Source organism: Rousettus aegyptiacus, unplaced genomic scaffold (genome assembly GCF_014176215.1).
Source record: "Rousettus aegyptiacus isolate mRouAeg1 unplaced genomic scaffold, mRouAeg1.p scaffold_m13_p_5, whole genome shotgun sequence".
Lineage (NCBI taxonomy): Eukaryota > Metazoa > Chordata > Mammalia > Chiroptera > Pteropodidae > Rousettus > Rousettus aegyptiacus.
The window spans coordinates 72,484,002-72,605,897 of record NW_023416308.1 but is presented as its reverse complement, the minus strand read 5'-3'; the positions used below and the strand labels follow the sequence as shown (position 1 = coordinate 72,605,897).

The 121,896-nt window shown below is 35.3% G+C and overlaps 1 protein-coding gene and 1 pseudogene across 2 annotated transcripts; one reads left to right on the top strand and one right to left on the bottom strand.

Annotated features, from left to right (window-relative positions):
- Nucleotides 1-1,632: 1,632 nt before the first annotated feature.
- Nucleotides 1,633-100,345, bottom strand: NARS2 (asparaginyl-tRNA synthetase 2, mitochondrial). Of its 2 annotated transcripts, XM_016161566.2 has the most exons (14): nucleotides 99,857-100,345; nucleotides 96,945-97,054; nucleotides 96,452-96,572; nucleotides 94,250-94,390; nucleotides 88,905-88,985; nucleotides 54,196-54,290; nucleotides 29,242-29,374; nucleotides 25,716-25,814; nucleotides 25,565-25,602; nucleotides 19,416-19,482; nucleotides 17,801-17,938; nucleotides 7,091-7,188; nucleotides 5,151-5,177; nucleotides 1,633-2,263 (listed from the first exon to the last, which is right to left on the bottom strand). In XM_016161566.2, exons 1-14 carry the CDS (start codon nucleotides 99,995-99,997, stop codon nucleotides 2,119-2,121), a joined length of 1,434 nt encoding a protein of 477 aa, XP_016017052.2. In that variant the 5' UTR covers nucleotides 99,998-100,345; the 3' UTR covers nucleotides 1,633-2,118. The 2 variants fall into 2 exon arrangements, with proteins under 2 accessions (XP_016017052.2, XP_016017053.2); XM_016161567.2 differs by lacking the exons at nucleotides 1,633-2,263; nucleotides 5,151-5,177 and having other exon boundaries at nucleotides 17,774-17,938.
- LOC118603156 lies at nucleotides 37,240-37,355 on the top strand (annotated as a pseudogene).
- Nucleotides 100,346-121,896: the final 21,551 nt, after the last annotated feature.

The window sequence follows — 121,896 nt, the reverse complement described above, 5'->3', positions numbered from 1 at the left end:
GTTCCCTTTTTCTCTACATCCTCTCCCACATTTGTTATTTCTTGTCTAATTGATAATAGCCATTCTAACGGTCATGAGGTGGTATCTCATTGTGGTTTTGATTTGCACTTCCCTTATAGCTACTGAAAGTTGAGCATCTTTTCATGTATTTGTTGGCCACCTGTATGTCTTCTTAGAAAAAGTGTCTGCTCAGGTCCTTTGCCCATTTTTTAATTGGATTTTTTTAAAATGAGTTCTTTATATATTTTGTGTATCAGCCCCTTATCAGAGATATCACTTGCAAATATCTTCTCGTTCGGTTGGTTGACTTTTAGTTTTGTTGATTTTTTTTGTTGTGTAGAAGCATTTTGATACAGTCCCATTTATTTATTTTTGCTTTTACTTCCCTTGCCTTTGGGGTCAAGTTCACGAAAATCCCTCTGAGACTGAGGTCCTTAAGATTAGTACTTATGTTTTCTTCTATGGATTTATTATTTCGGGTCTTATATTCAAGCCTAGTTAATTTTTGCGTATGGTGTGAGATAGCAGTCTAGTTTCATTCTTTTGCATGTGGCTTTCCAATTTTCCCAACATCATTTATTGAAGAGGCTCTTTTTTACTCCATTGTATGTTTCAGCTCCTTTGTTGAAAATATTTGCCCATATATATGTGTCTTTATTTCTGGGCTCTCAATTCTGTTCCACTGATCTCTGTATCTGTTTTTCTGCTAACACCATATTGTTTTGATTATTATAACTTTGTAGTATAATTTGAAATCAGGGAATATACCTCTGGCTTTGTTCTTTTATCTCAGGATTGCTTTGGCTGCTTGCGGTATTCTGTGGTTCCATAAAATTTGAGAATTTTTTGTCTTATTTCTTTGAAAAATGCCTTTAGGATTTTGATGGAGATTGCATCAAATCTGTATATTGCTTTAGGTGATATGGTTATTTTATCTGTTAATTCTTCCAGTCCATGAACATCAAATGGAAACATTTCCATTTCTTTGAATCTTCTTCAATTTCTTTTAACCATGTCTTGTAGTTTTCAGTGTATAGGTACTTCACTTACTTTGTTAAGTTTATTCCTAGGTATTTTATCCTTTTTGTTGCAATTGTAAACAGGATTAATTAATTTCTTCTTCTGATACTTCATTGTCCATATATAGGAACACAATGGATTTTTGCACATTGATTTTGTATCCTGCAACTTCACTGTATTTGTTTATTGTTTCTAATAGTCTCTTGGTGGAGTCTTAGGGTTTTCTAAATATACAATCATGTCATCTGCAAATAGTGACAGTTTTACTTTTTTATTCCCAGTTTGGATGCCTTTTATTTCCTTCTCTCGCCTGACTGCTCTAGGTATGATTTCCAGTATTATGTTGAATAACAGTGGTGAGAGCAGGCATCCTTGTCTTGTTCATGATCCTAGAGGAAAGGCTTTCAGTTTTTCATCATTGAGTATGATATTAGCTGAGGATTTGTCATATACAGCCTTTTTTATGTTGAAGTACTTTCATTCTATACCCATTTTATTGAGAGTTAATAGTTATTAAATGTGATTTTTTTTTTACCCAGTCTGATGAAAAAAGATTTCAATTCAGAATAGCAATTTTATTCACTCAAGACCCAAAAAAGGAATATTTTCTTATGTAAAGTTTAGTAAAGCACCAAGAATAAGCTGGGCATTTATCACAGGTTCAATGGCAAGGGAGAAAAGATCCAACATTTTATTTTTAGTTACTAGTTGTTTCTCAGAGGTAACACAATGTAGTGATATAATCATTTGTCTTTGAACTAAAGATAAAGTAAAACATATATCTCATTCTGTTTTAGAGTTTTACAAGACCTTTGAGACCATATAGTTAAATTTCTTTATTTCTTCGTAATTAATACAATGGATTTGAGATTCTATCTGCTATAAGTACCTCTTCTTGAGAGAGTTCATCTTTCCATGAAATGCCCTCAACTGTCTAAGAAAATCATGGTCATTTCTATTTTTCATACATTATATGTTATGGCATGATAATTACATTTTAAAAACTGCATTTCTAAAATTCAAACATATATTCTCCTGTATGCACATTCATATGCAGTATCTCTGTCTCAGGGTGATTCTCCTTAATCAGTCTTCAAGCTATAAAAGACAGGAATGAGTAAATCTTGGAAAAGGGATAACATCTTTGATATTGTCAATTCCCAAGATGCACTGCAGATAGCGTTCAAATCCCATCCCAAAACCTCCATGTGGCACAGATCCAAATTGACGAAGGTCCAGATACCTGATTTTAAAAAACAGAATCATCACCTATAAATGCTGTATGTGATCAGACATTATAAAATAATTTTGTTTCAAAGTATTCTGTAATCATTTGTTATCATTCACATCATTGTGGCAGATCAGTCTTTTGCCTCCACAGACAGACAGATGAAGGACACAGAGAGGTTAAAGTAATCTGCCCAAGGCTACCCAGACCAACAGCAGCACACCCTTTCATTCATTCATGAACTTTGGTTACTTGATCCTTTCTAAATTATATATACATTTATATGCAGAAAACTTGTTTCATGAGCCCACAGAAAATTTTCTAATACCTTTACTAATTTTCTTCAAAATATGTTACTTTTCTATTTTTTAGTATGCTAATGATAATGATCTTTTTTTACAACCAAAATCATATTGTTCAACACACAGAAGAGAGTGCAGGGTTTTGCCTGATATATTGTAAAAAGATATGCTGTAATAGATTGGACCGTAAACTAAGCAATCAAGGGCGGGAACTGAGTTTTATTCAGCCTTTTATATCCAGTGTCTGATTTGGAGTAGATGCTTACTATATGAAAATTAATTTATTTGAAGGCACAAAAATATACTCTTGGGCACTGGAGTGAGGAGAAACTTCTAGTTCTCTGCTTTAAGCCTAGTGGAAGATGTCCAGAGTCATTTTTCTAGAATGTTAGCCTCTGAAGCTCATTCATACACATTTTATTCCAACTTAAGATGGCTAGAAATGGCTAGAAAATCGAACAGCCATGATTCAAACTCAGATTCCAATACATCAGCCTGAGAGACAGTTATTTTAGGAAAGGAAGAGGAACAGGAAGATTCTGTAAATACTTTAATGTCATTTGGTGGGAGAATTCTTGAGTTACATAATATAAAATAAGTTTATAGCTTCTTGAATGATTTGTGAAATCATTCCAGAATAAAACTTAAGTGCAATAGTTGGTAGTCATTTGGCTCCTCAAGGATAAAGACGATGACTAATCTCCCCACTGTTAATAATAATGGCTCCATGTATTGGTATTTTAGGCAGTTAAGATTAAGTACTTATCTTTTTAAAATAAAAGATTAATTGCAATTAGGTGAGTTAGAACCAAGTGAAGAGTATCTAGTATAAAACTTCAGATTAGTAAAAACCGCTAAGAATAATGGATGAAACACATTCTTAAATAATTGAAATGTTTGATAGCTGAATTAACTTCAAGTTTTACAAGGGAGGGGGGAAGGATATACTTTGATTTAATGAGAAAATAAGATAAAAGGCATATCAAACCACCTGCCACAAACACCTGCAGGATCTGAGCTTGCTGCTCTTAAAAGTCTAGCAATAGTTTGTAAGTGGTTCTAAATTTCTCATACATCGATATCAAAACACTGGCATAACGTCTGGAAACTGAATTCAGCAGAGAGATTTGGTCTGTAGAATTTTTCTTGTCTATTCTTTGATAAATGGAAAAATCCACTTCTAAGAAGCAAGTTTTCAAATGAATATGTATTTGACGGGTTGTTGTTAAATTGATTCTAGGGTAGCCGATTATAGAAGAGAGGGTACAAAATTTGTGGAACTAGCTACAGGTTTTATTTACATATGGCATGTAGAAATAGGAAGTGAGTACATTCTTTGACACCTGGGGTGGCCCCTCACAATGTGGTGGAACTAGCAGAAATCACAGCCTTAAGACTTTTAAAATTCTTTCTATCTTTAAAATATTTTGATAGCCACTTACAAAAAAATATTCAGATAATAAACATTTATATTTGGAGATCCTAACAGTTTGAAAACTTTAACTGGGAAAAGAGTAGTACTGAAATGATTAATAAAGACCAGAAAAAGCCTAAACTTATTTAACCAATAATTAAAATTTGAATATTATCTGAATATTATCTTGTAGACAGAAACTGAGGTAAAATGTATAAGTTTGCTCCATCAAGTTCATCTACCTAATAGCAAGACTCAGAACAGAAGGAAAGGAGAGAAGAAACCAGCATTTACTGAGCTCCTTCCTACTTTAGGTAGATTCTTAATCTATATTATTTCACTTCATTCTCACGATAATCCTGTGAGATAGATATTATTATTCCATTTTATAGCCAAGAAAACCAAGACTCAGAGAGATTAACTATGCCTAATGTCATTACTGGTAAGTAACAAGAGCATTCAAGGGCCATTACCTGAACCAAATTTTAAGCTTTCTGTATTTCTGAAATCTAACTCCTTCAACATCAAAAAGTGAGTGTGTAATTTGACCCTTCTTTCTTCTGAGGACAGGGAAAGAATAATATTGTTGATGTTATTATACCAAGATCCTGAAGGAGTGCTATTATAAAAACAAATAAAAAATTTGTGGATGCTGAAAAAGTACTCAAAGAAAGGGTCTGCAGAAAGAAAACCAGAACAGCGTAGGAGAAGTAAATGTACAAATGCAGGTAGGTGATCTCCTAAGTAGCTTCAGTTTCTACAGTGGGTGAGATTACTTAAGGATCACTTAGTTCAAGCCCCTGATTTCACACATAGAGAAACTGAAGCATAACAGGAACAAAATCCCAGCTCTATGTTTCTAACTGTGTTAGTCAACATCTCTAGGACTCAGGTCTGGAGTAGAAGTGAAAAGAAGATAAGAATAGTACCTAACTCACATGGTGTTATTGCGATTAAATGAGATAATATACATCAAAATTTTAACACAGTTATCTGGCACATAATAAATAATAAATACATGGCAGCTATTATTACTAGTTTTCAAGGACTCAAAGGGAGTAAGTAATCTTCTGAGAACCTGTTCATCGTTCTTAGCACTCTTCCAGAGTGCCTTGGGAATATAAGTAAAAACTGTAATGCTCAGAACAATGGCTAGAATAAGAATCATTACGGGTCCCATTCTTACCATTGGTAGGCTTCTATTAGTCCTAATCTGTAAAAGGAAAATAACAAAATTATTTCAGAGAATGACAATTAGATGAATATACTAACTACCAAACATTTGTTATGGGTCATATACTCTTTACAAAGAAGTACACACCAAAACTTGTGTTCTCAAATAACATACAATATAATTGAGTAGTTAGAACTTTGTTACATGGTAAGAAAGGTAGGTTAAATAATAGTTCCAGGTATTATCAAATAAGTGGTACAGACAATCAATACTATAGAAAGAAAGCATGATTTAGAGCTCAAAAGAGGGGGTTCATTTGAAATAAGCTAATTGTCCTATGACATAAGAAAAGCACTATTACTACTACTTAAAGTTGTTGAAAGGCACATATAAACAAGGGACACACAAACACACCTTTCATTCTATAACATTAAAACAGTGCAGATTCTCAGGCTGCCTTCAAAATATGGTTGCTAATTGGTTTTTGCCAATTCGAGAAATGTTAATAAAGTTTCAAACTTTTTGTACTCATTGACATTAATTTTAGCCTTTAAAAAAAAAGTGTTTGGCACCACAGTGTATCTGAAGTGATCAGGAGAATGAAAAATTCAAATATACAAAAATACTGAACACATAATCAGAAGTCACAGATACCTAAAAGAAGGAAACACATATATGTGTTTCATTAGGAAAGATAAATAGATATTATCAGATATTAGGTAAACATTTACTGTTATGAGGAAAGGTTTCCTGAAGGAAGGAAGCAGTAGAGAAAACAGACCAATTAATCTTTCAACAGATGAGGTTTCTTGCCATGTGCGATTTTTATGGTGCTTAAAAAAAATAACAAAAAAAAAAACAAAACAGAGAATCTTTAAATTCTTTCCATCTAAGGAGTTTGACCTTAACTTCAAATTCATGATTTTCTCAGGAGTTAGTACTCCAACTGATAAAAAAGTTCTCCCAGAACACAGTCGTCTCTTTTCTTCTGGACCCGAACCAAATAGAACAGTTCAAATAATTAGGATTACAAAACCAAGTTACCCAACAGATTTATAGATGGGGACCTTGGAAAAGACTCAACTTTTAAAGCATTTTTCCATTAGGGAAAGAAGTCCTTACAAATGGCTAATAGGATATTTTCAAACAATCATGGCTTTTCCAGGTTACTATGAAACCCAGTATTATCTGGAGAGAGGGATTATGTCTCCAACATGGGAAAGACTTTTTTTCTCTGAAGTTTGAAGTCTGGCACAGCAAAAGTGGAAACCATGGAAAATAGAGATTTATAATCTTGGTTAGTTTAGAAAGTCATTGTGGTTTGTTGGCAGACCATGAATATATATGAGTGGTACTTCAATTAGAAACACGATTCCCTACTTTTTTTCTCCAAAATATTTTCTGTGTGTTTACAGATTCATTTCCCAGGTCTCAAACAGCAAGTTAAAATAAGTTATCCAAATAGCTAAATCAAGACCCTTACACAATAGAAAACCTGAGAAAGGGAAAACTGCTTATTCTGAATGCTAGCTTAGCAGACATTTTTAGTATCTTTATTTCTCTCTGGTTCAGAGTCTGTCTCTCTTTACGTCACTATAGGAGTCTGCCAATCATAATTTAGAGTAAATAAAAAAGAACACAGAGAAGAGAAAAATCAAAATGAAGGACAAGCTTTAAGGGGGAAATCTTCCTCCCTCTCTATTATTAACTTTTTAAAAAGCCATTTCCATAGGAAGAGATACACACACAGAGTGGGCAAATTTTATTGTGGCCTTGTTTCACTTAACAGTTCCAGTCTTTAAGAAAGGAGAGCTCAGATAGGTCAAGTAACAACTTGCTCAAGGTCACTTAGAATCTGAGGTTCAGGGCTGTCAGGTGCTGAGGCCCATGACTGCCTCTGAGTGTCTCATTCCCACTTTCTGAACGTTGTTTCTTTTAGGTCTGACCAATACCTGGCCAGTCGCTGCTCTAAGAAATGGTATCGTTCCTCCCTGAGGCTTCCTCCAAAGAGCTCTCCAACTCCAGGAACCAGAAGATCAACAGCAGCAACCTAAAAAAGGGAGAAAAAGACCCCACATAAACATTATATTTTCAGGAGACTCCAACAATTGTCAACTTCTCAAGCAAGTGAACTTTTAACATTTTCACAACTAGCTGATTAACTGCTTATCAAAATCTTATTTGTTATCTGTTCATGTTCCCTGTTTCAACAACAAATGGTTAAGATTTCCGTTAGAATACATGCTACACAAATTGCAGGTGGACGGTTTCATCTTCCATCTTGCACCATTTATGCAGTGTACTTAATAAATAAAAATGTATTTTCACAAATGCAATATAAATGTGGAAAACATTAAAAATTATAAAATATTAAAAATCACCTATCACCATGCAGTAGCAATTACATTTTGGCATATTTTCTTTCAGTTTTTTTCTTATACATTTAAAGAGTAGAGGTCAAATTACATATAAAAACTTACCATTCTAATGTCTTACTAATATTATACAATAAATATTTTTCCAATGTCAGTTAAAGTACTTTGCATACTTAATGTTTTAAGAGCCATACAGCTTATCGTTTAAGAGTATCATAGTTTTTACTTAATTGCTTTTCATTTGTTGAAAATTTAGGGGTATATCTGTGTTTGTTTTCTCTTACAAATGGTGTGGTAATAGAGATTTTTCTTTAATTTGTAGTATTTTGTTAAGACATGTAAAATATGTACTGATTATTAATCAAAGAAGTATAAATTAAAACAATGAGATATCATTATGGAGTTATCAAAATGGTGAAGGTAAGAAAGCAACATCAACAAATGGATCAGAGAATGCATAAACCAACACTCTTATAGATCTGATATAACATTTCTGGTCAGCAATTTGGCAAAAGATAATTAAAAGCCTTAAAAATGCAACATGGTTTGATTCAGCAATAGCAGTTCTAGGAACTAGTCCTAACAAAACAATCAGAGATGCAAAAATAAGAGTAATGTACAGGGTGTTTATTGTAGTATTACTTAAAATGACAAGAAATTCAAGTGTCCATCTACAGATTATTAAATTTTAGACATGAATAGAAAAAACACTGACATCTATATAATGAGACATAAACTGTGTTGCCACTGTGACTTCTCTTATTTTTATTTTTGTATTTTCTATAATAATGATGTTACACTTTTGTAGTAAGAAAACAACAAAAAACTTCTAATAGGGAAAATGGTAGCTTGATATTCTAATTTGTATTTCTTCAATTACAAACAATATTTCACTTTTGAGAATGTTTATTTGCTATCTGCATTATCTTGTGAATTGACTAGTTTTTTGTGTGTGGGGGGGTGGAAGGTAGTTATTTTTAAGACCGAGAATATAAAGGCATAAAGTTAAGAAAGATTTAATGCAACATATCAAAAATTATGAATCTATAAAACATTTTAATTTTTAAATGTCACATTACATTATAAGCCCTTTTCTTAAACTTTGCCTTACTTTACTATTAAGCCATCCCCTTGTTTTAATTTCGGAACTTTTGATTGAGGTATACTTTATAAATAATTGAGATTAGTAAAGAATATAATTCAAGAATATGTCCCAAATGCTGTATACCTTATATTCATTACTATTATTACAAGAGAAAAAGTTAGGCATGATTTTCATCATTCAGCTGAATTAGAGTGAGAAAGAACAGAAATTCACTAGTAGTTTCTACTTTTACTCCACCTCCTACCACTCAATAAGCTGGTGAAGAGTGAGTGTACAAACAGGTCTTTGAAATGTGCTTGTTGACCACATCTTAGTAATTCTTCTATGAACTTGGGGGATGAACAGGCAATTATTTTAGAATGTGAATTTGATGATTCAGACATGATAGTAGGTAATGAGGTAATGAAAAAAACAGCTTTGGATAGGTGAACAAGAGAGGTTTACTAATGTGATGAAATTCTCATGGGCTATACGGTTAATAGAGTTGGACTCCAATCAGTAACCTTCAGTTACCTTTTCTATTTTCAGAGAAAGGAGAAGAGGATTCAAGGAGGTTTTTATGGCTATGAAGGGCTGGCTTCTTCATTTCCTAGTATCTTGCTTCTAGACACGGCTAAAATAAGCTAGGAGTTTAAACACATGACGAAAAATATGTTCTTAATTTCAAGCCACAATTTTTAGTTTAGAGTTAGGGTTGGAATAGAATAGACAAATAAGTGGCCCTCTGGCCTTCACTTGAAAATATGTAAAGACTGGGAACCACTACCCCCAAAATACAGTATTCCATCCTTATGTGCTCTATTAAAATGGGATAGGTATATCTAAAATCTATCATTTATTTCTAAGGTTTTGAAGTTGGGGCAATTCCAAGCCAAAAAGGAGGGCAGTAATTGCTTCTGCACATGCAAAGCTTTAAAAGGCAGAGCTAAAAAGGTCCACTGCCTCAGAAAACGATGGTGGAGAATCAGCTACCATGGAAGAACAGGAAGTAGGTAGTCCAACTGAGGCTGGTAGCCAGTGATGAAGGAATGAAGTAACCCTTGATGAGTTGTTCTGCTTTTTCTATTAGTCCACAAGCATCAAACAAGAGATCCATTTCTTGCTTGATCTTGCTGCTAATACAACTAAAAGAAGCAAAATAAACAAAAAACAAAATAAAAAAATGCTTTGGGGGAATCTTAGCACTTTTTGCAGATCTAAATCATGCCAGTTTTGAACCTTAGTTTTTTTAATGCTATTTTTTAGAGTGTAAAAGGCTCATATTTATCTTTGATTACAAACCTCCTTTAACATTTTGAGTTCACTGGAAAATTCAATATGCAACCATATTGGTTTTATACTTTTCTGTCCGGTTTTTATCTGGAATATTTGCAACTCACAGTAATAGTTGTGGAACTGGAAGCTTCTGAACTTTTTGAGTCACCTTCAAAATCTTATGTCATAGTATGATACCTACATTTTTTTTCTGAATTTCTTTCTAATCTGTCTTCCTAATAAACCAACATTCCAGAACTGGTTAAGTCCAACCACTGGATGAGGTATACAGTATACTAGCTCACATTGGCTATTATGAAATTAGTGTGATAGTTGCTATATTAGTCAGGATAGTTTATTCTGTATTAATAAACAACCCTAGAAGTTTACAACAGGGTCCCTCAATCTTAGCATTAGTGCTATTCTTTTTTTTCTTTTTGCCAGATAATTCTTTGTTGTGAGAGCCTATCCTGTGCATTGTGGAATATGTAGCGGCATACCTGGCCTTTCCTACAGATGCCAGTTGTACTCCCCTAGCTGTGACAACCAAAACTGTCTCCTGGGTTGGGAAAGAGGGAAAAATAACTCCTGAATGAGAAACACTGTTTTATATCAATGAATTGGCTTTTAAAAATTTATGCTACGTGTCCACCCTGGCTTGAAGTTCATAAAAAAACCTCTTTCTGAGGTACTGCTGACCTGTGGCAGATGGGAAAAAAAGAGCATGGATGACTATGTACTAAAAGCATTTGTCCAAAAGTAAGATATGTAGGTCACATTTGCTCACAATTCTTTGGGCAATGTAAGTCACATCCAAGTTGCTAAGCTCTTGCCAATAGGGCAGGACAGTCTAAGTTCCTCCCACCTCCGAGGGAGGAGCTGCAACTATTTATGTGTCATTAAACAGTTTACTATGTTACTTCCCCCCACCTACCTGGCCTCTTCTACTTCTACTCTCCCATCAATTCCTCATTATTAACTAGAATTAAGGTTAGAAAAGAAGTCCCCCTATTTTCTTCCTCTGTACTTTGGGAACTTTAAAAGTTTAGAAGACATCCGGGTAAATCCCATATCAGACCAAATAGTCTGAAAACTCACACTCTCAGGTGGGTGAATTTCCTGCACGTTTTCTTGACGTACAGAGTAAATCAAGGTGCATCTCCTCTTAAGAGATCTGTTTCTTTTGAATAAGGTATTCCTTTACAATGCCTCATAAATGTTCCATGACCAAAGAGTGCTATTTCTTTTTGATCAAGGATAGACTTATCTCTTTGTGAAGAAAGGTCCACCAAGCCTCATTTCTGTTCTCTTCCTCTACATAATCTCATTTACTTTAGGTTTAGTTTCCCTTCAACCATGTCAGATTCTTATACTTCCTGCTTTTCTTTTATAATGATATCCTCCAATCTACCTAGAGATTCTATATACTTTCTGAGAAGCTATAATAAAGTAAACCTCAAATATAAATAAAGACATTTATATTTGGTATACACAGAGCTTTACTTTCTTCTAATATGACTTTAAAAGTACTGAATTCCCTAACAATGACTAGAACAATCCCCTCAATTTCCATCCTTTTTGGTTGAAGTAGAGATTCTAGGTAGGATTCACCTCTCTTCTTGTGTTTCTCCCTGGTAGTTATTGGACTAATTACTAGAGAAACTATCTGATTCTCCAGGGCTCTAGTGGAGGTAAAATGCACATCCAGATAATATAAACTATGACATAAGGGTACACAAACTGCGAAAGTGGAGGGAATCACACAACTTAATCTTAAGTAATGAGAAAAACTTGGTTGGGTGTTTGCCAAGCGATAGATGGTGAGGGGATTCGAGTGCAACAGGTTGGAAACAAGCAAGTTGCCTGGAACATTAGTTGGTGATTATAATTTACTTTTAGGTGCTAGAAAGTCTGTGGTCTTTGGGCATCTGAGGCTGGCTTAAAGAGCCAGGGGTTGAGCAATCCTGTCCTTGCTTAGGGAAAGTGAGAATTCACTGGTTGTACAGTGAAATGTCCTCTTAAAATTGACTCATTTTGAGTACTTCTGTAGCTAAAATCACCATTGTGTCCCTATGAAGCTTTGGGAGGCTTGAAATAAGAGGAAGGATTTTAGTTCTGCTATTTGTTCACTCCCACACAGATAACAATGAAGACTAAAAATCATTTTACTATACTTTTTACTAACTTCTCTACTCTTAAACAAAACTTACTCCATTTTGGGCACATCTTCTAGGCCAGAATGCTGCCTGCCATACCTTCCTCCACTATGTATGAGTTTTGACTTTGCTTGAGTCACACAGCTGCATTTGCACACTGTCTAGAAATAGTTTGTATTGGTATTCAAGCTGAACAAGCTCTGGTCTCTATTTATGACACTCCATTTTAACTCTTACTCTTTTGATTCCAATCAATGTACTGAAAATAAAACTCAGACCTTGAATTAAAAAACAGACCTTGAATTAAAAAACAAATGGGCTAGATAGGAACAAGGCCTTTAATACATTACCTTTTCCATGCCAAGTTCAAAGAGAAGGGGAAAAAAAGTTGAATGTCCCTTCGTCTGCTACCCCTCTTCCTACTTATCTCAGTATTTTTAAATATTGACTAAAAACACAAATTGAACACCTCCCTATTCTCATAAGCTTCTAACAGGCTGCCACCAACAATGGAGCAACATTACATACTATTATCAAAAGCAGAAGAATGTTCCATAAACCATAGAAACATGTTTGTGGTTTCAGTCTCTGTAAGCTTTTGCTCTAACTGCTGACACAGTTTTGTGCCCCTAAAAACAATGTGGCATAGCTAAGAAACAGAGCCATCCAGATGTGATAGCATAAAGATTCAGATGGGCTGCAGGTAGCAATGACCGAAAATGGAATTTGTCTAGTAAAATGGCTAGCCTGAAACATTCTAGATGGACTGAAATGCATACTTTCAACTTTGACATAAATATTCCAGGATAGTCATTAGTCCTAGATATGGGGAAAATTGGCAATTCTTTTAATCACTATTACTGTTGGTTTGAAGTTCAAGCTTTTTTGATGCAGGTCAGTTAATTAGCCACAGCCCAAGGGATATCCCTTGGTTGAGTATTCTTCCTTCCAAGTTGACTTCACATTATGTATTTTATTGAATGCCCAATAAATGCTTAATTTTTATGATTTGCTAAGTAATACTGATACAATTTTTAAAATGAGAACATTATCTGGGGATCTTGGTATCTCATCAAAAACTGCTGAGCAGTCACTTTTTCCTAATCACACATGGTTGGAATGAATGGATAGTCTTCTCTGTAAAGCCATTTCCCTTGCTAAATATTTGCTTTTGGGGAAATTACTCAGGGATCCAGACACAGGGGCATATGGCATTTTGCATTTTTGCTTGGATTCATTTTATTTAGGTCCATGATCTGTTCCCTTCAAATTATCAAATATGTTTGGTAATTTACAAATTTTTCTTATATATTCAAATGAGGAAAAACTTAGGCTACCTGAATTCAAAGAAACTTAGAGTTGGTTAGTAGGAGGTTACTTAATCTAATTCCCTGATGTTATGGAGGGAAAGATTGAGGCTCACAGATTGGAATAACCTGCCTTACATCATATAGCTAATTAGTAAGAAAGCCGAATTTCAAACCCAGCACTACTAACTTCTTATTTTTATAGATAGTGTAGTTTTCATTATAACAAAGTGCAGACTTTCTTTTTCTTTTTCTTTTTGGTGTGTATGTGTGTGTTTTGAAGTGAGGAGGAGGAAAAAGAAAGAAAAAGAAACTATAATTGTAAAAAGATATCATTTTACTATTATTACCTCTGGCCAAACATTTATAGATTGCATCATGTCCACTGTAAAAAATCTTGCAACCCTACCCACAACCTGTTATTACTAAAAGAAACAGAATTTAGTTATCTGGCCAAAAGTCTGTTTGTTTACCACTAAAAAAAATAAAGTAGAGGTGGAAGCAGGCACTTTAAACAAATGGGTTGAAAAGAAATCTAGGTTGCAAATGAATCAATGTTATAATCCATGTATAATATATATAGTTTAGATTACATTTTAATAATTTAGCTCTGAGAAACTATATGCTATAGTACTGCATACATTACAGAAGTACACTAAAGTCTCATTATAATGCCTTCAGGTTTCAACCTGTGAGACATCACTAGAGACTTGTCATAATGAAGGCCTCCTGATCTTTTTAAAAGTAAGGAATGTTTGTGACTGTGGTCTATGAGAGAAATACCTTTTAAGGAACCCTATATAATACCCTGTTATGATGTGGCAACACACATACACACAAATATTTTAACATTATTGTGTTTTATCACAGTAAAAATTTTATCAAAATTTAAAATGAAAGAGAGCTTCACATTATTGACTACCTACTATCCCAAACACTGTGCTAAGTATTTTTAATGTATTATCTAATATAATCCTCATAACTCTGGAAAATATTATTATCTTATTTTTATAGATTGGGAAACAACAACTCAAAGAAATTAGATGCTTTGTCTAAGATCACATAGTTCATAACACAGAAACCTGGGAATTGAACCCAAGGGTGTTTGATTCTAAAGCCACTGGACTATTCTTAATGCCCTGTTGCTATTACTCAAATTTAGAGTAAAAGCTGAAATTTTCAGAAATTTCCTTAGCAAATCAAGTCACTTACTCACTCCTTGTCCTACTATTAAGTGTCTAAAAGTATGTTGGGCTCAAGTCACTCATCCATCTAATCACTTATCCATCACCAAATATATATAAAGTGCCTGCTATGTCCCGTGCATTATACTAGGCATTGATGAGTGAAAAAGAGGTCCTCAAGTCCTTTGGCATAGAGGAAAGAGTCATTAATTAAATAGTCATACAAATAAATGTAAAATTACAACTGTGTTAAGTATTATGATAACTTAAGAGTTAGTAGCTCTGGATCAGAAATTTAATATGATACCACTGTAGCGTCTAACAAGGTCTGATTCAGTCTGGAGGATCAAGGAAGGTTTCTCTGGGGAAATGATGACTGAGTAGAGATCTGGAGAATAATTAAAATTACTTAAGTGAAGAACATTATTCTAGATTGAGGGAACAATATGTGCAAAGATCCTGTGGTGAGAGAAGGCAATGTATTTCTGAAGACATGGAAGAAGGGCGGTGTGGATGTAGCCGAGAGAGCAAAGAGAAGTACCACAGTATATCAGGCAAGGGACAGGAGCAGCTAGGTTGCACTAGGGCTTGTAGACCATGTAAAGGATCTTAACTTTTATCCTAAAAGCAGTGGGAGGCCACTGAATGGTCTTAAGATGGGAGATAACATGAACAGATTTACATTTTCTAAAAGCTCATGCTAAAATGGGACAACTCACCCAGAAGAAGAAAGAGTGGATACAGGAAGACAGTTCTGAGGCTACAGAATTAGTCTTGGCAAGAGATGATGGTATCTTAATCTAAAAAGGTAAAAGTAGAAATCAAGAGAAGTGAGTGGATGTGAGATAATTTTAGGGGTATAAAAATGACAGAACTCAGTAATAACTTGAATGTGGGAAGTGAGAGAGACAGAGATTTCAAAAATGACTCAGTTACTTGGTTTGTGTGATTAGATGAACAGAGAATATTTAAAGAAGATCGAATTTGGTGGGAGGAGGAAAGAAGAGGAGAAATCCTGGGGTCAGTTTGGCTATATTAAGTTTGAGATGCCTTTGAAATATGTAAATGACATAAGATGAATCCAGAGCTCAAGGTAGAAGTATGGATTAGAGATATAAATTTCTGAGTTGTCTGAAAGAAAATAGTGAACTGCAGGTACAGATGGAGTCGCCCAGGAAAAGAAAAGAAAACCCAGAATGGAGCCTTGAGAAATTCCAACATCTTATGGATTAGTAGAAGAGGAAGAACCTGTATAGGAGATTGAGAAAGAATAACTCACTGAGTAAGGAGGAAAACTGGGAGATGTCACAGAAGCCAAGCGAGAAGAAAATTTTAAAGATAAAAGTCATTAATAGTGCTGACTAATGCTGAGAGGTAAAGTAAAATGAAGACGTAAAAGTTTTTCAGATTCAATAATATGACAATTATAAGTGATCCTAGAGAGAGCTACTTCAGTGGTAAAATAGGGGCGGAAGTTGTATTAGAGGGAATGAGAAATGAGTGGTAGATGTCACTGTAGTTATGAAAAACTCATGTGCTACCCTGAAGAAGAGTTTTGTTTCAGAAAGCAAAACTTATACAGAGACTACAAAAAAACAGACATAATGCTACCAGTCTTACTCATTCTTTAAACACTGGAGAAATCCAGGAAAGGAAGGCTCAAGGTGACTGAGTAACTCAGGAAATTCTTTACAGAAAAGGCAAGCCTTTAGCAGAGTATTTAAGAAGTGCAAAACTGGATGAATGAAAAGTGCTCCATCTGGGGAAATTACATGAAAAGAATATGGTCTGTTGGGGTGGGAGGAGATAGAAGTGAAATGGGGTAGAGTGATAAAAAAAAAAAAAAGGAGACAGAGATAGACATAGTACTATGTTTGGTGATGTAGGCCAAATACTGAACTATTTAGGATTGAATAATGTATGCCCTAGTCTCTTATATTTTTTGCTGCCAATTCATTTCTCAAAATCAATTATACCGAAGGATCGGTAGGGAAAAGAAAAATAAGAATCAAAGATCAATTGTGTTGCTCATTAGATGTGAAAGGTGGGGACGAGTAAAATTGATGGCTAAAATGTAACTTAATATTTGTGATTCTGAGGCAGTGGGATAGAGTGGAAAAGAACACAGACCTCAGCGCCAGATACAATCAGGTTTGAATACTCGGTCACTTACTACCTATGTAGCTTTGGGAAATGCAATTTCTCTCTTTGCACCTCAGTTTTTCATCTGTAAAATGGGAGAAGCAATCAGTTTCTTGGCAAGGTTGTGTCAGGATTTAAGAGATGAGATGGTAATGCTTGCCTCATTGGAATCTACTAATTGGTGGCTACTATCGTTTCAGTAATACTATAAGAGAAAACAGGAAATAAACTCAAAGAGATAACCTTGTATATCTAAGACGGGGAAATTATATTTACTGGAGAGCCTTGATCTACGTTTTTCTACTAGTATTTATCTAAAGACAGGTGAAAAGAACCAAATAGCAAAGTTTAGTTTTTGGACCTTTTTTGAGATAAACATGTTTGTATCACAGACTTTTGTAATTAATGATATTAAGTATGTAACTATTCAATAGTTAAACATATTCTTTTTTCATACAACTGATAATTTTATACGATAGAAGAGACAAAAAATAAATAAATAAAAAGAAGGAAAAAGTGAACCAAAGAATAAAAAAGCAACTAAAGTTAAAGGTGATAAAAGAATAGAGGATAAGAAAGGCTAAAGAGAGCAGAGAGACAGAGACAAGAGACAGACAGAACAGAATGACAGAAGCCGCCCAAACCTCTATGATCCCTCCAGAGCCCTTCCTTCACTATTTCTATTTGAGAGTCAAACCATGTATTCTAAGCCAGCTCTGCCAAGCTCGTTCTTCCTTTGCCTGATCATGCCACTGCTATCATCTCTTGTCCAGCATTCTCCCCAACTTCTGTTGTTTCCTAACCAGTATTCAACTTGAGGGAAGACCTGGCACTGCCATACAGTGCTCTTGGCTACTTTCTCTAGGTTATTTAAAAAATAAAACTAAACATACTTACAGTTGCATCTGCTAAACTAAGAAGGACATCTTTGCCATAGATATGAGGGAATATGTTTATAGAACATTGGGGTCCTCTTTGAGAACACTTTTTTAGAGGTGCCTTTGATAAACTTTATCATTTTAAGAGATATAGAGTGATCGATTTAAGAAAATACGCCAAAGGATAAATGAAATTAAAACAAGGAAAAAAAGCCAGACTCTGAGATGACTAACCCCAATTTATTTAGTGTCTTTTCTTACTGTGTGTTGAGGGCCATCTTCATTATCCCTCATGTAGAAAGGCTTGAGTGCTAATGGATAATTAATGACAAAGACTGGGATGTTGCCACAGTGCTTCACCAGGTACTTCTCATGTTCAGTATGTAGATCAATACCCCACTGTAACAAGAAAAAAAAAAAATTACCAAAGGAGAAGACAGAGTTGAAATAAACAATGCAGGACCTGAAAATAACCTGTATCATTTCCAAGCGCTTCCTCTCCCTAAGGATCAGTAATGTGTGGAGCTGTCTGCTGAGGTTACACAGATAATTAGAGAGAGGCATGTGTTAACAAGAACATCCAAAGGCCTGGAAAGATGAAGCTGAAACTAGCAGATAAATACTATGCTTTCTGTCCCCCATTTCAGGGAGCAGCGTTTAGCAGATGAATAGCATCTGCAGGAAAACAAAGTGCACTTTCCATAGTGTATAAAAACTGACTTCAGAATCATTGTTTTTATTAATATTGCCTAGAGCTTCTTCTACAGTTACCGCTCCTAAGTCTCAGGAAATTAAATGATGAAAGATAATATTTCTAATATTGAGTCTGGCTAGATAGCTTCTCTCTGTGAATGTTTTTTTAATAAAAGAATCAACTGATATATCAGATGCTCTTTGATGAATATTTAATAACATAGTTCATCTATTTATTCAGCAAATACTAATGTGCCTATTAAATCTCAGGTACCATGATAGGTATTGGATATAGTGGTAAGAAAACCAGAATCCATAACTTCATTAAGTTTCCAGAGTAGGAGACAAACATTAAATACAAAATTATACAAAGAACTTAATTGATTATAAATATAACAAGCACAGGGAACTATTATAACCTATATGAGGATCTGACTAAACTTAGGATGGGACTTGTATAAGGAACAGTTTGAGAATAAAGGTGTTACATTCTTAACATTATCTTATTACTCCTACTTGTATGGCAATATCTTAATTAGAGGGGAAAAAAAGCACTGGCGTAGGAATTAGGAGACTTGCCTCTAATATTATGCGCATGTCCCTGAATTATGTGGCCTCTCAGGACCTAAATCCTTGCCAATAAAATAAAGAAGTTCTTAAAAACAAAACAAAAACAAAATAACTGTGTTTTTCAATGTGTATCACAAATCAGAAGGCTCTATAATGTTCAACAGAAAAAGAAACCTGTTTAATGTGTTGTCTAAACTTGACCACATAACTTCTTTTGTCTGCCATCTGTTAACATCATTCAAAATATACTTTGGGAAACACTGAACTAGTTGATTTCTACACTAATAGTCTATGATTGTCATTCTTTTTAAGAATTTTCATCTTCCTAAACTTGGGAAACTTCTTTATAATCCTTTAGTCACTGCTATTCCAAATAATATGATTCTACTTAAAAATTATTTTTCATTCTAAATATTTCAGCAAAGTTGAACAAACATCAAAAAAAGCCAATGTATAGATAAGCAAATCTTGTACACTGCTAATAAGAGAAATAAGATAATTTTAAATAATAAGATAAAAACAAGAGGGAAACATTTTTATTCTCTCTCTCTCCCTCACTTCCTCCCCCCCTCCTATTCTTCCCCTCCCTCCCTCCCTCTCTCTCTTTCTCTACCTCTGGGGTGAAGGTGAAGTTCTGGGATGCTTGCTTTAAAATCTCCACTGCTTCAGTGTAAGAAATGCTGGAAAGAAACAGAGTAAAAGCAGAGAAAGGTCAATACAATGGGCTGTTGTTAACGAGTCCACTGAAAACTAGAAAACGCCTATTCACATATAGTTTTTGAGATCACAAATGAGTATTAAATGATTATTGAGAAATCAGGAATTAAGGTTGATGTAGCTCTATGAGAGTCCTACCAACATGAAGATAAGTGGTCATTCAATAACCCCACTCCTGATCTACTTGCAATATACACAGAAGAGCTAGTCACTTAAGCAAGTGAAGATTTTCTGAGTTTATGCTATGCCAATTCCATAAGTATGAAATACTGAGGCTGGAAGAGCAAAGTCTTTCTTTAAGTCATCATTCATTCATTCAGAAACATATATCGAGCACCTTTGTGCTAAGCATTACTCAAAGAACTAGAGATACAGTAAATAAAAACAAAGGCCCTGTTTTTATGGAGTCAATATCCATGTGTGTGCGTGTGTAGGGGGGAGGCAGTTAGTTGGGGGAGAAAGATAAACAAATAAACATAAATAATATAATGCCAAAGAGCTAATGGTGCTGTAAAGAAAAATAAAACAAGGTAAGAAAACAGAGAGTGTTTGAAGGTGCCTCCCTGAGTTGGTGACATATGAACAGAAATCTGCATGAAGTAAGGAAATGAGCCATATAAATATCTGGGAGGAAGTATTCCAGGCAAAAGGAACAGCGAGTACGAAGGCCTAAAGTGAGGCCTGAGCTTGGCTCATTCAGGGAACTAAAATTTCAATGTGCCCATAGTATACTGAATAAGGGGAAGAATGTCAGGAAATTAGATAGGAAAGGTAGTTACAGGACAGAGCCTATAAACTCTTTCAGGGCACAGTAAGGGCTTTTTAATACATTCTAAGCATTGCTTAAGACTGTTTAGGAAAAAAATCATTGGTTACCACAGTAAAAACCCTCATGCCTAAATCAAGCCAATCCAAGGATTTACTTTAACTGTTTGAGTAGGTAATATATGCACATAGTTTTGAAAAAACAAGATGTGTAAAAGAGTATAGATCTCCCTTTCCTCCCTGTCCTATAGCTACCTAGTAGTTGCTCTCTTCACATACAATCACTGTTCGTGGTTTCTGTATATCCTGCCAGGGGGTTTGATACAACCATAAGCAAATATTAATATACAATCTCCCCCTTTTTATGGATGGCAGCCATAACACATACCATCAACACTCTTTTACATAATTGCTTATTCAATAATATACCTTGTAGATCTTTCCTTATCAGTATATGAAAAGCTTCATTTTTGAATTATTATTACATAATATCCCTTTTTTTAGATGTATCCTAATTAGTTTACCCAGTCATCTATTGATGAATAGACATTTTAGCTGTTTCCGATCTTTTGCTATTATATATCATGACTACATAAACCTATTTTATGCTATCATAAATTATCCTTATATACTAATTTTGCACATGAAAAAATGGAATTGTTAGATGAAGGGTATTGCTTTGCAGTTTTTATATACTTTGAAAGACATTGCCAGATACTGCTCCCCTTTTACAGGGTTATACTATGTCCACCGATATTATATGAAAATGTCAATTTCACTAGGTCTTCTGCAACAGTATTTTGGATGATTAAAAACAAAAATCTACAAGCTTACTGAAGGACTGTGAGCTCAAAAAATAATTTATCCAACACAAACTTATTCTCTGAAGCAAAAATGAAGTTTATACCTGTAATAACTAACTAGAAGGAGTTGTGTCTTATAGTACACTATATCACTCAAAGCTATGTTTTGAGTGATAAGTTTTTTCTAAGATGAAAAATTATATTCAAATTAAAATGTAGTATTAAATAACAGGTAACTTCTAAGGTAAGAATGGTGGTAGTGTTGACAGTAGTAATAATTTTTAAACGAGCATCTTACAGAAGGGAAACTGAAATTTAAAGAGGACCAGTAACTTGGCAAAATCATTCATGTAAGTAGTAAACCTGATGTGCCAATTTCAGAGTCCAAGCTTTTAACTGCTAAGATAATGCCTAAACCACTTGTAGTTTCATGTGTTCAATTCAAACAAAAGATAACGGGCTCCGGGTTCTCCCTCTGATTCTATTACCACCACTAGCTATGTAGATGATCACTTCACCTTAACAGAAGCATTTTACGAATTTTGTAATGTGCTATACAAACATTAAAAAATTAAGTGTTTGCATTTGTAAAATAAGGAGATTGGACTACATTATTTAAAGTTCTTATCTGCTTAGACATTGTATTGTTCTAGTCCACCACTAGTTGATATGATCTCATTATACTGAAAAATATAAAAGCAGTCAAAATGAAAAGCATGAGGATTTTGTGCCATTGATATGTTACTGTTACATTAAGAAAAAATGACTCTCATGTCTAAATATCTCTTGTAATTCTCGATCTTCTTCCCTACTCCCCCCCTACACCTTAAGTTGAGGCACAGCTTTCAAGTTCAAATTACAGTTCTGATACTGGATATCCTTAATGGCCTTCAACTTTCTCCACTAATTTTTCTTGATATGTATACAGAATACTTCTTCTCCTTCCCAGAAACTATTTCCAAAATGCTTTGAGGAAAGGAGAAGACACAGACATCATAAAATTGCATGAAACAGTATCAAATTACCTTCATATTTCAAATTTTTTATTGTTGAATGAAGAAAATTATCCTGAAGCTGTTAGAGTAAAACTGCTTTGTTAAAGAGATCATTATTAGCATTCTTGGCCTCAAATTCACACAGATAAATGAAAATAAAAAAGTAAATACTCTACAGATTAAAAACCTTAATACTATAAAGGAAATATAAAATAATTAAATTCCATTTCTGCTTGATAAAGGCTAAATTCAATTACTACACAGATTCTTTAAATATTATTACATAAGACAGTCATAACAAGTAGTCAAGTGTACTATTTATTTGTAATAGTACAAGTCATATGGTATCATGTGTGTGTGTATTTTGGAGAGTATCTCAATTCTAATTTATCATGCTCAGGTCTTCTCTCATATCTTCTCATAGCTGTTAAACATCTCTGGTTTCAAAGACTGGCAACCACCCTGCCCCCCCCATGTCATTTATGTATACGTATACCCCTCTGGTGTTCAGTTCTCTTTTCATTTCTAGCCCCTGGAACTCCTACTTTCTAATGAACTCAACAATGCATTTAAAAAGATTTTATAATATTTTAACAAATATTTTTATATCTTTAGTAGCAGGAGTGTTTCCGAGTTTCTAGTCTGACATATTGCTTAAACAGTATGGTCATTTAATACTTTCAACAAGACAGCCAAATTATCACTTTAGGGATGAGAAAACAAGTTCAGGAAGGTTAAAGATTTACTGTTAATCAGTTTCATAGTTGTAATGAAATATTCATGTAAATATTGAACTATTCATCTTTTTCTCTAGATTTTAAATTGCATAATAGGAGCAATTCATGTCTATTTTCACTACTGAATCCTCAATGACTGGCACAGTGCCTAACTCATAGCAGTCCATAAGTATATGTTGAAAAATATTAATTTATTCATTAATAGCTAGTTAAGTGGCAGAGCCAAGATAAGAATCCAGGTCCTCTGAATCACAGTTGACTACACCAACTGTCTAAAGTAAAAAGAGATATGAGTTAATAGGAAACTTCAGGGGGAGGACTTAGTCTAAGGAAGACCCTCACTCCCATGGTTACTCAAATGTCATTTATTCATTCACTTAGTTATTCAGTAAATATTTACTGAGTTCCTGTTAGAGGCACTATGCTAGGCAATGAGAGTAGAATAGTTAGCAAAATAAACAAATCATTGACCACGCAGAGGTGACATACACTGAACAAATAATAATCACACATATAAAAACCTCAACCATGATGTATGCTGTGCGGCATGGGTGAGGGTGATAGCAATGACTGATATGGCACACCTCCTGAAGCCATTTCCCAGCCTTAGAATTTTACAGACATGGACTTCAAAGCACAACAGTTTAGTGATATACAAAGGTCTTAAGGACAGTGGGGGAGCCACAACTACTCTAGCGTTAATTCCAGTGCCCTTTTCAAATACATAAAGGATAGTGGCTAAATGCATGAGGTTTGAAATCAGATAAATAAGAGTTTGACTCCCCATTTTATCTTTCATCACTTAATCTCTTTGAGTCGATTCTTCATCTATAAGATGGCAATAATAACTACTGATAGAGTTGTTGTGAAGATAAATGAACCACTAATGTATGTAAAATTTATCACTGTCTGGTACACAGTCAATATTCAATAAGTGGTGGATATATTTTCCCCCCTCTAAGATCTAATTCATTAGATGGAAGCTACATAACTTCTCTTAAGATCTCCCTGGTTTTGTCACGAGCACAGATTCTTTGGGATGCCCAAATTACTTCTTTCCTTATCTACTTAATTGCTTTTATCAATGTACTTATGCTCAGAACTCTCCTGTGAACTTCAGATCTGTCCACTCAAATTGCCTACCCAATATCTAAAACTGGATGTCTAAATGCTTCTTGATCTTAACCTGATGATGATGATCCCGATACCATGCCCTCTCTTCCCCCAAACTCCCAGCTACTCTATGGCTTTCCCAATCTCGGTTAATGGCAACTCCATTTTTACAACCATGTAAAGCAAAAGCACTGAAGTCACCTTTGACTTTTCTCTCAAATCCTGTTTGCTCTATCTTTAAAATATATCCAGAATAGAACAACTTCTTTCTACCTCCATTGTCACTACTCTAGTCTGTAATGGTTAATTTTATGTGTTAACTTGGCTTGGCTAGGGTAACCAGGTATTTAATAAAACATTGTTCGGGATGTCCCTGTAAAGATTTTTTTTTAACTTTTTTTGGATGAGTTTAACATTTAAATCAGTGGACTCTGAGTAAAGCAGATTACCCTCCATAATGCAGGTGGGCCTCATCTAATTAGCTGGAGACCTTAACAGAACAAATACTGGCCTCTCCCAAGAGGGAATTCTGCTTCTAGACTTGAACTCTTCCCTGCGGGACTACTCCATTAGATTTAGAACTCGCCGAGCCTCCACAACTGGGTGAGCTAATTCTTCAAAATAAATCTTCTTCTCTACATATACACCATGTTGGTCTTGTTTTTCTGGAGAACCCTGATTAATACATGGTCCAAACCATCATTTCCTCTCACTTAGATGGCTGTAATAATCTCCTAGTGGGTTTTCTGCTCTCACTCTTTTCCTGCTACAGCTTTTTCTTAATAAGAGGCAAGAGTGATCCTATTCCTCCACCTCTGCTGCCTTGTTATTCATTCAGGTTCAATGATACATTACTTTTAATTTGTAGCCTGAGGTCTGGGATGACACCCAAAATTCCCAGCTCAATCAATCTACCAAGTTTTTCTTATTCCCCTCCTCAAGGATAGGTTAGATTTTTTATTAGAACAAAACCTTCCTAAAATTTAAAGATTGTGAGTGAAGAATGATATCAACTTATTTTCAAAAACAATTTTCTACTCATCTGAGTATCAAACTTACTTCCTAAACACACTGTAAATACACTGAATACTAAGTCTTATATGTCTATTTGGTTAATATGGTTGGTGGACTAACAACTAGTCCAATATCAAGTACTATAACAGAATTATAGTGGAAATGAAGCAATAATATCTGTGTTACCTTAAAACACAGATCTTTAGGTTTAAAAAAAGCATAAAAAAAGCCAGTTTAGAATGTACTATCAGAATTTTAGTAAGTGAAGGTAAAGAAGAAATAGGAGACTGAAACAGAAAAACTGAGAGGCAGACATTATATGTATCAATTTTAAGTATTTTTTTTAATTAAGCTAAATTTTGATTACTAATGTCAGTATTAGTTTGAATTGCATTAATAGTTAACGATTACCATGTTCATTTATCTTGCTATAATTTATTCATGAAACATCATCAACCATGAATCAGATACAACAGTTATGAAAATAATTAAAACATGGGTCTTCCTTGGGTCTAGGGAGTGTGATAGCAGATATATAAACAAAAAAATTTAATACAGTGTGATAAATATGATGATAAAGTATGAATAAAGTTCAGAGAAAGTATAATATCTACTTACATGAAAAAATTGTTTTTTAGCATATGTTCTAATCTGTCCTTGGTAAGAAAAGAGAAAAAAGAAAATTTATTATTAAATGTAATTATTTCAATATATGTAATTAACATATTTAAAGAGTAGATGTACTAGGCTTTATCCACAAACTAATTACCTTTAGGCCAGGAGCTATGAATTTATGACAGAGTTCAACATCTTCAGGACAATTTGAGAGAACTGTCAATGTTGCGGACTTGAAGAGCCCCTCCATAACCTATGAAAAACAACACAGAATTGCTTGACAAGTTAGCTATTTTATATGAAAAATTTGTTTAGGGTCTTATAAGAACTGCTCTCCAGGTTTTAGCAACCATAAATCCATTAGGCCTCTTATTCCCTGAATTTGCTATTGTAAGTTAGTTCAGTTTTCCAGACTGATCAGAGGAGGCATCCCAACGTCTCATAAGGGGTAAAAAGAGAAAGAAAAATGTTTGAATCTTTTGTTAACAGTTTAATACTGGTATTGAAGTGAGATGTCAAATAAATATGATAGATGCCTCTTTAAATTTCAATATACTCACTTACATCAATAACAGTACCTAGGATTGTTATGAGAATTGAGGTAATCCATGTAAAAGATTTAGCTTAGCATTCGGCTCACAGAAGCACACAACAAATATTAATCGTGAAGAGTGAGTAAATGAAAGTAAACTTTAAAATTTGAGAAGCAGTGAGATATATTTACATCTAAATACATACATTTTTGCTTTGCTAAAGCGTAAGGTAAAAATAACACAAATTATACCACACAAATCAGTATAGGAAAATTCATTCTACCAGGAGTGTCCATAGAAGTCTCATGGGAAAAAATAATTTGTAGAAGAAAAAAGTGATTAGAACAGAAAATGTTTCCTCAAATATTTTTAATCAAAATTAAAATTTTTGGTTTGAAGTCAATGGACCATATTAGGCCATCAAAATGTACTTATAAAGATACATACACTTATTAAGTATGGACTGCCTCAGAGGCAGGCATCTTCCTTTCTTGTCTTGCATTACTGTTGTACCTATCAAGGCTACAAACGCGGTAGGGGCATAAGCATCTCCTGAAGTAATTTAATGTGACTGGATATAAGAAAGTAATTAATTACCAAGTGAGAACCAGATATATTTATATATATTATATATAGTATAGGAATGAGAAATAACTTGATGAAAGAAGAGCAAAAGGAGGCTAAAGATCTTTTACCTTGAGGCTATGTCACCTTCCATCTAGTAGTGTGATAAGGAAATCACTAAGTAACTGAATGATTTATGAAGGGTCATATCCTCAATACTAAAAAAAGCCAGTGCATACTGGGAGGAAAAAAGAACGTGTAGATTGGATGGTATGCCTACACTGCTGAGAAACACAATATACTTATGTGTAAGAGGAAGACTTTGACCACTGTAACTGTTAATTCGGTGTCTTTCATGAGCAGTAAATTTCCATTTGAAGAAGTAAATCATTGGCTTCTCTAACCTTGACTTTCAGACTATGTTCTATAAATCTATTTAATGAAAAAAGAAACTTAACTAAAGAGTTACCATAACCCTCAGATGTTTAAAAAATACATTAGTCAATTGTAATATTTAATTACTATACCTCATGAGGGAAAAAAAAAAAACCCTTTGTTATAATATTCTGATTAAATATTTAAGAGACCATGCTTCATCAAGATAAAAATTTCCACAGAATGTAATTTATCAAAGGGAGAAAACTTAAGCAGGAGATTACTTTTTGAGGAGCATACTTTTTTCTTCTATCTTTAGGAAAAAAGTTTATATGTCAATTAATAAAATCATTCAACAGTGTATGCCCTGGCTACCACTCAGTATAGTACCAACTACGTAAGAATTATTTAATTATAGAACATAATTATAGAGCAAAGATTATAATTTTAATAAATTCTAACATAATTTTATGTATGCTTCATAACCTTTCCCTCTGGTATCGATGTTGGGTCAATGGAGGTCAAAGCAGAAATAGGGAGATAAAAAGTGCAGTTCTCTCTTAACAATACTCTCATTGCCCGAGTGAATGAATAATACAGAACTGGGTGGTAGACTCAAAGTAAAATCTGCTTAAGGAATTTTACTGACTCCTTGTGAGGCTCAGATTCTGAATCCCTACATTCTACAAAAAGGTTACTCAATAGTGTTACTACTGACATTTTTGGCCAGATAATTCTTTGTTGGGTGGGGGTGGGAAGAGTGGGCTGTGCATTATACGATGATGAAAAGCATCCCTAGCCTTTATCCACTAGATGACATTAGCAACCACTCTCCCTTACTTCTCTGTTCACCCCCTATTAAGGACAACTAAAAAATGGCCCCTGAGGGACACTGATCTAGAACAATCAGTGGGAGATGTTAAAGAGTTATGGAAGTGAATACTGTGGTGTGTGGCCAGAACACCGCTTTGAGACCAGAGTTTTATCCACTGGGAATAGTAACTGCTGATGATTCATGGTTGAATCCCTCTCCAGGAACTGTCCAGGTCAAGAGTGCTGCCTTACCCAAGGTTATACCTCTTCCTAAGGCTAGCCCATGTCCAATGACTGGTTGATGGGCAGAGGCACAAAGGTCCACTTCCTTGTCTTCAAGTGAAGCAACCATAAAGGATCATCTAATTCTAAAGTTTCTCAGAGCATTGCCTAAGGCCTCTGTTTGTAAATGCATCACAGCTGACTTTTCCCTCTGCTCAGTGCTGTTTGCTTTCTTTCCTTACATGTGTTGTTCTCCAATCATCCCCTGCACATAGATCTCTGCTTTAGAGTTTCCTAGGAAATCCAACCTAAGACAGGATAATAAAATAGTGAGCCCATTTTATTAGGTGGTATATGTGGTTATCTATGTTTTAAGTAGAATTGGATCATTTGCTGGGTAAATAAGATTAGAAAGATATATAAATGAATAGAAGTGAGAATTGATGAAAATTGCCTCCAAAAGGGTTCCTACCCCTATTTGTATCTCCCTCTAAATCATTCTTCATATTGCTGCAAGAGAGATTTTTCTAAATATAAATCTGACCATACCCTTTTCCCATTGAAAATTCTTTCTTCTTTACCTTTTGAATGAAATTCAAGTTCCTTAGTATGGCATTTAAACACAAAGTCTTTCTTTCATGATATGACTCTTGACTGCCTCTCCAGCCTTATCCCTTGCCCCCCAAAACAGAGTTCTGACAGTTCCTGTGGATAGTTTATAATATAGCTATTTAGATGTTTCTCTAACCATAGAGATATTTTATTGATTTGCCTAGCAAATACCAAGAGCTACTATTTACAGAGCCTGCTATGTATAGACCCATGCTAGGTGCTTTACATCATATACATTATTTCATTTACTCCTCACAACAACCTATGAAACAGGTACTATTACTCCCATTTTACAATTGAAGCTAAAGATCACTGATGTTCGGTAACATCATAACAAAGTTAATGGCAGACCTGGAATATGAATTTAAATCTGTCTTACTCTCAGTAAACTATGATACTAAAAGCATTCAGCAGATGTTTATTAAATTAAGTAGTTCTCCATCTTCTTCATTCTATGAATGCTTGTAATGCACAGATGTTTGAAGTAAAAATGTATACAGAAGCATTTTTATGTCACAGATGCCTGACATTTAGAGACTATTTTAAAACTTGAGTACCTACCTTCATGAGATCTTGAAGGCTCTCAATGAAAGAAATCTCTGCTTCTACCATATAAAACTCTGCCAGGTGTCTCCGGCTCTGAGAATTCTCTGCTCGAAATGTTGGACCAAAGGTAAACACTTGAGTAAATGCTCTGCAATTCAAGATTAAGAATATAAAAATAGGATTCGTATGATTATTTATAAGTATTTAAATACTCAGTGAGCTCTTAAGGAAAAAAGTTTTATGTGTCTGTCTTGTCTACAAATCCACACATGTTAGCTGCTATATTTCTCTAATGGGTAATAATAATAGTTTCATTAAAAATGTTACATTTATAGAAACTATTTTATCCTGAAGGAATTTGCAAATGTTTTACAAACCCTATGGCTTACTAAATATAAAATTATAACCACTTCTGGGTGCACTCTACTGCAGCTGCTTACTTAAACAGCAGGCAACTACATTTCATAGCAATCAAGAACAAAGTAAAGGAAAAATACCACAGCCCAAAAAGCCACATAGAGAATCTAGATAGTAACTGTTAAAACTAGAATTTCAAGTGGATAAGGTGTGCTAATTATATTTTAAATATGTGAAAAAATAATATTAGATATGTATGGTGATTTGCCTTGTTTAAAGCCCACTCAAGTCCTTTACAACCACCCATGTTTCAATTAATGCTGAATGACCCCTGAAATTTTGGGGTGAGGGCAGATTTTGAAGAACTGTCTACTTTAGTCTCTGTGTTTCAGAAAGGACAATAGCTCAACAATCTGAAAGAGAAAAGAATTTATTTTTAAATTCCTGCAGATGTGGACACTACATCTTTATTTTTACAGTCCTCTCATATAGAAAAATGGCAAGAACTGAGATTAGATCAAAGATATTTCTTAAGGACTATCTAATCTTTGAATTTTAATGTTTTACTAGAACAACAGAAAAGGTTTGGAGTTCCTTAGCTATTATCATTAGTACTCTTCATTTGTCATCAATCAAATAACATGAACATCAGAAAACATAGTGCAGAAAATAAGATTGTTTATATACATATCAGTCTTTTTTTTTTTTAAGATATTCTAGTAAATGAAATAGTAAAATAATTATAATGAGAATCAAAGATTTATTTTTTTCTTTCAAAAGGCCGGTTCAATTAAGGCCTAGTTGGTAAGAAGCTTAGGAATTTACATTTCGGTTCTAAAGCCACCTTCCTGAGAACATGAACACTTAACCTCTGAGAACCTTAGTTTCTAATGGAAAAATAAACAGTTAAGAACTCAAACTATTACTATGGTAACCTCTCTCCCAAGGTTCAGATATGCAGACTTGCTTACTAGACTGTTCTGAAAACACTGACTACCTTGTACAAAATGAAAAATTTTGCCCTACTCCCCCAAACAAACAAAAAGAATGAACAATCCTGCTTTTCTTTCTACATTTATCCCAGCTGTTAATCTTGGTTAATCAACCCAGTCACCCAAAACAGATTCCTCCACCCCATTTCCTGTATCATATTAAGAACAAAATTATATTGTTTATACCTAGGAAATCTCTCTAAAATCTAGATACTTTATTTCCAAAGGCCTGTCTTAGTACAAACTCTTGTGTCTTGCTTGAAAAACTACAACAGCTTTTTAAAAAAATTAATATTTTTATTAAACTACAACTAACATACAATATTGTGTTAGTTTCAAGTGTACAACATATTAGTTAACACTTATATACCTAAAGAAGTGACCACCACGTAAAAGTCCAGCAACTACCTGACACCATACAACACTATTACAATATTACTGACTACATTCCCTATGTTGTACACCTCATCCCCCTAACTTACTTGCTTTATATCAGGAAACTTGAACCTTTTATTCCCTTCCACCCCTTCCCCACTCCCCGTTTTTTTATTTTTCAATTACAGCTGACATTCAATATTATTTTATATTAGTTTCAGGTGTACAATATAGTGGTTAGACATTTATATAATTTACAAAGTGATCCCCCTAACTAATCTAGTACCCACCTGGCACCACACATACTTACTACCATATTACTGACTATATTCTCTATGGTATATTTTACATCCCTATGACTATTTTATAACTACCAATTTGTACTTCTTAATCCCTTCACATATTTCAGCCAGTTCCCCAACCCCCTCCCACCTGGCAACCATCAGCTTGTTTCCTGCATCTATGAATCTGTTTTCTGTTTTGTTTATTTTGTTCTTTAGATTCCACTTATAAGTAATATCATATGGTATTTGTCTTTGTCTGACTTATTTCACTTAACATAATACCTTCCAGGTCCATCCATGGTGCACTACAACAGATTTTTAATTGATGTCTGCCACCTGTCTTTCTTCCTCCAGCCCTAAACTACTACACATTTTCCAACTTAAATTTGATATCAGCCCTAATTTAAAGATCTATGATGATTCCCCACTGCTCCGTGGATAAAATTAAAACTCCTAACTTTGACTTGACTTTCCTTTACAAAGCCTTTTCTCCAGCTGCACTGAAGACATTTTCCTTACACAGTCTTTGTATTTGTAATGCTCATCCCTTGCTCTTTTCTCTCCAAATGGCAAATGTACATCTATCCTTCCAGTCTTGGCTGGAATGTCACTTTCCTTTTGTAACCTTAGCATAGACCCTTCCATTTATTGTTCCCTCTTTTATGTGACTATAACTCTTTGTTCGTATATTATATAGAACATATCACTTTGAAATGTAATTATGTATTTCAGTATCTTTCTCCTCCAATAAACTATGAAATTTTCCAGAGCAGAAATCATGTTTTATTCATCTTTGCATCTCTAGTGCCTAAGATAAAACAGGTGCTCATGTTGAATGAATGAGTACTAATGATGATAACAGCATTCCTCAGTTGTAAACTAGAAGAACACAATATCCTCAAAAACAGTGACATTAAAAATAATGTACAGAAAAATACTCAAACATATTTTACTGTGGCTGTTATTTAGTACTTAAAATGGGTCAAACAATCTAGGTCTTTCCCAAACAATAAATTCAAAAATTACAAGGCCTTGAGTTTCCAATCTGTGGCTGTGCAACTTGTAGGTAGGTTGTCGACAGTATATCTAAATAAATAAAATGACATTTCTTTCTGGTACTGTATCACAAGAAATTATATATACAGATGTTCACTAACAATAAAGGATATTTTGAGATTTTCCAGGGCATAAATTGAAACAAGGTGGCCTAGGTGAAATCAACTTTCGGGGTTGTGAGGGAGATTTACAAGAAATTATCAGTTATCCTCTTGAAATACAAGGAAGGCCAATGAGATTGCTGCTCAAAAGAAACGAGTTATTTGTATGAAGGTACCAGGTACAGGGACAGCAGTGGTTTCTAAAAAGATCTACAAATTCAAGTCACAAGGGCATCTGTAATTCCATGCAGGCTGCTCCAAGATGACTAGCAATAAGGGTATTTTAATGAGGGTTAATAATTTTCCCTAGCAATGCAGGATAAATTCTCCGTTATAAAACATAAAGAGGGTCGGGGATTTTTATTTTAATTATGGTAAGGATCAGGCTCTGACTGAGGTACCCAAGAGTTAAGTATTATTCTACTAGAGTAAGTAAAAACTGATGGCCATGGTGCTTCCTCTGAATTAACAGAAAGATAAAATGAACTGGACAGTATATTGAAAAATTGCCTAACTTAACATCTAGTCTTTAAGCAGAGGAATGCTTAAATCATTCAATAATGATCACCTATGTCAGTGCCCTGTGTTCTATTATAAAATTAGTGATAGTAGTAGTAGTAGCAGTAGCATTGATAGTGGCTGCCATTAGCAAGTGCTTCTTGTGGGCCAGGCATCAGATGTTAAGAACCTTATAGTTAACTCTTTTATAGTTAACTCAATAAAGTATTATTACTTCTAGTTTTCAGACTAAGAAACTGAAGTTCAGAGATGTTAAGAAGCTTTCCCAAAAGTCACAGAATCATAGCCTAATAAATAGTAAAGGCTAGATTCAAATTCAGATCTAATTGTAATGTTCATAGCCCTAATTATATTAAAATAATGATGCTCATACCTGAACATTGGCAAACTCAGAAAATTAGAAAGAAAAATTTGTAATATAGCCCCATCTCCTCCTTCTCAAAGAAACCTAGGGTAAGTAGTTTGGTATATTTCCATTCCTTATGAATAGCTTATTTGTTAACATTATAGCTCTCTGGGATATGTTCCCTTCATGTAAATTATGAGAATGATAAATTTTCACCAATATTTTGCAAACTTTAGCAAGTCATTTAGCTTTTCTGGTCTTCAAATTCTTCCATGAGTAAAAGATTGGGGCAGCTTGACATTAATTTCTAGTATCTTTGCAATGATTTTGTTTCTAGGTATATGTGAAGTCACTCTTAATTTATGCTGATTTTTTTTATTTTTCCCCATTTACATACATGAAAACCATTTGCAGCAAGGCTTGGGCCAACTAACATTTAAAATAAGATCTGAGAACAAGGCCATTTCTAAAATAAAACACAAAACCGGTGAAAGGCCAGTTACTGCTGTGAGAAGAGACCAGCAGAAAAAGAAAACGCACAGCACTAAAAAGTATTCTTGTGCCAAATTATCAAGAGAGGAAAGCTATATAAGGAAAGTCCATGAGCTTGGAGTTGATGTTTAAGATAACAAAAGTACATTCAATACACATCAGCCAAGATAGCTACAAAAATGGCTTTTTAAAAACAAAAAGTAAAGTTACCAAAAAAAGGTTCTTTAAAGGTCGTTTTCTCCCTTGAGGGGAGTTTTAAGAAGCCTTAAATTGGCAAGTGCAATACTAGAAAATGGTCCCTGATTGCCTGGCCATTTATTCTTTCTGGTCGTGAAATTTAAGAGCTGATCTTTATATTTTGAAAGAATAGAGGAATGATTTTACTTTAGCTGGGGAAGAACTTATTCAGCAACTTCCCCAAAGTCTCCCCAATTCTCAACCCCCTATCACTTCTCTACTGTCAGTTCAGTAAATGTTCACAGAACAGAAGTGAACTCACGGCTTTAAACTGGCTTTTAAAACAGTCTTTGTCAAGCAGTATTCTCATCTTTCAGAAAATAATAATCTATTTTACTACTGCTTTGTATCCATTGGATTATCAATACTGTGACTTACTTGCTGTTCATTATTTGTACATGCATAACAGAGAAGACCAGGCACCTCTTTTCAGCTTTCCCCTATTCCTCTATTGTGCAATACACTCGGTGGAAGGATATAAAAGAACTGCAGCTCTCACCATTTCATCAATACATTTTAAAGAATCCTTAGGGAGGATGCACTCTAAAATCTAAAAATTCTTCTTTACCACTATTGCTAAAGACTTCTGCAAAATTAATTTTCTTTAACATGTCCTAAATATTTGATTCAGAACTGAATCTGAGGCCCAGGCATAATTTAATCTTAATTGTATAATAAAATTCAAAGTTTGATAGAGTCTGACAACAATCCTGCTAAAGGGCATGGAGGATCTGTACTCTTTTCTGAGAGGACATCTGAACTGGGGGGAAGCAAAGGGAACACGAACACACAAATCCTAAGGTACGAAAGAGCAAACATGTTTAAAGACGGTAATTGATGAGGTCACAGAGGTGGGAAGGGATCAGAACACACAGAGCCTTCTTTACAAGCCATGATAAGAAGAGTCTGGACTTTGATACTTCTTAAAACATTCTCTCCTCTTGAAATGTTTAACACTGTATTCCACTAGTTTTCCTCCTATTTATCAGACCTCTATCTCTGCCTCTTTCTATATTGTACTTCAGCTGTTCATTAACCACTAGTATTTCTCAAAACTTAGTCCTAGATCCTCTTCTTTTCTCACTGAATACACTCTGCCTAAACCATCTCACCTGAGCCAACGATATCAACTACCTATCGGCACACAATTCACAAATTTATATTGCCCAGACTTCTTCTCTAAGCTCCAGAAGCATATATCCATCTACTTAGTTGATCCTTTCACTTGTCATAAGCAGAACTCATGCTTCTCCCTATCCATTTTGGTTTCAGATTTCTTCCAACCTTCCTAGGACAATCCTCCAATTAGGCTTTTAATAACACTATGTACTACAGTTAATATCAACTTTCAAAAAATTACATATATGGATGTGATTGTTTAATGTCCATATTTGTTGTTAGACTATACATTTCAGGAGCAACCTTATCTATTTTTTGGTTCATTATACTATCCTCAGTCCTAACCCAGTGCCTGACACGCACTAGACAATTAATGTTTCTCAAATAAGTAAATAACTCATTTTCTATAAAATATGCTGATCCTCAAATTGAATCTTTAAAACAGCACTGGGATGGGGTAAAGGACAGAGGAGTAAAATGAGGAAGATGGTAAATGAAATATCAATTATTAAGCAAAAAATTCTGCTATTCTTTGAAATAACTGTTCACAGAAGATACTAGAAGAGAATCAGTTTCTTGAAAAGTGACTGCCTACACATTAATTTTTAATCTGTAGGCAACAATTAAATCTTGAAAAGGACTATGTTAGGTGAAGCTAACTAGCAAAAATTTAATTTTTTAGAAACTAAAATATTGCCACATGAAAAAAATTACCCTAAGTTTTATTCTATATAAACGGAGCAGCACCTGATTGATTCATTGGCTTCTCCATGGTGGATACCAACAAGTTAAAACAATAATTGCCGCTTCGTCATTCCTGCAATGACAGGCTCTTCAGAGGACTGACTAGATATGAGTTAAAAAAATAACATTTTTCTAGAGGGTCACAATTTGCTGATTGTTTTTCTTAACTGAATATTTATCTTCATGTTTCAATAAGACATGAAAATCACCTTTCCAAAAAAGGTATACATTGTGTCAACTGCAACTATTCATGCCTAGATTATTTCTCATATTTAGCAGTCCTTGTACTGAGGACCACTACAGAGAACATGGGAATACTTTAATTTAGGCAAGCGCACCACATGGTATTTACATGTCACTTGAGTTTACAAAGATTTCGAAGGTTACCTTTTCTGAGGCCTGATAATACAGAGGTAAGATGAGTCATCATGGCATTACGTTTTTAAGGTTATGGTAGTGATTTAGAGCATTTATTCTAAAGACCTAAGTTGAACTAGCCAGGTTAACTTCTTTGAGACGAAATTTCCCCCTGTGAAAATGAGGTTAAGTACACATATGTTCTGAGTTATTGGAAAGATGAAATAAAACAAAATATGTAAAAAGCTTAACCTAATATTAATTATATGGTGAATATTCAACAAATAGGTAATAGTTATTTTTGTTTCCTTCCTTTCCAAAGTGTACAGTTCTCATTTGGTTGGTCTTAAGAACTTTTTATACTTTCAATTGCAGATCTCAAAGAATTTGTTTACATAAATTATTTCTACTAACATTTACCATTAAAACTGAGAAATTAAAAAAATGCTTATAATTCATTTAAAAACAATGATAAACCCACCACATGTCATAGAGAACACTTTAAAGATAAAAACTCATAAGAGGAGTGGCAATGTTTTACATTTTTGTAAATCTCTTTCATATCTGGCTTAATAGAAGACAGCTGGACTCTCATCTCTGCTTATGCATTCAATCTGTTATGCTATCACATGTCATGAAGACTTTGGAAAACTTTACTGTATATTCATGAGAGAATGAAAATGAAAAAAGCAAATACTGCCTTAGGATTATTACAAAAATAGTTTTAATTTCAAAGGACTCCCCTTGAAAGGGTCCTGGGGGGCCCCAGGGATCCCCAGATCAAACTTTGAGAAACATTAACTTAGGTAATGGTTCTTAATGAGGAATATTAATTCCTAGCTTTACACTTAAAGACTTATATTGAGAAAACCTATGGAGGGTCTTGGCCATGAGTATATTTAAAAGTTCCACAAATAATTATTAGGTGATTAAGAATCACTACCTTGGACATGGTTCCATAGTGTAGCGGTTAGCACATCTGCTTTATAGGCAGAAGGTGCTGGGTTTGTGCCCCAGTGGAGCCACAGCCTATGGTGTACAGCCATGCCACCCTGAACAAGCCCGATGTCTGATCTTGAAAACTTAGCAGGGTCGGGCCTGGTTAGTACTTGGATGGGAGACCATCTAGGAAGACCAGGTGCTGTAGACACAAATAATAATAAATTAAAAAAAAAAATAAAGAACCACTACCTTTTCTAAGGCGAGCTCAGGGAGGACAGAAACCTCCCGTGGAGCAGAAGGGCAAAAGCTCGCTTGATCTTGATTTTCAGTACGAATACAGACCGTGAAAGCGGGGCCTCACGATCCTTCTGACCTTTTGGGTTTTAAGCAGGAGGTGTCAGAAAAGTTACCACAGGGTTAAAATATAGAAAAAAGAAAAAAAATTTTAAAAAAACCAAAAAGAACCATTACCTTTTAAGTTTAGATCCCTAATCAATATACTTTTTTAAAAGTTTCTTGATAGCTATAACTAAAAAATGGACAATACGTGTATTGGTGGAGAGACTCCTCATATGCTGCTGGGGGGACTGTAAAATTGTACAACTTCTGTGGAGAAGTTTGGTGATCCCTCAAAAAGTTAAATATAGAGTTATCACATGACCTAGCAATTCTACTCCTGAGTATATACCCCAAAGAATAAAAACAGGTGTTCAAATAAAACCTCGTATATAAATGTACATAGCAGCATTATTCATAATAGTTAAAAAGTAGAAACCCAAATATTCAGCAATAGATTAAGAGGTAAACAAAATGTGGTATATCTATTCAATGGAATATTACTCAGCCATAAAGAGGAATGAAATACTAATATATTCTACAGTGTAGATGACCTTGAAAACATTATGCTGAATGAAGGAAGGCAGACACAAAAGGCCACATATTGTATAATTTCATTTCTATGAAATATCCAGAGCAGGTAATTCTGTAAAGACAAAAAGCAGGAGAGTGATTGCCACGGGTTATGGAGAAGGAGGAACGGAGAGTGACTGCTTCATGTGTATGGGGTTTCCTTCTGGGGGTCATAAAAATGTTCTGGAACTAGAGAGTGGTAGTTGGTGCATAATGTCACTAATAGTAAATTTCATGGTATATGTATTTTATCACAATAAAAGTTTTACAAATTTATTGAAACTAATTGTCCATCAGGCACTTTACACGTGTTTTATTTCATATTTACTACCCTATGAGGCAGGTGATTCCACTTCATTTTACACCTGAAGAAACTGAGGCTTAGACAGGTTAAGCAACTAGTCCAAAGTAGCATAGCAAAGCTGGCTTTAACCAAAACACGTTGACTCCATGGCCCACTTTCTGTATGCTGCATGTGGGCACTCTTCAAAACTAAAGAAGTACAGCACAGATGATCAATGGACCCACAACCCCACCAAACACTATCATATGTTCCAAAGAGAAGTTTTATACCCTTAATGCCCCTCTATCTAACATCGTCATTCCATTCTTGGAGGTTGTTCTTGATTCACCTTTCTTCCTTCTCTTGCTATCTCAGCAATTCCCACTTCCTATCACTTACATCTACTCCTGTCTTATGTTTTTCTCCATTTATATCCCCTCTTAGTGGAAAGGGGACAGTCATTTTCAAGTATTGATGGTCCATCAGGAAACATATTCGTTCTACTTTAGGTTACAAAAAATGATAACACATCCAATGTACTTTATAGCTCTTTTTGGTCAGGGATTTACCAACAAAGACTTCTTTTGTTGCATGCTTCTCCACCCTCCACCCCCACCCATGTTCTTTTACCTACTTTCATGTTCAAAGCCATTATGGAACATTGTGGACCCTAAAAGTTTGAATTTGAGGAAAAGGAGGCTTTGTTATAAATGTTTGGATGATTTAGAGCGGTGGTTCTAAAACTTTGGCATGCATTAGAATCATCTACATTTGTTAAAATTCAGCTTTCTGGACCTCAATTTCAGAGTCTCTGCTTCAGCAGACCTTAGGGTAGGTTTGGGAGTTTATATTTCTATACATTCCCCAGTGATGCTGCTGGTGGTGGTGCAAGAACACCACTTTGAGAACAAATGACTTAGGGTGGTTCTCCATCTTGGATGCATTGGAGAATAACCTGCAGTACTTCAAAAAACAATTTTGATACTCAGCCCCATCCCTAGACCAATTAAATCTGTTTTTCTGGGGGTTTGAACTAAAATATGATACATCTTTATTTTTTTTTAAAAGCTCTTCAGACATTTATAGCCAGAGTTGAGAACCACTGATCTACACTGTCACAATTACAATTATGATTGAAAGAGGCAAAAATGTTTGATATAAATGGTGTTTATTCATTAAAAAGGTATTATTTACAAAAGAGGTATAGACTATAAACGAAATAAAATGCTCCTAATATTCTTGACAGACTCCAAATCATAGCTTGGTCTATGAACACCACAGCACACAGGGACTATGGCAGACTAGAAACAGAAAGGCAAGATGCTTTTAAAGGAGTATTTAGCCTACAGAAATAATGTAGAAAAAAATCTCTATTTCTCTTCATTCACTTTCCCTGAATTCTAGAAGAGAAAGAAGAGGAAGGGAAGAAGGGGAGCAGGGGAAAGAGGAAGGAGTAGAAGAGGACAATGACAGACAGATAGGCACACATGCACACACAGAATACAAAAATGTCTGTCTGAACCCAGTATTAAGTCACATGTGTACCAAATGATATATATAGGGATTTGACAGTTGCACTGTATACAATAACAAAATATTAGGGAAAAATATCTATCAGTAATAAAGGAGATAATTTGTGACATATTCACACAAAGGAATATCCTACAGTAGTGAAAACAGATTATACAATATGGATATAATTTAGAAATTTAATATTAAGTGAATAAAGTCACAGAAGAATACATACAGATGATTCTATTTATATAAAATTTAAAAACTTGTCAAATGAAACAATGTATTGTTTATAAGTATGCATATATGTGATGAACTCTAAAGGAAAGGAATGATAAACACAAAGTTGAGGTTAGTGGCTAGTTCTCATGGGTAGAGAAAGGGATGTAATTAGAAAAATACATAAAGGAGATGAAAGAAATAAAATACTTTTAGAGGACCCAGGTGTTATTCTTTATACTTCACCTATACATTTATTTAAAATGTTTAATTTTGTGTCTATGCAATATTTAGATGCCAAAAAAGAGTAAGAATGGGTAAGCTACTAGAACACAATAAAAAAGCAAAATGACAAAGTTATACTAACACTAAAGGGCAGGTACTGGCCTCAGAGCCCAAAACCTAGCAGGACACCACTCACTTTTTCAAGCTTCTTATCTTTCCCTTTTCTCTTACTATCCATCCAATTTAATTCAACAAATATTAATGCACACTGAGCACCTGCCTTTGCCCAGTACTATTACTATACTAAAGGCAACAGACACATCTGAATAGAATTTACACTGGTGACTTCAGGGCTTTACAATCTGCGCAGAGGCCAAAAAAATTTGCACTTTTCAGTACGGTGGCCGCTAACCACATGTGGCTATTTAAATTTATACTAATTAAAACTAAATAAAATTAATAAAAATTCAGTTCCTCATCACACTAGCCACATTCCAAGTGCTCAAAAGCCACTTGCAGCTAGTGGCTACCATACTGGACAGCATGGATACAGAACACTGCCATCATTGCAGTAAGTTCTAATGTACAGCACCAAAGTAGATTGGTGAAATCTCAATAAATGCAGAAGATAATCAACTTAAAAAAATGTGTGTTTAGACAATGGGATATGAGGAAAGGTATCAGTGGAGGACACAGTTCTTGGGAATAGTTTCTGAATTTGTTTCAGTGCCTAGTTGTACAAATCGTATTTTTCTCACAGCTATTTCTCTATCATTCCAGGCCTCTCTGGCTCTCCTTTCTTTTCTCATATCTCTTGCTTTATAAAACTAATGCCCTACTTTTTCATGTTTGCAGGCATAGCTCCTCTCGTCTAATAAAACAGCTCTCTTTCTGAAAGGCAATGACGCACAACCTAAGAATTTTTCAGTAAACCATGTTTTCAGCTTTTGTTAATGTCCCAATAACATGCATGCATATCTCTCAGAATCAGGCTTTTCTAAGCTCTTAACTCATAGCTGGGCAAAACAGAAGTCATCTTATTCATCATGTTCTAAAGATGAGGATGAACCAACTATTTTCAAATGATCCTGGCTTCCTGAGAAGGAACATTTAAAGGAGACACACAATGAAATGGATAGTACTTCCATCTTCTGATTTGCCTTCACTTATAAAAGGAAATAGTGAGTGCTGTATAGATACTACAAATATTCTTAATGATATGGATCATGGTATGACCTATACAAAAGGTAGAGACACTTTAGATTGAACTAACTGAGCAAATTCCCAAGTCACACTGAACCCTCAATAGCCATGTATGAAATACTAGTATTATCAAATCAAATGCATATTTTGACTATATGGAGCATACATGAAAAAGTTTGAGATAATTCTTTGTACAACAGTCCCTACAGTATTGTCTGCCTAAAGTTCAAATGTTCTCATTGAACCTCACACTATACTGTCTTAAAGTAGAATCAGGAGGAAAGCACAGGAAAACTACTCAGTTGAAGAAACTAATTAAAAGTCACTAAATGATACTGCAGAAACAAAATTCTTTAGTTTTTTATCTTTATCTCCCAATCTCTACCATAATTTACACACTAAATCTGCCTCTTAAATGTGAAATAAGGCTGGTTCAAGTTTTGCAAATTCTTCAAATTGTAGAGATTTATGTCGCACATGTCTATGTCTCTGTCCTATGCACCTGTTTTAAGTGGGAAAACATGGGTTTTATTTTTTCAGTGTAGGGGTATATGATGGGAGATAAAGTAGGGGTTGATATCAAGAGAAAAAATAATGTGACTATCAACCAATATATGTGACTAAGCTTATTTGTTACCAATTTCTACTGGTAAGAAGGAAACAAAAACCATGGCTGAGTTTCTTTATTAGCAATTTCTTCTAGAGGAACAAAGATGCAAGTTCCTTTTATTTTGTAGAAAAGAAAACAAATCTAATTTAGTAAAGTAAAATACATAGCAGTGTTTCAGTGGTTTCTATAATTCATGCACATAGTTTACAGCTAAATTTCTAAATTTTTGATTTTTTAAAAAAGACTACATTTTCGGAATTCCTACAAAGGGGAATTCATACCAACAACATGGAATATTAAATAAAATTTTACTTTCCTATAATAAGGGTAAAGTATCTCAACAGATCCAATATAATATTATTCTAAGTTTGTGAATGCATTTTCTGATGGAGATTTCCCCCCCAATAGATTGGTGAAATAAGTCAAAAGCACAGAAATAATTCAAGTCCATAGTTCATTGCAGCCAAGAAGACTGCAGCCTACAGCCTAGCTATCTGTCCTTATCTTGCAACCATTATCTACCATGAAGTCATATTCATTTATTTCTTCATTCAATAAATATTAGACTACTAACCACCATGGAAAATATAGATGTAAATCAGGCATGGCTTTTACCTTTAAGGAGTTTACAGACTAGTAGAGGAGCTGATAGACCTAAATGTACAAGCCATGATTATAAAGTTCCTAAAGAAAAAATTAGGATTAAATTTTTGCAACCTTTTGAATAGGTTTTAAAAGTCATGAATCACATAAGAAAAAAACAGATAAACTATACAATAACAAAACACTCTAGTCTTCAAAAAGTACCATTAAAAAGATGAAAAAGAAAGGCAGACTGGGAGAAAATACCTATAGTATATATCTGATAAAGGGCTAGTATCCGGAACATATAAAGAACTGTTATAACTCAATAATAATAAGACAAACAACCCAAAACTTAATAAAAGAAGCATATGAATGGCCAATAAGCACATGAAAAAAAAAAGTTCAACAATAAGAGTCATCACAGAAATGCAATTAAAACCATAATGAGTGATCACATACTTATTAGAATAACTAAAAAAAATACTTGACACCACCAATTTTTGTGAAAGGTGTGGAACAAATAAAACTCTCATCCACTGCTGGTAGGCATATAAAATAGGACAAGTACTTCAGAAAACTGGCAGTTTCCTAGAAAGTTAATCATACATTTACCACACAATCCAGTAATTCTTAGGCATTTACTCAAGGAAAATGAAAACGTATGTGCACACAAAGACTTGTGCATGAATTTTCATTAAGTTTTATTCATAATAGGCCCAAACTGGAGACAATCAAAATGTCTATCAAAAGATGAGTGAATTAACAAATTGTATATCCAAGCAATGGAATAATATTTAGCAATAAAAAGGAACCAACTATTGGGTAAACCTCAAAAACATTATATTAAGTGAATAAAGTAAGACACAAAAGAGTAAATACTGTATGATATCATTTATATAAATATAAATATGTAAATATAAATAGTATATAGATACCACTTATATGGAATTCTAGAAAAAAATAATCTAATATATAATGACAGAAAGCAAGGCCTAGGTCCTGAAGCTGGGGAGGGGGACTGATTGCAAAGGGAAATGAGGGGATTTTGAGGGGTAAATCAAATAGTCTATTTTTTTAATATATATATCACAGTAGAGGTTACGAAGGTTTATAAATTTGTCAAAATTTATTGAACTGTACATTTAAAATGGGTGCATTTTTATTGTATGTAGAGTATACTCAATAAAGTTGATTGAGAAGCAACAATAGTAACAAAAAGAGCTTATTCATATGTTGGTTTATCCTGTTACTTAATTACTTAAATTATAATCTTGCCCCAACCAAAGTATAAAGAGTGAAATGTCAGGCTCTTGGAACCACGGAAAAACAAAAGAATCTAGAACACAGTGACACTTCACTGTCAACATAACTAACTACCACTTGTAGGCAGATTATGAGCTAATTGGCTTTTACGATTTCTGATTTTTTCAAATTCTTATTTCTGTGTCCCAATCCCTTCCTTTGTTCTAGGCTCTGGTCTAGTTTAACCTCCTTCTTATCTATCTTGTGAGTCCCGAATCCTGGCAGACTCCTAATCCTGTGCTCTGTGTAAAGTGCAGTTCTATTACTGCTATAAAACAACTTTGTTACTAGCTGTCAGCTAATCATCCTTTCCTGTGTACACCACCATGGCTTCTTTCTTTAGTTATTTCTTTATAATCACCTTGAGTTCTTCAGGTTCCTGTTGTCATCACTACTATCATCATAGCACTTAGTGTCAACCTGTGATAAACACCGGCCTTTTGCAAAGTATCTCACAACAGCTCTTCAGGGTGGCTATTGTAATTTATCTTTACAGTTAGTAAGTGGAGGCTCAGACATTAAACTTATGAAATCAGTATATAAAGAAGATAGAATTCCAACTTAAGTCTCTCTGACTATATTTCCTTCCTTCAATTAACATAACCATTTACTTGGGCAAGTTTAGTACTTTTTGGGAGGGGAAACATTATCTTAGTAGCTGCTTAACTCTAACAGCACTGGTGACCCTCTTTAGGTCAATCAATGGGGCTTCCATATTTTTAACATCCTCCTTGGTGTCCAACATAGTTACACACCATTTGGTTGAATACTAAAATTACTGCTAAATAAATGAGTACTCTTAGTTATTTTTAGGGAGAAGAAAACAGGCTGGGGGAAAACAACAGTCAAAATGACATAAATTCTCTGTTCCCAACCCAACAAAAATTCTGCAGACATGTAAAATTTTCCCCCATTCTCCTAAAAATGTAATTAAAGCCACCAGAGCAAAACAGAATTTGGACAAGATTATACAGTAATTAAAAGAAGTAACAACATCAGTTTTGCTTTTTGTGGCTCCAATTACCATCCATATTGTCAAATTACTAAGGATTAATTGGATGTCTCACTATAGTAACCTGCATTTGCTTTCAGACAATGCCACCAGGCACTGCATTTCATGAGTTCTATTTGTATCATTACTCAAAGACTTGACTGGGAATTTTTTTAGCTCACACCAAACTTACTTATTTCAAAGACATTCAATCCTTCAGATATTTTGTCTGCTTAGCCAGACCTCAGAGAGCTAGATAACAGAAGCATGTGACTATTCTCCCATACACTTGAAGTGGACAAAAAGCAGGTTAGTAATCTCCCTCACAAAGGAATGTGATACTAGAAATGGGTAGAGAACCCAATGTTTAGACTTCCAAGATGGTATGCAGATACTGCAGTTAATCAGAGACATTACACATTACATTAGACATTAGACAGAGTAAGATTAGACTAAATCATCATGCAAATAATGTATAACCTAACTAACAATTAAAAAAAAGCAAATGAATATCACTTAAGCTAGTAAAAATCAAGTTCAAATAGTGAATTTAATATAAATATTTATATTGTCTCCTTCCTGAGACAATCTTAAAATAATAATAGGAAGAAACATGAAAAGGGCCTTCAGTGGACAAGAGATCTCAACAAATCTTTAGAGGACAGAAAACAAATGGTGAATGATCACCAATGTGTCAAAGCATGGAAGCCATTATTTGGAATACTGCAGAAAGGAGGTGACCTGCACAGAGAACTGTGGTAAGATTGGGGAAAGGGGGAATAAATAGAGATACATTGAATTTTCATAGGAAACTGTAGTCCTCTCCTGGGTCCTGCCAGAATGTCTAGAAGCCAGATGTTCCCATCAGCCAGGGAACAGAGAGTCTTTCTTTAAAGCAATGGTCCTCAGCAGTGTCATCACTTGGTAGGTGACACAGATTGCTGGGTCCCACTCCCATTGTTTCTGATTTCAGTAGTGTTTGCCAGGGGCTGAGGAAGTAGGGGGAAAGGGGAATGAGAAGTGACTGCTAATGGGAAGGGATTTCTTTTAGAAGTAGTTAGATAGTGGTGGTGGTTGCACAACTTTGTGAAAATAGTAAAAACTACTGTATTATATATTTTTAAAAGATGAATTTTATGGTATATGAGTTATATCTCAATAAAGTCATTCTTAAAAACTCATTTACTCATCTGTACAAAGGGCTCTTACAGAAGCCCACCAAATAGATATGAACAACTATCAAATCATGGCTCCCCTTTGTCTTCCCTATGCTAAACATATTCAGTTTCTTCACCCAGTTCTTTAGGCCATGATGTCCAGGTCCCTCTTATCCTGGCTGCTGTCGTAAAGTCAGACAGGATACAAACAAACATGCATTTCATACAAAGTAAAATAAAAGATTCCAAGTATTTGGAAATGGATAAAGGAAAGGACAGAGAAACTAGGTAGCTTTCTACCTTTGATGATTTGGCTAAAAATAATTCATTCAAGATTCAAGGATAATGTACCAAACATGAAATAAAAGTACCAAAAGACTTTTCACGGCCAAATATAGCTAACATGTACTGGGGTAATTAAAAGATTATACATCATAAAATGCTCTATAATAATGGGTAGAAAAAGTATTAACTGGGTTTCTGTTGTTCCAAGAATAGAAAAGTAATAGAATCCAAACCAAATGTAACAGCTACTGGTCATTAAATATAAATGATATTTTAAAATGCACTCACATGTAATCATTCTACTGATAAGGTTACCTCTAAATTCAATTTGACCTAGACAAGGTGAAATTCCCCTGCCATATGCTCTTCTTGTCCTTGAGACCTTTTTTAGAAAGCTCCATGTTTCTAATTTCTTATTTAATGCCTATCTTGCTCATTAGACTGTATAGAATCATTCCCCTTTCCCCCTACTTCCTCAGCCCGTTTTGTTCACCTCTGTATCCCGGCACCTAAGCTAGTGAATCATGATTTGCAAATACTTTTTCCCATTAAGTAGATTGTCTTTTCATTTCTTTGATGATAGTGGCAAACCCAAATTTTTATTCTCTCAAATAGACATAGCCCTTTGAATGTACCTGTTAGCTGCCAAGCATGAACTTGGAATATATCTATACTTTAAATACAGATCCTGGATTTCAAATACATCTTTAATAGATTCTAGCTTCTTCTGGTTCTTTATTATTACATAATGAAGTCTTTACTGTGAAATGACTAATTGAATGAAAATACCATATTTCCTTTTTGCCCTTAGAAACGTATTATTTTACCTATCATTACCTCATTTGTCTAATATTTATGAAGCATCTTTCTTATTTTTTTGTCATTATAAGTAAAAAATAAAAGGTCTTGATTCTCAACTATGTTCTGTGAAAACTACAAAAAAAGACAACAATAATGGTGTCTCCAGGCTTTTCTCATAGTTTCTTGAAAGATGACACAATAGTTTGTGTACTGCAGTAAGAAAGCTGAAGATGGTACAATGGTGATGATTTATCTCACTATGCATCTTCCTCCTATCCACTGTTTATCTTAGGCATCCATCATTCTTCTGTTTTCATAATATTTTACTCCTTTATAACCTAATTAAGAGTAATGAGTGATGATAAAAAAAATTTCTAGGATGATTAAATAACAAAATGTTTCAGTATACAGGAAAAATAAAATCACTTAAATCCCACGTGTAGCGTAGATTCATGAAAGGATTCAATGGGTTTTATTCTGTTAGGAAAAAATAGAGTTTTTTTTTTGTCTTTTGGATGACCTCTATAGTATTTTGAATTTATTCTCTAAAAAGATAAGTCCTGTGAATGCAACCTTATTTGGAGATAAGATTTTTTTGCAGATGTAATCAAATTAAAATACTGGATTAGGGAGGGCCCTAAACCCAATGACTAGTATCTTTAAAAGAGAAAGGAGAGGGAGATTTGGACACAAAGAATATAAAAAGATATTTATTTCTTCAAAGAAGATATTCAAGTGGCCAATGAATGATGCCCATCATTGAAGGCACATGAAAAGATGCTCAATATCATTAGTCATTAGGGAAATGTGAATCAAAACCATAATGAAGTGCCACTTTATACTTACAAAAATGGTACAATAAAAAAGATACAAATCAGTAACTGTTGTTAAGGATTTGGAGAAATTGGAACCTTTATACATTGTTGGTGGGATTGTAAAATAGTGCAGCCACTATTTTACAGGCTAAACAGACTAGCAGTTCCTCACAGTTAAAGTTATCATGTAAACCACCAGTTACACTCCAAGTACCTAAGCAAGAGAAATGAAAAAATGTTCAAATACTTGTACTCAAATGTTCACAGTTACATTACTTACAATAGCCAATTAGCAGAAACAATCCAAATGTCCACTACCTGCTGAATGAATAAACAAATGTGGTATATTTCTATAATGGAATGCTATTTGGCAATAAAAAAGAATGAAGTATTGAATAATGCTACAACATGGATAGACACTAAAAATATTATGCAAAGTGAAATAAACCAGCCATAAATATGATATATTGTGTGATTTCCTTTACATAAAATATTCAGAATGGGTAAATACACGAAGACAGGAAGTAGATTAATCAGTTGTTGCCTAGAATGGGAAGGATGATGGAGACTGATTACTAATGGGAAAACGTTTCTTTTTTGGGTGATATAGTCTTAAATTAGATTATGGTGATATTTGTAAACTATGAAAATACATTCAAACCCATTGAATTGTCTACTTTGGTGAATTTTATGGTAAATAAATTATTTCTCGACTAAGCATTTTTTAAAATTTTGGTTTGCCACATTTACATTTTTTATTACATTCATTTTCCCTATCCCTTCATTTTTAATTCTGCAAATTATTTATAATATGGCTTAATATTTATTAAAAATAAGGTCCATTATCGAAGATGATAAACAATGATGACCATTTTCTAGGTATACTGAGGGTTAATCAATCTTCTTAAATAGATTTTTAGGTTGCTAATAATTTTTCAGTAGTATAAATAAAATTGTTTTCAAAGTTTTTGTTTACATCTTTACAGAGTTGATCATTTCCTTAAGAAAAATTCCTAGAAATGAAATTCTTGGTAAAAAAGTATTCCTCTAAAAAGGCATACCAATTTATATTTCCAATAGCAAAGTTCAAGAGGAAATCATCAGTTTTATCCTGACATATGCTTGACTTTAGGGCTTAGTTAAAAAAAAAAAAAAATCCATTATAAGGAAAAATCGCCTGTAGTAAAACATCAAAAGAAACAAAACAAAGCCAATAATAAATTAAAACAATAATAAAAACTATTTCAAATACATTAGGCTATAACTGACTTTAACTGACTTTAACTGACTTTAACTAACAAGAATGGAAAATTTTTATTATACATTTCTTAATTGTAGGTTTTGTAATTTAGAACATTTCTACTTCTCCCAAAAAGAACATCTCACTTATAAATTATATTTATAGGCAGAATGTAATGAAAATACTTAGGTTTCTCTTATTTAAAAAACGTATTATAGCTATGTCTGCTGAGAGGGCTTGGGAGTAATAATCCCCTAGTGGCAGGAAGATAACCCAGTGACTAAATCATGGTTTCTAAATGCCATTTTCTCGTAAAAAGAACTAAGCCTTTTTGAAGAAATGGCTGATTTTATGACTAGGTTAGGAAAAATTTAAAAACAAGCCTGGGACAGTGCCAAAATTTGGAGGCTACCAAGGTGACTAGATAAACTGTTTTATATCCAGATAATGGAATATTATTCAGTGCTAAAGAGAAATGAGCTATCAAGCCATAAAAAGACATGGAGAAAACTTAAATGCATACTACTAAGTGAAAGAAGCCAATCTGAAAAGGCTACATGTTATATTATTCCAACTACATGACATTCTGGAAAAAGCAAAACTTTAGAGACAGTGGAAAGATCACTGAATGCGAGTGGTTAGGGAAAAGGGAGGGATGAACACAAGGAGCACAGAGGATTTTTAGAGCTGTGAAACTAATCTGTATGATACTACAATGGTGGATATGTGTTGTTTTACATTTGTCCAAACCTACAGAAAATACAATACCAAGAGCTGAGCTCCCAATAGCTAAAACTAAAAGTTTGAGCAACAAAATAAATAACAGAATTGAAGTATAGTATAAACTATCAAATAAATATGTATGAATTCACCCTAACATAAATGATTACCTAAATAAGTATACAAAGGTAAAGAGATAACAAATTTGTCATACGGAATTCTGAATACTCCCACTTCTAGGAGGTGGTGTTAAATTCCATCTCCCACTTCCTAGCCCCTCACTCTTACCTCCAGGGAAGGTGGGCTAGATTCATTGTCTCACTTTAAAAAAATAAAGTAGAGAAAGGAAAAAAGAGTACATTTTCAGTGGAAAACTTGGCAAACACTACCTTATCCATGTAATGAAGGTTAATGTCACCATGTGGATATCACATACCCCTTGATATAATGTGATAAGAGGAGCATTTCACCTCCAGTCTAAACATGAGAAAAATATCAGACAAATCAAAACTGGGATATGTTTTACAAATCATGAAAAAAATACGGGAAAGACTGAGAAACTGCTATAGACTGGATGATACTAGGAAAACATGACAACTAAATGTAATGTGGTACCTTGAACAGGATCCTGGAAAAAGAAAAAAAAAAAGAAACGGAAAATCCAAATAAAGTCTGTAAATCAGTTAATAATAATTTACTAACATTGGAGTTTCAGTTTTAACAAATGTACCATGGGAATTTAAGATGTCATCGATGGGGGAAACTGGGTTAAAGGTATAAAAATAGTCTGCACTATCTTCGTAATTTTTCTATATTTAAAAAATGGAAAATTTAATTAAAAACAACAACAAAATAAACGAAGCCATAAACCCATCAAACCAATATAATTTTATTTTTTTGGAAAATGTTAACCTTCTAAATTGAACTACCATTTAATCCATTTTAAAAGTCTGTCAAGTAAAGTTATAGAAAAACAAAACTGAGGAATAGAAGACTAATGATTTCTTATTGGAAATTAAATCATGCATTAATTTGAAACATGATGTACTGAATATTAACTGTCCTAGAACTATGCATATTAAACTAGGAACACTGACTACCATTATTAAAAATACTTCATAAGACATTAAAAATACAAAGCCTCATATTCTGCCAATTTAATCTTCTGTCAATTTTCACTGTACACCATGTTCTGTGGTTCATTGCATTTTACTAGGAAAGAGGGAACATAACATATTTAATCAACTAGTGGTCAATAGAGAAACATTTGGTAAATTTACACCTTTCACATATTATGACACTTCTGAGGGGAAGATACTTTACCTCTAACTTTACACATGAAACTAATAAATATTGAAAGGCTGTTAAAAAAAGGTTATCCAAACCTTGGATATAAGGCCAAAAGGTAGACAGTTTGTCCTTTCAATGTAATATGGGGACATAGACAGACTCAGAGATTATTTAATTACTTAGGGGAATGTACTTGGCTCCATTATTCTATTTACTGTTAAATTAAATATCCCATACTAAGTAAAGTTACATGTTAACTCGTAGATTTTGTCCAGTAGAGTTGTAAATCATTTCTGTCAGGTAAAGACAAAACTGCAAAGGTTAAGGTTTATTGGTCATTAGGACATTAACCAGTTTGTAACTTAACCTAGCAATCCTATTCTAAAATTCCTTTATTCAATTGCCTATGAATACATAGCTCCTCAAATGCTCCTTGAACTAGCCTTACTATTTTACTTGTTTCCTAAATAATTAATGGATTGAATAAAATATTTGATATAAGTTCACTTTATATTTGTGTAAATCATGTTTTCTTTTGTAAAATTACACTTTGAAAGGCATAAGAACTGGTCAATTAATGGTCAATGGGGCAAAGACAGTCTTTTCAATAAGTGGTGTTGGACAAAGTCAACATATTTAAAAAATGAAATTCAAACATTTTCTTAACACCATATACAAAAATAAATTTAAGATAGATTAAAGAAGTAAATTTAAGACCTGAATCCATAAAACTCATAAAAGAAAACATAGGCAGTAAATTCTCTGTTATTGTTGTTAGCAATATCTTTTTATATATGTCTCCCTGGGCAAGGGCAACAAAAGAATAAACAAATGGGACTACAACAAACCAAAAAGTTTTTGCACAGCAAAAGAAACCATCGACAAAACAAAAAGACAACCTATTAAATGGGAGAAGATATTTGCAAATAATATACCTGGCAAGGGGCTAATATCTAAAATATATAGGGAACTCAAACAACTTAACACTAAGAAAACCCAAACAATCCAATTAAAAAATAGGCAGAGGACCTGACTAGACATTTCTCCAAAGAGGACACAGGTATCAACAGACATATGAAAAAATGCTAAACATCACTAGTCATTAGGGAAATGGAAATTAAAACCACAATGAGCTATCATCTCACACTTATTAGAATGGCTATCATCAATAAATGAACAAATAACAAGTATGGCAAGGATGTGGAGAAAAGAGAACTCTTGTACACTGTTGGTGGGATTGTAAATTAGTGCAGCCACCATGGAAAATGTATGAAGATATCTCAAAAATTAAAAATAGAGCTGCCATACAATCCAGCAATTCCACTTACGGGTATTTATCCAAAGAAAACAGAAACACTAATTTGAAAAGATATTTGTACCCCTAATGGTAACTGTAGCACTACTAGTAATAGCCAAGATGAAGAAGTGACCTCATCGAAGTGTCCATTGACAGATGAATGTATAAAGAAGAGTCAGAACACACACACACACACACACACACACACACACACACACGCACATACACATACACACACACACACATTGGAATATTATTCAGCAATTAAAAAGAATGAAATCTTGCCATATGCGACATTGATGGACCTAGATGGTATTATACTAAGTAAAATAAGTCAAAGACAAATATCATGTGATTTCACTTTTATGTGAACTCTAAAACACCAAAACAAATGTATAAACAAAACACAAACAGACCAATAGATAATAAAGGACAAGTTGATGGTTGCCAAAGCAGAGAGTGAGGGAGGGATGGGAATAAAATTAAAAAGTTAAAACAAAAAAATAATAAAATTACACTGACAGGCAGGCATAAGGAACTTCCCACAACATGCCTGACATGGCCTTTCCCACACACAGCTCTGCAAATCCTACAGTCTCACAGGGCTATTATGATGATAGATTTTCTGCACAAAATTTTGATAATGTCAATTATTGATCATTAGAATTATCTAATAATACCTTTTTGTCTCAAAGATAAATTAGAAAAGAATCTAAGTAAAGTATGTTATTTTTAAGATCATCTTTATTCTACCACTGACTTTCCATCCTGCCAGTAAAGTATATAAAAAAATAAACATTAACACTATTCTGTTTCTCCTGAGTTTTCCAACCTGTGAATTTTAAAACAATTGGAATCATTTCTTAAAGAGATTTTTAAATCTTAAACTCTGTGTGAGAAAACAAAGGTATGTAAAGGAGAAGAACTTATTGAGTCGGCATTAAGAAGTCACTCACAGAATCACAGAATGTAAGACTTAGACAGGACTTTAAAGACCTTCCTGTCCGATCTCATTTTAAAGAAAAGGAAAGTTTGGCTGAAAGGAGTATAATGATTTTCCAGAGGGTTGAGAATGTCTAAAACTAATACGATCTGACTTCTAAGACTTTCTTAATTTGTCACATGTCTCTCATGATGGCTCTGTGGGTTAATTTTATTTAAGTAAACCAATTATTTAAAAATATTTTTCTTACATCTATTTCAGGTAATTTTCTTTTTTTTCAGTGAAATGGGCTAAACCTGATTCAGGTGTGAACTAACTTTATTTTCATAATTATGATTAATTATATTTAAATATGATAACATATTTTGAGATTTAAGCAAGAAAAGATTAGTAAAATGCAAAAAATTAGAATTTCAAATTTCCACTGTTAACGTTTTTCATTAAAAACAAAAGTCTAGACCAAAGAGATTTTTTTTAGTAAGAAACTTGAATATTCCCAAATTGTCAATTTAAATGTACTTTTGGTGAATTCAAGTGGACTAACTATAAAAACTAATTGCAATTTTCAGGTTTCAGAATTGGGAAAGGAAGCATTACTGCACTCTCACTCACCCCATTATCAATAGTCCATTAAAGCAAAAGAGTAAAGAAAATTCTGTACCCTGACATCACTTCTAGGTGAAGTTGTCCGGAAACAGTTAAGAAAGCAGGAACATTGAAGAAATTCTCCTCAGGTACCTTTGTTTTTTTTGAATGCTGCAAATAAAAAACACAAGCCACAAAAAGCTATTACTTGCATGCTTTGCTCTGCTTTTCACATTCTCACATATGCCACAACTAAAAATCATAATGTAATTAAATGTATGTGAGGACAGGTCATTCTCATGAAAATAAAGACTGTTCTCTAAAAGTAATACATACCTAAAAAAGAAAATGTGTGCTTGGAAAGTGCTTAGGTCAAGGAAGTTTATTCCATATTTTCAAAAAATACAACCACCAAAGAACAAAGTACTTTTGTCACAAAATATACTTCTCCCTAAAAAGTGATTCTGATTCAGGGGTAAATCAAGGCAAGAGACTATGAATTAAAAAATTTTAAATGTGAATAATTACAGAATCTCTCAAAATTTTGACCCATGATTAAGATTTAATTTTCTCAAGGGAATAATAGCCTCTAGAACAAGTGTCCTGCTATTATTAAATTATTAATTATGTTTTTAATACAGATTTTTATAAACACATTATAAACTTTTAAACATATTATTTCATTATTTTCATCACTACTTAGAGGTAAAAAGAACAGGACCCTACCTTTAAAAGATATAATAAGCAATTAGATTAAAATTTTTATAACCTTACAGTATAGATAGGGCATTATTCTATCTGAAATGGGTAGAAAACAAGCAAGCCATCATTTATAATAGTTAAGCTAAAAAATAATTTGGAGGTCAAACACAATTTAAATAGTATAATAAGAAAGCTTCTGGATCAAATTATGACTATTATATCCATTTTTTTTTTTTTGGAAGGAAGCTAATTAACCTACTCTTGTATTTCAAACTATGCATGTATTTGAAAACATTTTAGTGTAATGGTAAGGTTACTGTAAAGCAACAAATCCAATTTTATATATGTAATATAGGATGTAAGACTCCTTTTAAGACATTTGGTACCAAATCTTGAATTAGAAACATGTGAAATGAGGGTATCTTATTTAATTTTATTGGCTGTTCTAAAAATACTTCATATCATGTATAGGTATTTCTGTATATGAATAAGAAATCTAGTGTAAAAATTAAGAATTTAAATCATTCATTTATTTTGTAATTGCATATTTTTTTTCAAGCTTACTTTGATATTGGTTCTAAATGTCTTATCACAGCTTTTAAAAAATCCATCTTAGAATCCCATTATCACTTAAAGAATATTGTTTCCAAGGACTTAAATACTCGAGACTAAAATATTTGACCTGAGTTATGATTTCAAAATAAAAGATATGTGCTCTGATATTTCTTCACTATTTACTAAATAATTACTTTTCAAATAAGGCCCCACACATTTATAAGAGTACATTTTCTCCTTTCTTTCACCTCTTTAGTCTATAATTTGTATCAGTGTTTTATCCTGATTTCTCTTAAAGTGATTTCTCTAATTTCCCGTACATATAAAAAAGTCTAGTTTTTATAACTAGATTATAGCCTTTCATTTATTAGCATCTGCACAAAATGGAATTTGATGTTCTTAGGTTTCTTAAATTCAACTTACTTAAAATAAGTACAAACATATCATTACTTCATTATGTCAAATATAAGCATTTACATGCTGAAATTCATACTATTTTTTATGGATTACTTCCTTTATATTAATTTTTAAAATTTCTGAGTATTAAGTTATATTACCTATAAATTTTTTTTCAGGATATTAAAGGGACATTATAAAATATTTGTTTTTAAAAGTAATTGCTGAGAGTCATGCCAGCAAAAATGGTGGGATAGGTAGTTCTGAAGGCCTGCTCCTCCACAAAAAAACTAAAAATAATGAGTAAAAACTGTCAGAATCAATTGTGGGAACTTGAAATACTGAATTAAGAGGAAATTTTAAAATGGTAGATTTCATCCAATGACAGCAGACTGCATTGTCTTCTCAAGTACACATAGAACATTATCCAAGACTGACCATACGCTAGGACATAAAACAATTCTTAACAAATTTAAAAGGACTGAAATCATACAAATTATTCCCTTTGATCATAATGGAATAAAACTAGAAATGTAAAATGGTGCAGTTACTTAGGATAACTTAATTTTGGTGGTTGTTTAAAAGATAAAGAATAACTACGCAACCTATCAATTCTACTTCTAGGTATATACCTAAAAGAATTAAACCCTAGTACTCAAACATATACTTGTACATTAATATCCATAACATCACTATTCACAATAGCCAGTGGTGGAAACAACTCACATGTCCATTGGTGAAAAATGGATAAAGAAAATGTAATATTCCAAACAGTAAAACAATATTCAGCCATAAGATGGAATGAAGTACACGAATAAATGCTAAAACATGTAAAAATCTTGAAAACATTATGCTAAGTAAAAGGCAGACATTAGAGGAGAAAAAAAAATGGCATAGATGATAGAGGTTCTATTCATCCTTCTGGCGACCAAATCAAAGTTGAGAAGGAAACGAGGAGCAACAGCAAGGAAAATCACCTAGATTGAACAAGCCATACAACTAGGGAGAAGTCCAAGAAAGCACCCTGCAACAGCAGAAGTTAGGATGGGGTGAGGACGCAGGGCTGCCTGGTCTCAAGCACCTGAGACAGAGGCTGCGGCAGACACCTCTTAAAGGGGCCATGACTGTGAGTCGACTTCTGCGGTGATGGACCTGCTCGCTCTGAGCACCAGTGCCAATTAGGCTGTGTGCAGGAGGCACCAGGGACTTACAGGGAGACGTTGTCTGAGTGAGGGCTGAGGCGAGACTCACCCTGTACATAAGTGTCAGTGGTGTCCATTGTTCCCTGTTGAGCCTTCCCCCTCCAAGTCAGGGACTCAGCTCTGCCATACCTGTGACATCATCAAACTGGATAACAGAGGTGGCTCAGCCCAGAGGGATTACTGAAACCCCTCCTCCCCCGACCTGCGGCCCCACCCAAGCCACATCCAGGTATATCCTCAGAGAGTCAGGTAAGCAAGGATGTTGAGCAGTGTCTAGACTCACACTGGAGGCACCTCGGTTTCTGGTATAGCCTTTTGAGGTAACTATAAGCACAGAATCTGTGGATTGCTTGCTGAATCTTAACAGGTGGCCCCACAGGGGTAGAGCCTTGGGCTAAGTTGGGCTGCAGCTGAACCCCTCTCAGGACCATGCCACTGGACGCCTATTTCACATATCCACACTAATAAGACCAGAATACTTAGGAGCTTTGCTTTGTACATAGAAAGAGACATGGAAAGGCAGCCAAAATGGGAAGACAAAGAAGTAGAAACCATATGAGAGAACAGAACAGAGATCCAGATATAATGTGAGTCAAGTAATCTAAACAGATGCAGAGTTCAAAACAGTTTATAAAGATGCTCCATGAACTTTTGAGAAGTGTAGATAAATTCAGTGAGAATTTCAACAGAGATAAAAAAAACATAAAAATGGAAATGGATATTATAAAAGGGAACTAGTCTGAAATGAAGAACACATTATCTGAGATGAGAAGTATATTAAATGGAATAAACAAAGGAATAAACAAAGTGAATAAGAAATAGGATCAAATGCTTTATCTACAGGCCAGGAAAGCCAAGGACATGCAATTAAAATGGCAAGAGATAAGATGTCAAGACTATAAAAAGAATTTAAGGGGCACATGGGACACTATTAAGGCTCCAAATATCTGTCTGATTGGCATAACTGAAGAAAATCAAGGTGTGGAACAGCTGTTTGAAGAAATAATGATAGAAAACTTCCCTAACCTGGTGAAGGAAATGGACATAAAACCCCAGGAAGCTCAGAGAATTCCAAAAGTCAGGGATCTAAAGAGGCCCGCACCAAGACACATCATAATTAATATGCCCAATTTTAAAAACAAAGAAAGAATACTAAAATCAGCAAGAGAAAAACAGATAGTTACTTATAAGGGAACACCCATAAGACTAGCAGCTGATTTCTTAAAAGAAACTATGCAGAACAGAAGGGCTTGAAACAAAACATTCAACAGGATGAAGACCCAGGATCTACAACCAAGAATAATTTATCCAGCAAACCTATTATTTAGCTTTGAAGAACAGATAAAGAGCTTCCCAGACAAAAACAAGCTAAAGGAATTTATCATCATAAAGCCAGTATCATAGCAAATGTTGGAGGAACTTCTTTAAGAAGAAAAAACATCAAAAAATAGGAATACAGAATGGTAACAACCACATATCAATAAGTACCTTAAATGGAAAAGAATGGAGTGCTCCAACCAAAAGACAGAGTGGGTGAAAAGATAAGAAAACAAGACCCCTACATATACAAAGGAAGGGGATGGACAAAGATATTGCTTTGATGTACCTAGAAGATATTTAAGTCAGGTAGAGAAAGATAAACACTATATGATTTCACTTATATGCGGAATCTAAGGAATAAAAAGAACAAACTAATCAAAAACAGACTCACAAATATAGTGGACAATTTGGTGATGGACAGAATTTGGTGATGGGGAATTTGGGGGACTCGGAGAATGGGGTGAAAGGTTAAAGAAGTACAAATTAGTAGCTGATCAATGGTCACAGGGATGGGGAGCATAGCATAGGGAATGCAGTTAGCATTAGTACGTTGGCTAGGTGGAGGGTCACGGGAGGGAGGGAGAAATTGGGGGGAATTGTTTTATGAACTATGTAGGAATCTAACCAATGTACTGTATACTTCAAGCTAATTAAAATAAACAAATAAAATAAAATAAAATAAAATAAAATACAAATAGTTCCAAAACAAATGTCCTCAAGCTTCAGAGAGTTTCTGGGTGTTTCTAATTACATGAGACCTTTAAAAAAAATAAAGTTTTCTACTGCTATTTGGAAAAGAAGTCAGAAAATAAAAACATGAGAAGGATTCGACATGCTGTGGCTGGCTTAAAGATGGAGGATACAATGAAAGGTGCTTAGAGTAGTTGAGAGGAACTGAGAGAAACCTGGCCAGCAGCCAGCAACAAAATGGGAACTTCAGTCCTACACCACAAAGAAATGAATTCTGCTGATAGCAGGAATGAGTTTGTATGAGAACCTCAAGCTCCACATGAGAATGCTGATATGTATTTTTGAGCCTTGTGAAACCCTGAGTAGAACCCAGCTACATACTACAGAACTGTGAACTAATAAAGGGGTGTTGTTTTAAGTTACTAGGTTTGTGGTAATTTGTTACAAAGCAATAGAAAATGAATTCATAAGGAATCAGGAACTCTCAGGCAATGCCACTATAGTGTAAATAGGTACTGCTATTCCGGAGAACTCAGTGAACTTAAGAATGTATATTCACTATGACCTAGGATTTCTACTCCTGGACATATTTTCTAGAGAAACGTTCACATAAGTCCATTAGGGAATATGTATAAGACTATTTGTTACAGTATTTTTTTCTGGTTGTAACAGAATTTGAAATAACCCAAGGGTGCATTACTAGAAGAATGAGTAGGTAAAATGTAGCAGACAAATACCACTGAATATTTGGTAGCAATCATAAGCAACAAATAGATGAACTTTCAGCAACATGGATGGAATTTCAAAACAAATAGTTAAATGGAAAAAAAGTAGGAAATAGAACAAGATACATAATACATTATCATTAATGTAAATTAAAAACACACGCACATACAAGACCACTCATATTTTATGAGGCTACATACATAATAAAAGATATAGCAAAGATATTAAAATGTGTACATCCAAGAGAGAGAGGAGTAAGGAACAGGAGTGGGGATTGGGATGATGAAGAAAAATAAAACAAGAATGGGGCTGTGTTGAATTGTGTTGTTGGCTTGGCAGTATTAATCCCATCTAAACTGAAGACTATGTTTGCTAAAATCCCTTTTCCTGCACCGTTCCAAGTTACAGTTGGCCATCTATTGTTGGAAAGGAACATGAACAAGGTTTGAGAGGAGAAAATGAAGTTGAAGTCATTACTCTCAGAAGATTGTAGTAGTCCATTATAGTGACATACACACACATACTACGGTCTTGGTGATCTCTAGTTTCTGGCTGTCTTCCCTGTTATGACAAACAGTAGTTCTACAGCAAACACCAAGTGCTGGACCGCAGTTACTGGAGAGTGGACTGTGTTAGAGTAATTGCATTGATGGCCCCAATTTTCCACACATCTCTATACCCGCTCCCTCACTCTGAGCTTGGCTGTGTGACTTGTTTTGGCCAACAGTATGGTAACAAAATTGACAAAAATAGCGGCTTGAAAAGTGTTTATGCATTTCTACATTCTTTCTTGGACTTAAGCCACCAAAGAGAGTGTGCCTTGATTAGCATGATGGAGGAATTTGAGAGACATGTGGAGAGAAGATAGATCATCTCACATTGAGGCCATCCTAGACCAGCCAGCTCTCAACTAACCCATCACCTGACCAAACCCAACCCAGATCAGCTGTAAACTGTGAACACATAGGAAAGAATAAATGCTATGATATGCTATGATACAAGAGCCTTGCAAAGACCAATAACAAAATGTGCTATGAATGAAGATTATGTCTACATTCCTGAGGTTAAAAAAAATATGCATTCAGATATACACACTTCTTCAAAACCAACCATAGCCAATATGCACTAAGCACTTACTATGTGCCATGCACTGTGCTAAGGAGTTTATATGCAATCCAATGTGGCAAGTGCTAGGACTCCATTTACAGAGAAGGAAGCTAGCTGAGACACGGAGGTTAATAATTAACTTGCCTAATGTGACACAGAACATAAGTAAGGTGGTCTGGCTCCAGAATCTCTATCCTTAGCCATAATGAGACACTGCCACACAATATTTTCAAGATTTACAAGAAATAGTTAACAATAATTGATTCTGGGCAAGAAAATTAGATCACTGGGGAACAAAGATGGGATGGAATGCTTCTGTACTGTTAAATTAGTACCTTTTGAAGTACAAATTACATTACCCATTTAAAAAATCAGTTTAAAATAACATTTTTTAAAAAGTTGGATTCTGAGGTATTATCAGCAATTACTCAACGTAAACAGTATACTGGTTTTATTCCCTGTGTATTCTTTTATCACATGAACACTAACAGTTTTATCTTTTGTCCTATAGTGGTATGAATTCCTTTGATCAGTGCCAACAGGAAAACAAAAAAGCCAAGAACAAAGTATCGAACAAAGTCAAAAACCAGGAAGAACACAGGTGGTTAGAAAGGTCTAACACTGTACTGGTTACAATGAAAATAGTTGGGGCAGGCCAAAAGAAGAGAAGGCCAACTGATATTGAGTTCTTTGAGAGTAGAGATCAAGTTTACACACCTTGGTATGCTAAGCACCTCACTCAGTTACTTGCCAGGGACAAGTAACTGTTCATAAATTCTTGTTGACCAAAAGAGTGATGTTAAGTGTGAGCAGTGGGAATTAGCAATCAGAGATCAGAGGGGATAAAGTTTGCTGAACAAGCAAAAAAAGAACAAAAGCATATGTAGCATATTTAGATATAAAAGCTTATAGCAAAGTATTATGGCTTCGCTGGTCTAAAAGATACCTTTAGTGTACCATTAGTGTTTGTTTTCAAACATAGATACTGATAAGCAGATAGTGTAATAGAAAGTAATTATTTTTTATATTAACTTTTATAACTATACTGCTTATAATTCTCTATTACTTTCCTAGTAGAGTTTAGGTAGGTATTTACTGTGGTTTTCATTAATATCACCATCAATTTAACACCTACAAAACTTTTTAAAAATATAAAAAGACAAGACTGTATTTTGAATTATATGGGTTAAAGTTTAAAGTAGCTTGAGGAAAATTTTTATTTTCTTCAGAGAAATAAATTGTGAGACTACTATAATTCTATCTTCTCCCTATCCATTCCAACCATAAACAAATAATTTGTCAACATCCTATATAATTAAATACCATCTTTGGCTAAATATAGAATCTATCTTCTTTCCTCTGCCTACCTTCCCAACCCCATCTTGCTAATTCTGACATCCATCAATCAGAAAGATTTCAAAAAGATAGTATCATTAATATAATCTTCTGATCACTAAAATAATAATAATAAAAAATCTCTTCGATTTCATCTTTTTCTGCCTTTTCAAAGATGTGGCTCACTCAGTTCCAAAGGAGGCATATATCCATATACTCTTTTATATACCTTTCTGCTCTCTAGCAAATCGCCCTCAGTTACCTCTGGGACAGCTTCTTTATTTCCTTCTCTCTTTATTCTTGCAAGTCTGAGAATAACCTAAACTAACATAAACCACTGTTATATGTTTTAAAGTAAAAATCAAATGTGATACTCAAAATGCCATGTTTTATTTATTTAAAAAAGTTTCTGAAGCAAAACATTGAGCTGGGTGATGGCATTTGGTTGTTTATTGTATTATTCTCTGCTTTTCTGTATGTTTAAAACTACAAAAAACACAAATCAATATATATAGCTCTTATAAATTATACAACATAGTGTTGTATGATCTCTGCAAGTGTCAATACTTTTCATTCTCCTACCTTCTTCAAGCATAAAATAAATTGTTTCCTATTCAGTTTCCTATTCCATTCACTGTTTTGTTTTAATTACGAGTGGTCTGTAAATTTGCATTAGTAATTATAGTATTTTCTCTATATGATGCATTAAATAAGCTTATGGCAGCCCTGTGAATATAGTTATTATATATTTTTGTAAGGGAAAATGAGTTCTATGATCCAAAATAACCCACTTGAAAGTGAACTTTCCACATCTCCAAACGTTCCAAATGAAAATATTTCTGCCATATCTTTAAAAAAGATAACTAAAATATAACAAAATGAAATAAAAATGAAGTATTTTATGCACTATCAAAATACCATAATCGCAAAAATCAAGAATGAGGCAAGTAATACAATACCGAGCATTCTTGCTGGTTTATGTTCAGAAATATTTTTCACAATGAACAAAAGTTCTGATTCCAAAAATTTATTTCCATGTACAGCATTTTAAGAAATGTCATTATATTCTTTTATATTCTACTATTCCAAATAAGAGAAAATACTCAAGGGTTGAAAGATATATGTTGAAGATGGGATAAGAGTAGATGAATTATGTAACATAATAATTCTAAGAGTCACAGAAATTACTACTGATACAAGAAATATAAGAAATTACCACAGCATTATTATCCTGAAGTTCCTTGGAAAAAACATAAATTCACATAACTTTCTGCCACAGTGTAAATAAGAATTCCGTAACTTATTCCTGGTTGATACAATTAAATGGCCACCAAGCTGACCTCACATCACTTACCTCAGTGATTTGAGGTATTATCTTTATATACTTTCATACAAACTCAGATCTATTTCTGAGCTTCAGTTTTAGCGCATGATTTATTTGTGCATCAATACCACTCTTTTAATTTAGAGGCTTTATAGTATATTTTAATTTCTGGTTATCCAACTATTTTTTATCACTGTATTCCTTAACATTAATAAACATGAATGAAGACTTTTCTAAGGTCTCTGCATTTGTGTCTTATTTCAAATACAGATATCTCCCACATTTCCAGGCCCTACTTCAATTCATTTTTCCATTGAACAAATATTTACAGTGACTATTGTGTGCCAGGTAACAAACCAAATGTAGGGATACAGTAATGAAAAAGAGACAAGGTCCCTGAGGAAGTCTAATACTTTTTAATTTCATGAGTTAACACTGTTAAGCAAAAAGTATTTAACATTAAGCTTTCATCTTAAGAGTTTTTGAAACCTGTGAATATGTCTGGAGGAGGTTACATTGACAAAGTCCTAACTTATTCACTCATTAATCAATTTGTTTGTTAACAGCCTGAAGGAACTTACAGAACTTTCCTCAAGTTTCTTAGTCCTTAAGGCGTACCAACAGTCCAAGAATAACTGGCTCATAGCGTGCTGAAAGTACTAACTGCTCTTCATTTTAAGGGCTGAGGGTTGGGGGTATGCGAACTATGTGATCCGCAGAAAACGACTTACAACTAGTACCCTGGCCAAGCACACTGAAAAGTCAATGTCACTACACACCTATTATAATGCTCAAAATCCACAATGCGGACAATAGGGAATGCTACTGAGGGAGTGGAGCAACAGAAACTCTTATTGATATCTGGTGGGAATGCAAAATGGTACAGCCATTTTGGAAGACAGTTTGGCAGTTTCTCATAAATAAACATAATCTTGCCATAAGATCTAGCAATCACACTTCTTGCTATTGACCCAAAGGAGAAACCAACATACAGATATTTATGTTAGCTTTATTCATAATCGCCAAACTCAGAAGTAACCAAGATGTCTTTTGTTAGGTGAAAGAATAAATAAATTGTGGTACATGCAGATAAAGAATATTTTTCAACACTAAAAAGAAATGAAGTATCAAGCCATGAAAAGACATGGTAGAAAAAGGCTATATACTGTATGATTCCAACTACAACTGATCCTTGAACAATAGAGTTTGAATTGTGTGTTGTGCTTCTGTACACCAACAACAATCCTATCCATGCTGTCTAAGGGTCAACTGCATATGACATTCTGGAAAAGGCAAAATTGTGGAGATAGTAAAAAGATCAATGGTTGCCAGGGGCTGGGAAGAGAGAGGGTAAATAGGTAGGGCGTGAATGATTTTCAGAGTGGTGAAAGTGTTCTGTATGATACTATAATAGTGGATATATGCCATTATACATTTGTTCAAACACACAGAATGTTCAACACAAAAAGTGAACCCTAATGTAAACTATGGACTTTGGGTCATGATGCTGTGTCACTGTAGGTTCATCAATTGTAACAAATGTACCACTTTCGGGGGGATTTTGATAATGGGAAGGCTGTGCATGTGTGAGAGCTGGGGGTATACGGGAAATATTTATATCTTTGTTCAATTTTGCTGTCAACCTAAAACTGCTCTAAAAAGTAAACTCTGTTTTTAAAAGCCAGTCAACACATAGATCTCTTTGATCAATATGCTATATCCTTCATTTGCCAAGAGAAATTGTCTCATTTCTATAAGCTTCAGCAAATGTAAACAAGAGAGAGATAAAGAACTCAGAAAACAGGTAGCACCAGGAAGCTGAGGAGGTTGTTTGCATTCATATAGGGTACAACTTGATCTTTAGTCTAGTCTCTTACTGTAAAGATGAGACTCAGAAATAGGAATGTTTTTTACTTTATTTTTTATACTTTGTAAATGTGCCCAGAAGTTTCAGAATTAAATGATAAAACCAATAATTAAATACTGAAGAACGGGGCTTAATTATCACCACATTATCTAAAACACTGCTAATATTTGAAGCATACTATCCTAGCAATAAGGAGTATAATCTCACTGGCTAGTAATACAAAATTCAATTTATAAACATGTTAAAACTATAGAAAAGGTAGTTTTCGTGCAGGGATTTGCAAGGGTTAAGGCATTTTAAAAATTGATAACTTACCTATGAAACACAATAATTCATTTCTACTAAAAGTATTTGCTAAAAAAAGACTGAAAACCTGCTGTTATCTCTTTTCTCTAACTTCTGTATTGTAACATACATGAAGAAGAGTACAAAAAATGTACAACTTAAAGATAAATCATGAAATAAATGCCTATGTGACTACCACCCAGATCACAAGATAGAACAGTAACATTTTAGCAGACTCTAGTGTCCTTCCCCTCAATAATTCTTCTTTCCTTCCCAAAGGTAACTGTTTATCTGACCATCAAAACATTATATTACTTTACTAAGAACAAACTAAGCCCAAAGTTAGCAGAAGCAAGGAAATAATAAATATCAAAGTAGAAATAAATGAAATAAAAATTAAAAAGACAATTGAAAAGGTCAAGAGCTGGTTTTTTTTTAAAAAAAAGATAAAATAGACAAACTATTAAGTACACTCACCAAGATAAAAAGAGAGGATCCAAGAAATAGAATTATAAATGAAAGAGGAGACATTACAATTGATACTACATAAATAAAAAGGATCATAGGATACTAGTATTAATAATTATATGCCAAAAAATTGCACAACCTAGAAGAAATGGATTAATTCCTAGAAACATATAACTTACCAAAACTAAATCAAGAAGGAATAAAAAACCTGAACAAACCAATTAATTACTCATAACAAGATTGAATGAGTAATCAAAAACCTTCCAACAAAGAAAAGTCCAGGATAAAATGGCTTCACTGGTGAATTCTACCAAACATTTAAAGAAGAACTAATATCAATCCTTCTCAAACCCTTAAAAAAAATTTTTTTTTTAGAGGGCAGCATTACTCTGATAATACCAAAGCCAGACAAGGGCACTATAAGACAAAAATTACAGACTAATATCCCTGATGAACATCGATATAATGATAAGTCCACTGCTAATCAGCAAACCACATTAAACAATACATTAAAAGGATCATATGCCATGATCAAATACAATTTATTCCAGGCATGCAAAGATGGTTCAACATCTGCAAATCAATCAATTAACAGAATGAAGGATGAAACTCATATGATCATCTCAATAGGTGACAAAAAAATGTTTGATGGAATTCAACATCGTTTCATGATAAAAACTCTCAATAAATTGAGGATAGGGGGAATGTAACTCAACAAATAAAGGCCATATATGATAAGTCTACTGCTAATATCATACTCAAAGGTGAAATGAATAATCAAGAATAAGACAAGGATGCGCACTCTCACTACTTTTATTTAACATAGTACTAGAAGTTCTAGCCTGAACAATTAGGTGAGAAACAAAAGGCAGAAAGGAAGTAAAACTGTCACTATTTGCAGATGACATTATATTATATTAGAAAACGCTAAAGACTACATCAAAACCACTGTTAGAACAAACAAATTCAGTAAAGTTGCAGGATACAAAATCAACACATAAAAATCTGTTGTGTTTTTATATACTAACAACAAACTTTCAAAGAGAAATAAAACACTGTCTTTTTAATATCTGGTGTGACAAAACAAAGTACACATAAAGCACTTGAGCTGCATACTGAAGTACAACTGTTGTCTCAAGCAAACGTGCTTGTGTGATTGAGCTGAGAGTTGAACAAGCTGCTTTATTTTATGGAATACAACTTTTACTTGAAAGAGTGACTGATATGATTATTCAGTCTTAGATATTTGGCTAACATTTTCTCAAAACTGAATGAAGGGAGTCTATTGCTCCAAGGAAAACAACTGATAGCATTTTTAACCAATAATAAAATTTGAGCTTTCTAGCAAAAATTGGGATTTTGGAAAATGTGAATCTACCACTGTGAACTCGACAGCTTCCTAATATTTAAAGACTTTTTTTAAAAAATGACATTGAGAGTAGTATTAATTAATGTGATTTTTTGATATTGTATAATGAAGTGTCAACATTTAAAAGGTCTGCATAACTCAGATTATCAATATTATCCAAATAAATGTATGATGCTACAAAATTATGCATAGGTAAAAAATCCACTCAAGTTGTAAGCTAGAATTTCGACGTAAGAGAATATAAAAGGATAAAAATATAGTATTATATTTTCATATAAGTATGTTATATATGAACTAGTTATAGTATGAACTATGAAGAGTATTCCAAGCACAAGCAATAGCCAATGGAGATATAAGTACATTATATGAGTATAGATTCTATATTGTAAGTGATCTTTAAGAAACTACCATTTGTTGAGTTGTAGTATAGTATCAAAGCATAGCCACAATAATCTGAAAAGGTTATTAGAATACTCCTTTTTCCAACTACATAACTATATGAGGTTAGATTTTCTTAATATACTTTGACCAAAACAACAGAATGCAATGGATTGAGTGCAAACAGAAGAGAATCCAGATGTATTATATTAGTCAGATATTAGTGAGACGTGTAAATATATAAAATGATACTCTTCTAATTTTTTGTTTTAAAAAATATTTCTTTCATAGAAATACTTTACGCTAAAATATGAGTTTATTACAGTTAATTTTAAATGAGGTAATAAATATTTAAATTTTTTTTCTCACTTTGATTTCTAATAATGGCAAACAACAACAGAATATAATGTACATAACATAAACAAAAGCTCTTTAGGGTCCTCCAAAACATTTTAGTGTGAACAGGTCTAGGGAGCAGCTGTACCAAAACAATCTTTCTTCCCCAACAGGAAGCAAGACAAGTTTCTTAACACAAAGCCTTAATAAATAGAATGTGTCCAAATGGAAGAAATAGGCAGAAATCTCATGGTCTCCAAGAGCGAAAACCTCTAATCAAACCTCAAGCCTCCTGCCAGAGTAATTGCTATAAAAATAAAATTTTAATTACTCTCAAAACAGTACAAAAATTCTTTAATGGTTCCTTATAACATCCCTTGAACTAGCATCAAAGACACTTGATTTTCTGGCATTTACTTTTCTAAAGTTTTCTCACTCTAATTCATACTCACGTTGTCACTTTAGTCATGTTTAACTGTACTATGTTCTCACTGAGCTCTGGTTCTTCATACACAGTACATTGTTCCCTCTATGCAGAAGTCCACCCACTCTATGCCTAGGCTACAAAAGATGACCTGCTATATACTTCCATAATAACCTGTATATTCATGCCATTCATTTATCCAGGCACTGCACTAGACAGTGGAGACAGAGCAATGAATAAGATAGCACTCTTTGAGAGCTTACATCGTCTAATGGAGAATAAAGAAAATGAACATGTAAACTAATAAGGAAACAAGAGAAGGACAAGTTGGGATAAAATGAGCAGGGATAGGGGGATTGGGGAGGGGCAGTGCTCTGGAGCAGCAGCATGCAAGCAGGGAACAGATGGATGAGAATGCATATGCTATACTCTGTACTGGGAAGAATATTCCAGGTACAAAGAAAAGGCAGTGAAGAGATCAGAAGGTGGGAAGGAGGCTTCATATAGTTGAGAAGTAGAAGGTACGTTACTGTAGCTTGAGAAGATCAAGCATTAGAGTTTTAAAAGAATTGCTAGGCAGGAGTGAGATCATTGCAGCGCCTTTATAAATCATGATAAGGAGTTTGGATTTTAAGAACACAGAGTAACCACTGAAATGTTTTAAGCAAGGTCGTAGCTTAATATGCATTAAGATTACACTAGTGTCTGAGAGGAGAACAGATAATAGAAGAAAAGATAGTGGTTTGAATTAAAACAGGTAACAGTGGAACTAAAAATGGAGAGACTAGGATTTATGCTGAGGTAAATCAATGGAATTTACTGATAAATTAGATGTAGGGTTAGAGAAGACAAGGCAGGGAAGCATGAGCTAAGTTTCACTTGTATGTTTTTTACTTTAAGCAACTGAGTGGATAGCAGTAACTTTTACTGAGATGGGAAAGACTAGAAGAAAGAGGAAGAGGCTTTGAGAGAAGAAACCAAGAGTTATATTTAAGACATATTATGTTTCAATGTATATTGGACATCACAAGAAAAATGTCAAGTAGGCAGTTGCTTCTACAAATCTACTGCTCAGAAAGAGAAGGTGAAGCTGGAGATAAAAGTTTATAGTTATCAGTATGTAGATGGTACACAATGCCTTGGGATTGGGTAAAATTACTGGGGAAAAGATTATAGATTAGTGCTTCTTGATGGTGATGATAATGTTGCCTAGACAAATATAGTGGAAATTTGTAAGGGTATTTAGTGGGCAGGAGTCAAAGTTCTCTTGTAATATGTACAAAGTTCTACATAACTAAGACTTTTCCTGCAATCTCCCAATTTTCTAATGTTTTCCAAGATATTCACATAGCTGATTGGTATAAAATTTTCAACAAAACAATGCAGATTTGTGCTTCCTGATAAATACAGTCATTACTTTTATCTAGTTTATATATTGGATCATGGTATAAGATTTTGTTTGAAAAAGACTTCTGAGCATAAAGCCTTTGAAAATCACAATGGATAATTTTAACCCCCCCCCCCCACTCTAATATTCTGATTCAACTAACCATTCCCAGATCACATAAAGTTTATTAGTGCAACACAGTTTAACCCAGTCTTTCTCCATCCTGCACATATTTTTTTTTTCTTGTGCTAGGCTATTTTACCATTGGAAAACAGAAAATGTAGAGCAAAGAAAAGGGAAAGCAAGAACTGCCAAAAATTTATTTTTATTTAAAAAGTGTTTAATTGTAGTAAAAATATATATAACAAAACCTTTGTTGTTGTTTTTTTTTTTAACAATTTAACAGTAAGTCATGGTGTCAAAAAGTTTTAAATGTTTGAATCCCAGATAATTTCATTACTGTGGAGGTCAAAAATCCCCCTTTCTTTGAGGATTTCCAAGGAAATATTAAATAAATATTTTGAAGTATCCTCCAGTTATCCGTTGTCATAGCAGAACAAATACAGCTGAATGGTTTCAAATCTCAAGGGAATGAGACAGAAAAACTCACATTAAGTCTGACTCTGCCTCCATGTAAAACATATATTGATGGAGACAGTAAATAGCAGTTAATTGAAGAGTAAAAAGGAATATAATCAACAATGAAAAATTCATTGACTTCCATAGTTACTGAAGCACCCACATCCTATTTCACCTCCTTTTACCCTTTTTCCATTTTCTACTATGCCCTTCCACCCCCACACTTTTCCCTATTCTATTTACTCATTATTCTAGAGAGGAAAAAGTTGAGAACAGAATGCATAAAGATCTAAGATCAAAACAACATGCCATTGCCCTATTCACCCTAATCTGTAACTTTCTTTAAAGAGCAGGAAGGAAAGAACAGATAATAAAGAATCATAGGACTTTTGAGTTAGATGGACCCTTAATACAACTTCCTTTTATAAAAAAAGAACGACCCTAAAGTTTACAAATGTTATGTTAAACTTTAAGCCAAATGTCATATAAAACCAGTCTTTGGTGAAACGAACTGTAGAATTCAGATTTTTCAGCTTCTAGAACAATCATCTTCCTGATATACCAGGTTGCTCTCCTGTTTTGTTTTGTTTTTTTTTTTTTTCCTTTGCAGTAGAAATAATGCTATAGGAGTCAATGCTTTTTTTTTTTTTTTTAAGAAAATATTTTAGTCTTTCCTAAGTATGAAATTCTGATCATATAAAGCAAAACATAGGAACTAAATCTGTCATACAGCCCCCAAAGCTTTAGGTTTGGTAGTTCTATGTTCCCCATCAAGCTGTGTCTCAGAAGTGGCTGCTATCATGCCACAGAAATTGCCCTGGCATGCCATCAGACTGTATCTCATATATAAAACTGAAGCCAAGAGAGACAGGCTCAATAAACTGCATTCTACTTTGCTGGTTATGTTAGTTTTGAGATTCTCCTATTATTAAAAAGCCATATAAGTAGGCCTTTACTGATCTAATAATTTCTAATTAAGTCCAGTTTATTTTTCCATGTTTTCCAATTGCTACAAATGTATGTGTATTTTGGTGTATGTACACTGAACTTCTAGTATAAAAATAATCTTTCTTAAAATAAGAATCCATTTACATTCCAGAACACCCACTAACTAGAACACCCACTCTCAGCCCTGAGAAGGTTTCATTTGGGCAACTATTTGATCAGCAAGACAGGAAGCTGTTAGCTTAGACTGTTTGTAAACAGTCTGCTTTTCTGCTGAGCAGTCTGAGAAAGAATGAACAAGGGAAGAACCAAGAAGAGGGATTTGGAGTCTGTAAGATCACGGAGTGAGGCTGGAGCAAAACAAAAGGTGAATAAACAATGCTGCCTTATTACTTTTTTTCTTTCAGGAGAGAAACAATGAAAAATGCCCAAAGTCAGATTTGCTGCCAAATGTGAAGAGGTTGGGGAAAAGCTACTGAACATTTTCTTCAGTATTATTCACAAAATATTTCTTTTGGCTCATTAGTTGTCAGACTGGGGTTATAAAGGTGGATATGATATGGTCCCAGACCACTAACTGTCCTCTCATCCCATTTTCTAGCCCTTTCCATGAGACGGGAAATCTGTCCAGAGTTAATTTAAGTCTCACAAAACGAATAAAGGAAACCCCATTTAAAATGAAATTGGGAAGCCATGAAGGGAGATTCTCATGCACTACCATTTGTTGCAGCTTGCATAACCAGCAGGAAGAAGGAAGATTTCTTCCCTGCTTGCCTCAGCAATAGCAACTGCCCTCAGCTCACAGCCAAAAAGAAACTGCCACAGCCTTGAACTCTCCTTTCCCATCAATGAACTCCTGTTCAAAACAACCCTCCCCAATTTCCTCCTGAAACTTAATAAAAGCTGACTTCTCTTGTCTCTTTGGACTTGCCTGTGGTTCGCCAGTTTGCATGTCTCAAACTGCAATGCTTCTCCTGTTCCCAAATAAACTTATTTGCTGCTCAATAACCTTTGCTGTTTGATTTTGACAGTCCGTCCCTACATTACTTGTACATATCGACTAAATGAATATTTTCTCCCACTTAGTGAGATAAGGGAAAAAGTGAAAAACTTGGGAGGAGGAGGTAACAGGAAAATATTTAAGTAGTTAAGGCAAATTTAGAATATTGGTTATCTGAAAAATTCCCCCTTTAGTCCTTTCTGATCATGAAGCATTGATTCCAAACCTTTTCGACTTTAACGCCTAAAAATTTTTAAATTTTGTTTGTTCTTTCTATTTTTACCATTGCTACTAAGACCTGGTGCATATCACTCACATGTAGATTTTATGCCAGTGGCCTACTACCTCCACCTCTCCTATTTCTTCCTCTTCTAACCTATTCTTGCTGCTTTCACCAAATCTTTCCTATACTTACAAATCTTCATTGGTTCTGCAGTGTGTCCTCTACTCTATCCTAACCTACTTTACCTTTCAAGGCTTCTTTCCCTTAAAACACTCAAAAATGAAAACATATTGACAATACTCTTCAAACTCAACTGATCTTATTTTCCTCTTTTGCCTTAATCATTTTTACCCTGTTTGCTTATGCTATATCTCTCCTTGCGGAATACACCTGTACCTCTCTCCCTGGGAAAAATATTTTACCAAGCTTTTACCGCTTAAAGCACATATACTGCTTTAGAACATTATTCAACTTTGTATGTATCCACACCTCCTCAACTGGAATATAATTTTTTTTTTTGCTCAACTGTAATATTTTCTTGAGAGGAACTATTTTATATTTCTTTCATCCCTCCTAAAGGACCTGGCTACCACTAAACACAGTAGGCACTCAATACATATTTATAAAACAAAATTGCATCATGCATCTTAAATTCTTATTAAATGTCCTTCTGTGAAAGCTAGTCCCTTATCTCCCACGCCTCCTTCCAATACAAGAATTGAATCCAACCAACAATTCCTCAAACAAGATATTTTCTAGCAGTTGCAATGTGCAGCAAAGCAAGTTACTGATACTTGAAATAGAAGGGCTTGGTTGTCCTTCACCTCTGGCTGTGGTATTTAAGGATAAGCTATTATAAGGCATATTGTATACATTTAATCATTTTGATGCTATTCAAAAATTATCTAAGAAAGAGTCATATCATTTGGGGGACTGAAGTGTCTCCTGAAGTCCTGAAGTCAACAATTCCATGCAAAGCTTCCTTAAAGGATGGTTCCCTTAAAATAAATGTCAAATTTGCAAAACCATTCCCCCAACTTAATGGCATTGGCTCTAAAGAGTATAAGCTCAAAAGTCTCTCTAGTGTTCATGAAGGTGACATTTTTTTTTTATTTATGAGTATTTAACTGAATTCTAACGTCTAAACTAACAACATGAAAGTTTATGTTAAATTAAAAAGGAAAATCTACTTTCTCTTTTAATTAGCAATGGAAACAACCATATGTTAAAAAAAAAAAAAAAATCCCTGCCATATTAAAAGTTCAAAGCTCTGTACCAGAGGTGAAGTAGCCAACATTACTACTTGTGGGAAAATATAGGCTAGGAATAGAGACAATTGTTAAAAATGTGCCCCATTATTAACATGTATAAACTACTTTCTAAACATATCCAGAATCCAACCACTTTTCAGGATCTACCATTTCAACTCTGGTATAAATCACTATCATGTGCCCTCTTGGATTATAGTATTAGACTTTTAACTGGTCTTTCTTCTGTACTTACCCACCTACCATTTATTCTCCATGCAGCAGCCAGAATGATCTTTTGAAGAGGGAAGTGATTTTGTTACTCCTTTGTTAGAATGCTCTGACTTCCCATCTCACTCAGAGTTAAAGTTCTTACAATGGCTTGCAATGTCACATATCTGAGGTTCTTAGTGGGAATGTTTCTGATATCACAATGATTAGAGAGGTACTGGAGTTTAGTGGGTACTACCAGAGTTTCAAATATCCCATGGAACATTCATATCAGTAATTATGTGACTTTTGTCCTTTCAATGTACTCTGAATTTTCCAGAATGCATCTTTCATGTAAATTAAGGGAAGGTCACACTTTGTTTGGTGTATAACTCTTTATATTACTTTCATTTTGTCTTCTTTATATTAAATTAGGAACATTGTATCATATTCTTTTTTTAAATTAAGTGCATAAAAAGCTTATATTATCTATATTTCATTTTAGGAGAGAAAAGACGTTATTACAATATATTTGTTATAAAAAAGTGTTGCACCTTAAAAAGTTGAAAATCACAGCCCCATGTAATCTAGGTCTGCTCCCAGTCCTTTATATCTGTCTCCCCTCAACTCCCACTATCCTTCCCCTCATTCACTATGCTCCATCCACACTGGCCTCCATGGTATTTCTTGAAAACTTTAGGCAGCTCTAGCCACAGGGCTTTTGTATTTGCTGTTCCTTCTGAGTGGAATATTCTTCCCCCAGGTATCAACATTACTCATGCCCTCATATCCATCGTGTTTTTGTTTGAATATCTTCTCAGTGAGGCTTTCCCTGACCAACCAGTTTAAACGTCAATCTTTCTCTGGTACTCCCTAACCTCTTCCTCCCACTTTACTTTTCTCCACAGAACTAATCACCATCTGTTCTAATTACCTGTTGCTGAGTAACATATCACTCTAAAACTCAGTGGCTTAAAACAATCTATTGCTATCCTTCATGATTCTGTGGCTGCCTGGGTTCAGCCAGGTAGTTCTTGCTTGAGGTATCTCACGTGGTTATAATCAAATGGCTGCTGGGACTGAAGTCATCTGAAGGCTCAACTGAGCTAGACGTCCAAGACGACTTCTTTAACCACAGGTCTGGTGCCTTAGGTGGGATGGCTCAAACAGCTGGGTTCTGGCCAGGAATCTTTGTTTCACCACTTAGCCTCCCCACATGACTAGTTTGGGCTAGCTGAAAGCATGGTGTTCTCATGGTAGTCAGACTTTTTATACAGATGCTGCCTTCCCCTAGAACTCACATTTCAAAAGCCCAAAGTCAGAAACTATGAGGTTTATGACCTGGCCAAGGAAGCTTCATTTTTACCTTGCTCTACTGGTTATACAAAACCAGTCCAAATGAAGTGTGGGAGGGGAAAACAGAATGGTATGAATACTGGGAAGCAGAGTACACTAGGCAGCTATCTTCAGAGGCTGTTACCACAATACCTTATATACTGTAGATTTTACTTTTATCTTTTACTTACTGTGCCTCCCCTTCTATGAGGATATACATTCTCAAGGAAAAAAGACTTCTGTGAACTTTTTCATTACTGTGTTCCCAGCAGTACTTGATATTAATTGGAGAAAAAGAATTAATTATTGCATTAGGTAAGTGATGTACATCAATAATTCACCCTATATGCTTGCATCTCACCATGGGACTCTCCCTTCCTCAAACTCCTACCAATTTAACTTTCTGGAAAGAGACCCCTGATGCATCTGGATTATTCTGGAAGCAGAAAGTGAAAGACAAAGTTGGGGGCAAACATCAAAGATGAAAATATTAAAAAGGGTCACAGACTGCCTATTTTAGTCTGTAGACATCTCTGAACACTCTAGCACCTAGTTTCTCCTTGTCAGAAAACTCTTCTAGCACACATAAAGTATGAACCACATCTGACATTTAATAATTCTACATAAATTATTCTGTATAATTACCCTTATAAAATCCAATTAAATATTCAGTTATGCTGTCTACAATTTCATGTGTCAGCTTTATCTTCTGGATAAGGAAAGATTTCTTGGAAATCAGCTTATTCAAATTTAAAAACAATTTTCAAAATTCTCAACATATATAAATCTGTGCATACTAGTACATAACAGAAAAAAACTGAACTAATGAATTCTCCTAGTTGGTAGAGGCAAAGCAGCTGTGAGTATGGGGAGAAAAGTGTGTTAGTCACAATCACTTAGCTTTTAAAGCCTGTATCTACATTTGATGTCATACCTTTACAAGTTTCTCCAGGGGCAGTAGCTTTCAACATTGACTGTATATTAGAAGCATCTGGTAAGCTTTAAAAATTCCCCATGCCAGACTGCATCCAAGATCAATTAATCTGAATTTTGGGGGGCAGAGCCCAAACATTAATATTTTTTAATGTTCCTGGGTGAATTCAATATGCAGTTGAGACTGAGAATCACTGCCTTAAACTCTCCCTTCTCCTTTACCCCGTCAGTCTTTTCTAAATAGTGTATGTGTGGGGGGAGGAGAGGAGGAAATGAGAAAAAAATAATAAATTTATTCAAAAAAAGGCAAAAAAGGGAAGGACTATTTTTTAAAAAAAACCAAAAGACATATAAAATGGTTAAAAAATAAAAATGCATAAGCAATCGCAATAAACATTAGTCAACTAAATTAACAGGAAAAAGAGCAAAGATTAATTAAATTTTTTATAAAATTGGAGCACTGCTATTTCCAATAAACACACTTAAAACATAAGACAAAGAAAGGTTGACAGCAAAAGGATAAATAACAGTAAAAAAAAAATGCAAATACTGATTCTCAATAGTTATCAGAGAAAAGCAAATTAAAATCACATCGAGATCCCATTTTATATCCACGGGATTGCCAAAAATTCAAGACTGAAAATAGCAGGTGTTAGCAAGGATGTGGAACAGCAAATCCTGTTGGTGGTAGTTTAAATTTATTCTTCCCTTCCAGTAAAAATTTGGATTTATCTAGCAAAGCTGAAGCTATGAACATAATACTTTCACTATTACGTATACACCCAAAGGCATATCTGAATCACCTGGAAAACCTTAAAAAATATTAATGCTTGAGCTCTACTTCCCAGAGATTCTGATTTAATTGATTTAATTGGAATATTGAGCAAAACAAACAAACTCATCACGGAAGAATAGTATAATTCCATCTGTATAAATTGAAAACCACACAAACAAAACATTATTTTGCCTAAGGGTACATTTATGTGGTAAAAGTATTTTTTTAAACATGAGAATAGTAAATGCAAAGTCAGCATGTGGGAGAAGGGAGGGAGATGGAATGGGGAAGGCACAAAATGGGGAGTTGAAGGCACTAATAATGTTCACTTTCTTAAGTTTAGTAGTAGCTACAGGTGTATGCCTTACATTGTCTACAGAGCTTATTTTATATATACATAATATTTAATAAAAGTTAAGTGTCACTAACTAATAGGTTATTTATACGAAAAAGAAAGTACTCATAGTTTTTGCCAAGAGCTGGCTATCAGTAAATGTTCTTATTCCCCTTCCCCCAGGAAAAAAAGTTTGTCTTGAAGAGTGGCTAAAAAGAAATGGCATGGATGCTTTATTTTAGTGCAGTCATTCTTAACAGTTGTCTGTGAAGTAATAAAAAGAGTCTTCTTTAACCTGAGAACTTCAAAGTTTTGGTATTTTTTCTCAAAAGCCAACTTCAGGAGTCTGTGGTGTGTACAAATAGCACTTACTTTACAGCCGAACATCTCATTTAAAAACAACTCTGTCTCTTTCTGTGTGGCTCTTAGTAAGTTTTTCGATCTGAGCCTACTTTCCTCGAGTAAAAAAGACAATATTTTATTCAACAAATATTATGGCTCCTACCCATGTGTCAAGGAATGTGTCAGGTTTAATACAACAATGTATAAGAAACATATGGCTTCTGCCCTCTTGAAGGCAAACTAATTCTTACTTCAAAGGGTTGTTGAAAATTTTATATAATGTATAAAGAAACTTGACATGGTGCTAGAAATGTACTTGATATTCAATAAATGCTATTCTCTTTCTTTTCTGTTTGGATAACTCAAAGTTAATAAGAAGGACTATTCCTTTTAGAAAACCTGCCTAGTGATCTAACACATAAAATAAAAATCAGTGAAAAAAAAAAATGACAGTAAAGTACTATATAAATATTAGTGGATTTAACCATACTTTGCAAATGTTATATGTTGTTATTAGTCTGATCTATCCTCAGGTTAAAATGTTAGCATCCGAATCAAAACTATTTTAAAATTATGAACCCAAACATAATTGGATTCATATTCTAAATGGTTTGACTTAAAATGTATTTGCAATTTGCTTTTAATATGGCTAGCTTCCAAATTCACATTATTTTAATGGCATTTATTATTGTAGGATTTTGTCTTTCTCATTTAAAAATATCTTGCAAAAAATTCATGTTGCTGAGAGGCAAAATGGAAATAACTTTCTAAGTTAAATAGCACTAGCACATACTTTTCGCAAAAAAGGAGGCTTAAATATTTACAGGATGAATCGAATAGTGCACTTTTAGTCCAGTGTGTGGCTGATGGGATTAGATCATTTTAAGAATGCTCACTACTTGGTGGATACCAGAGGAGGGAAGAAATAGCCCATTCTTTCGAATGGGAAATAGCAGCAGGCTTATCAGTTCAGTCTGAGGGAATTTTTTTTTTTACCATGATGTTAATTCTCAGTGGAAGTGGCAAAATCACAATATGGGTGGAAGTACATGAGCTTCCCAGGTCAGTTCTCTTCTCAGTGTCTTTGAAAACAGGTTTGTTTCTCTTAATATAGTATAATATGGTATTTTCTTTTTTAATTGAAAAAATTCATTGAATTAAAATTTTTTTTAAAGTTTAAAAATTTGCTAACACTCTGACAATTAATAAATAATATACAACACCCACGGGTATTGCTGACAAAAAGTGTCGTTGGTATAAACTCTAGAGAGAAATAGGTAACAGTGACTGAGGAGGAGAACGGGTTAGCGAGGAGTCAGGAGTGGAAAGTGGAAACTGATTTTTTACTTTACGCTCTTTTGTAACTTTTGAATTACGTACCATTTATAAATATTACCTTTTTTATTTTTTATGTAACACATGCATATGATCAACAATTTAAAGAACAGCAGGCCCTATGCTCAGGAGCAAACATTATTGTGAATTTCTTATCTATTTTCCAAGATAAGTCCTAGGCATTTTTGACATGCAGAAACTAGACCTCCTTAATGAGAAATCCTCACAGAAAAGAAAATGACTAGTCTTAAGGCTGAAAGTTCTGCAAAACTAAAAGTGCCCCCAGAAAATAATAATCAACAGGTATCCAAATGTTCCACCTCTGTCAGAGTGTGTGGAATTTACAATCTAGGACCTTACAGTTCTTCCCTGTGAGTAGCTTACAGTATAGAAGAGGAAACAAAATTGATGTTAAAAAATCATTAAAGAATAATCAAATGTTAAAACAGGGTACAGAAACGGAACACAAGTACAACAGGAGCTGGAAGAAGGAAAAGGTTAACGTCAGCTGAAAAAGAGTTGTTTGGAGAAGAGATCTGACTTGGAATAGCCCTCAAAACATCTAAAAATTAAAAAAAAAAAAAGAACAGGTAAGAGTATTAAAAAGTGAAAACATTAAGCAGAACCAAAATTATGTATGCCATAAATAACTTAACCATAAAAATTTACAAGCATCAAAATTCCAGAGGTCCAATAACTTTTTGTTACCATTTCTAGAAGGCATAACAGTTTGGAAAAGACTTTTGGTGTTTATATCAGCCTTCTCCTGCATATTAAGTTTTCCTTATTTTTGAATAGTATTTTTAGGTTTTCGCATATGTCATTTCACTTAAATCCTTACAACCTATAAGTATAGTGTTTATTCACATCTTGCAAGTGAGGAAATTTAGGATCATGGTGGTAAAAAGTGATCCGAAGTGACTAGCCTTTTTTTTTACCCTCACTTTTGGCATGATAATTTTGGAAGTTCTACAGACCCGCTCCTCAGAGAAACTGGTGAAAGTTATAAAATAAAAAACAAACAAACCCTTACCCTTACCCCTACCCCAGCCATATAAAGTCTCTGGAAATGGTCTTAAATAGATGAAGAAAGATCTATTTAAGAAAATATACTAAAATTGGTAAGGACAAGGAACGCTGGTGGTATCTGAATGACAACCCACTCCCTCCCTCACCCGTTAACACTTCAGCATAACAGAAACTCCGCTCCAGACTGATACAGCCAAGGACACAGGGCTCTCTTGACCACCCTGCCCTGCCCTGCCTCCCGCCCCACCCCCGCTTCCCCCTCCCCAAATTATCTTAGCAGGAGGTGCAGAATGCCCACATTTTTCATGTTGCCCACAGGTACTTGTTGCTGCAGCTAAGTTCTGGGCAAGTGCAGCTAAGGTAGGGGCTCCCTTCTTCAGCCCAGTCCTTGCTAGAGGGATGGAGGCTCTGCCTTGGGTGAAGCATTGCTGAAAATAACAGGCCCTGACTCTAGTGCCCTGGTTCATGGGGTGGGATTCCATGGTGGGGGAGGCAAGCCAGGAGGCCTGGGGCTGCAGCACTTGCTCAGTTGAGCACTCAGCTCCTAAATCAGGATGTCACTTAAAGAGAAGCATTCATTGTCTCTGCCTTCAGCATCAGAGCCTTCTTTCAGAGATTCTACCTCAGGGAAGAAGCAAGCCATAAAACAGACTTTCCAATCTCTCCCCAAAGGAACTGACATCATTTGCAACAGAGTGGAGTTGTTCAAAAGTAAGGGTGCTCTCCTAAACTGATTGTGGTGTAAGGCAATTGGGTGAAGACTCACAAATTCATTGGAGATAAGGGCTAAACTGTAGACCTGCTGGTTTGTGGGAGAAAAAATGCAAAAGAGACAGCTGGGAAGAAATTTTCTGGGGTCAGAATAAATTTCAAACACTGACCTTGGGAAGTATACCTTTAAAGGAGACTGAATTTGATCAGATCAATCTGTGAAGCAATTTATGCCCTTAAACACTGTTGAAAACAATAGAGCAATTAGCCTGCAATCAGTGAAGTTTATGAGTGTGGTCTGGGAAAGAAACAGCCAAGGAGAGCTGTGCCAGAAACAGTGCCATCTCTGGGCATACCCAAGGCTGTGCTCCCTGAGGGGCAACATCAGAGGCTTCATATCGCTGGGAGGGAGGAGGAAGGATAGGCTCCCATCTAGAATAAAGAACTCCTATAACTCAACCATAAAAAGACAAACCAATTAGAAAATGGGCAAAGGACTTAAACAGACATGGCAACAGGCATACAGAAAGATGCTCAACATCCTTCATCATTGGGGAAGTACAAATCAAAACTACAATGAGATACCACTTCACCTCCATTAGGAAGGCTATAATCAAAGAAACTGAACAAAACATGCAGTGGAGAGGACATGGTACAAATGCAACCTTCACACATTGCTGGTGGGAATGTAATACTGGTTCAATCACTGTGGAAAATAATTTGGCAGTTCCTCAATAAATTAAACATAGAATGACCACATGGCCTAGCAATTCCACTTTGAAATATATACTCAAAAGAAATGAAAACAGGTGTTTAAACAACTTGTACACAAATGTTCATAACATTATTTACAATAGCCAAAGGTGGAACCAGTCCAATGTCCATCAATAAAAGAATGGTTAGACAAAATGTGGTATATCCATACAATGGACTATTATTCAGTAATAAAAAGAAATGTGATTCTACTACAGGCTACAACAGAAGCCAGACATGAAAAGCCACATACTGTATAAATGCATTTATATGAAATATCTATATAGAAAAACCCATAGAGACAAAGAGTAGATTTAAGGTTACTATGGGCTGGGGATAAGGGGAACGAAGAGTTGCTGCTATAGAGTTTCTGCTGGTGTGATGAAAAGTTATAGAAATAGTGGTAATGGCTACAGAACATTGTGAATATAACTAATGGTATTCAACTGTACATTTAAAAATGCTTAAAATAGTAAACTATATATATATATAAAATCAAAATAATGAAAAAAGCAAATCAATCTAATGCCAAACTTCAGAATGTAGGATGAGATTCCGTAAGAAAATCTTAGAATGATATTCCTATTCCCCACAGTATGAAATTCAGATATAAAATATACATGTCTTTTTGAGTTTCATTTAATAGGCTTATACTTTCAGTTCCTTCTTCACTTTAAAAAGTACTTAAGTGAATAAATTCTAGCACTAGAATAGATTCTAGTGCTCCTATTATATGAAGCATAACTCTTAGATTTTCTTAATCTAATTTCAAAATGTATAACCATTTATCACACTTTGGCATGGCAAAATTGTAATTAAAATCTTAAATATGAATTATACATTTACATATAAATTATAAATATTTGAAAGCAAAAGTCAAAAAGAAAACCCACAATTAGATACCACTTCACACATTCTGGTATGGCTATAATAAAAAAAAAGCAATGATAAGTGTTGGCAGTGACATGGAGAAATTGGAAGCTTCATACGTGGCTGATGAGAATGTAAAACGGTAAAGCCACTTTGGAAAATGGTTTGGCAGTTTCTCAAAACGGAGTTACCATATGACCCAGCAATTCCACCCAAGAGAAATGAAATCATATGCTCATCCAAATGTTTTCACAAATGTTCATAGTAGCATTATTCATAAAAGTCAAAAGGTGGAAACAATCCAAATATCTATCAACTGCTAAATGGATAAACAAATGTTGTATATCTATACAATAGAATACTAGTTGGATATAAAAAGTAATGAAGTACTGATATATGTTACAACACGGATGAACCTCAAAAACTTAGTGCTCAGTGACAGAAGCCAGACACAAAAGACCATATGTTGTATGATTCCATTTATATAAAATGCTCCGTAAGAGGCATATCTATAGAAAGTAGTTTTAGGTTACCTACAGCTAGGGGAGGGAATGGGAGGGGACTGCTAATGGGGACCAGGTTTCATTTGGGGGGATGAAAATGCTCTAAAATTAGGCTGTGGTGATGGCCGCACAACCCTATGAATATACTAAAAACCATGGGAATATATATTTGAGTGAATTTTATGGTATATAAAACACATCTTCATAAAGTTTTTTAACCTGCTCTATCGCCTCATTTCTATAGCTGTCCAACTTTATCCTCTATGATTCAACAATATGAGCCTTCTAATCTGTCCATCCAACATCTAGTGAAAACCCCTCACTCATTTTAATTGCTTGACTCTATTTACATTGTTCCCTACCTAGAATACTCTCCCTAGGGTACAGTCAAGTCACATATTCATTTTGAAGAGTTTTCTAATGAAGTCAATCCTCACTGACCTCACTAATTTTCTTCTAGATTCCATACCACTTACAATTGGTAACACTATAACCTCAAATAAATACATAAAGCAGTTTCACTTTATTTCCCATCAATGTCTAGATTTTACCACAATATCTAATTCTTCCTTTAATCCCTTTTATTTTCTGAGAGACAAACTAGTTACTCCAGAATCATAAGAACCAAACAATTGTGGGGACTCAGCTAGGGTCTTAAAACAGAAACTGCATACGTACAATCAAGGAATATTGCAGGATAATTAACATCGAGAGTGAATAAAAAGCATGCTCCTTCCTCTATCAACCCCTGCCAGCTCACCAGCTTTATAGTCCAGAACTCAGCTATATCTTTATATCTCTCATAACATTTAGCACAGCATCTTGAACACAGAGGATACCAAATGTCTGCTGAATAGCGAATGAATGTCTTGAATGCAATTTTCTACATATATATTCAGTAGTCATACCTGAACAAATAAATATCCAGTCTTAAAGTAGGAAATGGAAATAAGAGGGAAAAACTAAAATAATGGAGACATGCATTCGCTTCTCAACAGTGTTTTAGAAGTGCATGTTCTTAGTGTGAATTTCAAGGTGGCCTCTTACTGCTGTCCTCAAACTGGAGTGTATACTAAGCATCCTTATCTTTAAATAGTTACTGAAACTTCATTGTTGTCAGAGCAAAAAAGCACTATTAAGAGAAGAATGAATTTAAATATGAAACTCTACTTGCCCCTAACAACGCAGTGCTGAAATTCAAACCCCTATGCCGCTTCATGTAGTCAGGAGGAAATTAACACAATGAAGCTTGGAAGTACAGAGGTGTGTGAGGTGGGAATAAGCAGGAGCGCTGCTTTCAAAAAATAGAGGGTTGGCAGGTACAGAAGACAAGTCTTAGGAGCTGAACTTCTGAAAGCAACAAAAACAGTGGGTCATAGCGCAAAAGCCACACTCTGCTGAAATCTGATATAGACCACGGCTGCAGGAGCTTAGGATCAATGAATTTGAGAGTATCTCTTTCTGGTACTCTTTATAGGCACCTCTAATTCTACTATAAAATTCCTCAACCTCGCCTTGAAATACTATTAACATAGAATAGTTCTCATTTGTTTAGCTTCAGAAATATATGTTTTCCCGTCCTATGTATTTATATTTATCTGGTAACTTGCCCTGTGTTGTTTAGAGGCCACAGTACATATACTGTAATCATTCAGTCTTGTTTATGGGACTTTCTTGGTAGCAAAGCAGTTATCTCCTAATTTATTATTTTTTAAGTTTATTACTATTTTTTTCTTGTTTAATTTGGGTCTCTTTAATAATTCCCTTATTTGTAAAAATGTCTTTAATTTATGCCTTCTCTTTCCTGCCATTTACTTTTTAATATTCAGTGGTTTAGTTTAGTGATCATAAAATGTATTTAAGGTGGGTGATTCTTCTTCACTTCAATATTCAGAAGGTTCTTATGTGAAAATAGAAAGTAAACAACATAATTGCCTCGAAAAGAATGTAGTTTTACAATTTATACACAGTTGTCCCTCAGTATCCACAGGTTCTAGGACCCCCAGTTATTAAAATCTGCAGCTGCTTAAGTCCCTTGTATAAAATGGTGTAGTATTTGCATATACCCTATATGCATTCTCATACTTTAAATCATCTCTAGATTACATATAGTATCTAATACAACGTAAATACTATGTAAATAGTTGTCATACTGCATCCTTTAGGGAACAATGACAAGATAAGTCTGTACATATTCAGTTCAGATGCAACCATCTAGACCTAACTACACAGCACGTATCAGCAACATTATAACTTTTTTTTTTCTGAATATTTTTGATCTGTAGTTGGTTGAATCTGTGGATGTAGAATCCACAGATACGAAGAGATGACTGTATTGTAATTTTATCATTTGCTGCCTTCTTTGAATTCATATATGCGTATGCTAACATTCCATTTTAAATGTTTAGCAAAGCATTTTTATTCCACTTTTTGCAGAAGGCTATCATCAAGCTTTCTTCAAACTATGTATGAAGAAAGATAGCATTTGATTATTTTTAACAATGACTTCAACATGTGAAGACAACTTCTCCCAGTGAATACTTTATTCAATAATATAAAGAAAAAACATCATCAAGAATCAAAATGTGAAGGGGACTTCTGGTCCCCTTCTACTCCCCCTTTACATGGTGGAGTATGTAAATGCTGTGCCTGCTTCCTCCCATGACTACATCAAAATTACAACTAAATTATAAAACATCCTCAGTGAGGACTGTATCCAAGTGAGACAGAGGGCTGCTGGAGTCCCAGGCATAACTCTTGAGGAGCCTCACAAACTCACTCACTCTGGGCTCCGATGCAGGGGCAACAGCTCAAAAAGCACCAGGGACATATGGGAAGGAAGTGAATTTATTATTTTCAGAGTGAGGGCTGGAAGAACAGGGGGTCAGGGCAGCTTTCTCTGGGGAGACACCATTGCTCCTTTGTTGCATTCTCCCCTGACCCAGCGGGAAGGCATAAGCAGATGCCAAATCTAAGCTCTCCATTAACCTAGCTAACACCACTCTCCTGCCCTGGTGATTCCAAGACCCTACCCCACCTAACTCACATGCCCTGACTGAGCAATTTCGAGTGGCTTTTCAACATAAGCGGCCTGTTTTGGTTCATGCTGCAGAATTTTCTAGAATCTCTCATAGGTTCACAACCCCAAACAAGCAGTGGCTGGCCTCAGCATGACCTGTACCTCTTGCTAAGTGGCCCCAAGCCTAGCACAAGTGGTGACTGGTCTTAACTTGCATTGTAAATCCCATTAGCTGACTCCAATCCTGGCATAAGCTGTGGTCTGTGTGGGCATGGAATGGAGCTTCAACTGAGCAGTCACAAGAATGGCACACGTGCCAGCTGTACTCAGTCACATCGTGGTGTCTAGGAAAAGGTCCCAAGGCCAGTGATAGTAACCGCTAGACTTGGTTTGCAGCAAAGCCTCTCCCAAGTGCCTTCAAGCCCAGCAAAAACAGCAACAAAGTGGAGATCAATTAGTAGCTCCGATCAGGCAGTCCCAGACCGGGCATAAACAGACACTAACACTGGCCTGCACCACAGCCTCTCCCAAGAGGCTTCGGAACCAACACACCCAGTGGCCAAGTTCAGCCACACCAGAGAACCACCCAATCAGCTCCACAAACAACACACCCCAACGGCAGACTTGGATGGCACCAGAGCCCAGGAAAGCAACTCCCATTATGTGGGGTTAGTCCCCACATAGCAGCTTGTCTTCTACAGTCATGGCTAGCCTGCAGAGCCAGTCTGCCTGAGAGTCAATCCACTCACTAGCAATTGAGGCTCAACTACAATAGGAAGGCACACAGCCCCACACAGGGAACATCTCTGGAGCACCCAGTTCCAGGGAACATAGAGATTGTGCTACTGGGCCTAAAACAACACCTACTACATAAGGCCACTTTGTTAAGACTGGGAGACATAGCATATCTACCTAACATATAGAAACTAACACAGGGAGTCAGCAAAAATGAGACAAAGAAATATGTCCCAAATGAAAATCTGGGGCAAAACACCAGAAATAGAATTAAGTAAAATGGAGACAAGCAATCTATCGGATACAGAATTCAAAATATTGGTTATAGGATGCTCAAGGAACTTAGGAGAAGAATAAACTCAGTGAGAACTTCAACAAAGAAACAAAAACCATAAACAAGAACCTTTCAGAAATGAAGAATACAGTGGCTGCAATGAAGAATATACTCAAAGAACAAACAGCAGATTAGATGAAGCAAAGTATCAAAAGATTTGGAAGATAAGGTAGTGGAAAACAACCAACTGGAAAAAATAATTTTTAAATATGAGGATAGTTTAAGGGGCCTCTGAGAAAACATCAAACATAACAATAATTGCATCATAAGGGTACTAGAAGGAGAAGAGAGAGAGCAAAAAACTGAGAACCTATTTGAAAAAATAACAACTGAAAACTTCCCTAACCTGGTGAAAGAAATAGACATACAAGCCCAGGAAGCACAGAGTCCTAAACAAGATGGACCCAAAGAGGCCCACATCAAGAAATGCGTAATTAAAATGCCAAAGGTTAAAGACGAAGAGAGAATCTTAAAAGCAGCAAGAGAAAAGCATCTAGTTACCTATAGAGAGAGCTTTCATAAGACTGTCAGCTGATTTCTCAACAAAACTTTGCAGTCCAGAACAGATTGGCATCAAATACTCAAAGTGATAAAAAGCAAACACCTACAACCAAGATTATTCTACTCAACAAAGCTATCATTTAAAATCAGACAGATAAAGGTCTTCCCAAACAAGAAAAAGCTAAGGGAGTTCATCACCACCAAACCAGTATTACAGAAAATGTTGGAGAGGCTTCTTTAAGAAGAAAAAAATAAAATAAAAAATATGAATAAAATGGTAATAACTACATATCCATCAATGATTACTTTCAATATAATGTAAATAAATTTAATGCTCTAATCAAAAGATATAGGGTGGCTGCATGTATAAGAAAATAAGTCCCTTCCACATGCACCTGCAAGAGACTCACTTCAGACCAAAAGACACACACAGAGTGAAAGGAATGGAAAAAGATATCTCATGAAAATGGAAATGAAAAATGAAAAAAAAAAAAAAAAAAAAAAGAAAGCTGAGATAGCAATACTTATACCAGACGAAACATACCTAAAACAAAGGCTGTAAGAGACAAAGAAGGACCCAGTAATTCCACTTCCAGGTATTTATCCAAAGAAACCGAAACACTAATTCAAAAAGACATATGCACCCATATGTTCACTGCAGCATTATTTACAATAGTTAAGATATGGAAGTAACCTAAGTGTCTGTCAATAGATGAATGGATAAAGAAGTGGTATATATATACAATGGAATATTACTCAACCATGAAATGAATGAAATTTTGCCATCTATAACAATATGAATGACATTGAGGGTATTATGCTAAGTGAAATAAGTCAGAAAGAGAAAGATAAATACTGTATGATTTCACTTATACATGGCATCTAAAATAAATAAAATAAACTCATAGATACAGAGAACATTTTGATGGTTGCCAAATGGGAGAGGGGTAGAGGAGATAGGTGAAAAAGAGGAAGAGATTAAGTACAAGAAAAAAATCTACTCCTTTTAGTTGCAATGTATACTATAGCTGGTAGGACAGGAAATCAAAGAAGTTTGAATTTCCTATATGATTTTTAAGGATTACTATTAACAAAATTTCAGGTTCTGGTCATGGTGTTTCCACACAATTCTTATTAAAGCAAATCCTCACTGGAAAAATATCAGAGCACTATATCCCCCAAGATAGGAAGCACAACTTACCTCAACTTGAAAAAGTTCTCCAGCCCCCTCACAGTCATTGGACGTGATTATTGGAGTATGAATATGCACAAAGCCATTGTCCTAGAAGAAAAAAGGAAAGCCACTTTTTCCAGTATACTTGTAGATGAAACAATTCCAAGAACATACACCTTATCATACTATTAAAATAGCACTGAGAATGCCATATCAAATCCCTCCCTAACTCCTCAAAAGAAAATTATTGGAATATCAAGCTGAATATTTTACTATTCACAGTATAAAGAATTTTAAATCACAAACTGAGTTAGACATTATCTAGTCCAATCTCCTCACTTCAAAGATAACGGAGATTAAGGCTTAGACAGATTTAATGAATTGCCCAAAGTCACACAACTAGTCAGTGTCAGAACCAGGATCTTCAGGATCTTTTCTTTCTCTGGTGCTATTTCTTCTTCCCACTTTTCTAAAATACTGTTAATAACTTCACACACACACACACACACACACACACACACACACACTCAAAGATAATGTATAATGATGTTGCCCACATTGGTCCAGGAATACAAAGTGATCAATATAAAGTTCAATTATTTTGGAATGAGACTCACAATTGTAACAAACCACCAAAAAGGAGAAAAATTAAGGTTGATAAATAGGGACTGGAGAAACAAACAGCAAAAAAAGTAGAAATGAATTTTAGGAAGTCTGTCATTAAACGGATTGCACAGTGCACTGCACATGGCACAGGCAGTGCACTTCCTTTCCCTCAAGGAAGATTTTGAGCAGCAAATTCATCCATTACTGAGGCGTCCAACTGCGATTCTTCCGCTCCAAAGTCTGAGACTATTTCCATTAGTGAACCACAAAAGCTGTTGCTAGTAGGATTGAAATAACCCAGCAACTTCAAGGTTATGCTTCTTTCATTTTGACTATGTATGTGGGCAAAAGGTTATATTCAGCATAAAGATGCAGGCTAGGGGTAGAGGTAGCTAAAGGGAACTTGTGCTGCAAAAGCAGAATAGTATATGTTTAATGCAAGAATTTTGGTCTTGAAATCAATGTAATGAATTTATACATATATATATCTAATTTCTGTTAAATTCTGTCACTGGTGGAATATAAAATGTCTCAATGTGTTACCAGGGCCCTCGGAAATTTGCTTCTTCCTAAAAAGGTTAAATTCAAGTATTCTGGCTAAGATACAAAATATCCAGTTAACAACCTGCCTTATGATGTAGACTGATTAAATATTCAAGTCTAAATTAGGAGTCTCAGAAAGTATTCAAAAATATACTTAATCTGGGAGCAACATGTTTAGAGGTGCTGTACAGAGTACATTATAGAAAACGAATGAAATATAATCAATAATAACGTTACTGCATAAAATTTTTGTCTCTTAGGAACCAAGAATTATGAACATGAATCATTTATTCCATGTGAATGCAGGCAACTATGACCATGAGTGCAGTAAACAAAGAAAGGAAGTGAAAAATCCAAAGGAAATGAGGGTGGCCAGAGGGAGGGGGAGAGGGAGGAGAAAATTTAACGGCTAAATATAATTGCCAAAGTTACAATTGGTCAACTGCCACAAGAAACAATACTATAAATCATATGAAAATAACTGCATGAGGTTTTTTTTTTTTTTTTTAAATTACTCAAGTGGTGGGAATTATTCTCAATACTCAACTAATGCTAAACCTTTCAAAAGATGTCACTTTTTAAGCCTTAATGCTGCTAGTAAAGCTTATCATATCAAAGTCTATAATATTACCACCAAGAGCTATAGAGGAGAGTACAAAGGAAGAATAATAAAGCATAGAGAACAAAGTTCAAAAAAGAGAAAGTAGAGAGGGAAGTAGAAAGATAAAAAGGGAAATAAACAGCAAGGCACATTGTCTGTGGGATACCAGTGTCAGGTACTTATTCTAGCTCACAGCAAAGTGGTTCCTAATTAGAGATATGAAGTTCAGAAAAGCGGCCAAAAAATAAAAGTACATACTTTCATCCAATTTTTCAGATTCCATCCACTATCTCTAAAAATCTAAATATTTTGATAGCTACACATTCTAGAACTAGATATTTCACAAGGCATTGAGTATCTGAAAATTACAAAAATCACATACTAAGCTCCATACACATCACTCAACGATTCATGGACTACATTTTTCTTTCACATGCACCCAAAATAAGTATCATTATTAATCAAAATTAATGAAAAAGGACCATGACAGCACTTGCTAGTTATAAGCACACTACTGGCAACAAAAAATGACAGCAAGAGGAGACAAAACCCACAGAAACCAGTCACAGGAACTCAAATACACAGCATTCTGGGGTCATTCAACACAGGAACAAAGAATGCTCCGCACTGTGACAGCCTCTGAAGGAACTGCTACACAGAAGAGGGAAAAATCTGATATTCAAAGGAAGAACCCTGACTCATCAAGAAAGGGAAAAACTCTTTTATTGGCTCAATTTAGAAAGCCGGGATATGTGTAACACATTTGGGGATAGCTTCCACTGGAAATTAGAAAAATTGGTGCCTGGAGAGATAATCTTGTTATTTAAGAAACTCAGTTCTTCTAAATAACTCATTCCTTGAGGATTCTAGAGAGCCAAGTTTTAGGACACAGCAAATGAATCAATATTATGAGCAAACCAAGTTACACACAAAACACTTTAAAATTTAAACCAAAAACAAACAAACAAACAAAACTAGATGTTTAAAGTATCCTAACTAAAAGATATTGCCCAAATTTGTCTCCTGCATTTCTAGACTGAAATTTATGAAAACTTTACATTTTGAGTCTTAACATCTTTTAGGGAGCCTAAAGTAACAACTCAAAGAAACAGTATCAAATATTAGATAATATGATTATTTAATGTCCTACAGCACTCCTGTGGTTTCTTTAAATAACTCGATCTTAATTCCCACACCTATGAGAGGGTAACATTAATTATAGAACTCGGTATCAGGAATATATTTTCCAGGGCTTTACAATTAACAAGTAAATTTATAGTACTCAAAATTACCTACTTTATAACTATCACCAGTAGTGCTAAAATTTGTTATTTTCAACCACTTAAAATGTTTTTAATTTTACTTAATTTTGCTCATTGTTTATTTCAAATTTTTCTAGATTCTCTTATTTTTTAATTTTTGCATATTTGCCAAAGCTTCAAGTAATGAAGAAATCCAGAAAGTAGGTAAAGTCCACTGGTCAATGGATTGCCAATACCACCATCTAGTGGCCATATATCTACAAAACTTTCAGGATTAAAGCAGGTCCACTTTGTCAGCTGTTAAAGCCATATGGGCGGTGGGGCATCTTGAGGGCTGAACAAATTTCTTGTTTGTGTGATTCAAGCACAACTGAAAAACCATATGGATGTTGCATAAGAAAGTTTATGAGCACATATGTAAATGTACCCTTTCAAACTATAATGGAATGACATTGTACAGTGTGATTTATTTTCCTTTGTTTGTTCAAAAGTACAGTATATGCTTTGAAGCCATGATGTTCTTTGGCTGTTTCACTAGAAATCAACTCTGAAAGAGCATCTCAAAGAGAAAGAACTTTCTTGGTATGCTGCAACAGGCCTGGGCCTGCATGCATTTTTCACAAGGGGAAAGTACGCTGTTAAACAATCTCCACAAATTAGCTGGATCTTGGGAAGTGGCACAGGAAGAGTTCCAAAACCACATGGAATAACACTGAACTTTATCTGCTGGGTCACTCCTTGCCTTTGGAACCCTACTATCCATATGAGGGGAGGGTCCTATCACCTCATCAGCTTACCAACTACATTCCACTGTGGCTTTCCCAGGAGGGGCCAAATGACTGAAAAGCAAAACTAAATAAGACAAAATGCCTTTAGTCTCAGTTCAATCTACTTGATCAACACCAGTAACTCTTTACAAGTTGTATTTTCTACACATAAAATGTCTATGACCAAGATGGAGAAATAGAGACTAGATTAACCCTCCTACCTGAAATAATAAAAAAAAAAAATTTTAAAAAGCAAAAAACCCCACAAACAAGCCACATGAAATAATAGTTTTCAAGACGCTGAATATCAGACGACAAAGGACAGCAATCCCTCAGAGATGGGAAACAAACACTGTGAACCCTACCAGCAGCCTAGCTTACTACCTTGAGGTTTTTCAGGCCATACCAGGGAGAGGGGGAAATAGAGTCCAGCAGAGTCCCTGAGTTGAGGAGACAGAGGTGAAAGTATGAGGAGACCAAAGTGGCTAGAGTTCATTAGACAGAGTACCAGAGAGGAGAGAGCTGTGCAGAGAATTCCAGAGATGTGTGGAGGATCATCTGGAATATTAGGTAGAGGAATGATTAGCACATGTGTGTGAGGAAACCATTCAAGGCCAGTGAAAGAATCATGCAAAAAGATTTGAGGAAACAGTGCCTGTTCTCACAAGTTAGTTTGGAAAAATCATCATTCATAAGGCACTAGGTAGAGTACTTAGGAAGGCTTTGCCTCAACAGTGGGAAAAAATTAGTCCTAGACTGAGCACTCCTCCAGAACTCTTTAAAAGCAGGACCCAAAGGATTAAACAGTTTTCAAGCAACTTAACTACATACCAGCACAAAGCTTAAGAAACTTTATAACTACCTAGGCCCAAATAAGGTAAAATTCACAATATCTCGTATCTCATCAAAGATTAGCAGGTATGCAAAGTGGCAGGAAAACATAACCCATAATGAGATTAATTAATCAATAAAAACTGACTCATAACTGATAAATATGTTAAGAATTAGGGGAAAAAAGGACATAAAAACAGTATTTTTACTGCATTGTATGTGTCCACAAAGTAGAGAAACGGATTTTTAAAGGGGGGCAAAATAAAACATCTAGATGTGAACCTACATTACGTGAGATGAAAAATGTACTGGATAGAAATAACAAATTAGGCCTTGTAAAAGAAAAGATAAGCTTGAAGACATGGCAATAAAAACTATCTGAAAGAAACACACAGAGAAAAAAAATTTAAAAAAAAAAAAAAGAACATCAGTCAGCTACGGAGATATCATCGAATGGTCTAATATAAGAGTAGTTGAAGAAATAATGACTGAAAAAATTGATGAAAATTAAAAAGAATAGATCCAAGAAACTCAACAGATTCCAAACACGAGAAACATAAAGAAAACTGTTTCAAGGCACACCGTAATCTAATTGCTCAAAACCAGTGATAAAGAGAAAATTTTTAATCAACCAAAGAAAAAAAGTACCACTCAAGTAAAGGGTGCTTAGAATAAAGAACTAATTGGACTTTCAGGATAATACTCCAGTGTTACAATTATTCAACTTTTTCAGAAGACAGAAGAAGAAGCAAAGGACCTTACCTTAAAGAAAGAATGAATAGCAGCTGTGGCTTCACTGCGAACCCTCAGTATAGAACTCAGAACATTGGTCCTACACCTAAGGTGAGGATATTGTCTCAGATACTCCAGAGGATGCCTCTCTTTATATTTCAAAGGGAAAGCCTGCCAACAAATGGAAAAAAAAAAATTAGAAGCTAAAAAAATAGTTTCCAGGGCATTTAAAAAAATAGTAGTGCTTTTGGACGAAACTGAGATGCTTTCCTTCTTTATTTCTTAATATAACTAAATATAGTCCACGTTGATTCCAACAAGTTAGCAGAATGGTGGTGGGGTGGAAGCACAGAGATGTGGGTTTGAATTCTGCTCTACTCATTAGCAGTAGAACCATGGGCAAATACACAATATCACCAAGACTAACCTGTTATTTATCAAATTTCTGTTAGCTATCAATCACTTCTTACAAATAGAGAGATCAGAATATAATAATACAAAATAGTTCATGGTTTGGCACATAGAAGTTCAGAATATTGTAGATATTAAAGGTTGTTTTCTACAGCTATATACACACATGTTTAATTTTAAAATCATTCAAATGTCTTGAAAGTCTGTAATTATTCATTATCAATTGACAATGTTTATCAACATGCACTGCTATCTAAGAACATGAGGGTCAACAGCTTTCTGTCATCTGGTAGAGTATTGTACATTTATGAAAATTTTGAAGGAAATTATGATTCTATCTAGAAGTATTTCCACCTCAACCACACTCCCTAAGATTAAGAGACAGAAACAAACTCTCAGACAAAAACCAATGATTAAATAAAAAAGATAACAAAGAAGCTAAGTAAAAGAATTACCCTGGTAGTCTGTTTCTTTTAGTCTTGTCAATTCCTTTTAGGTCTTGTAATTTAAATTGTATCAAAATAAGCGCCACACTTACTAAAGTGAAAATATAACATTAAGAGGAATCTTGGGGACTCCTAGGACTTCAGAATTTCCTAATGTCAAAGTGACACTGAAATGAAGGGAAAGAGATGGTGGAGGCATCAACAGAAGCCAAGAGAGAACAATTTAAGAAGAGTAAAACACACGGCAAATTTTTAATAATCATATATCCTCTAAAAGAGCAAAACCAAAAAATGGTTATCATCTCTATTCCTCTCTGGGTTCCAAATTATATTCAGTCTATTTTTAGAGCCTGACTCTTGACTTTACATGTCAACTGGAATTTCTTACAAAACTATTCATAATGACATTTCTAAAATATTTCCCATTTTCTTTCTTATTTCATGTATTTAATTTATTCACTATCCAAAAGAACTAAAAATTAATTAGAATGATGTAATTTCCCTATATTTCTCCATTTTTTGTTCATTAAATATTTGAAGACAAGTATTGAAAAACAACAGGGGAGTCAAATACCTAGTATATCAATTTTGACTGTGACATTATTCAGCACTATATCCTTGGGCAAGTCATTTCATCTGGCTGCTCCTCATTTTCTCCAATTTAAGAAATTAAATTATCTATGATTTTACCCCCTCTAGCCTCTTTATCAGGCTAAAAATAAAAGCTATACAGAAGAGTCTTGCAAAAGACAGGTATAAACACGTCTTAATGTAGAATTTCTTTGTTCAGCCCAAGCGTTACAACACTCTAGCACTGTCCAATAGAATTTTCTATAACCGGAAATGTTCTGTATCTGTGCTATTTAGTACGGTAGCCACTAGTTACGTGTGACTAGTGAGCAAGTGAAATGTAACTAATGCTCATGAGGAATGGAATTTTTTATTTAATTTTAAGTGATTTAATATTAAACAACCAAAGGTGGCTAGTGGCTACTGTACTGAACAATACAGTTCTAGATCACGAAAAGTCACTGCTAGATAGACCTTTCCTAAGAATGTGGTCTGCCTTGGTATGTCTCTGTCACTGAGGCCGACTGGGGATGCTTATAAAAGTGGTTAAGTTTCAACTGTGATAGGCACCACAGAGATGCACACACAAATATTTTACTCTCACTCATAACTCTCAGCCACCTTCATAAATACTTTTTGCTATTCTCTCTACATTCCTCAGGCTCTGTAGCCCATTTCAGTGTTCTATGAAATCATAAGCGAAACATGTTCTAAATGCCATCTTCCCAATAATCACACTTAAAAATGATTGCCGATGTTTTTAATTAAGCCTAAACAACCTCCATAAGAATGTCACAAAACATACCTTGGCATCACAATGTCCAACAACTTCAATTTTTTCTGCCTTCAGTTCCACATTCTGCCTTTTGGATGGACTTTTTACTAGCTGCCCTTGAATTTCCACAGAACTCCCAAAAGCCAGTTCTCTATAGTAACAAAAACCCAGCATAAACAAGATATCATTATATGTAACCCTCATTTAAATATGAACCTTTCTATTATAACATTAAAATATTTAATGATAAAAGTTTTTACCCTAATTGGGTTAAAAGTTGCAGGTAGTTAAGAAGAGACTGAAGCAAAGGATGGGTGGGGATACAGTTTCAGGAAGATGTTAGAGGAAGAAAGGCTCCAGCTTGAAGTATCTTAATTCCAAATATTTGGATTTAAGCCTCAAATTATGAAAAGCAAATTCATTTAGAAAAATCACTCAGGGGGCAAAGTGAACAGTGGATTAGGATAATGGGGAGCAGTGGAGATGGAAAAAAAATGAAAGGACTCTCTCTTTTTTAATTCACCTACTGTCGAAGCTTGAATCTGCTACAACCTGAAGGCTTTCCAAAGATGATCCATCATTTACATGCAGGAACAAGACTTCCTTCTGGGATCGGATTGAACGAATCCATCCCTAATTAAGAGAAATATTTCTAAATATGAGCTTAAAACACAAACATTTTACATTTTCATTACACATATACATGGACAACTAAATGAAAGTAGAGAAATGTCTTCATAACCCTGCCTTAACAAATCAATTGCTTTTAGTTCACCCATGTGCATATATAATTTTATATGGTTCTTATCACAGTGAGATACAGCTTTGGCATTCCACCTTTTGTTTTGTTTGTTAATAAAACTCATGAGCCTGAATAGATGCCTGACATTCCATTAGGTTGATGAACCTACTTCATATAGCCAATCCCCTCAATATGGGCCATTCTGGGTATCTTCTCTTGCCTCTGCGCCTCCTCCAACCCCAACTATTACAAGTAACAGGACACATATTTGGGTCTCTTTCTCTTTTTATGTCAAATTTCAGAACAGAGATTATATATTGACTAGAAACATGGTTTTTTTTTTCATTTTACGAAGTATCATAAATAAAGAGTGTCCAAGAAACTTCTCATCATGCACATATATTAAGTAGTACATAAACTTTCAGATATTCTGAATTTAAATGACAGGGAGGTTTGAGTAAAAATGAGATGTCTTCAAGCAGACCAGTGACATAAAACTTACATCTAACTTAAATCTAATTAGCATAGAAATTCAAAGAGAAAATTCCTCTAGCAGACACTGAACAATTGTGAAACAACGGATGGTGTGTGATTAACCACCAAACATGCTTGGGTAAAGATGATCCTACTTAGAAAAACTATACAGTCATGCGCCACTTAACGACAGGAATATATTCTGAAAAATGCATCATTAGATGATGTCGTCGTTGTTTAAACAGCATAGAATGCACTTACACAAACTTGGTGGCATAGCCTACTACACAACTATGCTATGTGGTATAGCCTATTGTTCCTAGGTTACAAGGCTGTACAGCATGTTACTGTACAAAACAATATGAGATTAAGTCAAGCAAGAGAAAGGACGCAGTCAAGAGACATGTAAACAAGACGTATGAGGCTGCTGCTGGTGTAACATGGCATATAGTTCTACAGCAAACTTTTTTTTTAATAAGTAAAAAGAGTAGAATCTTAAAATAATAATAGTATAGCAAATACATAAACTTGTAACATAGTCATTTATCATCCTTATCAAATATTGTGTACTGTAATTATATATGCTTACTTTTATATAACTGGAAGCATAGGTTTGTTTACAACATCACCACAAACAAGTAATGTGTTGCACTATGACCTTATGACAGCTCCAATGTCACTAGCCAATAGGAATTTTTCAGCTCCATTATAATGTTATGGGACCACATTTTTTATGTAGTCTGTCATTCACCCAAACGTCGTTATGACTATATTGACTATACTGACTCTTACTTTCCTCATGTCTCCACCATACCCTATATTCAAGAAGTCTTCCTTGACTTCCTCACAGTTAAGAATTTCCCTCTCTGTTTTCTCTAAGTTCTTTAATTATATCACTAATACTAACATATTGCTGTAATTTCTTGTGTTAGCCATTAAACCAGGGCTGTCCAACAAAACCACGTGAGCCACGAAATATTTTATTTTTTAGTGGTCACATTAAAGTAAAAAGAAACAGGTGAAATTAGTTTCTAATTTAACCCATTATGCCCATATTATCAACATGTAATTAACATAAAAATGAAACATTTTATACTTTTCAAAATCAATCAATGTGTATTTTATTTAGAGCACCTCTCAATTTGAACTAGCCACATTTCAAGTGCTCAGTGCCACAAGTGGCAGGTAGCTACTGTATTAGATTGCACAGCACTAAAATAAAAGCCTCTAACCTAGGCCCTAGGGTCTGTTCTTTTCATCTTTGAACTCTCTCTAGACTAGAAGATATCATTAGAGTATGCCAAATTAATAGATGAAATCAAGAAAATTTTTGATTTAGATCATGGAAAGAACATGAAACCTAAAAACATACAGAGGTAGATTGGTCGTATTACTAAAAATCGGTAATATTTGAGGACAACAAAAATAACTGCATCAGTATGTTTCAGCAATCTACTAAGAAAGTCAAACCACTTTGATTAGCCTTCTTTTAGAGAAAGTCTTCTATGTGGAGCTGCTGCAAATAAATATTGGCCAGAAAAAAAATAGTAGCTAACATTTAGGCTGCGTACCACTGTTCTAAATGCCTTATACCTATTACCTCGCTTAATGTTCAAAGGACTATTACCATCGTTTTATAAGAGGAAACTGAGGTTTAGAGCACATAAGTGACATGCCCAGAATTAACAAGCTACTCAGATGTAGATTTACTCCTAGACAGCTTAACTACAAAGCTCTTTCAAGTTGCCAAACTCCACTCTTTCTAATGCATTAAACATAAATTATACGCAAAGCCTCATTTTGAGCACTGAAATAGCTACAAGTTGAATGAACGGTAAGGTTTAGTTAAACAAATATTTACTGTTAGCCATGTGTGAATACCAAAACAGGTAAGACATAGTTTCTGCTCTCAAGTTGCTGGCTCAAGACAACCACCATATAACTGTGGATATTCATTATGAGGCTAAAGGAAAAAGGGATCGTTCCTTAATTTTGCTGTATGGTTAACAAGGTACCATGAAAGCGTTTTATAGGCATCAAAACAGTTTTGCCAAAAGTAATGATAGCCAATAAAAGAAGAAAAGTGTGAACGCACATGACTGCCAACATTTTCCAACTTTTCCCTGCCAGTCGCTCTGACTCGACAGTACAAAGCCTAGATGTGGATGTCATATAAGTCACTAAAAAGAAAAAAACCCATTCCCTTCCCATACACCAACCTGAACCTTAATGCGCTCCCCATTCGTGTTCCGGGCCCCGAGAGCGTTCCGCACGCTCTGTTTGGCCGAAGGCTTGTGTCTCGGGCAGGGAGTGGAGGAACAGAAGCGCAGGGTTCTGAGGAGGCACCGGACCTGGAACATCGCGCGGTCCTCCTCGGAACCAGCCCTGATCCCAGCGGGTTCCGACCCTGCCTGCGGGCACCCTCCCCTCTCAGCCGCTCCCCTAATTCCGGGTCACAACCCTGTCCTCAAGCGCTCTAAATCTAAAGCCTCTTGGTTGCTCCCTTTCCTTCAGGGGCTCCAACTCTATCCCCTGAGAACTGCTCTTCTTCCCTCTCCCGGAAGGGGCGGAACGGAGACCACACATTCAGCGACGCAGACCGAGAGGAAAGCACGGGCCACTGGCAGCCGAGACGGCACACACTCCCGCGTGGTTTCTAAATGTACGCCCTGACCCCCAGCAAAGAGGCAAGTATCGCCGCTATTCGTCATCACGCCAACGCTAACGCCATCACGCTACGAGTTGGCTGAGGGGGAGCATGCGTACTTGTGACTCCGGTTTAAAGAGGAGGTGGAGCGGGGGAAGGGGGCGGGGTCAGGAGCTAAGACTGGGCGGAGCTAAGGCGTTAAGGTTGTAGGGGTTATAGCTGCAGGAGCTACGGAGCCCACGTGGGGCGGGCTCCGTAGAGTCCTAATTGCTAAAGCATTCAGGTGATGCTGAGGAACACTGACAGACAAGGAGTGACTGCCGAAGAAGGAAGGAGTCGAGAAGGAGACCCAGTCATTGAGAGGATTAGCCCGAAGGTATCAGTCATTCCTGAGTTCTTAGTAGAGAAAGGCAAGACATGCCCCTTGCTCAATTGACAGTTGTGTGGTATCAGACTCTAAACAGACAATAGCATAAAAGAATGATCAGTTCCTGGGTAGAGCCTAAACGTGGGTTGCTAGAGATGGCTGGAGAATGGAGCCCTCTCACAAGTAAGAACTGAAGAGATCCTGAATATGGGAGTCAGAGAAGACTCCATAGTGTGAAGATGGAGAGAGACGGAGAAATGTCGGTTATTGCCTGTCAGAATCTTAAAGTCTCTTTCTTTTTTTCCAACACAGTTATATGCATTTTTTTTTTTACCTGGAAACATTGACTCTTTTATTATTTAGGCTACCTTTTATATTTATACAAAAATAAATTTTTTCCCTGTAAGTCAGTGACAAAAAGATTTCTAATTAAGAGAGAAGAAGGGCTAGTTACTTAAATTTGCCAATATTATTATGACCACTTTACAGGTAAGGGATCTTAGGCACAGGAAAGTTAAATGACTTGCTCAAGGATGTGCATTCTATAAGTGTAAGATTTAAATCCCAAAATCCTGGCTTCATGTGCTAAACTATAATACTATACTGCATCTCAAGGTGGGAAATAAAAATATGATCCCTTCCATCAAGGAGCTCATGGTCTCAAGATAGAAACTGGCAAGACAACACATCATTGCAACATAAACCGATAAATAAACATAAATGGACACAAGTGAAGTAATATTCTAGAGAAGGAAATAAGCTGAGTTTTTGACAAAGATTAGAATTTACCAATTTGGGATGTAAAAAAACATTTCCTGCCGTGTGGTGAACAGGAAAAGTTACGGAATAGTGAACAGCCTGGAAGAATTGTAACATTGTTCTCAGTACAGATGAGAAAATATTTCTCGTGGAAATACCATAGTTCTTGGGCACTTCTTGAACCTTCAGAAAAGAAATATGGAAACTTCCAGCCAAATGCCTTCAGAATTTTGTAGCTTTGGGCCATTAAAAAAAAAAAGTATGCCTTTGGTGTATTGGTTACAAAATTTGGGGAATGAGACAACCTGGAGTAAACAGCAATGACTCATTTCTCAGTTCAACCTCTTTAAATACGCCTACCATGTCCAAGGAACCAAAAGTAGTGACCAGTTGGCTCACTTTCTACCCGCAGCATTTTGTCTACATCAAAGAATATCATCATCTTATTTTTGCTTCCAAAATGGGTATCACACTTCCTCTTTTAGATTCATCACCTTTCAGACAGTAGCCAGTGTGATCTTTTCAAAATTAATATATTGCCATGTCAGTAATAATGGCTAGTGCAATAGAATGTGTATGCGGCAGGACACCTTCACATATTCACTCATTTAATCCTCACAATAACCCTCCGAAGGAGGGTTAGTGCCATCATTCCCAGTTTCCAAAAGAAAAACTGAAGTTCGGAGAGATTTCAAGCTTGTACTGTTACCCTGGCAGTCTGACACCAGAGTCCTTTCTCCTACCCACTTGTTACTCCAGCGATTAAACAATGCTCTAGTTGCTCTCCCTACGACATAAAGAGAATTTCCCTTCTTTAGCATGCCTAGGCTCTCTGTGATCCAGGAAGTTCTCTCGAGTGTCTTGGGTGAAATCTCCTTATAGTTAACTTTTGATATGGCAAGTCTGTGCAATGAACACTGTTGGCATTACTAGTCAGCTTTGGGGAACGTTTTAAGCAGGTTCAGCAATGTAGGTTTCAGCTTAAACTGTAAAGCTCAGGGTTTCTAAAAGGTAGGCATTACTCTGATACCTCATGTGATCATGGAGAACAACTCAATGTTCAGGGTTTTCATTATGCTTGAAATGGTCAACAGCCAAAACTTGATTTCAAGGTCATGACCTCAGAGTATAGAGGAATGTAGTACTTGATGAGGAAATTATGGAAACACTAGGTGTGGAAAAGGAATAAATGCATATTGTAAAGGATATTGGGTTTCTCTGAAGGAACTAACAATGGTGAATGCAATTTAACTCGAAAAATGGAAAAGTATATGCAAAGAGCAGAAAAAGAAGTCACATATGTAGTTTGGAACTTTCAGAAAAGCAGCTCATAACCTAGAAAGAGAAGTTGACAAGTAGTCAATTTAAGGAATAAGTACAGAAGAGCAGTAGTAACTAAGTCTTGGAGGAGAAAGGCAGTTTTCCGAGAGGAAGTGGCATCTACGCTGAGACAAGAGAGTGACTATTAGCCAGCAAAAGGTGAATTGTGTGTGGTGAAGAAAGTTACAAACATTCTATTTTGTAATCTGGGCGAGTTTACCTGGATCGCATATGCAAACATTCCTTGAGCTGTGCATTTTACTTACATATACCTCAATAAAAATATAAATTAAATGTTCAAAATATAGGAATCAGATTTGTTGCTAGAATTGAAGCATCCTCTTTCCCTGGTTAGTGCAAATGATACTTTCTTTTAAAATATATAAACTCTTTCCTGCATTTAGAAGAATTTAGAGGATAATGCAATAAAACCTGATAGCTTCCACATAGGTTTGTCACATCATACTTTGATATTTTGTTGTTCACACCTCTTCCCATTTTTTTTTTTTTTATTTCAAGGAAAATTAAAACCAGACACAATAAATCCCTTGTACCGCTCTCCTTTCCTCCTGGATAGAGGTAACCGCTATTTTAGTTTATTATTTCCTTCCACATTTTTATAATTATATAAATACACATACAAGTGTACATATATGTATATATACAATATATACCTATAAACAGTCTCATATTGTTTCACATATTTTAAACCTTTAAATAAATTTAGTTTTTTAGATCTGTGTAACTCTAGTTTATTCTTTTTAATATTCTGTATTATAACAGAATGTACCACAACTTATTCTCATTCTGATAGTTATTTGGGCTGTTTTTAATGTTTTTTTTTTTATTACAAGCAGAGGTGGATTTACCATGAAGCTACTGAAGTTTAAGCTCAGAGCCCCTTATTTGCATGTGTGTCTTCCCTTACCTTTCTTTAGTATACTCTCCCCCACAGTGCAGGGAGTTGTAGAGTGAGGGGAGAAGCAATCAAGAAGCATTTATAAAGAACTCAGAATAAAGAGAAATGGATTCCCAAGGCTCTAGAATTTTCTTGTAATTACTTTCCTCACTCTAAATACTTAATATTTGTAATTTTATACTATTTTTCTTAAAGACACCCTCCCAAATTATATAAAGCTTCAAGACTCACAGAACTGGATGTGCTTTTCATTACAAGAATGCTGCAATAGATATGCTAGACACATGTGAAAGAGTGCGTCTGGATCATAAGCCGAGGGTATATGCATCTCCGGCTTTACTAGGTCCTACCGAATTGCTCTCCAAATTGGTGGTTTCGATTTATACATCCTCTAGCAGGCTTATAAGAGTTCCTAGAGCTCCATACCTTTAGTGACAACTGACAGAGTTAGACTTTCTAATTTTTATCAATGTTAGTTAAGCAAGGGTATCTCAGTGTTTTTAGGGATTCTGTGTTTTTGATTCTCTTTTTTCCTCAATATTCCATTTTGTCCATGACTCCCATCAATTTCAATAGCATAGTGAAAAAGAACACTAGCCTGGATATCAGTATCAGAAGTCCTAGTTCAAATCTCATCTGTATGACTCACTAGCTGTGCAATCTTTGAGAAGTCACTTAAACTCTAGACTTCCATCACAGGGCTGTTGACAGTATGAGCTGAAGCATTTTGTGAGTTCTGCAAGAGAAATGTGTATTATGTCTGACTGAATGCTCGTCATCATTTATGAGTTTTTAGAGTTAGGGAGTCTCCTAAATTTCACCAGTGAACTCTAAATCCCAAAGCAGAAGGTTCAAAATTAACCATCTATTTTGTGTGCATCTCTTCAGCGTGCCAAAGAACCACCAGTAGAGCTCATTAAAAATGCAAATTCCTGAGTATCCTAATATTCTAACTTGCTTTGAGAAACACCCCTTGTGCTGTAATTGGATCTCATCTTTTCCTTAGTTTCTTCCTTTTGCTTTCAGGAGGTCCTTACTTTGAGACTTGAACTTTTTTTTTATATTGTATTATTATTATTATCATTATGATATTATTATTATTATTAAATTTCCAATATATATTTTTACAATGTCTTTTCAAAGAAACTGTAACAAAACAACCTACTGTCCAAGCTGCCTTTTTGGTTTAGAGTGAGGGAGGCATCTGTGGGTGGTGGGTGGAGTGTGACCTCAGAGGGTAGCAGAAGCCCCTTCCTCAACCGGCTCTGCAGGGGCGTCAGCGTAGTCTGCATTGAGTATGTTGTTCATACACTGTGCACACAGAACTTGTATATCTGCAGGATATATTTCTAGAAATATATCTGCAGGATATATTTCTAGAAATATATCCTGCAGATATACAAGTTCCCCAAATTTTAAACTATCTTTAATGTCGCTTTGTGTGTCCAGTCACTCTCCTCACCCACATGTTAAGATACTGATCTTGCCCACTGTAGTTTTACTAACCATGGTAATCTCTATGTTTGGCAAAGACTTTTGGAAATTTAGAAAATATATTTCTATGATGTTCTGTGACCACATTGTAGATTTAAAAAAACATACTTACTCCCAGTAGTGCCTAACGGTGTTTTTTTTTTTTTTTTAAATCGCCCTTTAAAATTTAAATTTAGCAGAGATTGGACACAAACTACCACTAGTGAATTGTTACAAATTTTGATTTCATACGATTACTTCTGGAGTTTGACACTTGTTAATTGGCTGGTTCATTGGTAAATGTTTGCATTTCCTAAAACGAGGTTGAAAATAAAGTGTGATATCTATTGCGAATAAGTTAATGTGTAAGGCATACCCATTTTTATGCCATATTATTTGGGGGGTAATTTGATATAAGTAATCACCTGGGTTTTCACTGCTATGGATATAAGGAGGTTGAAAAAAATGCTTTTGCTATGATAAAAAAAATAACAGAAAAATGCATAAAATATAAATGTATAGTTAATGAATATTTATAAAATGGATACTGTGTAACCACCATTCAGGTCAAGAAAAAGAACATGGCCAGTACTCCTTTGGCCCCAGCCCCTTCCTCTTCACCACCACAACTTCCCTACTCTCCCAACCTTCTTGGTAAACCTTTCCTTGTTCTTTATTGATTTACCATCTTAGTATGTAGTCCAGACACTATAATTTAGTTTCATCTTCTTTTGAACTTTACACGAATAGAATCATACAGTATGTTATGTATGATTTCTTTTGCCCAATATTATTTTTGTGAAAATCAACTATGTCATTGCCTGTAGCTACAGTTTGCTCATTTTTTTACCCTATGATACCTCATTTTATGACTACAACCCAATTTATTTACACGCTCTGTTGGAGTTTTTGGTTGTTTTCAGTTTGAAGTTATGAGTAACACTGCTATGAATATTTTTGTACATAATTTATTGTATATGTGTATGTATTTAAGCTGGGAATAATAGCTAGTAGTAAAATTGCTGTATCATAGGAGTAAAATTGCACCTTTAGTAAATAGGACAGACTTTTCCCCAAGCGTCACCAGCCATGGTATAAAAGTTCCTGTTGTTTCACATTCTCGTCAACACTTAGTCTCGCCAGAGTTAAATTTAGTCATATTTGTGGAGGTGTTGTCGTATCTCATTGCAGCTTTAATTCACATTTCCCTGATCATTATTCCTGAGAATCTTTCGATGTTTGTTTTCCTTTTAGGTGAACTAATTAAGTCTTTGGCTTGTTTTTCTACTGAGTAGTGTTTTTTTCTAATTGATTTTCTTATTAATCTATCCATGTTTATGTGCATATATTTTAGATATGAGCTCTTCTTAGATATATGCATTGAAAACATCTTCACCTACTCTGTGGGTCGCCTTCACATTAGTGTATGGTGAGAGGTACTGAATAATAGCAAACCATAATATTATTTGACCCTTTGCTTTAGATACAGTGTTCAATTCTTGAAGAAAATTAAGACACTCAAAATTACCCCTCCTCTTTTTAATTATTTATTTTTTCGGCGATCTAAGACCAGCAATTTTTTTTGTCATTTTCCCAGTCATTCTTTTTTAAAAATAGATTCTTTTTTTTCTATTTAAATGTTTATTTTCATACTTTTTTGAGTTGCACGGTTAATGGCTTTCTGTACAATTTCTATGTGCTGATTTTGCACATTGTTTGAGGCTGATTCTGACTTATTACAAACATTTTTATGAATAATTAACTTCTAAAATTTCACTCCAGAAAATAAGATAACTTTGAAAAGAAAAATCATGTGTGGCAGGCAATAAAATCTGAGCTGATCCTCCTGCAGTCATATTTTCTTTTGGAGCTCTTAGAACTTCAAAGACTGAGATTAGTGTTTCAAAATTTCTTTAATATACACAGCTTCATAATGAGCACTCCATCTTGTCTGGGAAAGTCTTTTTACAGCCTATACAAACGTTTTGCAGCATTTTCCATTGATGAGGTGAGACTGAAAAGAATGGTCAATTCTTTTCCCCCCTCACTCAAAGTTTCCAAAAATGTTGTGCATAAAGAAGAAACACTTTCAAAATAGTAAAACTCCACAAGTGTTCAGATATATTTTTCAGGGTGGAGTACTTTATCATGGTCAGAGTTTTCATTTACAACAGCAAATAAAAAAGCAGATTGTCTTTTGGTCAATTTTATGACTGTTTTTATATTTTCTACAGTTGTGCACCCCTTGTTGCTTGCAGCTTGGGCAGACCACTCCCACTGCCGTGTCCTTGGTATGACATTTCTTTTAAGCACGATATTTTCTGTAGACTTGTGGCAAATAGTATTCATTTAAGGAAGTTCCCTGCTACTCCAAAGGATTACTAACCCCGCCCCCCCCCAAGTATATGGTCAGACATGGGTACATAATGTCATAATTAATAAGATAGTTTGGGGAAAGAATAGCTTCTGATTTAAAATATACAAATTCTAACTGAAGAAAACTTTGTCTTTATGACAAAGAATCTGAAAGAGAGGTTTTCCTGGAATCCATATGACCATTGATTCTCACCATTGTTCTAAAACTAATAGACAGTTATGGAAGCACTGAAAGGCACAAAAAGGAGATGAGCTTATGTCTTCCTTTTTTCAAACGGGGAAAAAAACTATTGATGATTCTGTAAAGTTTTTTGAACTTCCTATAGAAGCAGCTTGTGAAAGGTATATTAGAAGAAAAATGGCAAATAGATTCTACCACAAGAAGAGTAATGCCCAACAATTCAGAAATCCGGATATTTCCTGTAGTAAATTTCTAGCATAGATTCCTTGAGTTCCACCAGTTCCTATGAACAGCATTAAAGAAGACTGACTGATAATCTAACTTTCCCTGAAAACTTATTTAACTTCCTTTTTTAAGGCTTCACTTTCAAAATAATGTATATTGACAAATATAAAAATGTAAAATTATAATTTTCAATAAGTTAGATTAAGCAATTTAACCTTCCTTACTAGAACATGATATATATCATAAAGCAATGTGATATGTATATATGTGTGTATATATTTCCACATAAATATGTGTGTATATGTGTATATATACACTAATCCTAAATTATACTAAAAAGTGGTCTGAATTCCTATTTTAAAAATATTTTCATACTTATTATTTTGGATAGAGCCCAGCAAAATTGTATAGTTTGGTTTACACCTCCTAGTGACTGGTTGTGGTAGCTGGCCTCCAAGACGGCCCAGTGATCCTTGCTTCCTCATATTCACAGCTTTGTATAGTCCTCTCCACATTCATCACACACGATTAATCCATACAACTAAAAGAATATAGCAAATGTGTTGGTGTGTGACTTCTGAAGATAAGTCATAAAAGACATTGCTTCTTCTACCTTCCTTTCTTGGATCAGTTCCTCCGGAGGCTGCCCACCCAGTACCATTTCAAAAAGACCCTCAACTAGCTCTATGAGGAGGCCCACATGGTGAGAAACTGAGGTATCCTATCATTAGTCAGCACCAATGTATTAGTAGTTAACACCACTGTATCTTGTATAGGATATGTGTATTTGATTTGTTCTATTTCTCTGGAGACCCCTGAGCAAGTTAGTAAGTTAATTAGTGAGTTATTTATTATTTATTTATCCATGTATGTATTTAAACATATTAGTTCACATGATTATGGAGCCTGAGAAATCCCATGATCTGTTCTCTGTGAGCTGGAGACTCAGGAAGGCCAGTGGTATAGTTTGAAAACCTATGAGCTAGAGAGCCCATGTTGTTGATTCCAGTCCAAGTCTGAAGGCCTGAGAACCAGGAGCATAGCATGCAAGAGAAGACTGATGTCTGAGCCTATGCAGTTGGGCCAAGAGAGAATTCAACCTTCCTCTGCCTTTTTGTTCTATTCAGGCCCTGAATGGATTGAACGATGTCCACCCACATTGATGATGGCCATCTGCTTTTCTCAGTCCACCAATTCAAACGCTAATCCATTCTGTTAGAAGATAAATAAGTCCTGGAGATGTACAACACAGGGACTATAGTTAATAATACCGTATTGTGTAGTTGAAAGTCGCTGAGTAGATACAAAATTCTTTCGAGTTCTCATCACAAGAAAATTGTAACTATGAGTGGTGATGAATGTTAACTAAACTTACTATGCTAATAATTTCACAATACCTACATATATCAAATCATTATGTTGTATACCTAAAACTAATACAATATTCTACATTCATTATATCTCAATAAAAAACCAATTTAATCCATAATGTAGCCAAAATATCACACAATGCCAATAAAGAATATTGTCTTTATTAAAAGACAGTAAAAACTGTCTTCTCTTTTTTTGGGAAACTAGCAGAATCTGAAAGGACTGCTTCTTCTGTATTCCTCCCCTCCATAGTAGTAAAAGAATTGCAGTAAATGAACTTTTGACCCCCTCAGAGGTTGGAAGCTGACAGCAATATGATCTGAGTCTGAGAAAAGTCTTCTCGATTTTTTTATTTATTGAGAATTTAGGGAAAAAAGACTTTGTAATGACAGTTAAAGATTAAAAAAATTATTTTCTGTTTAGCTTTCTATAGAAAAACCAATGTTTTCTGAAATAGCGTATTAATATCTTTGTATTGACATATGCCATGGCAGTATAGATGTTAAATTACAACAAAGAGGTCTATGGCTTGATTGAAGAGGGGGGAGAGGGGGGGGAGGGGGAGGGAGGGAGGGAGAGAGAGAGAGAGGAGGTCAGAAGGGTAATCAGGAGCCCTAAAACATAGGGACTTGTAAGTTGGAAGATGGACTGGCTTTTAAGTAAGGTGGGGAGCCACTTGAAGAGTTTCAGCAGGAGGAATAACAGGATTTGACTTATATTTCGATAAAAACACAATGGCTACTGTATTGAGACTAGATCAAGGGGGAGGGAGCAAGGACAGAGCAGTTAGAGAGCAGTTAGGAGGCTACTGCAATAAGCCAGAAGAGAAATGACAGTGGTTTGAACAGGTCTGTAGCATAGGAATTCTTGATACAGTGTCTTTCTGTTGTTTATAACCAAAGAAACCTTATGATACAGTAAGTTACATCATTTTATTCTAATCAACTTTTCTAGGTATTAAAATACCTGTTTTACAGATGAGTATTATGAGGTTCAGAGAAGTTAAGAAACTTGCCCATAATGATACAGAAAGTTCTAGGGCCAGGATTTAAATCCAAATATATATATATTTTTATTCCCAAGCCCCTGCTTATTCCATTGCAGGCCTAACAGGTATTAGTAAACCACAATCTCTAAATTCGAGAACCTTACAGGCTAGTGTGGGAGAGAGATAACTACAATAGATGGCAGTAAATCCCACCAGAGAAGTATATGCAAGGTGTAGATAGACACGGTCAATGAACTTGCTTTGAGTATGACAAGAAATATGGTCAAAGCTTCAGGAGCAATAGAATAAAATCAGTTTTCTTCCTTGATGCCATCTGGGTGTTTATAGATTGTCTGTCTAGAGTCCAAAACATGATTAATATCAATGCTGATCAGCTCACCTCCAACATATGCTCGGGAAGTTCTATGTTTAGTTGGCTAACATTGTTAACCTTGACATCTGTTAGTGCAATATTACCTCCTGAATGTTAGAGACCCAAGTAGGTCCTATATCACTTCAATTCTTAGCTGGCTATTTTGATTAATGTTGACATTATCCAGCGCTGACATTTAGCTGTAACATATTGCAAAGATCCTAATCTGTAAGCTTGTTTAAAATTTGCCCTGTTTAGTTGGATAGTTTTTAAATATTGACATTATAAAAGGAGTTCCAAAGGTAGAAGGGTCTGATCTCTTCAAGAAAATCTAGAGCTCTTTCCCTATTTTTTTTTCGTAAAAAGTCAAATGAAAAGTAAGCATCAGGAAGGAGGGAAACCAGAGCTACAAAGTCAGAGCAAATAGCATCTCCTACTTTGTGGCTTTAGTTTAGAACTTGGTGACAAAGAGAAAATATGCAAAGGTCAGGAGTTCAGATGACATGCTGAGTAACAGGAAGGTGTTAGCAATCAATGAACCCTTGTGCTCTGTCAGGAGACTGAGCATTTGCTGGGGACCCCCAGAGGGGCCTGGGTAGTCTGTAAGGAGAAGAAGAACTAGATAAGCATGAATTGATAATATCTATTATTGATAAGAGGATTTAATTTGTATTTAGTAGATAGGTTTTCTTTTAATGCTTAACTCTCATGTTAAGTTGTACATAAAAAACTTGCATGTCAGTGCTCAAGCAGTGTTCAATTGGAAAGCTGAAATTGGATAATAAGACTACACAGAAAGATTTGTTATTGGATGCTCAAGGGATGCATTCTCACTTCTTTCAGCTTAAGCTATCCTAAATTAGAATAACTGGTGACCTGTCATCGGCAACCTAAAGTCCTGGTACAGGGGTTGAGTGAGTGAATAAATGTCTGCTGAACAGATGTTGTAGACCAGACCTTGTTTTAGGTACCAGGGATTCAAACAAAGACAACTTACCTCTACCTTCAAGGAGTTTATTGACAAGGGAGTCCACAATTATGACTGATGGTTATCTATTTTATCATTCCCTATTCTCTCAGTTCATTAAAGGTGTTCCAAAATCTGAAACTACAGAATACCAGCATCAGAATGAACCACTGAGATCATTTTCTCCATCTCCCTAATTGTGGCAGGATCACTCCAAATGTAATCCAAATGATGGAGCATATCCTCCTTTTAAAAGCTCTCCTAAAGTAACAATGAATGGATTTGCTGTGAGATGATCTAGTCTGGTTTCTGACAACGAACTGTGTGAAATTCCTTCCACAGAATAATGATGTTAATGCAATTATAACTGCAACCACTATATATCGTGCAAGTGGTATGTGCCAATTCCTGTACACAGCGGTCCACATATTTTATCTCATTTAATACTCACTCTAGAACAAGGCAAGGATGCTCGCTATCACAACTTCTATTCAGCATAATATTGGGAGTCCCAGCCACAGCAATCAGACAAGACAAATAAATAAAACGTATCCAAATTGGAAAGAAAGAAGTAAAATTCTTATTATTTGCAGGCGACATGATTCTATACACAGAAAACATTAGACTCCACCCAAAACTATTAGAACTAATAAATTACTTCATTAAAGTTGCAGGATACAGAATCAATATATAGAAATCTTTGCCTTTCTATATACCAATAATGAATAATCAGAAAATTAAGAAATCAATCTCATTTACAATTGCATCAAAAAGTATAAAATACCCAGGAATAAATTTAACCAAAGAGGTGAAAAATCTGTACTCCGAAAACTATAAGACATTGAAAAAGAAATTGAACAAGATACAAATAAAAGGAAGGACATACCTTGCTCATGGATTAGAAGGATTCATAATTAAAACATACTTACTACCTAATTCATAGATTCGATACAAGCCCTATTAAAATACCCATAGCATTCTTCTCAGAATTTAGAACAAATCCTAAAATCCTAGACTCAGATCAGGAGAGAGGAAGAAAGGGTGTGAGACAAAAGTCCCCATATAACCAAAGAAATCTTGAGGAAGAACAGAACGGGAGGTGTCATGTTCCCTGATATCAAACTAAATTACAAAGCTACAATAACAGTATGAAACTAGCATAAAAACAAATATATAAATCAATGGCATAAAATGGAGTCCAAAATAAATCTTCACTTAAATGATCAATCTATGACAATTAATCTAGACCTTAAACCATAAAACTCCAAGAAGAAAACACAGGCAGTAAAGTCTTAAGAATATATATATATATATATATATATATATATATATATATATATATATTTGGAATAGATCTCCTCAAGCAAGGGAAGCAAAAGAAAAGGTAAACAAATGAGACTGTATCAGACTAAAAAATTTTACATTGCAAAGGAACCCATCAACAAAAGGAAAAGACAACCTACTGAATGGGAGAAGATATTTGCAAACGATACATTCTATAAAAGGTTAATATCTAAAATATATAAAAAATCATATATCTTAACACTGAAAAAGCAAACAATCCATCCAATTAAAGAGGACCTAAACAGACATTTATCCCAAGAAGATATACAGATGGCCATATGAAAAGATGCTCAACATCACTGATCATCAGGGAAATGCATATTAAAATTACAATGAGATATCACCTCACACCTGTCAGAATGGCTATTATCAATAAATCAACAAAGTGGTGGCAAGGATGTGGAGAAAAGGGAACACTTGTGCACTGTTGGTGGGATTGAAAATTAATGTAGCATCTATGGAAGACAGTATGGAGGTTTCTCAAAAAATTAAAAAATAGTGCTGCCACATGATCCGGTAATTTCCCTTCTGGGTACTTATTGGAAAAAATCCAAAACACTAATTTGAAAAGTTATATGCAACCTTATGTTCACTGCAGCATTACTAGTAATAGCTAAGATATGGAAGCAACCGAGACGTCTATCAGTAGATGAATGGAGGACATGGTATATGTATACAATGGAATATTATTCAGCAATTAAAAAATGACATTTTGCCACTTGTGACGACGTGGACTCGCCTGGAGGGTAGTGAATAAACAAAACAGAAACAGACTCATGCATGTAGAGAACAAAGGGAAGTGAGGGGTTGAGAGTAAAAAAAATGTTTAAATACTATGTTTCCTCCACCAAATCTCAAAATTTCCATGAGGTAAGTGCATTGTTCCTAGTTTATATTTGGAAAAACTGAGGATCAGGAAGGTAGGTGGCTTGCCCAAGGTCACATATCTGGTAGGTGATGGAATCGGCATTCAATCACAGGGTATTTGACTCCAGAATGCATATTTCTACCTTAGTAAACAACATATTCTTCCTCTTTGTCTGTGGCAGATGTACTCAACTCATCCCCCCAATGTACCTTCTGATTATAGTATTAAGAGCGTGTGATTAGGAGCTCTGAAGGGGATGCCATGTGTTGGGTGGTATGGGTGGGCGTGGCCTAGGAAGCGGGGCGGCTGTAAGGGAAGAGTTCCATTTCAGATCCCCAAGACTCTCATGTGATACACACATGCTGTTCCCCATCACATGCCCATTACTCCTGCAGAGCTGTAAGCTGGGTTCTGTGACACTGAAACAACACAGGGCTTTTCTAGAATTTCTTTATCTAAATTGTTTGAGGGTGTATCTATTCTGCGGTTTTACTTCAACAATAGCAGACTTCACTGAGCACCCACTCTGGGCCAGCTCTAAAACTGCCATGGAGACAGGTCGTGGTTAATTCACTCAGGCATAGTGTTTGAGAGCGTGGATTTTGGAGTCGAATTAACTTCAAATCCTGACACTGCTTCTTACTAGGTATGTGATCTTGGGCAAGTAACTTAACCTCTCTGCACTTCAAATTCTTTTAACTGTGAAAAAGGAATAATGGCTTTCAGTAAGAGTAGGATAATGACAGCCTACATTTTCAAAAAAATTTTAACAGCTTTATTGACTGCATATATTTAAAGTGTATAATTTGACAAGTTTTGACATATCTATACATCTGTTAAACATTTACCACCACAGTCAAGATAGTGAACATGTTCATCATCCCTGAACATTTCCTTGTGACCTTTTATAATCAGTTTCTCTTCTGTATCCTTTTTTTTTTTTATCACCACCCGCATTGTCCTGTTCAAAACCAAATAGCTACTGATTTGAAAAGCTAAGATCGCCTGAGAATTGATCTCTTTGTCATTATGTAACGCCCTGCTTTATCCCTGATAATTGTCCTTGCTTTGAACTTTGTTTTGTCTGAAAGTAACATAGCTACTTCAGCTTTCTTTTGTTGACTGTCGGCACAGTATGTCTTTACCCATGCCTTTATTTTTACTCTGTGAGTTTCTTGAAGACAACATATACTTGGGTCTGGCTTTTTATACATTCTGACAGTCCGTCTTTTATTTGATGCATTTGGAACATTCCAATTTAAAGTGATTATTGATATAGTTGGTTTAATAGCTATCATATTTGTAATTATTTTGTTTCCCTGTTATTTATCTTTCACTTACAACATTGCTATCATTTCACTTAAGCTATACTCTCTGAATACATTATTGTTATTATTTAGAACAAATTATGTTAGACCAATTAAGTGTAAAAAATAAAAAATGTTATTTAACCTTCATTTATTCCTTCTATAATGCTCTTCCTTTCTTTATATAGATCTGGGTTTTTAACCTACGTCATTTCTTTCTTTCTAAAGAATTATTAACATTTCTTGCAAGGCAGATCTAGCATTGACAAATTCCCTCAATTTTCATTTGTCTGAAGAAGTATTTATTTCTCTTCTTTTGAAGGATAAGTGTTTACCGGATATAGAATTCTCAATTTTTTTCTTTCAATATGTTAAAACTTTACTGTCCTTTTGCTTGCATTATTTTTGAAAAGAAGTCTGATATAATTCTTATCCTTATTCCTCTATAAGTAAGTATTACCTCCCTTTTCTGGCTTATTTGAAGATTTTTATCTTTGATTTTCCATAGTTTCAACGTAATATGCCTGTGTGTTAAATTTTTGGAATTTATTATACTTGATGTTCTCTGAGCTTCCTCAATCTGTGATATGGTGTCTGTCATTACTCCTGGAAAATTCTCAGCCATTAGTTACTTCAACTATTTCTTCTGTTGCTTTCTTTCTGTCTTCTCCCGATATTCCATCACACACCTGTTATGACCATTGTAATTGTTCCACAGTTTTTGGATATTTTATCTCACTTTTCCCATATATATTGTTTTCTCTTCACATTTCCATTCAGGAAGTTTCTGTTGACACATCTTCGAACTTGATTTCTTTCCTCAGCTATGTCCAGTTTGCTGGCAAGCCCTTCAAAGACGCCTTCGTTTCTGCTCTACTGTTTTTGACTTCCTTTTGACTCATTAAGTTCCCATTTCTCTGCTTACATTATCCATCTGTTTTACGATGATGCTTTCCAGGCCCTCTCATTAGTTTATTCATTTAACAATATAATGAACTTCCATTTACTAAAATTCTTCATTGATAGAATGGTTTGAAGCTGTGAAAAACAAAAACGTTACCCAGATAGTTCAAGGAAATGTGCAAATGATTGCCTAATTATTAGAGAATCGTCTTATGAAAACGATCAGCTTAGACTGGCAACTGCATAATTCAGCCACTTATCATCAGTAATAGCTGGAACCTGAACTTACAAGAGTTTGCAGTTCTTCACTCCCATTTGGCTTGCGTTCCTACCTTTTCTTGTTTAGAAATACCTCAGTGCCAGTAATGACATTAGCTATGGCCTGCCACAGATTCACGAGCAGTTCCTCCAATGCCAACAGGCCTTGGTAGACAGACATTTATATTTTGGGAGATTGGCAGAGACTTTTGAATATGTACGCTTATGTTTTTCTCCAAATTGGGTATTTTTGGCGTTCATTTCTTCAAGTATGTTTTTTGCACTACGTTGTTTCCTCTGACTCCAGTGACACAAATGTTAGACTTTTTCTTGTGGCATCATAGATTCCTGAGTCTCCATTCATTTTTTTTCCCTTGATTTTTTCCCCACATTGTTCTGACTGCATACTTTTAATTAATCTATCTTAAAGGTTTGCATGTGGCCACCCCATGGCCAATCTAGGGCCTAGGCATGGTCTGCTTCTGAGTTCTGTTCTCGAAGTTCTTGGGAGACTGCTTAGGGCCAGATCTGTGTGTGTGCAGCTGGGAGGAGGTCCAGGGGTTTACAGACAACTTACAGTTCCACTGTCCTGAGTGTCTCCTGCTCCATAGTCTTCCTGATATTTTCTGTTTTCCTTTTTGGTTTTCCAGCTAGAAACCTGGGGCCTTATTTACTCCCCGCCCCAACCTGACATGCACGTCTTACAACAACTGCACCTGTATCTGGAGCTATCTGGTAGGAGGACAGAGGAAAAGTAGTAGGGAATTCATTCACCCACACTCTTCAGACCATTAATGCTCTGATCAGAGAGGATGTCGTCCCTCCCTTAGAGTTTTGAGTGTCTGCAGCCTCTGCTGCCACTCCCTGGAGACCCCTGTTTCACTCTTCAAGCCTGAAAGAGAGGGTTCCTCCTAGAGTTCTGTCTGGGCTGATGTCCACTTACGGGTTTTTGGCTGGAGGAATCCAGAGGAGAATAAAAAAGGTCAACTCATTGCCAGTTCAGAGACACTCAAAATTCTGGTCTCCCCCCTACCCCCAAGCTTGCCTGCTGCTGTTTACTGTTCAGAGTCTTCCTGTAGCAACTCTGTGCAGGTTCAGTAGCTGCTTCATCTTATCTGGAGCCAGAACCTGAAAGTTCTTTAAAGAAGAATTCCACTAAAAAAGGGCATAATGGACTTTGAAAGTCAGAAGTTTTGCACTGTTTTAACATCACTAAATCTTAACATCACCAGAAGTAGAACTACCACACATTATATACCTCCTGAGAAGATGCAGTGGAAAGTACATATGAATTAGTCTTGTTTGAAACTATTGAATCCAATTTTGTTAAGCCTTTAGAGCTACATACCAGCTTATAGGACATATGGAGGCCTAACTGTGAAATGATATATTGAAGAGCCATCGCCCCAATCCATGTTGTGAGACCTTCTATAGTACAAATGACTTGTCATCACCAACAAATAAATGGCATTAAGAATAAGGTGAAACTATTACTGATTAAGGAACATCAGAGACATAACAAATAAAATGGGGATAACTATCATGGGATTCTTGAAAAGCTTCAAGGAGATAATGAATGCACAGTGCCTGGCAAATGGTAAATGGTAAATGGAAGCTATTAACGTACCTCTTTGTCTCAGTCTCCTCTTCATTTGTAAAACATGGGAGATGACAGCCTCTCAAGACTGTTCAAGGATCAAAGGATTCATCTACTTTAGGCCCCTTTCTCCCTGCACCTGGGCAGGAAGGCAGGTCCCTGGCACTATCCCATGCAGTGTGAACAGTTGGCCAGTAGATGGCAGCTTAGGCCAGTCTATCTGGAACTCCGGAACCAGGAGGAAGCTGATCTTTGCTGTTTAAAGCTGGGTCTTTCCTCTCATCACCAGTGTTGCCCTCTTCTTCCGAGGGAGGAGGCATAAAGCTTCTTAGATATAATTAGGGTTCTAGTAGCAGTTTGCTGAGGATTCATTATTTGCTTGGTACTTCTTAGACACGGTTAAACCAGTGTTTGAGCACAGTGGCTAGTTGCGCCTAGACTCTGCTTCTTGTGCCAGGGCCTCCTGCTCCATCCCGAATTACCTGTGTGCAGGTATAGCCTGGTTCAGCTTTTCTTCTCCATCATCTGGGGTAATTTACACCTATGCGCCCACCCACTCTTCAGGAAAAGTTTGTTGAATGAGTAAATAAGTAAATGCATTCTGGATATTCAATCGCATATCCTTCTTCCCCACCAGATTCTAGGACCAGGTATGTGCATTTACTTCTTGTCTTTCAAAAAGGTAGCCTGGGCGGTGATTAATGGTGCATACCCTGGAACTGGATTGCTAAGGTTCGAATCTCGGTTTCTCCACTTACTAGCTGCATGCTTTATGAGGATAATGATAGCACCTCTCTTGTTCAACTATGGTGAGGACTAAATGAGCAAAAGTATTTAAAGTGCTTAGAAAAGTGTCCGGTTCATAGTAGCCATCCAATGTCTATTAACTTCATCGGAACTTTGCCTTGCTCTGAGGCAGATTTAATGCACTTGTAAAAATGCATTCAGAGAAGATACATAGAGCACCTAGTTTGGCTGTCTGGCACAGCGGTTGGCTCAAGAAATAGTAATTTCCCTTCCAGATCCTCCTCCATCTCCTTGTTATTGAGGTTATCATTTTTGAAGAGGCCTAGGGTAAGTCTCTGAGCCCATGAGTCCTGAGCACTATTTTGTCCATCCTCTTCCAATCCTAGGCTCAACAGTAGTCATCCATATAGTGCTGGGGACATGCATTTGAGACTGATGGATCTTCCTCACAATGGCTCAAGGCTCAGATGGCACTGAGGCAGGGGAGGAAGGGTCCTCCAGAGCTGATTTTCATCCTCTGTCCTCTTTCTCGTGCATGCGTATGCGTGCGTGCGTGCGTGTGTGTGTGTGTGTGTGTGTGTGTGGTGCTTTGGGGAACATCTTCTAAGAGTCATTGCTCAACTTTGAGGCTGCTTTACAGGTCAAAAGGATTTCTATTTGAAGGTCATCCGAACCACACAAAGTGTGGGTACAGGGGCGGGGGATTATTACTGGTCATACGTGCTCTTGCTAGGTTTTAAATCTGGAGAGATGGGAAAGTATGACAGATGACCATTAGATGGCGCTATCAATGTGGAAAAAAAAGATCCTTTGCGTGCAAGCTCTTCACGTGCTCTGTACAATAGAGTGGAAGAGCCAGTAGATAAACAATAATCTGGAGAAAATCAAACCCATCATCTCAATAAATTCCAGCTATCTGGTAAGATTTGGGGTGGAAATGGAGACTGACCCAGGAGAATGTAGATGGTGCAGGAGCATGAAAACTTGGGGAGAAGGAGGAAAAGTCAAGCCTACCTGGTTGCCTGGCCCCTGCCCACAGGTTCAGTCCACCTCTCTCCCCACACTTGCTTGCCCAGGAAACCTGCCAAGTTACCCACAGGAGGCCTCAGTGTCTTTACCTCACCACACCCCACCTGCTATACCCTACTTCATTCCTTTCTCTTAAGTCAAGGTGTCGCCCTTCCCCTGGAAGCCTCTCCTCATCCAGATGGAAATGGCTACTAGCGTCTTTGTGCCCACACCTCCTTCTTTCCCAGGTCCTTGCCGCTTTAGTGGACTTAGATGTTTACCACTGAGTGGGGATTCTCTGACTTGGTGTGGGAAGATGTCAGGCTGGTTCTATTTAGTACTGCTGGCCCCCAAAAATATGTATCCATAGCACCCCTTTGGGGTTCCAGGGCTCACCTTCTGCCTCAGAGCTCCAAGAATAAACTAGAATGCTGAAAGTTTGTCCATATTGGTTAAGCAGTATGGGGAGTACTGGCTATATAACTTGCACGGTTTAGTGCAAAATGAAAATACAGGACACTTTGCTCAAAAACTATGCAGAATTTTAAGATTCAGCAGAGCATTAAATTAAGAGTGGGGCCCTCCTGACTCCAGGGTCCTGTGTGACTGGACAGGCTGTATACCCACAAAGGCAGCCCTGAGTTTGGAGTTGAGAAAAGTCTTTGGTGAGTCTTGTGTCTGTTGAATAGTCATCAGATGAACCACTGGCTGCTTGCAAGGTGATTGGCCGTCGTCAAACTTTTCAGCGCATGAAGCCTTTCACATCAGAAATGTCCTTACTCCCCAGTTTTAAGACATAGGAGGAAAAGCCTAGTATTTGGAGTAAGACGAACCTGGATTTGAATTCTGATTCTATTACTTAACAGCACAAATGATGAACATCTCCAGCCCTCATCTGTCAAATAGGAGGTAACAACACCTACTATGAATACTGCTGTAGCTTCCAATGAAATTTAATGTAGAAAGCACTGGGTCTAGAGCTCATGCCTACCGCGTCTCACTGAGCTCTCCCCACTGAGCAACATTGCTTATCCTCAGGAACAGCTGATCAGGAGAGATCAGGCATACGTTGGGCCTGATGGTTGGGTGGTGCTTGCTAAGTGAGGAGGGTCACCGTGTGGCAAAGCCCCAGGGACCTCCTCCTGAGTGCTCCATAGTCTCTGACAGCAGCACTTGAATCAGGCAAGTAATGAGAGAGAGAACTAGGGAGGCCCTGGAGAAGTTCTTAGATCACAGAGTCACCATGAGGAGACTTTGTTAAAAAATTATGCAGAATTTTAAGATTCATTCTTTAGCTAACAAATGTGTATGAATGCTTCCTGTGTCAGGTGCTAGGGATACAGTGGTAAGCAAAACAGGTGGGGGCCCTGCCTTCTATTCACTTAATGCATGCGATTATTGTGTCCTGTTCTCTTGGCTGCATCTGTCCCTAGCCAACAATCAGCCAGCATTTATTAAGTGCCCGCTATGAGGCAGGAAATGAGACCACAACAGGTGCTGTGAGACTCCGCCACCTTCCTTGGATAGAAATAAATAAAAGCTGTGTGCTTTCAGTCCCAGCGGCCAACATCTGTGACTCTTTGTAGGCGGGCTGTCCTCAGGCTGCTGGAGCTCCTTTTGCTGAGTGCAGAGAGCCAGAAGTGACTGGGAAATGACATCGCCAGGGACAGCCCTTAACCGATGGTTGACAGGTGCAAAGGTGTAAATACTCTAGCCCCACTGGGGACCACTCTCAAGTGACTTAGATTGTTTCCACAGCTCCCCCACTGGCATGAGGCCTTGATGACCCTCTTTCCTTTTTTGTCCCTCACCTTCCTATGTCTGCCTGATATTCCCAGGACCACTTTCTGATAACTTACTTTCAGACAAATCCTTGTTCAGGATCTACTTATGGAGAACTCCCCGACTCAAGATAGAAGAGGAAGGAAGAAGGTGGAGATTGTTCCCAGGATTCATGTTATTGTAAACAGTGGTGTAATGTGTCAGAAGTAAGTCATTATGAATAATAAAGCACAGCTTGCAAAATAATTCCTTTTGTCGTACGTTAGAGTGCCTTCAAAATTATCCCTGTCATACGCTCACTCTCCCTCACTTGCATACTGATATGCTTTTTGAGTAGGGAAAAAGAGGGGGCATTCCCGGTAGCAAGGATTTGCACACAACCTACATCTTTATTATACCACACCTAGATATACCCATGGGAGTGGCTCCTGCATGTAAACATCAACCATTGTGTGTTTTGCGGTGTTAAAAATGTTGAG

Bases quoted from the DNA above. Each gene is read 5' to 3' on its own strand.
- NARS2 (XM_016161566.2), bottom strand. From the start codon at position 99,997: ATGTTCCAGGTCCGGTGCCTCCTCAGAACCCTGCGCTTCTGTTCCTCC. The intron at 25,815-29,241 runs GTAGGTACTCAA...TGTTTTTCATAG, and splicing joins GCCTTCAAGATCTCATGAAG to GTTATGGAGGGGCTCTTCAA. The intron at 17,939-19,415 runs GTAGAGAAAGAG...TTCTTGTTACAG, and splicing joins ACTTCACCTTCACCCCAGAG to TGGGGTATTGATCTACATAC.